Source organism: Eleutherodactylus coqui, chromosome 2, assembly GCF_035609145.1.
Source record: "Eleutherodactylus coqui strain aEleCoq1 chromosome 2, aEleCoq1.hap1, whole genome shotgun sequence".
Lineage (NCBI taxonomy): Eukaryota > Metazoa > Chordata > Amphibia > Anura > Eleutherodactylidae > Eleutherodactylus > Eleutherodactylus coqui.
The window spans coordinates 24,838,444-24,982,622 of record NC_089838.1 but is presented as its reverse complement, the minus strand read 5'-3'; the positions used below and the strand labels follow the sequence as shown (position 1 = coordinate 24,982,622).

Sequence of the window (144,179 nt, the reverse complement as noted above, 5' to 3'; positions counted from 1 at the left end):
TGCAATCGACAATTGCATGCTAGAGATCCTCCACCGTGCATCCGTAAAGGCATGGGTGCCGTTGGAGATAGATCAGAACCAGTTAAATTTCGGAGGAGCTTTCTGGGTCCTGGGCAGGGTGGATTGGGGGCCACGCCCCTTTCCCTGGGCCTGCAACAGGCTTGGACTCCAGTATGAAAAGGTAGACGGGTGGTGATGGTTCCCGGTCCCCTGACATCGCTGGTGGGGAACCCGCAGATCCTAGCCACGAGATTTCAAGTAGAACAATCCTTTCTACCAACCAGACTCTCTCAGCGTGTTTGGGAAGTTATGGGCCCGAGGGGGATCCACCCCATTAGCAATTTAGGAGAAGGTATCAGACTGAGGCCGAGAGCTTGGATGCAATATTTCTAAGTGAGGGATTATATAGGATCCCTCAGAGCCCCAGAGTCGCTATTGGCGGACTTCACCCCATTCGAGAAGCTTAGAGTCGCTTCGGATTCCCCACCACATGCGGTCTCTTTTCTGTATGGGTTGCTGATCAATGGGCGGGTGCAGGACGATTGCCAGAGATGGGAGTCCAGGTGGGAGGAGGAGCTGGGAAGGGTCTTTCCCGATGTATCAGACGAATGCTGGAGATGTTGCTCTGAGGTGGGTACCATGTACTACATCTGGTGGAATTGTCCATTGATTGCTTCCCTTTGAGAAGAAGTCACCAGACTGTACAGAGCTATTTGCAGATCGCTCTTCTGTCTATGGTACCCGACTGCATCTCTCACCCCAAAAAAGAGCTTATTGAAACACTTCATCATGGCCATGCACCATATTATTCCCCAACAGTGGAAACAGAGGGGTGGGGTCCTGAAAGCTTCATTGGTGGGAGCCCTGGATCAAGTCAAATACATGGAGGAACTCAGGTACTCTGATTTGGACCCGGACCTAGAGTCAGCTAGCATACAAGAAGTTTGAGCTGCTTGGATTGACTTTAAGGGTTCACCGTCCTTTTCTAAATGGCTTGCGGATGGCACAGTGTGAGAGGAGGTCACGGGGGCTCCCTGAGTACCTGGTTGATGCCTTATCGTGGTCAAGGGAATCCTATTCCCTTTCCCTCCTTCAATCTCTTCTTCCTATACGCCCTGATGCTTTCTATGACTTTCTCTCTTTCTCTTTCCTCCTATCCATTTCATTTTGTCTTTTATTTTTGGTTCATTATTTATATAAGTTTGAAACAGCAAAGTTTTATTTACTTTTCTGTATTCTCTGAGAGGTCCTGATGAAAGGCTACGTCTTGAGAGCAACCCTCGGTCCCTTCAAATCGCAGACTAGTCATAGATACTCAGGTAGCTGTATTTTGCCAAGAGCTGATTAAACATTTGATAAGCCTGTCAACTTGATGGACCTTGAGCATTGTGGTTGACAGCTTCATTCCTCTCTATACTGTTTTGTTTAACATGTTATCTGAGTATATAATAGGATATTCTGTTATCTTCTTTGTAATACAAGAACTTAATGATTCAAGTACATGTACACTGTAGCTGGGGCGTCCATAGGAGTTCCAGTTACAGGAGAAAAAAAAACATCACCCTGTAGTGACAATACTCACTGGCAGAACCAATCCGGGTCAGCTAGGACTCTACAGCTCTGCTGCAACAGGGGGACCTGGCGGTCACGTAATCGCCGGCTCGCGGAGTAGAAGAAACACTTCCACTTTTTAGTACATAGCGCTCTGTACCCAGGAAATGAGAAGGCAGAAGTGGTTAATAACCCATTCTTCCTTCTCCTCTGGGTTCTCAGCTATGACTAACAGCAGAGAACCCCACCTGCTCCTTCTTGATTGCAGGAGCAGAGACTTTAATCCTGTGCTACAGTTCTGCAATTGGGCGGAATTAAATCCCAGGACCAAGCACTGTAAATTTACGGAGCTTGCTTCTTAAGGGTTAAACAACGTCAATAGGTATGCCAGAAGCCTATCCTGGTAGCGCCTAAAAATAATTTTTTATTTCCATTGAAGTTTTTGCCAGAATCTTTAAATGTCAGCTAGGAATACCGTTTAAGCTCTGGAGAACCTCATGATTCATAGCATAGTGAGTCAGAAAGACCTCGATTTACGAAAAGACAGAAAGCAGACAGATGGTGACATTAGAAATAGATGCCATATTACTACATACTTCACGACTGCTAGCTAATCCAAGTAGAATATTTATCAGAAGGATGAAATAGGACAGCACATACATACATACAGCAGGGTATAAAAGTGTCAAAAAAATGCCGGCAGTCATACAGTTTTTAACTTGTTGGCAGTCAGAGGAAATTGGAGATGCATTATGGGAAAAAAGGTTTCAGAACTACAGGGGACAATAAAAAACAATTCTGTGCGCAACATAAAAGTTGTTGTTGCCATGCCGATCCTCTCCATAGGAGTCAAGAAGTCACCGGTGTTGAAAGTTGTTTTACGTCATGCAAGATATCTAAGCCTGACTTGCATACTGAATTCTTGATAATGTGTTTGGTCTCATGTTTTCGCTTTATTTTTACTCTTAAAGAGGTATTCCAGACATTTTTCAAGTTGATGAACGGGAGTCAGCCGCTCTGGATCTCCGCTAATCAGCTGATCATCCAGCCAGCTTCTTTCCTTCTGCCCGTCGGATGTGCTCGGCACGCTGGCAGCTGCGCTGTGCACTCTTTTTTTTTTTTTTGAACTCCTGCTCTCTGGTAGCAGAGCAGAAATTCAGCTGCGGGTGTGCCGTGGATCCGGACGGCTTCCATAGGCTTCAATGGAAGCCTGCAGGAGCCGTCCATGCGGGAAGCCCGCAGAAAATGGAGCATGCCGCGGGTGTTTTCCCGCACGTGCGATCCTCGCGGCAGGGAAAAATGACATCCGCAGGTATTAGAGCAATTAGTATAGAATGTGTTCTTGTCCATCTGGGGGTTTTTTTCCGTTTCGTGGGGTTTTTTCACATAGGAACTGTCAGTTGCATATGTGTCCTTATTTTTCTCTTAATGCACCCATGATTATCAATGGAGGGCTGCAAAAAACGCGCAAAAAAAGCTGCGAAAAACGCAGCAAAAAACGCGCGAAAACGCCGGTTTTCATGCCGAGCCGATATACGTCGTCCTCACCTGCAGGGGGGGGGGTGGAAGAGCCAGGAGCAGGAACTGAGCTCCCGCCCCCTCTCTGCCTCCTCTCCACCCCCTCTCTGCCCCTCTGCACTATTTGCAATGAAAGGAGGCGGGGTGGGGGTGGGGCTAAGTTTAGAGAATTAGCCCTGCCCCCGTCCCGCCTCTCCCCAGTGCAAATAGTGCAGAGAGGGTGCGGGAGCTCAGAGCACTGCTCCTGGCTCTTCCAGGCTCCCCCCCTGCAGAGAGAGACGACGTATATCGACTCGGCGTGAAAACCTACGGCTGATTTTCACGCATCCCATTTGTGCACCCCCCATAGAATACTATGAGGCCCTTTGGTGTGAAAATGTGCACAAAATAGAGCATGTTCTATATTATTGTGTACATGAGAAATACACGTGCAAAAAACGAGATAAGAACAAACCCATTGAAATCAATAGGTTCTATACTTTGCGTTTTTCTATACTTTTTGCGTTCTATACTTTGCCTGTGTGAAGGAGCCTTTATAATGGAGACAGCCCTGGGGCCTGTTCTAGACCCCATTAATTATTGTACAGGGCTTCCCAAATCCCTGACTGCAACGATCAAAGAGTTAAATGTCCAGAATCAGGAGTTTCTTGGATCCCGGTCAAAGTAAGGTTAGATTGGCATTAGACAGCTGAGCAGCACTCTAGATTGGCACAGGACACTATAAAATCATGGCACTGTAGAATAAGGTCCCTTAAAGGGGTCTATTGTAGTGTACAGAAGTTCATGTATGGAAGTTTCTAGAAGGTGCTGGATGATCTATGTAGTCTAATGCTTATGTGTATTGTCAGTACGTTTTATGTTGCATGCATATGGAGTGTATTGCCTAGCTGCAACACTGAATGGGTTACTGTCTGGGTCATGCCTGAAAATGTATCTTTTGTAAGTCATGTGACAGTGTTCAATATATATATATATATGTTTGCAAGCTGAATGATTGGGTCTTTTGACTTTGTCTGGAGTTTGGAGTGGAGTGTGACAAGAGAGCTTGCTGAGGAGCGCTAGCCACATGCAGGTACCTTCAACTTGCATGTGGAGAAGATGGAAGAAGCAGAGAGGTGGCCTAGAAGTTTGTCCCTAGGATCCCTACTTAAAGAGTGTCTGAATTGTGGAGTCTGGCTAAACGAGTCAGTGACCGGTAGAGAGTTCGTGTTCTCCTACGGAGTATATATTTTTCCAGGAGCGGTGCTGCATAGATAACTTGGACTGTGGGCCCAGTATCATCCGATGTCTGCTTCCCTGTCCTCATCACTAATTCTGCCTGCACTGGTGTGTTCATTACAACTTCTTTCATCCACCCTACTATAATTTATGCGAGTTGTTCAAGTAAAGTTCCTGTTGCCGACTGTTCCCGTCAATTGTGTGTTTTTCACTACTATCCATGTGTGTGGACTTTATTACACCGTCAGTTTCACCACGGAGGAATGGTGGCGTCACCCGTGACAACCACAGAACCAAGTAAGCAACCAACCCCATTTAATAGCCTGCCCTTGGCCCCTGGGACTTCTTCTCCGGTTGCCCTCCGGGTGGAAGACGGTAGTGCCACCGTGACAAGGCCCTACTCTAATCCCCACCGTCTCCTAGTCCGAGACTCGCTCCTTGAACGCTGCACTACTATCAAGGGCATTTATAACCTATCCTCAGGATAGGGCATAAAAGTCTGATTGCTAGAGGTCTGGCTACTGGAACCCCCAACAATCTTGAGAACTGCATGCCCCAAATACCTTGTGAATAGAGCAGTAGTGCACATGTGTGACCACCACTCCATTCACTTCTATGTGATGGACAGAGTTTGCATAGCATATCAATCTTCGCCTGCCCCATAAGTGAATGGAGCGGTGGTCCATCATCATCACTCTCATTCTATTGACATTTGAGGGCTCAGTTCTCAGTAGTCAGACCTTCAATGATCAAAACATTTAATCCCCTGTGGATTGAAGATAAATGTCTTTGGTAGTCAAACTCAAAATCGTTAATGGGTTAACGCTACATTGTGCTGGAAAATAAAGGGTACGTTTTTGCTGTTCTCCTGGAAACCATGACTGAAGTAGTTTTCTAATGAATCGAGTTCCCTTCAGTTTTCCATGGAGTTGACAATCGCATCACAAATAGCCGCCTACTCATTCTAAGTGGGGAATGACAAGTTCTCATTTTGAATTTCCTTTTCTTTCAGGCGTAGAACTAATAAAACTGAATCTAGTTTTAGCTGTTGGAGCGATTAAGGCATATGAACATCCGCTAGGTCAGGTTTGGTAGGGTCCACGCACGTACTTCTAGCCAAGCTTCCCCTTCTCTTTGCCTGCACACCGGTGACAGTGACATAACTTGTGCGGATCTTCTGTTAAATCATATAAGCACCATAGAAGACCGGCGGAACAACACATCTGTACATCGGAGAAGACCTGTCTGCGGCCTCCTGCACACAGGCGGAAATTCCGCGGCGGGATTTCCCGCAGAATTTCCGCCTGTGCCCGCTGCCATAGGATTGCATTAGTTAATGCAATCCAATGCAGCCAGTCATGATTTGACTCAGTGAAAACTCGTGCGGTAAACAAATCGCGGCATGCCCTATTTCTATGTGAGCCGGCCCTAACTGGGCATTTATAACTAACTATTGTCATGCAGGAAAATATCACTCAAGTGTATTACCCCAATCAAAAGAATGAAGTTCATATGTGTGCGTCTTGCTGTAGCGACCCAGACCTACTGTAGAATGTAACAAGCAGCGAGGGGGAAATAAGATGATAGTCACAGTGGCTCTGCTCCTCCTCTTGACAAAGTGGAAAAACAGGCCGGTCTTAGGGTCTAACTACGCCAGTGGTAAAAATGATAAAATAATATAGGCAGCTGTTATGGTCTGCTACCAGCGGACTCGGGGAGAGGAAGATGTTAGTTGTTGTGATGCCAGTCCGCATATGGGTAGGGACCCGTTCCAGACAAAAATAATAAAATACAAAAAGTGGAGAACTAAACAAGTCCTGTCTCTCCGTAGTGTCGTGCGGTACCTCAGTGCAGTTGTTGTAGGTGGTGGGAAGCAGACTTTAGATGAAAGCACAATTCCAAACTTTATTAGGAGAGTTCTTTGTCCCAATACCAGTTCCACCATTCCCATTATGGTGATGTTATGTAGATCACAGAATCCACGTGCATCATTCACTATAGATTCAGTTATCTGACTTAGACTGTAAAGGATTAACCAGCGACTTGCTTGCTGGCTTAACACTGCTTGTTTCTGCTTCTCTCCTACTAACACATTTCAAACTAAACTTGGTTTAGATGTTCAAGCTCCCCCTTACACTGGCTATCGTGGATATTCGCCTTGTTCCTCCCTGGTCTCTATCTCAGGTTCCTTTGGCCTAGACTCTCTCCAGGCCTGGAGTAGACTGGTTTACCCCACCCACTCTCTACCTTTTAAACCTATCCTGTCCACCAATCCTGAGCTAGGGGAACTCTCTCTATCCAATCCCAGGCTAGTTAGGGGTGACTGGCAGGTGTGAGAGCAGGTTAGGTTGTCTTATGCACAGTCATTCAGTGTTTGGTGGTAAGAACACCAGAATTTAACACTTTCCTTACCATTTACAGTGATGTACACATAAATACACACATTTACAAATACATATACACATTTTACATGAGGTAGCAATAGCGGTGCTATGGGACACCAACTCTACGATACTACATCGCAACACACAAATCTTGCGTGATTTTGAAGGCAACCTTAGACCTGTGGATTTTGGTGTGGAATTCCGCAGCTGTGGATTTGGCTTCCAACCCTTTAAAAAAAACTGATTTTTAACAATACATGCAACTTTTTTTAAAAAAGCATGTGGTTTAAAAAAAAAAGTTATTTTTTGTATGGATTGTAAATTAGGTTAAAATATGCAGCAAAAAAAAAGGCATGTGTGAACACAGTCTAAAGAGGACATGGTGGCAGTCATTGGAGTAGCGTAGCCCCTTCAGTCAGGATGATTGGTGAAGGTTTTATTTTTCGGGAAATGTACACAATTATGTGCATAAAAGAAAACTTTGCAGAAAATGGCTTTCATTAAACAGGGCAAGTAATATTTCTCGGTGACTGTCCTAGTCGTCTTTGAAGAACATCTGCCCATGTTGACATATGCCGTAAGACGGTAAGTGTTGTCACATTACGAATGTACTTGGCGCAGTCGCTCAAGCACAATGTCCTGTTCTTCCAGACAAGTGCTTGCTCCATTTATTCCCCGATCTGCTGGTGACGAGCCGTACATTAAACATGCTTCTAACATGTCTGACACCGATTAATGGGACTATGAAATAAGATTGTAAGTGTGGAAACAGAGATGTATTGTGCCAGTCATCCATCTGTTATCTCTGTGGTTGATTATCACATCCAGCCGTCAGAACTACTAAATACGGTACATGTAATAACAGCCGGCAAGCAAAAGATGATTGAATGCATTACTGTGCATGTAAAGGCAAGGTAACGCAAAATTTTGAAATGAATTACATGAATATAGGTCCAGAAGCCTACTGGAATTTTGCCTGCAACTGATAAGAGGTCACCAGGCTACTGGAAGTGCTGCTACAGTGAGCGACAACTGACAACTCTGTGCCAGAGTGAATCAGGATCACGTGTCAAGAAGCGAACCGTTATATCGAGTCGTCTTCCTGCATCAGGTCGTAAGTGGGGTCAGTCCCTAGGAAAAAGCCATATATGTGCATGTAAAACTACTGTTAGGAACTGTGCAGGCCTGATATTGCATCACATCATTGAGAGGCACTGCAATGTAGGAAAAAAAACTGTTTCCTTCCTTTATGGTATAACCTCGGAGACTTTTGAGGACTTTGAGCAACATCAACCTCGCTAATTATGGATTATTCCTTGCACTACTCTTTAGTTAAATAAGATGCGAGTTTGGCAAGATGCAAATACAGAGTTGCCATATCAGTAAAAGACATTCATTCTCATATTTAATTGCATTGGTCATATTGTGTTTTTCCGTATTGTTACCGTCAGGCTAAACTTCGGAATGGATATAATAGTGGTTTGTTGTTGCTAGTTAGCAATAGTTCGAATTTTAGAACAAAACTGCATTAGTTACGTAACTTTTGCTCCTATTACAACTTGCAAAGTCATTATCCTTTGTATTACAATAAAAGTTTCTTTTTTTATACTTTGTATCCTGGTACCAGTGTCGCTGACCACCCCCTGCAGTATAATGCCCCATGCACTGGGCCAGATTATACCTCTGCACAAATTCCAAGTTGTACGGAGTCCGTAATTATATAAAGCTTCAATTCTCAGTTGAGATTTTTCTCTCAAAGCCATAGAATGTCCAAAAGGAAAAATAAAAACTGTGCGATCTTCAGTGGCAGCTACTGCACGACTCAAGGAGCGGGTGAGTATAGAAAGTAGCTTATGCTGGCTCCCTGTCACATCCCCTACTTGCTTTATGGTGCTGTGGGGATGTGACGAGTTGCTTTAACTCCTTAAGAACCAAGAATCATTTATTTATGTACTTGGTCCTGAGTCTTAATCCTAGGCCAATGGTAAAAATATAGCGCAATATTAAAGCTTCTTTTCCTGTAAAAGTAGTCACAGCTGAAGACCCGGAGGAAAGGTCAGATACAGTTTTTAACTGCTTCTGTCTTTCAGACTACATAGCGCTCACTGGCATCAGAGAATAAACCACAGAGATCTTATATGGAGGACATGGATGTTAAGAAAAAATATTACAAAATTAAAAAAGTTTCATGCTCGGCCGATACACGCTGCCCCTCTCTGCAAGGGGAGGAGGCGGGACGGGACTGGAGCTAGTGCACTGTTTTAAATGGGAGGGTGGGATGGGGCGGAGAGGGGCGGCAGCTCAGTGCACTAGCTCCCGTCCCACCTTTTCCCCTTGCAAAGAGGGGCAGCGTATATCCGCCTGGAGTGAAAACCCAACCGATATACGCCCATATGAAGAAGCGCAAAAAGAGAAAAAAAAACGACCCACCGAGGACGTTAACCCTGTAATTTAAGACTATACAAATTATATATCAAAATGTCCAAAGTAAAATGAGGAACCCATTCCTGTACGTTATTTTAGCATTATATATATACACACACACACATATAAATGTAAAAAACAAACAACTATAGATTTAAAGATTTAAAGCAAAAAATTGCTGTGAAAAAAAACCTAAGAAAATAGACATATATCACAGGAAAAGAAACCACAGTAAAAATAATTTTGGTAGCTGAAGAAAATTCAATAGGGCTGTAAAACCACCACATGGGTAAAATCCTTAAAAATGTCTGGTCTTTTTGGACCGAAACACCCTGGTCCTTAAAGGGTTAAAGATTAGAGATGAGCGAGCGTACTCGTTCGAGCTTGATGCTCATTCGAGTATTAGGGTACTCGAGATACTCGTTACTCGAGACGAGCACCACGCGGTGTTCGAGTCACTTTCATTTTCTTCCCAGAAAATTTTGCGCCGTTTTCTGGCCAATAGTAACACAGGGAATACATTACAACTTCCTCCTGTGAAGTTCCAGCCCTATCCCACCCCCCTGCAGTGAGTGGCTGGGGAGATCAGGTGTCACCGGAGTATCTAAACTGGGGCCACCCGCGGCTCGCCACAGATGCACGCTGAGAGACAATAGGGAAAGTGCTGTCTTGCTGTAGCTGCTATAGGGAGAGTGTTAGGCTGTTATATTCGTCTTCAAGAACCCCAACAGTCCTTCTTAGGGCCACATCTGACTGTGTGCAGTACTGTTGAGGCTGCTTTTAGCAGTGTTGCACATTTTTTTTTTTGTATATCGGGCGTGCAGACTATAGCGTCCTCAGTCTGCAGTCATTTTACTGAGTATAGGGGCAGTGCTGGTGAGGCAGGGACAGTGGTACAGGGAAAGAGGTATACTGGCTATATAGGCAGTGGGCTTTTTCAAAAAAATTGGGAAAAAAAATCTTTGGGCTGCCTGTGACCGTCTTCAGTTTACTGTGTGTCTGCTGGGGGTAGTAGTCGCTCACTTATTACCCAGCTAAGCGTTACAGCAGGCTTGCGCATAATTGTTTCCTGGCTCTGCTGTGTCCGTTACATGATCGCCGTCATCCCGCCAGAGGGAAACAGTATACATATATACGCTGCATACGGTATCTGCCTGGTTTCTCACCTCACCATTTAAAAAAATTGAAGCAAAATACTTAAGGCCTACCACTGGCCTTTGGCCACTTGACTGGTTCTGCGCTGTAAATTCCAGTATCTCAGTCATACGCACCTAGGTCTCACTACAGGCTTGCGCATAATTGTTTCCTGGCTCTGCTGTGTCCGTAGATAATCGCCGTCATCCCGCCAGAGGGAAACAGTATACATATATACGCTGCATACGGTATCTGTCTGGTTTCTCACCTCACGATTTAAAAAAATTGAAGCAAAATACTTAAGGCCTACCACTGGCCTTTGGCCACTTGGCTGGTTCTGCGCTGTGAACTCCAGTAGCTCAGTCATACGCACCTAGGTCTCACTACAGGCTTGCGCATAATTGTTTCCTTGCTCTGCTGTGCGCTCCGTAAGCGAAGTCAGCCACCAACCACAGGCCAATAAGCGGCACATTTAATTACAGCGTTCTGTTTCTGCTCTACTCGTAATACACCATGCTGAGGGGTAGGGGTAGGCCTAGAGGACGTGCTCCCCCTATACTGCTGCTAGTGATATGTTACTGGGGACTGTCTAGACTGCAACTACTACTGAAATGGAACTAATACTGTGCTCCCCCTATACTGCTGCTTTGGAATTTTTACTGAGGCCTGTCTGGACTGCTACTACTACTGAAATGGAACTAATACTGTGCTCCCCCTATACTGCTGCTTCGGAATTGTTACTGAGGCCTGTCTGGACTGCTACTACTACTGAAATGGAATTAATACTGTGCTCCCCCTATACTGCTGCTTCGGAATTGTTACTGAGGCCTGTCTTGACTGCTACTACTACTGAAATGGAACTAATACTGTGCTCCCCCTATACTGCTGCTAGTGATATGTTACTGGGGCTTGTCCCTAATGCTACCGCTGAAATGTTACTAATTCTGGGCTCTGCCTATACCGCTGCTAATGCTATGTCACTGGGGTGTGGAAACGGAGGCTTCCCAAAGACATGATGGCGGCGAGGCAATTTCCCACCAACGCGGTTACTGTTAAGGTGCATATAACCACGGACACGTGTAGAGGACACGTAGTGCCTCCAAAACATCCCCCTCCTCCTCCAACAATGAAAACATTCTTGGAAAATACCTTTGCATTGGTCCGTCTGGTGGCAGTCCAAGAATTTCACCTTTAACGACACAACAAGAGAGCACCACCACCATCCCCCCGCCACGGCCCACTTAATCCTGGCCACATTCCAAAAACCAACTAAATAAAACCGCGCTACTAGGTCCGCAGTCGCGACCACATTCCCACCAACGTGGTTACTGTTAAGGTACATATTACCAGTCTGACTGGGGCATGCAGTGTGGGCCGAAGCCCACCTGCATTAAACCTGACGTTACCTCAGCTGTGATGAGCAATGCAATTGGATACATTTATGTTCCGCCTGTGGGATCCAGGGAGCCACCCATGCTGTGGGTCCACAGGGACTTCACATTACGGATTTGTACCTGCCAGTGTTTATGTATTAAAAACCCCGGTCTGACTGGGGCATGCAGTGTCGGCCGAAGCCCACCTGCATTTAATCTGACGTTAGCTCTGCCGTGCTGGGAAATGCAATGGGATTTATTTATGTAACGCCGGTGGCTTCCTGGGACCCACCCATGCTGTCGGTCCACACGGAGTTGTACCTGCCTGTGTCTACTTAAAAAGAACCCCAGTCTGACTGGGGCATGCAGTGTGGGCTGAAGCGCACCTGCATTTAATCTGACGTTAGCTCTGCTGTCCAGGGCACTGCAATGGGATTTGTTTATGTACCGCCGGTGGGTTCCAGGGAGCCACCCATGCTTTGGGTCCACATGGACTTCACATTAGGGATTTGTACCTGCCTGTGTCTATGTATTAAAAACCCCAGTCAGACTGGGGCATGCAGTGTGGGCCGAAGCCCACCTGCATTTAATCTGACGTTACCTCAGCTATGCTGGGCAATGCAATGGGATTTATTTATGTAACGCTGGTGGGTTCCTGTCGGTCCACACGGAGTTGGACCTGCCTGTGTCTACTTATAAAGAACCCCAGTCTGACTTCGGCATGCAGTGTGGGCCGAAGCCCACCTGCATTTAATCTGACGTTACCTCAGCTATGCTGGGCAATGCAATGGGATTTATTTATGTAACGCTGGTGACTTCCTGTCGGTCCACACGGAGTTGGACCTGCCTGTGTCTACTTATAAAGAACCCCAGTCTGACTGGGGCATGCAGTGTGGGCCGAAGCCCACCTGTATTTACTCTGGCGTTAGCTCTACTATCCGGGGCACTGCATTGGGACAAACTACAGGAGCAATACAGCGCTAATGAGACGTGCACAGCTACGCTAGCATTGGAGTCCGCTGTAGGCACGCGATTGCTTAGGGTTTGTGCAGAGGCCTATGTCCTGGGTGCAGTGAAAGTCCGCTTCCAGCCTAGGATTGCTTAAGCTGTGGGCCGAGGCCTATGTCGTGGACGCGGTGCAAGTCTGCCATGTTTGGCCGCTCAGATCAATTTTTGGTTCATGTCTTGGGTTTCCTAGGACCCACCTATGCTGTTGGTGCAAACTTAGTTCCCATTGCGGTGTTTGACCTGTCTGGTACAAAGACACTGACTGACTTGGGTAGGGGGCAGAGCACTGACGGCTTTCCCCTTGCAGTGTCGACTGAGCTATGCGACACCTTGACAGAATGAATAGTGTGTGGCACATGGATTCCCCATTGCTATGCCCACATTTGCAGCTCCTGATGGAGGTGGCACAGGATTGGAGTTCTCATTGCTTCTATACAGCATTGGGGGCTATCGCCCCACCCCTTTTAAAGAGGGTCGCTGCCTGGCCCTGCCAACCCTCTGCAGTGTGTGCCTGCAGTTCCTCCTCATGGCAGACGCACTTATAAATAGACATGAGGGTGGTGTGGCATGAGGGCAGCTGAAGGCTACGCAGGGACACTTTGGTGTGCGCTGTGGACACTGGGTCGTGCGGGGGGGGGGGGGGCAGCATGTAACCCAGGAGAAGTGGCAGCGGAGTGTCATGCAGGCAGTGATTGTGCTTTGTTGGAGGTAGTGTGGTGCTTAGCTAAGGTATGCCTTGCTAATGAGGGTTTTTCAGAAGTAAAAATTGTTGGGGGGGGGGCCAGTCTTGCCACTATTGTGGCTTAATAGTGGGACCTGGGAACTTGAGATGCAGCCCAACATGTAGCCCCTCGCCTGCCCTATCCGTTGCTGTGTCGTTCCCATCACTTTCTTGAATTGCCCAGATTTTCACAAATGAAAACCTTAGCGAGCATCAGCGATATACAAAAATTCTCAAGTCGCCCATTGACTACAATGGGGTTCGTTACTCGAAACAAACCCTCGAGACTCGTGGAAAGTTCGTCCCGAGTAACGAGCACCCGAGCATTTTGGTGCTCGCTCATCTCTGTTAAAGATGTATTTTTATTATGGTAAAATCTAATAATGGTCATAGAAATAAGCCTAGCAACAGAACATCTTAGCAGCACTTTGGCATTTCTCCCTCTTCATGAGGTAGTCAATTTAGTTAATTACAGAGCCTGGATGACATCACATTACTGTATGAATAAGTGCCAAAAAAAGTACAGCTCCATTTCAGTCATTTCATTTATCCATTAAATGGACTTCATAGTCATTTTCCATCCCACTGTATTCCAGAATAATGCTTTGAACTACAATTTGCTTATTTTTAGACTGAAATTGGGCACATTTCAACAATAGCTTTTTATAGAAAGTTTTCAGATATGTAAAAGGACATAGCAATTGACAAGTTTTTACAGGAGTAGTATATTGACAGAGCTACAAAGTATTTACTGGTTACACTATGCATATTAACCCCTTAAGGGCACGGCCTATTTTGGGCTAAAGGACGCAACGATTTTTGGCGGATTTTCATCTTCATTTTTCAAAAGCCATAACTTTTTTTACTTTTCCGTCGATGCGGCCGTATAAGGGCTTGTTTTTTGCGTGATGAACTGTAGTTTTTGATGGATCCATTTTTGGGTACATAGACTATATTGTAAAACTTTTATTATTTTTTATGGTAACAGGGAGAGAAAGCGCATCAATTCTGCCATAGATTTTTGGTTGTTTTTTTTTTTACAGCGTTAATCATGCAGCATAAATGACACAATCCATTTCTTCTGAGGGCCGGTACGGTTACAACGATACCAAAATTCTTATATTTTTTTAGGTTTTTTCACTTTTTTGCAATAAAACCCCTTTTTTTTGGAAATCTTTTTTTTCTAAATTGCTGCATTCAAAGTCCTGTAACTTTTATTTTTCTATGTAAGGAGCTCTGTGAGGGCTTATTTTTTGCGAGACAAGCTGTAGTTTTTATTGGGGAACATACGGCTTTTTTGATCACCTTTATTGCATTTTTTGGGAAGACTGTGTTTTTAAGCATTTTATAAGCTTTGTTTATGCTTTTTGCCGTTCAGAATAAAAAGCGCGTTCAACTTATTGTACACGTCGTTACAGACGCGTTGATACCAAATATGTGCGATTTTAATTTTTTTTTAAATCTTTTTTTTATGCGAATATGGGAAAAAGCACCAAAAAAGGGGTTTTACTTTTTTTTTTTTACATTTTTCTTTTTTTGTACATTTTTATTATCTTTTTTTTACACCATCCATGTCCCTCTGGGGGACTTAAAGCACAGCACTGATGATCGCTGTGATAAGGCATGGCAGGACTTCTGTCCTTCTGTCCTGCCATGCCCTATCGCTTATACAGCGATCACAGGCTCTGGCAACACAGGACGCCGGTATCTGGGGTCCTGTTGCCATGGCAACCAGCCGAGCTCTCTGCGATTATATCGCGAGAGCCCGGCAACTTTACAGAGGGATCGCGCTCCCTCTGTAAACCCTTCCCATGCCGCGATCTACATAGATTGCGGCAGGGAAGGGGTTAACAGCGGGGGGGCACATCTCCGATGCACCCCCGCTGTTGCATCGGGAGGCTGCCTATGAATGACAGCCAACTCCCGCGGCCGGATAGCGCGAGATCTGTCATGATCTCACGCTATCCCTATGACGTAAGGGTATGTCATTTTACGGGAAGTACCCCGCTCCCATGATGTACCCTTACGTCATGGGGAGGGAAGGGGTTAAAGTTGTAGCAATCTAACGTTGTCATTGTCATGTTTTCTCGCCTTACATTGAAATTGGGCACATTTCATTACAGAGGGTGAAGAAAAGTTAAAAAAAAAAAAAAGACATTCGCACCGCTCCATTTCCCTGCTGCTTCAGCACAAAAACACATGGGTGTCTTTTTCTCCCCTTATATGGCCATATAGCAGGACCAAACAGAACCACTGATTTCAATAGAAGTTCAGTGGATACGCTTTCACTATTGATATTTCTCATTCCTGAATACTATGCTTGAGAAAAGATGGGAACATGTTCCTCACACATAGTGAATGCATTATGTGGCAAATAGTGGGCAGTACCCATCTTCACGCGGTCTTTTTCAAACTCCTGTACTCTGGCGCGAAGTTTGAAGAGACAGTGAAGGAGAGGCATTTCTCTCGTTCAAGTACAACTATGCTCTGTACCGGTGAGCATAGTTGCGCCCGTGGCAGTGTGTTTTTGCCCTCAGAGGTATACAGCTGGAAACCAATGAGCTCATGTTGGAAATCCCAACAGTCGGAGATGTGATGAGACTCAAGTGCCCGGAGCGCTGAGTAGCACTATGGAACCACATGGCTTTAATTACAGGAACAATTCAGTGACTCTTGGGTTTCCCCCGTTATTTAGGATAGGGTTAATAGCACAGAGGTTCACATAGGATCTGGGAGCCAACATATCTGCTTTAAACAATGAACTTTAATGAACAGTTGAAACAAGTAAACAGTTCAGGTCCTGCTCTGGGATCACTGATGACTGTATATTAGTCGGCTTTTACTAAGTATCCACGTTAGCAGTGTTGCATTGAAAGTCCAAGTATGGGTAGTATATCGGGTTTTCTCAAAATCCTTACCCGGTAACTGGGATTTCAATCCAAGTCCTCTTTTTCCATTGTAACGTGATTCTCACATCACCAGTAATGTAAGTTTCCAGCATCTCTGTATCAAATCAAGGTTGTCAGGCAAAAAAGAGGAGGCAGAAGTCTCTTGAGTGGTTGTATTCAGCTCAGCGTTTGTCAAAAAGAAATGTTTGGCCCATGGAGGCACTAACAATATTATTGTATCTTGTCGCCACCGGAAGCTAGGGGTTTGACAAGAGGGACACCCCTCTCATACCCCTAGCTGACGATTGGGTCAAGCATAGAAGGTCCTAGCAGCATGCAAGGTAGCTTGCAGCCTTCCTGTCCCCTAACAACATTGAAAGTGCATTTGAAAGTTTTTTTTTAATGACAGCTACATTCTAAAAGTTTTAAATTGATGGAAAAATTCCTTGCAGGTGGTTCGGTGTGAAGAGAATCATGTGGTGACTTCATGAGATCGTTTTCTTTTGGCTTGCCTCTTGTAAGTGAGTTCTGGAGCATCCCTACACACAGACCAGCAGTAATCCGAAAGCATTGCCTCATCCCAACGGCCCTGATATCTTTGTTCCATTACAGAAATATCCTGGTGGAATCTTTCTCCGTGTTCATCACTGACAGCTCCACAACTAGGAGGGAAAAAGTCTAGGTGGGAGTGGAGAAAATGGATTTTAAGGGACATGTTGCATCCGACTTGATGGTATTTTTCCAGAAGTCCTGTCACCAACTGAGTGTAGTTATCATCTCTTTTGTTGCCTAAGAATCCATGAATAACTCCCTTTAAGGCTTGCCAAGGTTCCTTTTCTTTTTCCTCCAAAACTTGATCAAATTTCAGGATCCTTTACAAGTTGTCGAATTTGTGGCCCAACAAAAATACCTTCCTTAACCTTTGCATCACTCAATCTAGGAAATTTGTCTCTTAAGTACCTAAATGCCTGTCCTTCCTGGTTCATACCTTTGACAACATTTTTTATTAATCCCAGCTTTATATGAAGGGGGAGGAAGAACATCTTTTGGGTCCACGAGAGGCTCAGCAATCACATTTATCTTGGTAGAGTCAAGATTTCTTGCAGGGCAGTCCGCTTGAATGTAATGTGATTTCCTATCCCTGCTGTCCCACATACTTAAAAAGTAACAGTATTTAGTGACCCCAGTTGCATTCCCAAGAGTACAGCGATGACTTTTAGATCACCACACATTTTCCACTTGTGTTCAGCATATTTGATTGAGTCAAGGAGGGCTGTCATGTTTGCATAAGTCTCCTTCATGTGAACTGCATGACCAACAGGAATAGAAGTAAGACGGTTACCATTGTGAAGTAATAAAGCTTTCAAACTGAGCTTGGAGGAGTCTATGAATGGCCTTCATTCACTTGGATCATGGTTCAAATTCAAACATTTCATCAAGCCATTAACGTTGCAGCAAACAACCAGATTGTTTTTCTTCTCAAAAAAAGGAAGCAGATCCCTCTGACGTTCTCTGTACTGTGAGACCCTGACATCATGTTGGAGAAGATTCCATTGCAGTAGTCTTGACCCTAGAAGTTGCGCCTTCTCCTTTGGCAAGTCAAGGGCTCGAATGAGATCACTCAATTCCGCTTGACTCAGTTTGTGCGGTGTATCATCTTTTACCTCAAAGTCAGGGTCATGGGATATGGAAGGCTTGTTGGGTTCTTCTTTTTCTACACTTTCTTCATTTTCTACTTCAAGCTCATAATGTTGGGTGGAGTAGGAACTGGTAAACTATCTGAATGTGGAATAGGTCGAATAGCAGATGGAAGATTCAGGTATTGAACTGTTCCTGTTTTCTTCATTGACAATCCTGCCTTTATAGGCGGAGTCAAGCAGAAATAGCAATCATCTGTATGGTTTGTAGCCTCCCATCAAACCATAGGCACAGCACAAGCCATAGATCGTTTTTTATTTTTCAGCCAGCCATTCTCGTAGTTTAACTGAGCAAGGGTTACAACATATATGTGGAGCCCATGACGTCTCCTGGTCCCCTGCCTTCATACAAAAATAATGATGATAGGCAGTCTTCACAAGAGGCGCCAGATTGTGTTCCTGTGACGAAAATGTTATTTCACCACAAATGTAACAAAAGTTATTCACTAAATTTACACATTTTTGTGGCATTTTGATATAGCAAATTTTACACTTCAAAAGCACTGCAAAACCAGAAATTCTGAAAAAAAGAAAAACAGAAACAATGTGAAACTCAGTCATAGCAACATTTATTATGTTTATGACCTACAAACATGTGGAGAACATTGTGCTATGTCAGTTGGAAGGGGTGTGACAACTCCCACCCCCCCAAAAAAAAAAAAATTTCCACAAAATAAAAATTTAAACTCTAAAAAATGACATCACTGTATCTCCAAAGCAAGAGCTAATCGGTCACTTTTATGGTGATTTTTGAATTCAGCAGATGGAAATACATAAGAATATGTTAATTTTGAGCCTGAAACAAAATCATCATTGGGCAGTGTAATTAGTTTTTTTCCCTGTATGTTTTTAGCGCTTCTTCACTGCCTCCTTCTTTTAATAATATAAATACTTTTTTTGCTTGCTGCTCCCCTTAGTCTTGTTGAGCCACATTTGTTTCCTTCTACTTGTAGTTCTTCTGTTTTTAAAGGGAATGAACTGCTCACATGAGGTGATTAGGATCCTTTTAAACTTTTCCCATTTGTCCTCTGTACTGTTATTTTTGAGGATGTTGTCCCATTTAATGTTACCGATAGTAGTTCTAGGCTGATCAAATTTTGCTTTACTAAAGATTAATTTTTTGTCGCTCCCTGATAAGGCTTCCTATTGAATGACAGCTGGAAGTTAATTATAAGTGCCCCTTGGGAAACACAGACAGATTTTTTTTATTAGGTTACGATGCATTAGTCTAGATGCCAGTATGTTCTTTACTTCCAGTATTTCCAACCTACTTCTACTGTGCTGTCGCTGAACCACCCCCTCTCTTCTCCATATGCTAGGTTGTCCCTAATCCGTGTGTCTGAATCATGCAGATGCGATACGTCGAAGCCTGGTAGGGGGCAGATTTAGTTTGGCGATGCAGCATGTGCCCACGTAAACCAGCAGAACGCTCTGCCCACATAAGTGTTCTCTGCTTCAATATCTCTGTAACTGTCACTTGGATACTGTAGATAAAAGCGTCTACGCTTGGCAGAATATATGAATATCTCTTTCTTACTGCCCTCATTGTTAGTGTCACCTACCAGGTCGATGTTTATCTGGTGAGCCATGACTCATGGTGGCACAGTCGGAGATTACCTCCTATGTGAGCTGTATTGCTGTAGTAGAGGTGGACTCAAAACACCCCTCATATCCAAATATTGCCTCTATGACCAACAGCGTATTTGTTATGTCATTATATTTCATTCATGGTAAGCTTTCTGCCATCCACCCACACAAAGTGTTATGCATTTCTTCTACATAAGACATTTATATTAGGCTGTAAGAGCATTTAAGTCGTCCTTTGTCATCTGTTTGCATAACAGTATCACACGCAACTTCCGCTGAAATGTAAAGTGTATGATCACCAAAGATTAAAATACACAAATATACAGTATAATAGAAAAACTTAAAGCAACTCTCTGGTTTTGGGACTGAATTCTGTCCTGTGACCGGATGGGGTGCTGTTATATTACCTGCAGTTCTTCTCTGTTGTCCCTCTGATCTTCCCGTTTCGGGTTATGTTTTCGGCCGCCCAAGTTGGCTGCAGCGATTTTCTAACTATCTAATGAACACTGTGCACTGCTATCTGATTGGCTAATGCCGATCATATGAGCAGCTCTGGCCAATCAGAGAGCAGGCGTAGTGCACTGGTAGTCTAACACTATCAATACACTGTGGGGATTGGGTAGTTTGAAGACTACATCAACCATCTTTGATGGATTAAAAAAAAAGGTCATGGAACAGGAGGATTGGAGGGAACGCCAAGAAGAACAACTGAAGGTGATGTACCTCCGTCCAGAAATATGTCCCGAAACTGGAGGGTCCCTTTAAGAGACACGTGCACTTTAGTTTGGGGAATTTGCCTGAAGATATTGGGGTTACTGTAATTCGGCTTTATCGTCTAATCACCATTGAATAATAGTACATTGCTGAGGTTGGATATTGGTCATCAGCGGATCTCCTCCAATTAGCATCATCAAATGTGCTTTTCGCATTGTTGACTGGTTGAGCAGCCATGACAGACAGGAAGTAGTTCTAATATTAATTATACATTGTTATATATGACCACTTTGACATGGCAGCCTAATACAACAAAAATGGTACTCCAAATGTACCTTATGCTTCTAAATCACGCATAGAAAAAAACAGACATTAATTAATATGACATAAGGTTTAATTTAATTAATAATGGGGAAAGGAAATACAGGGTCAACGTAATTACACTAAAGGTGTTCACAGGTCTCCAGTGGAAAACAATGGGGCAGAACCCAATAAAATAGTTGTGCATACTGTTGCGGGGCTTAGATTTCTCAAAGAAAACCAAACAGTACCAAATGTTGCCACAAGGGGAATATGTGATGCTGTACGTGAGTGGTGTAGCAAAGATATAATACAGCTTGTGAAAAAATGTAGATGGATACATTCTGACTGCAGCACTAGGACTCACATTGCCTGAATGCAACTGGCTGGTTAAACTTTATTATCAGGGAGGTGGTAACAAATTCATGAAACATGTACAAGGAGAACACAATATACCATATCTATAGGAACATGTCCAAGGAGTGGACATTGTACCATACCTATAGGAACATGTACAAGAAGCACATTGTACCATACCTATAGGAACATGTACAAGAAGCACATTTTACAATATCTATAGGAACATGTACAAGAAGCACATTTTACAATATCTATAGGACCTTGTACAAGGAGGACACATTGTACAATATCTATAGCAGTGATGGCGAACCTATGGCACACGTGCCAGAGGCAGCACACAGAGCCTTCCCTGCTGGCACGTGCGCCGGCGGCTGCTCACCACGGCTGTGAAGGTATTATCATATCATGACGCCACCGGAAGCTAGGCGCTGAGGACCTTGTACAAGGAGGACACATTGTACAATATCTATAGCAGTGATGGCGAACCTATGGCACACGTGCCAGAGGCAGCACACAGAGCCTTCCCTGCTGGCACGTGCGCCGGCGGCTGCTCACCACGGCTGTGAAGGTATTATCATATCATGACGCCACCGGAAGCTAGGCGCTGATCTGGGTTTTCAGGAGATAACACCCCCTGGCAAGTCCCTAGCTTCTGATTGGCAACCAGGATTCAGCATCAGGGACACTGTAATCCCCATTCCCCCGGTCTGTGATGCGGTGTGTGAAGCGGCAGAGCGACACTCATTCCCATTGTCCCGGCGGGTGTCGACAAGCTGGTCGGCTGACCAGTCAGCTTGCCGGCCCCGGACTCTGTGTCCTCAGCCCCCGCCGACCACTAGTGACATGCGAAGAGAGATGCCGGGGTGAACAAAGAGCCGCAACCAGGTCGTCACACAGCAGTCCAGCGTGGAGCACACCGGCAACAGTGCGGCCAGGTGCCTGGAGGAAGGCACAGCAGCACCAGGTCTGACGAAAGTCGCAGGGATCCAAGCGGTGCAGACACCTGCAGCTCCTGACACGGTGGTCTGCCGGTCGGGAAAACACCAGCGACGATGCCAGCGGATACGCCCCGAGATCCGACATCAGCAGTGGCTGGAGTGCACTTCTGGGGTGATACACTGACATCACCCACAGTGCTTGCTGCCAATCGGAAGCTAGGGGCTCAACAGGGGGCGTTAACTCCTGCAAACCCAGGTCAGCTAATAGCTTCCGGTGGCGTCAAGATACAATATTGTCCCGGGGCACAGTGTGATGTCAGTGTGCAGCAGGGATCCTCCTCCCCCTTCCCCTGATGTCTTTTCTTTGGTTTCATGAGAGCAGGGGGGAGGTGGCATCTGGCAGCACACTGACGTTACAGTGTGCACCTTGGATCAGCGCCAGCAGCACCGAGCAGAGGCGTTTCGATGAGGAGGAGGGGGTAAGTATATGGGTCTCAGTGGGGCACTATTACTACTGGGGCTGATATGGGGGATACTATTAGTAATAGTGTCCCCTATATCAGCCCCAGTAGTAATTGCATTACCGCCGGGGCCGCTGTGGGCTGTCACTATACCCGCCGGGGCCGCTGTGGGCTGTCACTATAGCCGCCGGGGACGCTCTGTGGGCTGTCACTATAGCCGCCGGGGACGCTCTGTGGGCTGTCACTATAGCCGCCGGGGACGCTCTGTGGGCTGTCACTATAGCCGCCGGGGACGCTCTGTGGGCTGTCACTATAGCCGCCGAGGACGCTCTGTGGGCTGTCACTATAGCCGCCGGGGACGCTCTGTGGGCTGTCACTATAGCCGCCGGGGACGCTCTGTGGGCTGTCACTATAGCCGCCGGGGACGCTCTGTGGGCTGTCACTATAGCCGCCGGGGACGCTATGTGGGCTGTCACTATAGCCGCCGGGGACGCTATGTGGGCTGTCACTATAGCCGCCGGGGACGCTCTTTGGGCTGTCACTATAGCCACCGGGGACGCTCTGTGGGCTGTCACTATAGCCGCCGGGGACGCTCAGTGGGCTGTCACTATAGCCGCCGGGGACGCTCTGTGGGCTGTCACTATAGCCGCCGGGGACGCTCTGTGGGCTGTCACTATAGCCGCCGGGGACGCTCTGTGGGCTGTCACTATAGCCGCCGGGGACGCTCTGTGGGCTGTCACTATAGCCGCCGGGGACGCTCTGTGGGCTGTCACTATAGCCGCCGGGGACGCTCTGTGGGCTGTCACTATAGCCGCCGGGGACGCTCTGTGGGCTGTCACTATAGCCGCCGGGGACGCTCTGTGGGCTGTCACTATAGCCGCCGGGGACGCTCTGTGGGCTGTCACTATAGCCGCCGGGGACGCTCTGTGGGCTGTCACTATAGCCGCCGGGGACGCTCTGTGAGCTGTCTCTACAGCCGCCGGGGCCGCTCTGTGGGCTGTCACTATAGCCGTCGGGGACGCTCTGTGGGCTGTCACCATAACGTCTGGGGCCGCTCTGTGACCGAAAACTATGACCAATTTTATACGGTGCGTGTAAAGAGAGATATCTTTTCCTGAGATATGCTGGCAGCTCCCATAGACTTCTATGGGAGCTGAAAAAAGGGGAGGGGGGGGAATGTTTTCGTCGTCCAACACTGGGAAAAGATTACAGCAAAGGATTCCAAGGATTTCTGCCAATCGAGGGTTTTTTGCGCTGCAGCGTATTTTTTCGCCAATATGCCGCAGCCGTCCGTGTGAATGGACATAAAAAAACTAGTTAACATCAGGACTTGATTCATGCGATATTTAGCCGCGATCGGCCGAGTGTAGAACGCATATGGTTGTGTAAAAGAGGCCTAAGGGCGCATTCAGACGATCGTATATCGGCTAGGTTTTCACGCCCAGCCGATTTACGGCGTCCCTCTCTGCAGGGGGAGGAAGCTGGAAGAGCCGGGAGCAGTGCACTGAGCTCCCGCCTCCTCTCCATCCCCTCTCCGCCCCTCGCCACTATTTGCAATGGGAGGGGGAGGGACGGGGGCAGAACTACACCCGGGAACTTAGCTCTGCCCCTGACCCGTCCCCTCCTATTGCAAATAGTGGCAAGGGGCGGAGAGGGGATGGAGAGGAGGCGGGAGCTCAGTGCACTGCTCCCAGCTCTTTCAGCTTCCTACTCCTGCAGAGAGGGATGCCGTATATTGGCTGGGCGTGAAAATCCAGCCAATATACGGTCGTCTGAATGCACCCTTATACTTATATCTATGTCCCGCCCCTAAAAATAGCACACATCTTTAATTAAACTGATGGCTTTAGAAGTTCAGGACAGAATTCTGGGGCATTTTGTTTAGTAAATCTCACCTATAATGTAGCTGAGTAAATAATACTGCCATGTAGTGCCCGCATAATACTGCCCTAAATTTCCAGAATAATCAGGCAACACAAGGCCATCATAATACTGCCAGACACTACCCATGTAATACCTCCATAAGGTTCCAGAATAATGAGAGCCACATAACGCTATTATGATAATAAATACCGCCATACAGTGCCGAAGCCAAACAAAGCACTTATAATAATGTTAAAACAATACATCTCACCTGCTCTCACTTCCAAATTTTCCCTTCCAGCCGAACATATCCTTCTCACGCTGCCAGCAGTTCTTGCATTTACTACCTGGCTCAGCCCCGCTGTCCGATACACCTGGACGTCAGATGTGGCTTACGTCACACCTGCACTCTTAGTTTAACTCTTTAGAAGCGAGCTCAGCATTAATAATGCATTCAGATTCACTACTCTAAATGGTTAGTGTCCCTTTTATTATATTACAAGCACAGTTCCCTCCTCACACATGTTTCCCATGTGCCAGCACAATGGGTAGGAAACGTGGCTGGATGCTAATGTGCTTATGAGGTCTCTGAGACGCCGCTCTGAGACGTTACCATAGGCAGCGGTTTTATATTTGGAGATCAGATTACCCAAACATTAGCAAATCAGATGTGATGGTTTAACAACAGGCATGTGTGAGTCACTGAGTGCTGAAGTCAAAGATAGTAGGGAGCATAATGGTGTAAAGTATAAACAAACAAGGTGGCATCGACTCAGCCCGCCCGTACCATGCCGTTTTGGTGGGCTCCGCTGCTGGTGATGTCACCCTGCTAAGTCATGGGTTCAGTGTGGGCTTACAGGGCATATTTAGGAATGTCAGTAGTGGGCAAAGTGAAATACAATACGCAATCTTCAAAGTTGTCGGATTCCTGATTGATCTTTTATATATTCTGGATTTTAACCCCTTAATGGCCAAGCTTTTTTTTTTCCCCCGTTTTTTTTCCTCCTCCCTTTTAAAAAAGCATAACTTTTATTTATCCATTGACGTCGCTGTATGAGGGCTTGTTTTTGAGAGACGAGTTGTATTTTTCAATGGTGCTATTTAGTGTACTGAAAAACTTTTACAAAATTCTAAGTAGAGTAAAAGCAAAAAAATAACAAATTCTGCCAAAATTCTTTCGGTTCGTCTCGTTGCTACGGCACACAAACTGCAACAAAAACGACATGATAACCTTATTCCGTGGGTCAGTTCGATTACTATGATACCAAACTTGTATAGTTTTTTTTTTCTTGCTGTACTACTTTTATTTTTTTTTTCAAAGACATTACATTTTTTAAAATATTCTGCGCGCAATAATCTTTTTTTTTTTTTCAATCTACACAAGGGCTTATTTACACGAGCGTATATTGGCTGGTGTTTTCACGGCCGGCCGATATACACTTCTATCTAAGCAGTTCCCCCCTTTTCCTCCCCCTCACCGTCTCTCTGCCTCTCTCCTCCACTCTGGTGTTTGCAATGGGAGGGGGGGGGACAGGGTGGAGCTAAGCTCCACTCTGTCCCGACCCCTCCCATTGCTAGCTGTGGACAAGGGGAGAGGGAGGGAGTTTAGCTCCCCCCTGAAAACTGCTTGGAGGGGAGGAGAGAGACAGAGAGCCAGGAAGGGGGGTGGGACTCCTCAGATGGAAGCATATATATACACTCATGTAAATAAGTTCTAAGTGTACGAGGGCTCATTTTTTGCGGGACGTCCTGTAGTTTGTGTTGGTACCATGTTGGAATACATACACCTTTCTGATCGCTTTTTATTGCAAATAGACAAATAGCAAGTGATTTCGTGTCTAAAAACATGTCGGAAAATCTCTTCAGGGCTCTTTCCCACAAGCGTATATATGACGACGGCGTTTTTATGTTTTCACGCCTGCTCCGTATAAGCGCCTAAATGGGCATTTTTGTGCGATTACGGTCAGCGTTTTCTCGTCCATTCACACGACCGCAAATGCCTTTTTTAGCGAAAAAATACGCCACATCCTGGAAAACCCTCGCTCTGCCAAAATCCTCGGGATGCCGTCCAGTGTCTATATAGAGGCACCTGTAAGCTTTTTGCAGCATTGGACGCTGCATAAATGCCTCCCCCTTCGTTCTCTCTCCCTGCTCCCATAGGAGTCTATAGGACCCGCCGGCGTATATTGGCCAAAACATAGTTCCAGAATTATGTTTTGGCTGAACGTATGTGTGCCGGCCGCATATATGTTCTATTTTTCACGCTGCCGAGGTATTTACGCGCCGTATATTCGCCCCTGTGAACGGCTGCATTGGAAACTAATACTTCACGTGGGTAGTGTATATACGCCCGGGCATGAAAACGCTGCGTATATGGGCTCGTGGGAATGAAGCCTATGAAATGCGCTTCTCATACCAATGAATTAGCCTAAGATGTAATACCAGAAAAAGCCCATGGGCAAGTGTGGCGCTGTTTAAAATTATTTTTCCACTACAATAAGGGTCTATACAGATGTTGTAGTTAAATTTCACTAGGTTTTCGCCCAAAACAGCAGTTTTGGCATCCTTTGGGAAAGCCGTGCCAAAAAACATGTTCATAGACCTTAAGTTATGGCATACCACCATAGCTTAGGGATTGGTGTGGGGGTCCCACTGCTGCTCTCTATCACCAGAAAAAAAGGGCTTTGCAGCAATAGTAAAGCACAGTGGGATTTTGTCAAGTGTTTTACTTTCGACATCACATGAGAAAACACTTCAAGGATATCTGTTGCCAATCCTGCAGGTACTAAACCACTAGAATGGACAGTGCCATGGGGACAAGCTATACCCACCGGCCCTGCTGCTCAGCTTGCCTCAAGAGCCCTGAAATCAGCCTTTGAAACTGTTGTGTGCCATATTTAATTTAGCTAGGGCGGTCCATTGATGGATAGGGGTCTTGGGCTTTCTGATGCAAGTTACTGTCAACCTCTCCTCCTGGCTGTTGATTGATGGCTCAAATATGATGCTAGCAGCCAATCAAGCGCCGGCGGAGGCCTTGACGTTGCTTATTGCTAAAAGGCCAGAACCAAACCAGTCGGCACCCATCTGTTGACAGCACTGTTTCAGAGGTTTGCTATTTGTGAATACAGAGTAGGAATGTGGTGGCACTTCCTTCCGGAAGGGACCTAATTTCCATGCTATAACTTCTGTGACATATCTACTGTCCATCATTTTGTACACAAAGCTAAATCTAACGGACCAACAAGTAGAGTGACCATACGGTGATTAGAAGACATTGAATGATCTGCATCTTATAGAGGAGGGGTGGTGATAGGTCAAGTTCCAGAGGCTTACCGGCAGCTCATCGGAGTAGCCAAGGCCAAGAAATTAGCTATTCTAAATCGGAAGCCGGTAAGTGAAACTGATAGGGATTTTACATCTGTTGTGAGGCTGTAATAGCTCCTATAAATACATATAAACTTATACACGTGTGAGAAAAACAGAACTCAGAACACTAAGCTTTTTACATCCCCAGTAATAGAAGGCAAAGATATTTAGAGCTTAGGTTCACCTTTGGAAATGTCTAAAGCGATTCCCTAAAATACAGAACTTTTGTTATTGGATGGAGCAAGGCAATATTGGGGAGATGGAGATCATAGAGGGAGCTCCTTGACTTAAAGGGGTTGTCCCGCGCCGAAACGGTTTTTTTTTTTTTTCAACCCCCCCGTTCGGCGCGAGACAACCCCGATGCAGGGACTTAAAAAAAATACAGCACAGCGCTTACCTGAATCCCCGCGCTCCGGTGACTTCTATACTTACCGGTTGAAGATGGCCGCCGGGGTCTGCTCCCTCCGTGGACCGCAGCTCTTCTGTGCGGTCCATTGCCGATTCCAGCCTCCTGATTGGCTGGAATCGGCACGTGACGGGGCGGAGCTACACGGAGCTACACGGAGCCCCATAGAGAACAGTAGAAGACCCGGACTGCGCAAGCGCGTCTAATTTGGCCATTAGACGGCGAAAATTAGACGGCAACCATGGAGACGGGGACGCCAGCAACGGAACAGGTAAGTGAAAAACTTTTTATAACTTCTGTATGGCTCATAATTAATGCACAATGTACATTACAAAGTGCATTATTATGGCCATACAGAAGTGTATAACCCCACTTGCTGCCGCGGGACAACCCCTTTAAGAACATGTTCAGTGAGTGGACTCAGGCTGGACATACAATGTATTCGGAAACTCTTCAGACTCATTAATTATTTTTAAATTTTGTTATGTTGTGGCCTTCTGCAAAATTTGAAGTTTTTTCTCATTATTCTGCATTTAATACCCCATAATGACAAAGTAAAAAGAGAAATCGTTGCAAATTTCTTAAGAATGAAAAACTAATCTTTTGCATTGACTCTGTACTCAGTACTTAGTTGAAACACCTTTGGTATTAGTGCAGTATGTCGACACCGGATATATGGGTTTAGACTTTGTTTGGCATGGGTGGAACACCCACAGGGGCTGATTGGCTGCCGGACACACACCTTTACAAGGACACACTCACACCACCTCCTCCGGTTGTACACAACATACTATAGGGACAACACACCGGCCATCATCACCACCCGGGAGCCGACAGGGCATGAGCATATGTTTAGCACTCCCTCCCTGTAGGCGTCAGCAGGGCAGTTCCCCAGCCACCGGATTGGACGGGCATTCAGGTGAAAGGAGAGAGCTGGGCCAACACTTGAGTCGCAGGATCTGTTTGCAGCATCCTGACCGCTCGGTGACGGCATCTGTCAGGAAGGAAGGTGCGCAGCTGTTGTTCACCAGCAGCTGTTCCTGCATTAGCGCAGCTGCTGCCGCCGGGATGACGAAGGGCAATAACTGAAGCAGCCGGCCACGAGTACCCCTGTCGCTGCTGGCGGTGTGGTGAGGAAGGGCGATGACTGCTGCTTCCGGCCCAAGCACCCCTTCACTGCGGGAGACATGACCTCTTCACAGGTGGTAAGTAAGTGGGTTTCTGAAGTAGTTGAGCAGTCAGGATGCGGCGGACTCTTGAAGATGTGTGTCCGGCCAGGCAATCAGCAGCTGTGGGTATTCCCTGTACCTCACCCCTGCCAACCCATGTCTCCACCCATTCTTCCGGTGGAGACATGGTACACTAATGCTCTATTTCTCTAAATTCCATACAAGGAAATGGGAGTAAGAAGGAGTTACGAAAACAGATATGCTGCTTCTGTAACTCCTATTCACATCAATGAGAGTTACGGAAACCATGTCAGACAGCCCTGCTCATCTGTTTCTGTAATCTTGACCGCAGCATAAACGTGGGGTATTATTGTACCTTGACACCACCGGGAAGCTAGAGTTTGACAGGGCATGCATGCAGGAACACCCCTGTCACACCCCTAGCTCCCGACTGGCTGTATTCCTGAAGGTGCTGGAAGGTCCTTTACCAGTGTCTGGATACAGTCCCCTTTGCTGCTCCCCTGGCAGCGGCCCTCTGCCTCCGCTCGCTCACTGCTACATGCCACGATTTTGCTGTCAACCCACTGTACTCTCAGGTGTGATTTCCCTAATTGGAGGCCGGAGTGGGGATCTTCACCCCGCTGTCCCCGGAGGGTGCTGGTGGAAGTCTCCTGTGCCCGCTGTTGTCGCATGTTTGCCTGTTGGCTGGGCCCCGATCCTGCTGCTTTAAATCGCCCGTCCTTGCAGTTGTGAAATATGCGCCTGTCGGGTGTGACACCCCTTTTCACGATCATTCCCGTGCCTCTGGCATTTCCGTCCGTCCTGCCGCAAGGGGCTGCTGGCAGGGGAGCTGCAAGTAGCTGTGAGGGAGCGGAGGTAGAGGGCCACTGGCAGGGGAGCTAGACTGTATCCAGATGCTGGTTAAGAACCTTCCAGTGTCTGTAATTATCCTACCTTCTACTATCTTAGGGCTTCTTCACACAACTGTGTTTGCGCAGGTAAAATCTGTTAGCGCTAAACACAAAGAATAGATACTATTGATTTCAATGGGTTCATTCTGATGAGCATGGTAAAAAGTAGGGCCTGCTCTATCTTCCTGTATTTTGAGCAGTAAAAGTCCCGTAGAAGTCTACGCAGGTCTGAAAATACGCAAAGGGAAGGTTTGACACTGCGCAAAACGTAGGGAAAGCAACACATCTGGCACTGATTAGGCTTTAAATTGCCATTAAAATCCATGAAAATGGTGTGTTTAGCAATTGAATCCACAGAAAGGGTGTGTCACATGTGCCTGTGAACTGGTCTTGCGTGCACATAAAGTACAGTACTATGTGCAGACGTGTGCACAAGACACAGATTATGTACCTCTTCAAACCTCGTTCCTGCACAAATAGGCTGCATGTACACTGTTTACAGGCAAAAATGTTATCGTCATATAGGGATTATGGACATGAAAAAGCAAGGAGCTAAAGACATCTGTGTGACAACCTCTGAAGACACAAGTTGCATCAAAGAGAAGTTGTCATATGGGTCTGGAGTGGTTGGAGAAGAAAACTATGCTAATTAGAAATTATGTCAGGTGTGAGTCACAGTATCATTGTTTATTCTGCCATTGGCTACCTCTATTCAGTCCTGTAGTCACTGTATGTTCTGTAGAGTGGTGATGGGCAGTAGAATTCTTGTTTGTGAACCGATAACTCCCATCATACTTTACCACTGTAAGGTCATATTGGGAAGTACAAAATTAAATACCACGGGCTGACTTGACTTTATAGTTTATCCGTTTGCTTTGCTTGGTTCAGGTGCTGTATTTATGTATGGAGATCAGTTCTGCATCTGTATTTATGTATTGAGCTGTTCTATAATTAAAGATTACAATATTATATATTGGAGTATTATAATTGTTTCATTGGATTATTAGTTTAGGGATAATTTGCTGTGGCGTGCTATGTTGCAGGAATTTCACATGCGTAATTAAGGCCTCATGTCCATGGGGAAAATCAGGCCGCCGCGGATTCTCCATGTAGAATCCGTAGCGGGTCCCTCCTGCCCCGCGGACATGAGGCTGAAAATCAGAATAAACTCACCTGCTCCGGACGATGCGGATCTTCCGCCTGCGTCGGGCACATCCCCCGGGCCGAAGAAAGAAGATTCGTCCGCGAAGGAAGGAAGATCCGCATCGTCCGGAGCAAGTGAGTTTAATTCTGATATGGGTCTTCCGCGGATCCGGACGGCTTCCATAGGCTTCAATAGAAGCCTGCGGGAGCCGTCCCCACGGGAGACCCACACGAAAATGGAGCATGTCCATTTTTTTTCCCGCACGCGGATCCGCGCCTGACGGGAAAAATGACATCCGCAGGTATTTAACTACCTGCGGGTGTCCAATGCATCCCTATGGGGCGCGGATCCGCGTGCGGGAAAAACGCTGTGGATTTTAATTCTACTTTTCCCCGTGGACATGAGGCCTTAATCATTCAGAACGTATTGTCAACATTTTGAGTCCAACCCCTAAAAATACTTTTTCCTGATAATGCTTCTGTGCTTTGACACAAAACAATTAGATATATAATGCTTTTTGTTGGAGGGATGCGGGGGGACGCATTTAGGTTATTAAACGGTCGGCAGTCATACCCACCCCAATGACCAAGGATGTACAAGTATACCTCCGGTTGTGAGGGGACTATTATTATGAAAGGCTTATAATTTAGCACCTCTCTGGGCCTTAATGGGGTATTCCCATCTCGGACAATCTTGCCTGGTTCAGAGTTACAAAAACCACTAAATAGGTTGTTTTATGATGTTTCCGTAACCCCCATAGAAGGGAGGTTGCAGGAACAAGAACAGCTTACAACTGTGATCTATGATGTTTCCGTAACTGGGGAGATGAGAAACAGCATAGCTGTCAGGGTGTGTGTGCTGGGGCCTGTTGTTCTACAGGTTTCCAGGAGCATACCTTCACAGGTGTGGAATAATTGTGCTGGCTGGGTGTGGAATTTCTCCAGCGAACCAATCTCAACTGGTCTGCTACATATATATGGTCTGCATAAGGAAAGTGGTATCTAGAGATGAGCGAACGCGTTCGTCCGAGCTTGATATTCGTGCGAATATTAGGGTGTTCGGGATGTTCGTTATTCGTGACGAACACCATGCGGTGTTCTGGTTACTTTCACTTCCTTCCCTGAGACGTTAGCGCGCTTTTCTGGCCAATTGAAAGACAGGGAAGGCATTACAACTTCCCCCTGCAACGTTTAAGCCCTATACCACCCCCCTGCTGTGAGTGGCTGGCGAGATCAGGTGTTCGCCTAATATAAAAGTCGGCCCCTCCCGCGGCTCGCCTCAGATGCGGTGTGAGTTAGATGAGGGACAGTGCTGTTTATACCGGAGCTGCTGTAGGGAAAGAATTGGTAGTTAGTGTAGGCTTCAAGACCCCCCAAAGGTCCTTATTAGGGCCACTGATAGCTGTGTGTTGGCTGCTGTTAGCAGTGGCATTTTTTTTTTCTCAAAATCGGCTCTGCAGAGCGTTGCACCTGGCATTAGGGACAGAAGTGCTGCATAGGCAGGGAGAGTGTTAGGAGTGAGTGTAGCCTTCAAGAACCTCAACGGTCCTTTCTAGGGCCATATTTATCCGTGTGCAGTACTGTCCAGGCTGCTGTTAGCTGTGCTGCATTTTTTTTGGGCTTCTCAAAATCGCCTCTGCAGAGCATTCCACCCTCCATTGATACTGCAGGGAAAGAATTGTATAGGCAGGGCCACAACACAGTTATTATTCATAGAATATACGCAGTGCTGCCTTTTGGTGGAAAAACAAGTGAAAACAAATCTATTTGTCCAGCCTCTGTCCGTCCTTACGGGCGGTGGACACGTGTGAGCTGCGTGAAAAACATTGCTAAATCATACGCACCCAGCTACGCTTTACTGCTGGCTTCGCCATTTGCTTTCCTTAATTGGGAAAAAAAATACCTGCTCTGCCAGAGTTATAATAACTCTGCTACCCTCACGTTCTGTGACACATTAGCAGGGACACAGCACAGTTATTAAACTTCTCATGTTCATTGAATATACGCAGTGCTGCCTTTTGGTGGAAAAACAAGTGAAAACAAATCTATTTGTCCAGCCTCTGTCCGTCCTTACGGGCGGTGGACACGTGTGAGCTGCGTGAAAAACATTGCTAAATCATACGCACCCAGCTACGCTTTACTGCTGGCTTCGCCATTTGCTTTCCTTAATTGGGAAAAAAAATACCTGCTCTGCCAGAGTTATAATAACTCTGCTACCCTCACGTTCTGTGACACATTAGCAGGGACACAGCACAGTTATTAAACTTCTCATGTTCATTGAATATACGCAGTGCTGCCTTTTGGTGGAAAGACAAGTGGAAACAAATCTATTTGTCCAGCCTCTGTCCGTCCTTACGGGCGGTGGACACGTGTGAGCTGCGTGAAAAACATTGCTAAATCATACGCACCCAGCTACGCTTTACTGCTGGCTTCGCCATTTGCTTTCCTTAATTGGGAAAAAAATACCTGCTCTGCCAGAGTTATAATAACTCTGCTACCCTCACGTTCTGTGACACATTAGCAGGGACACAGCACAGTTATTAAACTTAGATTATTCATTCACTAGAGGCAGTGGGGCCTTTCGTTTTCCAAAAAGGGAAAAAATTATATTTGGCCTGCAGTCTTGCGCCAATTTATTTCCTGCCTGTGAAATCAAATCACTGGTAATACAGCATGCTGAGGGGTAGGGGTAGGCCTAGAGGACGTGGACGCGGCCGAGGACGCGGAGGGCCAAGTCAGGGTGTGGGCACAGGCCGAGCTCCTGATCCCGGTGTGTCGCAGCCGACTGCTGCGCGATTAGGAGAGAGGCACGTTTCTGGCGTCCCCACATTCATCGCCCAATTAATGGGTCCACGCGGGAGACGGTTATTAGAAAATGAGCAGTGTGAGCAGGTCCTGTCCTGGATGGCAGAAAGTGCTTCGAGCAACCTATCGTCAACACGCAGTTCTGCGCCGTCCACTGCTGCAAATCCGAATCCTCTGTCTGCTGCTCCTCCTTCCTCCCAGCCTCCTCACTCCACTACAATGACACCTGCTCAGGAGCGGGAACACTCCCAGGAACTGTTCTCGGGCCCCTGCTTAGATTGGGCAGCAGCGGTTCCTCTCCCACCAGAGGAGTTTATCGTCACTGATGCCCAACCATTCGAAAGTTCCCGGGGTCCGAGGGAAGAGGCTGGGGACTTCCGCCAACTGTCTCAACAACTTTCTGTGGGTGAGGAGGACGATGACGATCAGACACAGTTGTCTTGCAGTGAGGTAGTAGTAAGGGCAGTAAGTCCAAGGGAGCAGCGCACAGAGGATTCGGAGGAAGAGCAGCAGGACGATGAGGTGACTGACCCCACCTGGTGTGCAACGCTTACTCAGGAGGACAGGTCTTCAGAGGGGGAGTCAAGGGCATCAGCAGGGCAGGTTGCAAGAGGCAGTGCGGTGGCCAGGGGTAGAGGCAGGGCCAGACCGAATAATCCACCAAGTGTTTCCCAAAGCGCCCCCTCGCGCCATGCCACCCTGCAGAGGCCGAGGTGCTCTAAGGTCTGGCAGTTTTTCACAGAGACGCCTGACGACCGACGAACAGTGGTGTGCAACCTTTGTTGCGCAAAGCTCAGCCGGGGGGCCAACACCAACAGCCTCACCACCACCACCATGCGCAGACATATGATGGCCAAGCACCCCACAAGGTGGGACGAAGGCCGTTCACCGCCTCCGGTTTGCACCCCTGCCTCTCCCCCTGTGCCCCAACCTGCCACTGAGATGCAACCCCCCTCTCAGGACACAGGCACTACCGCCTCATGGCCTGCACCCACACCCTCATCTCCGCTGTCCTCGGCCCCATCCAGCAGTGTAGTTCAGCGCACCGTTCAGCCGTCGCTTGCGCAAGTGTTCGAGCGCCACCGCAAGTACGCCGCCACGCACCCGCACGCTCAAACGTTAACCGTCCGCATAGCAAAATTCATCAGCCTTGAGATGCTGCCGTATAGAGTTGTGGAAACTGAGTCCTTCAAAAGTATCATGGAGGCGGCGGCCCGGCGCTACTCAGTTCCCAGTCGCCACTACTTTTCCCGATGTGCCGTCCCAGCCCTGCACGACCACGTCTCCCGCAACATTGTGCGCGCCCTCACCAACGCGGTTACTGCCACGGTCCACTTAACTACGGACACGTGGACAAGCACAGGCGGGCAGGGCCACTACATCTCCCTGACGGCACATTGGGTGAATTTAGTGGAGGCTGGGACAGAGTCAGAGCCCGGGACCGCTCACGTCCTACCCACCCCCAGAATTGCGGGCCCCAGCTCGGTGGTGGTATCTGCGGAGGTGTATGCTTCCTCCACTAAAGCACCCTCCTCCTCCTCCTCCTCCTCTGTCTCGCAATCAAGATGTGTTAGCAGCAGCATGTCGCCAGCAGTCGGTGTCGCGCGGTGTGGCAGCACAGCGGTGGGCAAGCGTCAGCAGGCCGTGCTGAAACTACTCAGCTTAGGCGATAAGAGGCACACGGCCCACGAACTGCTGCAGGGTCTGACACAGCAGACCGACCGCTGGCTTGCGCCGCTGAGCCTCCAACCGGGCATGGTCGTGTGTGACAACGGCCGTAACCTGGTGGCGGCTCTGCAGCTCGGCAGCCTCACGCACGTGCCATGCCTGGCCCACGTCTTTAATTTGGTGGTTCAGCACTTTCTGAAAAGCTACCCACGCTTGTCAGACCTGCTCGTAAAGGCGCGCCGGCTCTGCGCACATTTCCGCAAGTCCCACACGGACGCTGCCACCCTGCGCACCCTGCAACATCACTTTAAGCTGCCTGTGCACCGACTGCTGTGCGACGTGCCCACACGGTGGAACTCTACGCTCCACATGTTGGCCAGGCTCTATGAACAACGTAGAGCTATAGTCGAATACCAACTCCAACATGGGCGGCGTAGTGGGAGTCAGCCTCCTCAATTCCTTTCAGAAGAGTGGGCCTGGTTGGCAGACATCTGCCATGTCCTTGGTAATTTTGAGGAGTCTACCCAGGTGGTGAGCGGCGATGCTACAATCATTAGCGTCACCATTCCTCTGCTATGCATCTTGAGAAATTCCCTGCAAACCATAAAGGCAGCTGCTTTGCGCTCGGAAACGGGGGCAGGGGAAGACAGTATGCCGCTGTATAGTCAGGGCACCCTCCTGTCTATTTCTCAGCGCGTACAGGAGGAGGAGGAGGAGCATGAGGAGGATGAGGAGGAGGGGGAAGAGACAGCTTGGGCCGCTGCTGACGGTACACCGGCTGATTGCCTGTCATCCTTTCAGCGTGTATGGCCTGAGGAGGAGGAGGAGGAGGAGGATCCTGAAAGTGATCTTCCTAGTGAAGACAGCCATGTGTTGCGTACAGGTACCCTGGCACACATGGCTGACTTCATGTTAGGATGCCTTTCTCGTGACCCTCGCGTTGCACGCATTCTGGCCACGACGGATTACTGGGTGTACACACTGCTCGATCCACGGTATAAGGAGAACCTGCCCACTCTGATTCCCGAAGAGGAAAGGGGTTCGAGAGTGTTGCTATACCACAGGACCCTTGCGGACAAGCTGATGGTAAAATTCCCAGCCGACAGCGCTAGTGGCAGAAGGCGCAGTACCGAGGGCAAGGTAGCAGGGGATGTGCGTAGATCGAGCAGCATGTACATCCCAGGCAGTGCAACAGTCTTTAAGGGCCTGGCCAGCTTTATGGCTCCCCACCAAGACTGTGTCACCGCTGTCCAGTCACGGCTGAGTCGGCGGGAGCACTGTAAAAGGATGGTGAGGGAGTACGTAGCGGATCGCACGACCATCCTTGGTGACGCCTCTGCCCCCTACAACTACTGGGTGTCGAAGCTGGACATGTGGCCTGAACTAGCGCTGTATGCCCTGGAGGTGCTTGCTTGTCCTGCGGCTAGCGTGTTGTCGGAGAGGGTGTTTAGTGTGGCTGGGGGAATCATCACAGATAAGCGTAGCCACTTGTCAACCGACAGTGCCGACAGGCTAACACTCATCAAGATGAACAAAGGCTGGATTTCCCCAGACTTCTGTTCTCCACCAGCGGACAGCAGCGATACGTAAGCAATACGTAGGCTGCACCCGCGGATGGAAGCTACGTTCTCTCTCACCATCCAAAACGGGGACATTTCTGCTTCATCAATCTGTGTCTAATATTCCTCCTCCTCCTCCTCCTGCTCCTCCTCCTGAAACCTCACGTAATCACGCTGAACGGGCAATTTTTCTTAGGGCCACAAGGCTCACTCAAATAATTTTTCAGAACAATTTTTATAAGTTTCAATGCGCTTAAAAGCATTGGAACTTTAACTTGAACCAATTTTTCGTTACACTGGGCTGCCTCCAGGCCTAGTTACCACTTAAGCCACATTAACCAAAGCGATTAATGGGTTTCACCTGCCCTCTTGGCTGGCCATGGCCAATTTTTGGGATGTACATTAGTACTGTTGATACAGCAATTTTTGTGGGCCCTCGCCTACAGTGTAATCAAATTAATTTTTAGGCCACCTGCATTACAGCTGACGTTACCTCAGCTGTGTTGGGCAATGCAATGGGATATTTTTATGTACCGCCGGTGGGTTCCAGGGAGCCACCCATGCTGTAGGTGCACACTGAGTTTTTAATACATCTGTACACTTCTAAAGAACCCGTCTGACTGGGGCATGCAGTGTGGGCCGAAGCCCACCTGTATTACGCACGACATTACTACCTCAGCTGTGTTGGGCAATGCAATGGGATATTTTTGTGTACCGCCGGTGGGTTCCAGGGAGCCACCCATGCTGTAGGTGCACACTGAGTTTTTAATACATCTGTACACTTCTAAAGAACCCGTCTGACTGGGGCATGCAGTGTGGGCCGAAGCCCACCTGTATTACGCACGACATTACTACCTCAGCTGTGTTGGGCAATGCAATGGGATATTTCTATGTACCGCCGGTGGCTTCCTGGCACCCACCCAGGCAGTGGGTCCACAGGGAGTTTAACCTACATGTGTCCACTTGTAAAGAACCCCAGTCTGACTGGGGCATGCAGTGTGGGCCGAAACCCACCTGCATTAACCCTTTCCAGTCCACTGTGTGACCTGTGAAGACATTAGGGTTTAAGGCTGTACAGCTCCGTTGTTGGTAGACGTCCGTCGGGGTTCTCTTACTGTATATTGCCAGCCTCTCTGCTGTCGGAGCCTATCCTACGTGTCAGCTCATGTAGTACTGGCTTTAGCCAGCATATAGCGCCGTTGTATAACAGCAGAAAAAGAGTAAGCCCCCTAGGAAAACCATATACAAATTGGATTGGAAAGGGTTAAGCACAACATTACTACCTCAGCTGTGTTGGGCAATGCAATGGGATATTTCTATGTACCGCCGGTGGCTTCCTGGCACCCACCCATGCTGTAGGTGCACACAGAGTTTTTACTACATCTGTACACTTATAAAGAACCCCAGTCAGACTGGGGCATGCAGTGTGGGCCGAAGCCCACCTGCATTAAGCACGACATTACTACCTCAGCTGTGTTGGGCAATGCAATGGGATATTTCTGTGTACCGCCGGTGGGTTCCAGGGAGCCACCCATGCTGTGGGTCGACAGGGACTTCACAATAGGGAGTTGTACCTGCCTGTGTCTATGAATTAAAAAGCCCGGTCTGACTGGGGCATGCAGACACCTTGACAGAATGAATAGTGTGTGGCACATAGGTTCCCCATTGCTATGCCCACGTGTGCAGCTCCTGATGGCGGTGGCACAGGATTCTATTTCTCATTGCTTCTGTACAGCATTGTGGGCTATCGCTCCGCCACTTTTAAAGAGGGTCGCTGCCTAGCCGTGCCAACCTCTGCAGTGTGTGCCTGCGGTCCCTCGTCATGGCAGACGCAATTCTAAATAGACATGAGCGTGGTGTGGCATGAGGGCAGCTGATGGCTGCCCAGGGACACTTTGGTGTGCGCTGTGGGGGGGGGGGGGAGGGGGGGCGGTTGGGCAGCATGTAACCCAGGAGAAGTGTCAGTGGAGTGTCATGCAGGCAGTGATTGTGCTTTGTTGGAGGTAGTGTGGTGCTTAGCAAAGGTATGCCATGCTAATGAGGGCTTTTCAGAAGTAAAAGTTGTTGGGAGGGGGGGGGGGGGGCCCACTCTTGCCGGTATTGTGGCTTAATAGTGGGACCTGTGAACTTGAGATGCAGCCCAACACGTAGCCCCTCGCCTGCCCTATCCGTCACTGTGTCATTCCCATCACTTTCCTGAATTGCCCAGATTTTCACACATGAAAACCTTAGCGAGCATCGGCGAAATACAAAAATGTTCTGGTCGCCCATTGACTTCAATGGGGTTCGTTGTTCGAAACGAACCCTCGAGCATCACGGGAAGTTCGTTCCGAATAACGAACACCCGAACATTTTGGTGTTCGCTCATCTCTAGTGGTATCCCTTCACTCAGAACTGGGTGTTATGCTTGTCTGAAGGGTCTCTTTCTCCTTCCCTGAGGATGAACTGGACACCTGTAGTTCCTTTCTGCGGACCCCCTCTCCTTTCTTCTTTCACAGGTGCGGCCTTCTGACATCTGATGTCTCGTATGGGCAGATGGGTGATTCCTGACACGGTTCCCAGCACGGTGGCTGACTATCTTTCCCCTTGGTATGAGGACACTTGGGCTAGGTATGGCTTGATATCCATATGCATGAGAGTTCTGAGTAGCAGTTATGTAAAAAAGGCTGTAAAGTAAGAAATGATTTAAAAATTAGAAGTGTCGATTTTTTTTTCAAATGAAAAAGTGCTAATCTAAATCAAATCAGTATTTGGTGTGACCATCCTTTACCTTCAATACAGCATCAATTCTTCTAGGTTGAGTTGCACACAGCTTTTGAAGGATCTCAGCGGGGAGGTTGTTCAAAACATGTTGGGCTCCAATAAAGGGTGGCCCTGTGGTCTTCAGATCTGGGCCCTTGCTGCTCCTAGGAACCCACACACTCAGGCTGGGACGCATACACATGCCACCAATGACAGGGACAAACTAGACAGGATAAGAAGACACACAAAGCCAGAATCACACCATACAGCAGCCAATACACACAAACACTACTAGCAGATGTAAATGCTATAAACGCCAGCTATGAGTTGACATTTTGATCAAAATATGGATGCTAGCGGGCCACATCACGACTCCTGCCTTTACCGCTAGTCCCTACACTAACCAGGAGTCCAGCGACAACCAAACAAAACACAAAACTTAAAACACAAACTTTTCTTGCAGCCACCACACATAAAAACCTGCTCACACCACACAAAGAGAGAGAAATGAGAACAGAGAAAGTTGAACACACCCACACCTGGGAAGACAGCTTTATGTGTACTGACCTAGAGTGATTGGCTGACTGGAGATACACACACCCAGCCAGCTCAATACCACCTGTGCAGCTAGAAACACTGTGGCACAACAGATCCCCGCCAGCACATCCCCAACATTTCTCAGCATTGAGCGCACCATTAATCTTGACCAAATCCCCAACTCAATTTGTTGAAATGCAGCCCCAAACTTGTAAGGAACCTCTACCATGCTTCCCTGCTGCCTGCAGACACTCATTATTGTACCGCTCTCCAAACCCTTCAGCAAGCAAACAGCCTTCTCTTACAGCCAGATATTTCAAATTAGTCCAGGACACCTGCTTTTATTTTCTATATCCCAGATCCTATGTTTTTGTGCATATTTGAGTTGCTTGACCTTGTTTCTACATCAAATGTATGGCTTCTTGGTCACAATTCTTCCATGATGACCACTTAGGCCAGACTTCTCTGAACAGTAGATGGGTGTACCTGGGTCTCACTGGTTTTTGCTAGTTCTGAGCTAATAGCACTGCTGCAAGTCTAATATGTGCAACAGGTGACAAGCGGGAAGAGGCATGCACTCTCTGAGCGGTTTCTAAGATGTGACTCAGGAGCCGTGTCAAGGTGGCAATGGGTGCAGCATGCTCTTTGTAATCTCGTGCACTGTTGCAGGTATATAACAGGATCTGGACGACTAATGGAATTTGGTGATCGTGATGCCAGTGCCTGGATTAAAAGTGCTTGGTAGCAAAAGAAGACTAGCACACGTATGTAGGTAAATGACAGGCACACCTTTTACTTTCAGACCCGTGGTTGTCTGTATTAATATTAAGCTCCAGAAATTGCATATATACTGTTTAATACTTTACACACAAGTAAACAAACATTGAGGAAGCAGCATCTGAGCTAAGGAAGACCTATAAAGACAGAACTGACAAGAAATACCCCTTATAAACCCCACTAACAGTTTTGCCATTCCTGAAACACTGTGCTCAAGTTTTCTTTAGTACTCACAAACTTCTATGAAGATTCTTTACTTCCTGTCTTAAGTTGTGGTCCGGTAGAAAGCAGCACTGGCTTGAACGGACATCAGGTTTGGAAAAGCAAACAGTCTCTGTCAGCATCGGGGTGATTTATGAGCAGCTGCATACAGGATTTCTTGAAAGTTTACATAATGAGTCACTTAATTACAGCAGGACAGAGGAGAAGGAAGAAGCTGGGTCTTTACATGGCTATCCGCTTCCTCCCTCATGTCTATCTCAGCTCCTCTCTCTCCCCTCCGCTCTTCTCTTCTGTCTTCCAACACTGTTATCAATTTCTAAGTGTGCAATACAAGATGAGCCCTTCACTCCATTGGCTTTCTTACAGCTTGATTTACTATGGTGCCTAAACAGCCTTAACTCTTTAGTTTCCTGATTCCCTCTTCTTATTAAATAAATTCCAGCATAAGTACCCTTTGTTAAATGCACTGGTAGTTAAGGGCGCCCACCCACGGGCGTTTTTTTTCACTGCGAAATTCGCAGGGGTTTTTTTTCTGCAGGGGGTCTATGGGACTTGTAATGTAAAAATCGCGATCGCGCAAAATCGCGATTTACCGTGATATCACGATTTTAGCTTTGCATGTCCCATAGCCCAAAGACCCCTGCAGAAAAAAAAAAACGCTGCGAATTTCGCAGTAAAAAAACGCTAGTGGGTGGGCACCCTAAAACAGTTTTTCTTAACTTGTAAGTAAACTACTTTTATTCTGTAGTTCCAGTCCAAGTCACTACATGTGCCTGTCATCTGCTGCACTACGTTTTCTATTGAGGGAGAACTCACTACCTCCCGTGGTAACCTGTTCCACTCATTGATCACCCTCACTGTCAGAAAGTGTTTTCTAATATCTAATTTGTGTCTCCTCCCTTTCAGTTTCATCCCATTGCTTCTAGTCTTTCCTTGTACAAATGAGAATAGGTCTGATCCCTCGACACTATGACAGCCATTCAATGAATTTGCTCCAGTTTGTCGATGTCTTTTTTTAAGTGGAATGCCCAGAACTGGACACAGTATTTCAGATGAGGTCTGACTAAGGAAGAGTAGAGGGAGATAATTACCTCACATGATGTAGACTCTATGCTTCTCTTCATACATCCCAAATCGGTGTTTGCCTTTTTTGTTGCTGCATCACACTGTTGACTCCTGTTCTTTCTATTACTATTACCAGTAGTATACCCAAGTCTTTTTCACATGTGCTTCTGCTTAGCCCAATCCCTCCCATTTGTATGTGCTTTTTTCATTTTGTAGGACTCTACATTTCTCCCTGTTAAATACCATTCTGTTAGTCGCTGCCCACTGTTCAAGCTTTTCTAGATCTTTTTGAATACTCTCTTTCTCTTCCCTAGTGTTAGCTATCCCTCCTAGCTTTGTGTTGTTGGCAAACATGATCAGTTTCCTCTCAATTCCCTCCTCTAGATCATTTATTAAAATGTTGAACCACACTGGTCCTAGGACAGAATCTTGTGGTACCTCACTTGATACACTCTTCCACTTGGATGTGCAGCCATTTATGACCACACTCTGAGTACGATCACTCAGCTAGTTGTGAATCCACCTAACAGTTGCCTTGTCAATTCCACATGTTTGCCCTCCTGTATCAGTAAACATATGGCCTTGTTCAGTGATTGTTTTTATATTTTCCTTTCTGTGATACATTTATGTTAGTATAGGGACTCACAAAACGTGAGGAGCCTTGACGATTGGCTTATGAGCTCAAGTATTTTGGCCAAAATCCAACTAATACCTTGCCTTTATTATGTATTATTCACATGCAGTGCGGCTTTTAAATGCCGGAGGAGCCCAGGGTGGTAGTACCAATGTGGTTAACTTTTTAAGGTGCAGGGCAACCAGCTGAACTATTATGGCATTATTAATAGGTTGCTAGTCTGCACGGTGGACTACATGTATCAGAAGGTCTGGCACTTTGTATCTACTCTGTGCAGGAGTATATACCAAGTAGCCACCCTCCTCTATATAGGAGGTTGTGTGAGTGGCTGTCTCATCGGTGTCCTCCACAGGTGTAACAGGCTCCCTCATTTGGCAGTGTGGCTGCCTGCATTCAGAGGTTGGGCACATGTTTGTCCTCCTGTGTCAGTAAGTATATGGCCATTTTCAGTGACCCAACAGCCCAGGCCCCCTTCTCCTCCTGGGCCCAAGCACCTGCCTAGGTTTACCCAGTGTTGGTACCGGCCGTTGAGGCAATGTTGATTGACACAGATAGTCTTGTGAAAAAGCTCTCGTCAAATGAATGGGGTTCATATTTGTGCGTCTCGCAACGCACAAATCTCGCACGATTTTCTCGGCCACTTGAAACCGGCCTTAGGCATTAATTCAGAGGTCTGGAAAAGCTGGGTGACAACAATGCAAAGCGTCCTTAAAAATGTCAGAAAATCTTCATAGATTCGATGTTATATTTACTAGACTTCCCATATTTTGGGGCTAAATGATTATTAAATGGCTAGCAAGTCAGCTTCTAGTCCCCCATGAATATTTCCGTGTGAGACGCAAGTGATGTTTATGTTGAGGCTGATCTGTAAGCAGAAATAGGGCAGGTGTGTCCTGAATGAGGGTTACATAACCACCAGCCTGGCAGCTACTTATAGCAACAAGCAGGGCAAGGGGGGATTATACTGGGTGTCTGACGGAGGATTAAACCGAGGGACATTGGCAGGAGCCGTGCCCCCTCATCCTTACCCTTCAGAAATGTGCACTGAAGTAACCACACAAAAACTGCGCAACTTAGTAATGGGTGCTTCCCGAACAAGCTGACTCCTTCTGGAGCACCATGGGAGTCAGAGCAGAAAGGGCTCCTGTAAATTACAGGCTGTAACCCTTTGACTGCTGGAAAGGTGACATGTGCTTCTCACACAGCAGTGAGGACTGTTGGGAGTTTAAGGTTCCTTTTACACGGAGCTACAAATCGTTCGCTCTTTTGCTTGCACCGGCAGAAAAAGTGTCGCAATTGCGTTTGCATATCGTTTAGTTGTTCATATTGACTGTACCAATGAATGTGCAGGAGTAAACGATCACTGTTTACACGCAAAGACGTGCAAATGATTATTTTTATATCTGCATAAGGCTAAGAAAATGGCTCGAGATGTGTGCGTTCTGAGACGGGCAAATCTCGCACAAATATGAACCCCATTCTGTTGAATTGGGTCATACAAATCATGGCATGTCCTTTCTTTGGGCTTTCCTTATAAAAGCATCGCTCACTGATTTCAATGGCGCTGGCACAGCATCGCGAGGCGTACGAGGTGCATGCGAGTCCGATGCGAGGTCCAACCATTGAAAACAACTCCACGATCCTGCGCCATGGCTAACAGCTGCGGTGGAGGATCGCTGCTTCCCTGCAGTGATGTGAGGCGTTTTTAACACATCCGCAAGGATATCGCAAAATGGCGAGCTGACTTTCACGGCTTGATATCGCACTCATCCTTGTGCAATTATCATAAAATGAACGCCGAACAAAAAGCGCGCAAATTCTCATTCGCCGTTCAATCTTTGGTGGGGTTTACACTGAACAATTATCATTCCAATTTGCACAACCCAAGGATTTTTTGAACGATAATCGTTTAGTGTAAAAGGGCCCTTAGGGCTTATTCACACGAACGCAGTACGCAGTGAGCAGAAGCCATTGATTTCCACTGGTTAGTTCACATGAGCGTATTTTGCGCGCACTTTTAATTTGCGCCTAAAAATTCACAACGGGTTCTATTTTTGTGCATATTGCACACGAAAATAGCACATTTTAAACTTAATTGGCAAAGAAACCAATTGGAGAATGCTTAAGTGTTTTTCTGCGCATGCGAATATGCAGGGCATGCGCGCAAAAAAATTACTGTAAAATACGCACACACGCGCAAATCTAACAACCACCACGCAAATACGCAGTGCAAATGCAGGCATAAATAGGTTTATGCCCCTGTCAACCAGGCCTAAGGCCACAGTCACACAGGGCGGATTACCGATGGAAATATCGCGGTTTGGCCGCAGCGAAAAACCGTGACATTTCCGCCGGGAGAACCGCTCACTCTTCCGCTGCGGCTGTCGCTCCCATACAGGAGAGCGCAGCCGCAGCGGAAAAAATAAAATAGACATGCTGCGGTCGGCAAATCTGCGCCACAGCAGCGGCTTCTGCCGGCTTAGTCACAGCGGATTTGCCGTCCCGTGTGGACGAAATTTCTGAGAAATCTCGTCCACTTGGCTGGCTAATCCCAGGATTAGCGGCCGCATGCGGATTTGCCGCAGCGAAATTCTGCACGGAATTTCCGCGGCAAATCCGCCCTGTGTGAACCCAGCCTTAGGGTTATTCAATGTAAACCTGCCCTGCAGCAGGTATTGAGCCCCGGCAGGTATAGCAGCAGGGGGGGCACATTACATAGGAGCCAACTGAGGGGCTTCCGACAGCCCACCACTCAGGGACCCGCTGCAGTGACAGGGAGCAGGCAGCACCTTGTCTGTCATTGTAGATGGATGCAGGTCTCCCACACAGGGAAGCCACCTGTCACGGTACATTACATTCACTCCAAGCCGTACATTGTAAAAGGGGATAAAAAACTTGTAATTTGTCTAATGTGAGTACAGAAATTCTACATAAAAAATATTGACCCCTTCCCCGCTAGAGAATGTACGTTTACTTCCTGGCTGGGAAGGTGTCCTGCAAATGGAGGTAAACTTACGTCCAATGGATGGCTTGGGCTCAGAAGCCTATGATCGCTAATAATAGCAATAATACATCGCAGTACAAAAGTAGTGCAATGTGTTATCATAGCTTCACAGGTTTAGGTTCCCTGCAATGTGAAAAATTTTTTTAAAGATAAACCTGTAAAAAAAAACAAAAAAAAACAACTTTCTTTCAGATATGAAGATGGCCGACAGGTATACAGGGGTCACTGGCCGGGCACTGGGTCGGATTCCATTGCGGGATCCCACATGCGGAATCCAACCCAGCCGTGTGCAGGCTGCCTTACTGGCTCTGTAGTAGTCACGTGGTTATTTACCCACGTGACTGCTGCAGCCAATAGGAAGCCCCCATGTAGTGGCCCAGTACATCTATTCCTGGCCTCCTCCATAATGTCATACATGTCATGTCTTGTGTAAGTGCGCTGTGCAAAAGTGTCTTGTCATTCTCATATGTGTATTGCAAATGAAGAGTTAAAGGGGTTGTCCCGCGGCAGCAAGTGGGTCTGTACACTTCTGTATGGCCATAATAATGCACTTTGTAATGTACATTGTGCATTAATTATGAGCCATACAGAAGTTATAAAAAGTTTTATACTTACCTGCTCCGTTGCTGGCGTCCTCGTCTCCATGGTGCCGACTAATTTTCGCCCTCCGATGGCCAAATTAGCCGCGCTTGCGCAGTCCGGGTCTTCTCCTCTTCTCTATGGGGCTCCGTGTAGCTCCGTGTAGCTCCGCCCCGTCACGTGCCGATTCCAGCCAATCAGGAGGCTGGAATCGGCAATGGACCGCACAGAAGCCCTGCGGTCCATGAAGACAGAGGATCCCGGCGGCCATCTTCAGCAGGTGAGTATGAAGACGCCGGACCGCCGGGATTCAGGTAAGCGCTGTGCGGGTGGTTTTTTTAACCCCTGCATCGGGGTTGTCTCGCGCCGAACGGGGGGGGGGTTTAAAAAAAAAAAAACCCGTTTCGGCGCGGGACAACCCCTTTAAGTGTCTGCAAAAGTGTGAGTGATGCTTGCAATGTATCAATTTGTCTTCTCACATGGTATAAGTGAGCATATAAATAGGAGTGTGTGAGAGCGGGAAAGGAGTTTTAAGGTCCATTCTTCTGGGTTCCTGAGTCTTCAGAGTGCCGGCCACATGGGGGTACCTTTCACCCTCATGTAGTGAAGAATGGAGGAAGAAGAGCGATTCCTGTTTACCTGTGTGACAGCAATCATGGGAGAGTGAGTCCCTTGAGAGAAGAGAGAAAGCGTGAGTAAGAGAAGGTGCATACGGCCAGGCCTAGTGCAGAGGTACTCAGTGATTGTCTTTCCTACGCGTCCGTTCTGAAGTCTGGGATCAACAGGTAGATGTACACCCATTTGTTTTTTCACATCCGGACATCCTGAAGTCTGAGATCACCGAGTGGAGGTACTCTTAAGTCTACTTCTTTACCTGCACTGCCAATTTTGTGTAAATTGTACCATCATCTTAGTAAAATTTTGCCAGGCCCTGACCATTCCCAGGGACCTAAGGTAAGTTACTTTTGTCTGCAGCTCCATTATTTACCACCGAGGGTTATACCAGAGGGTAACGGAACAGTGGCGTAACCCATGACATCTGCTATCCCTGTTCCTGCTATACCAGTTTATTGGGCATCCCTATCCTAGGGGTGTCCAGAAAAGGCCCAGCGCTGCTCTGGCCTAGGCTACGTGTGTCCCTTCAGGAGGAAGCCTGGTAAGTGGCACCGTAACAAGTGACCACTCTATTCTCCCAGCTCCTCAACATATGCCTTGTGTCTGCAGTCACCCTATGGGACGCTGCACCAACACTGGGTGTCATCAGTGAAATCCTGTAAATAGGCAGGACTTTTACATTAGAAGCCCATATCACCTGTTTATAAGATGTCACCAGGCTAGAAGACCCAGTGACATTATGGGTCACTTGCCATGGCTCCGGAGTGCCAAAACGGCTCTCCAGCACAATGGTAAGTATATGGATAGTATACAAGTTTTGAGCAGAGAGGTCAAAACTTAATACAAAAGTCAGACAACCACTTTCAGGCTAATTTCACACGGGCGAGTGCAATATCGAACCGTGAACACCGCCCCGATATCTTGCTCGCCAACGTGCGATGTCCCCATGGATGTGAGGCGTTTTTGTGTTAAAAACGCCTCGCCTCACTTCAGGGAAGTAGCGATCATCCGCCACGACTAAAGGAGAGTCGCAGATTGTTTCCCATTGTTTTCAATGGGAAACATCGCACTCGCATGAACCTCACACGCCTTGCGATGCTTTTCCGGCCCCAATGAAAATAACTAGTGAAGCGCTCTAAAGGAACGCCCAAAGTTAGAACATGACACTTTTCAAAAGCCTTAACCCTTTAATTTTTCCACCCTTGTTTCACGCGCGGTGGAGGATCGGCAAGTATTGTCTATTGATTTCAATAGGAAAATGACATCACACTTGCGTGCACATGACACGGCATGCGATGTGTCTGATAGTCCCTTTGAAAACAATGGGGGATGCTTTCCGTCGGACTCGAAAAAAATAGCAATTTTTAACTTTGCAGCATTGCTCATGTGTACGACCCCGTTCAAAGAAAGGGGTTCATATCCGTGGGAGATTTGTGCATCTCGCGTGATTTTCTTGGCCATGTGAAAGTGTTTTAATTCAGTACAAAATCTAGTTCACGGCAGAACCATCCCATGTAACCTGGTGCTATTCCGCTCGCTCTCTCTGATGTCATCAGATGCAGAATAACGTGTTGCCGTTGGTGACATCACAGTCTTCGGCTTAGTAAAGGGAATTGTGGCTCTTTTTGGTGACCTAGATCATTCGGCTCAGCCCAACAAGAGGAGTCGGCCGCGTTGCCTCCCAAACGTCTCTTTCGGCCACACGTTATTCTGCACCTGTTGACAATAGACAGCGTGGGCAGACTAGCGGCACAGAGGATGCTTCTTCTGTGAACTAGATTTTGTATTCAATTAAAGGGTTAGCTGTTAGCTGAAAATAGGCATATAAACTGGCCGCATACATGTTTTATGCAGACGTGAGTGATTTACCAAAAGGGCAACCTCTTAGTCTGGGCGCACATGGCTGGATTTTAATTGCAGAGTTCGTGAGCGGCTGATATGGGTAATATGCCGGCAATTAAATGCATTGGCCTAGTTTCACTCACTCTTGCATGTAAGAACTGCGCATTCCGCCAGTGGAAGAAAAACCACAGCAGGCTCTTTTACTGTGAACTCGGAGCGAATGAACCCCGTTGTTCTCTATGGATGTGTTTGAAACGCAGTGTTTGATAGGAAACCAGATAACAATTGGTATAAGGAAAGACGGGACAGAGTCTGGGGAGCAACACGCCATCCGGACTGCTATCTCCAACCTCCGCTTAGGCTGGGTTCACAAGGGGCGTAATTGGCGCAGAATTTAAATGCAGACGTTCTGCATGGAAATTCCGCTGCCAATTTTTATACCAGGGTATAGCAGCAAAGTGGACAAGATTTGCAAAAATCTCGTCCACGAACTGCAGCCAAGTCACACTGAAATTGACATGCCACGCGGAATTCAAAGCCGCGGTGTGTCAATTGTATCGCCATTTCCGCAGCCTTATTCTTCTGGGCTCTGCCTCCACAAGAAAAGGCTTTTTTCCCCCTCTTTTTAAAGTGGTTTATACTACTTACAAAAAAAGTAGTAGTAACCAGCCAAGCCTGGAGAGCGGTATCCTGTTCTGAAGGTTCTCAGAACATCTCTCACCACGACAGCACAAGGGAAAGTCACCTGAGCGATAGAAGGGGGTTTGTTCTTCTGATCAGACAATAGGCTGTCCATATGCTGTATATTCACACGGAAAATAGTACGCATACGCAACCATATGCAATACACTTCCGCGGTCATACGCTGCGAATCTACACATGCGGAATACGACATCATATCAGCTCGGCCTTACTGTTTTTGCAGCATGCTCATTCTGCAAATGCGCCGCCTGGAGTCAAAGATGCAGTGCCATTACAGCTCTGAGTCAAGACGTCACTGGTACAGTTCGGCCTCTTCCACCTAATGCCGCCACCCCCTTTCCTTTCTCTGTCAGCGCTCGCAGTGCTGTAGTACACTGCACACGCCGTGCTTCTCTGTTGTCTCCTTTTCCGGGGCATGCATTGTGAAGCAAGGTGTAGTTGTCTTGACTGGTGCACAGTGTATGCGCCGGAAGAGGACATGGCAGAGACGAATGGCGTGTCTGAGGTATTTGGACATGGCAGAGACGAATGGCGTGTGCGAGGTATTTCAGCGCTGGGAGTGCTGACGTCGGAAGTAAAGGGGGTGGTGGCAGGAGGCTTATTTTTACCGGTGACGTCTTGACTCTGAGCTGTATGTGGCGCCGCCTCTTCAAATGGAGGCGGAGCTTATGCATAACGGGCGTTCTGCAATAGAAGTTAGGCTAGCTTCACACGGCCAGTGTGATATCGGGCTGTGATTTTGCGCTCGCCAACATGCGATTTCGCTGGGAATGCGGGGCGTTTTTCTTTCAAAACTGCCTCGCGTCACTTCGGGGAAGTAGCGATCCTTCGGCGCGGCAGACAGAGGGGGATCACGAAGTTTCTCCCATTGTTTTCAATGGGGCGAGCTCACATCGTGTGCCCCTAGCATGTGGTGCGATGCTGTCGCCGGCCCCATTGAAAACAATGGGAGATGTAATGCGAGGGCACGATTCAAAATAGGGTGTTGCACGATTTGTTTCCCGCATCGCAGTGCCATGTGATGTGAAAAACAAATCGCTCATGTGTATGACCCCCTTCAAAAGAATGGGGTTCATATATGTGCGAGATTTCTGCATCTCGCAACGCACAAATCTTACACGAGTTTCTCGCACGTGTGAAGTCCCTCTGTGACTCCAGCCGGCTCTCGCGATAACATCATGAGAGCCCGGCTGGTTGCTATGGCAACAGGACGCCAGATACCGGCATCCTGTATTGCCATAGCCTGTGATCGCTATAGTAAGCAATAAGGCAAGGCAGGAGAGAAAGACACAGGTGGTGTAAAAAAGAGCAAAATAAAGTACAAAAAATAAAAATGTTAAAAAAAAAGTTAAAAAACCCTTTTTTATGCTTTTTCTCATATTATCATTAAAAAAAAAGTTTAAAAATTAAAAATCCCACATATTGGGTATTGACGCGTCCGTAACGACTAGGGATGAGCGAGTATACTCGCTAAGGCACTACTTGTTCGAGTAATGTGCTTTAGCCGAGTATCTCCCTGCTCGTCCCTGAAGATTCGGGGGCCAGCGCGGGGCGGGGAGCTGCGGGGGAGAGCAGGGAGGAACGGAGGGGAGATCTCTCTCTCCCACCCGCTCTCCCCTGCTCCCCGCCGCAACTCACCTGTCAGCTGCGGCGGCTCCCGAATCTTCAGGGACGAGCAGGGAGATACTCGTCTAAAGCACATTACTCGAGCGAGTAGTGCCTTAGCGAGTATACTCGCTCATCCTTAGTAACGACGCATACAATACATTGAACATGCTTATTCTCCTGCACGGCAAAAAGCATTAAAAGAAATGCTAAAAAAACTGAGGCAAAATGCTAATTTTTAGCATTTTGCCTCCCGAAAATCGCAATAAAAGTGATCAAAAAAAATGTTTGCACCCCAAAATGGTACCAATAAAAACTACAGCTCGACTCGCAAAAAATAAGCCCTCACAGAGCGCCGTCCATGGAAAAATAAAAAAGTTATAGCACCTTGAATGCAGTGAGTTTAGAAAAAATAAATAATTTCCAAAAAAAGGATTTTTATTGTGGAAAAACCTAAAAACAATATAAGAATTTTGGTATTGTTGTACCGACCCGAAGAAAAAAAAAAGAATTGTGTCATTTATGCTGCATAATTAACGCTTAAAAAAAAAAAAAAAATACATAAATCTATGGCAGAATTGATGCGTTTTCTCTCCCTACGGCCATACAAAAAATTATAAAAGTTTTACAATACAGTCAATGTACCCAAAAATGGTACCAATAAAAACTACAGCTCGCCACGCGAAAAACAAGCCCTTATACGGCCGCGTCGACGGAAAAATAAAAAAGTTATGGCTTTTGAAAAATGGAGATGAAAAAATATCAAAAATCGCTTGGTCCTCAACGCCAAAATAGGCCGTGTCATTAAGGGGTTAAAGGGGTTGTCTGACTTTTTGTCCCCCTCAATCTTGACGTTCCCTCTGCTCATAACCGTGTGCCATCAATACAATTATCGTGGTGCCTGAGCACCGTTTTCCATTCAATGCGATGGCTGTCATTGGTTCATGGAGCGCTGCAGTGATTGGCTGAGCTGCGTCGCTCGAGAACCAATCAGAGCCAGTGCTTCCTGGAGGCGGGGTTTTTGAAACTCTGACCAGGAAGCGTTGGATGAAAACTACAAGCGAGTGTGCGGGAGCAGCGCAGGAGAAGAGGCGATTAGTATTTTTTTGTAATATACATTTCATTCCCCCCACTACACATAGCATACCATTTCCCAAGAAATAAGCCCTACCCTGAAAATAAGCCCCACCCTGATCTTGCGGGGTTTTCAGTGAGGCTTGAAATATAAGCCCTACCTCAAAAATGAGCCTTCGCTCATGTGTAATGAGCGCACGCATGAGCGCCATGTATTTGAGGTATGAACAATCTTGTTTTTTGCACACGCAGCAGCGTTTTCTTTTTTGCGTGTGCCAAAAAAAGCACCAACGCTCCCAGCCTTAAATATCGCTAGTCTGATTTCAAGATGTCTCCTTTTTCCTGCGCAGTTACGCAGTATTTCCCGTACCTCCTTGCCTATTGCGCACTCTCATTGACATCTACGGGGGATTTTGGTGCGGAAATGCGCAGGGAAACGGAGTGTGCTGCGGTTTTTTATGTGTGACCGCTGAAAAATACGTGCATGGCAACGAACCCGTTAGGCCGCCTGCAGATGGGCGGAAATCCCGCCGCGGGATTTCCGCCGCTCAAAGCCTGCATAGGAGTGCATTACAATACGCACTCCTATGCAGAGGGCCGCGGTTTGGCCACGCAAAAAACAAACCGCGGCATGTCCTATTTCTGTGCGGGGTCGCAGAGCCTCGCACAGAAACGTCACTCACCCGGCTGGCGGCTCCGGTCTGCGCATGCGCCGGCACATAAAAGAGCCGAGGCCGCCGGGCGCGGGTGAGTACGCGCTCCTCCCTGCAGGCGCTCGGGTCGGGTCCCGCGGCGAGAATTCTCGCCGCCGGATCCGACCCGCCCGTCTGCAGGCGGCAATCAATGGGTTCTATTCACTGCGTATTGTGTGCGCAAATACGTGCTTGTGAGCCGGCCTTAAGGCCTCCCTCACACGGGCGTTCAGCAGAGCGCCACGGTTGTACTTTCACTTTCGGACGACAGCGGCGTTTAGCATACTTCATCACGGATGGGGTGCGCTAAACGTCAAAAATAGAACAAACTCCGCTCGAAAATCACAGCGCTGGAAAGCGCCAATAATCGAGCGGCTGTCTGAGAGGCTCCATTGAAAACAATGGGAGAGTTATACCGCGGTAAGCGCGGCTCTGAAAATGCGGAAAAAAGCGCCTGTGTGAGGTAATTTTCCCTCTAATTTCTGCGTTGGCCCCAGACAGATCACTGGTTGTTTACTCTCATATCACTTTATTTACATGGCTGCCTTCTTCCTGTCAGAATGCCCATCACTCGCCCTAACACAAGCCTCTCAGCATCTCCCGCGCTAACTGCTCTCTGCTCTGCGCATGCGCTGTGCAAAAGAAAAAAAAAAAAACAAGCAGAAAGCTTCCAGTCAACGTGCTCATCCGGGAACTTTCCGTCCCAGCCAATCCGATCTGCCTAAACTCCTCCCTCTACTGACGTCACCAACCATAGCAGTGGAACATAAACTGAGAGGAAAAACCAATAATTCCTACTCCCGGCAGCCGGTGACATTATATCTAACGGTTAATAACCCTGGTGATATACAGCGGGGGTGACAGAGAGACCAACCGCTCCCTATGCTGTGAGTGAGGCAACGGTGTGGCGAACACACTAGTGAAACGTGAGTGCTCCGAGGACACGTGACGGAATCCAACCAATCCGGACGAGAGGGCGGGGCTTAGGTGACGTGTTGTGTGGTGTGCTGAGAGATCTGTGCGCACTTGGCTGAAGACAGCCGGAGGTGGTGGTCGTAGACTGAGGGGTCGCTCGCTCTTGTCTCTTTTTGGGGTACACTCAGACCTGGAGCAGCTTTTCCTCTGTACACACAATGTTAGGGAGGCCACTGCTACATTCTAATATCCAAGCAGAACCTCCATTGTGTGTCTGGTCTACAGAAGAGGGACGCAGAGGCTAAGCCCCCCTAAAAATCAGTCTGTACCCCCTTTTTAACCCTTCACTTCTTAAACTGCACACCATGCTCCTGCTCTGGACGTAACTCCATTATCCACATCTGAATAGGGGTGCGTTGCTATCGGTTACCCCTCTTTGACATAGTCTTTAAAACATACAAAAAAAAATGGGGGTGAACGCCATCCACTGGTTCCGGAAGGGTCTCCGGCTTCACGACAACCCTGCCCTGAAGGAGTGCATCCAGGGGGCCGACACCGTCCGCTGCGTCTACATTCTAGATCCCTGGTTTGCCGGATCATCTAATGTAGGGATCAACAGGTGGAGGTAAGATTACAATTTTTTTTTTTATTTATTTTTTTCTAAATCTACTTTGGCGCATAATTTTCCGTAACACCGTACAGACATCGTCATTGCTTATGTAGCCACCGTGTTGGGGGGCGGGGGGGGGGGAATAACACTTCTCAAAGTTTGCAGTAAACATTGGGATTTGATGACTTAAAGGAACTTTCTATGCATTCACATGTTGCAGATCTGCAGCACATTTCGGATTCAGAAGAGGATGAAATCTGCTGCAGCTCCGTAACAAAATTTGCGCACTCTTAAAGGAACCCTTTTTCTCTAGACGGGTTAGAAGTTCCTCTGCTGGAGGATCTCCTATAGATAAAAGGGGATTCTGGAAAGAAACATGGCTTTCTTTCGAAAACAGCGCCACCCGTGTCCATAGGTTGTGTGTGGTATTGCAGGCAGCTCCATTGAAGTGAAAAGGTTCTTTCACACAAGACGGAATATGGGGGGAGCAGCCATATTGGGCAACCCCTATAAATAGTCAGCAACCCGTTGTACATTGGTCTCGGCGTTCCGCCTCCGACGAGGACAGATGTGAACGTTGCGGATTGGACTGGTATCGGATGACTACAGTATGGGGACCCCATGTATAGCTATATGGATAACTTCCCAGGATTCTTTGTGACCTGAACCAACTTCTTGACTGCCATCAGATGGCTCTTCCTAAAAGTCTTTGTATCCTCTTGTTTTATTCAAGTACTTCTGACTTTCTCTTAGAGAGGGCAGACATAATGGACTGAATCCTCCTTCTGCAGCTGCTGCCCATCTAGATACAATGTATCCACTGAATGTATATTTTGTCACAAAGATGGCTTTATATAACAGAGGTTACGCAGTTGCCAGCAGATGGCTCCAGGAACTTCCTATGTGACCTATGTAGGTCAGCCAAGATCCAGCCTGACAACTTCCATCAGTACATTCTGTACTTCCTCCGTCTGGGAGTATCTAGGTGTGTAATGTGTTCTTGCCAACAAATAGCGTCACCCCTGGCATGTACTACCCTGTCCTGGAGCGTGCCCCATCATGGGCTGTACCCCGTGCTGCTGGGACAACCGCAGCTTCTGATATGTGTGGATGTGGTTGGATAACGAAGAAGGGAACTATTCCCACCGCCTGCGACATGCCGGGAGAGTCGGTTATGTAAAAGGGTGGAACCAGGGCTGAGTGCAGGGCTGTCTCTTTTACTCAGTTTGTGCTTTTTTTTTTTTTTTTTTTCTCCCCCCCCCCCCCCCCCCCCCCTCCCTTCGGTGCTTGTTGCATCTTTTTGTAAATTTGTGCTGAACTTGCAATATGGACTCTGGGAGTAAATGAATACTGTTCAGAATGGTGATGGAGCATTAGATCTGCTCTGTGGCTCATATAGCCCTTGTGAAATTAGGACTCCCATCATTCCCGGTCAGGTTGGTCTTTGTAGTTGCATGCTGGGAGTCTTACAACAGCCAATAGACCAGTGCTGTAAAGTACTGTTACAAGCGCTTTCTGAATGGTGTAACGCACTGCTGTAGAAAAGACTTTATTTGGGCTACTTGGTTGACCTTTTGTGATGGTTGCAAGGTGATTGGTGACATTGAAGTATTCCTAAGAGACTTTTATCACTTATGGATAGGTAGGTGTTAATCTGATCAATGGGTGTCTAGCTGTTGAGACCCCCACAGATCCCAAGAGGGGGTCCTGTCTCCCCCACTCTTCCAGCACTGTGGGCTTGCGGTGAGGAGGAGATTGAATGTAGTGGGGGTTGCGCATGCACAGTGCTGCTCTATTCATCTTCAGTGGGTCTGACAGCGATGGCTGGCTGAGGTCGTCTTTTTCTGTTAGTCCCATTTAAATGAATGGGGCAGCAGGTGCGTATGCTCAGCCACTGCTACAGCCATTCAGACATCACTGCGGGTGAGGGCACTGATGAGAAGAGGGACACGGGACCCCCGTTCTAGGGATTAGTGGGGGACTGAGCAGTGAGACCCCCCCACCAGACTTTTATCACATGTCCTCTTAGTAGGTGAATAGTCTATCTTGGGAATAGGAAGACAGAGCAGCAGAGTAAATTATATTACACACAGGAACATGTTAATTGACTTGGTGTGGGATAACCTAATTAAGCTAAAATTGGTTCTAAAAGTAGCCATTTTTCCAAAGGCTTTTGCTGTTGACAAGCTTCTATCTGAAAATAGCCAGAGAGATCTAAGCCACAATGCGGCTTCTCTGTCCATTCACTCTTCAGTACTGGTGTATCTTGTCTCCACCTGAAGAATGGGTGGAGACATGGGTTGGCCAGATGAGTTATAGGGGAGGGTCAGGTGACGCCCACATCAGCGGATTGGCTGATGCTGGCCTGCCATCTCCGCTGTTAGTGCCTCTCTCACTGTGCCAGCACCATCCTTCAGTCTTTGATTTTGGCCCCAATGGCAGTGGGCTGCAAGGTCTAGTCTGGACCTTTTTGTCACTTTTCTGGGCGGTCTTCCATCATGTCCCGTCTCTGGTCCTGTCAGTGATCCCGCCGCTCACCCGTCTCCCCTCTGCACTGTAAGTGTCCCCGATGGCCTCCGCTGCAATCTGTCCTCCAGTCCTCTTCCTGCTCCTCAGAAGCCGGCCCCGCTCTTACCATGATGGCAGCGCTGCTGTCAACTGCAGAGGCTTCCAGTCGGGCACTGTCACTCTCGGCCCTGGGCTCCGTTCTCTACTGGAATATGGTGCCAGACGTACTCTTCTGCCAATCGGCAGCTGTGGGCGGTACCCCTAACTCCACCTGCACATACCCTTGTCCCCACCTATAGTTCGGTGGAGACAAGATACACCAGTACCTCACTCTTCTCTATCAAAGTCCGCCCATTGTCTTCTACACCATATGTTTAATGTATGTCGTTCCCAAGTTTCCCGGCCGACCGTGGGTTTCCAGACCCAAACTCAGAGCATCGTGTGTGTTTAAAAAAAATAAATAAATAAAATTGTATGTTTATTATATTTATTATGCGCCTGTGTAAATGAGCCCTTAAACCTGCGGTGTTGCCTGTGAGCACGATGCATTTTACAAGGAGCAATGCAGGGAATTTTCCCTGCCTGTTAAAATTGCATGATTCGATAGTAAAATGTATAAATCGCATCATACTTGGTATAAGTGTGATGCAATATTTTTTTTTTCTGCAACAGAAAAATGACCCATTCCGTTTTTTTGTGTGGGTTTTGTGCAACTCGCAACACTTGCGTCAGGGAAGTTGCCTAGGCTTGATAGAATTGTTGTAAACCTTCAGCAAGCAAAAACATTTCCATTCAGTGACTGCATGCAGAGATATTGCAGATGGAGAAGAATTGAAACACTAACATAATGTGTGTAAAGCTGAAAAAAGATGTATGTTCAGCCTAGACTATGATAAATATGCAAATCTACAATAATTATGCTTTTTGTTCTGTAAGGGGAAAAAAAATCTGTGCGATGTGGTGTTGCTGGGTATACTACTGATCCTGGTTGTCCTCCTGTCTACGATCAGGTATGTGCGTGGGGTGAGACGGCTCACCGCAGCGTGTGACATTTGGCTTTTTAGCGATGGAACTTTGCTGACCAGGGACCTGCTGGGTTGCCAGTCTTGTCCTATAAAGTAATGGGTGTTTTGTATGAAGGGGAGCCCAGTGGCTGCTTGCAGAACTGCAGGGCACGAGGATGGAGAAGGATCTAGTGTTTGGCTCGCTGTACGGTATTTGGGAAGTGAAATCATCTGGAGCGTGAATAGCTCATTCCAGACAAGCCGGCACTGGTGACTTATTTTTTTTCATCGTTAATCCACATCTCGTAATGGGATCGGGACCGCTTTCTTCCATGGGGTCACTCAAAGACAGACATTTTAAAGGGGTTTTTATAGAGTAGCCAGCATCAGAAGAATGCTCCTTTTTTTTTTTTGGGTCCTACTAAACAAGTACAGGTGGGGGGTATTGTATATTTGTACATTGCATTGCACTCCAGTTTATTGACTCTCAGGCTATCTGACGGCCTGGGAGCATTGTAATGTGGAAGCTGCATCTCTTGGCTACTGCATCAGATCAATGTATCAATGACGGGGTTAATATTCTTTCACAGCCGGATGCATCCCAGAGCAAGGAGCAGAACCATGTAACTGCATTGCAGATCTCGCTGCCGTTGGTAAAGTTGGGGGTTTTGGCAGCCGGCTCCTTACGAGGGGCTGGCATCCGAATCGGCTTCATGTGTTCTTTGTATTGTGCCTGTTCTCATGTAAGTGCAGGTACCCTGTGCTTCAGTCTGCCCACACATGCCAAGATATTGTTGACTTGCCTGGGGAAATACCGTCATGTGGAGTACATCGTGTACCGTAGAGGGTAATGTATTTATATAAGGCAGTCAACAGAGGGGCATGTTACATGTAGTAGTGAGAAAAGATGTCACACCTATAACAGATCTTCCAGTTAGGCGGGCATTAAAGGGGCACTGAGCCTCCAGTAAGGCTGGCCAGTCCTGGGGGGCAGATCACCTGTGTCCTAAGAAATATGCTTTCACTTAACATTCTAGGGCACTAACAAATGTCCGTAATGCTCCTTTATGAAGGTTTATTCCCTAGGGCAGCGCTGTAGCTATATAGTCCATACACCTCCATAGACGCCTGTTTGCCTTGCTCCTTTTAGCTTATGTCTGATGTAAATGTCCATGAACAGATCGTAGGTCATCCATCAGTAAAGCCTCCTCCTCTCCAGCAGATGCAAAAACATTTCTCTGCATGCCGTCCGCTAGTCACTAAAGCACAGGAGGTTCTGCGTGTCCTTCCCCAAGCTGCTGCACCAGAACTATCAACCCCTGTGGATTATGGGGTTAAAGTTTGCAAGCTTCTGCTCAGTCTCATTTGTCAAACTATCAACTTTTGCAGGCAGTGTTAGCTGAGGTACAGAATAGTCCCGTCCGTGATTTGTCATCACATGCTTTCATAGCATTACCTGAACCTCAGGCTGAAGATGAGGCAAGGAATATGTTCACCTTCCAAGGAGATAAGGACCTTGATGGCCGGGACATCGGAATCCTGGAGATCCCCGTGGAGCTACAACATTGTCCAACAGCAACACACGGCTGGAAGACTCTTACAGAAGCATCGGGATTGGATTACATGGAAGTTTCCAAACTACTCCGTCAAACTACACTGATGCCACCCTGTGTTATTAAGGACTCCTCTAGGGATACAATATGCTGCTGTAGGGCGACCACATAGGTCAGTTGCGCCCGGTATACCAGAGGCCGTCATGTCTTGTATCCCCATGCTGCAGGAAGCTGGCAATGGGCAGCGAGTCCTTCTCTGGTAGGCGGACGGGATGGTATTGTTCCCGAGACAATAGCACCTCTGAGTCATGGAATCGGCTCTGTGGATGTAACACCCAGGAGACGGCAGTATCACAGAGTTTAGATACAGTAAACTGAACGTTTAGTGGTAAAAGGACCTTAAAGAGGTCGTCAATAGGGCTGAATGTAGTAGAGTAACAAGGTGAGCATTACTTACCCCTCCACCGCTGTCGGTATCCAGTACTGCAGCCGCGCTGAGGTCCCCGGCTTTGTGTTTTTTGGCTAACAATTTCCTACTTTTTTTTAATTCTATATGGGCGTTTCTACACTTCAGACAGTTGTTTTTTTTTTTTGTTTTTGTTTTTGTTTTGTCGGGTAGGGGAGAATAGAGGGGGGGGGGGGGCGAAGGTGGGGGTGACCAAAAAACCACAACTCTGGCATAGCTTCTGGCTATTGCAGTCTGTACAGCTCCTGTACTCACTTTGGTAGTGTGATCGCAATCCCTGGCCTCACAAACACGGAGTCTGGAGATTGGCTGCAACAATCATGTGAAGTGCTGGCGCTACCGCAAAGTCACCGGGGAACAGAAGTGACGCAGACTGCAGCCGCCTGGATGGGAGTGTAGGATGCTCTTTTATTTTATTCAAAGCCTACACACTGGTGGCCAATAGAAAATCCTAATGGGGTTGGTTTTAGGCAGCTGTGGCCCCCCCTGGAGCCTTAGACCTGCGCCAACCGCCTCTAGCATCCCTGTTATACTCCACCATTGATTGCAAGGAAATGGAGATAAGCACCTGGATTTCTATTCTCCCCTCCTTTCCTTGACTGCTAGTTGGCAATAATTGATTGACTGTCCTAACATTCCCAAACTCCTCAAGATTACTGCCATATTATGGTCAGTGAAATGCATTAATCCTGAGACAAACCTCTTCTGCCAGAAAATACTTATCACCCCAACTTACTGCACAGGCTTGTGGCGCTGAGACAAAACCCCAACCTGGAACGCTGCAACGGGGCCTTAAACTTAGTTGATATGGGGGGGGGGGGTTCTAACTAACTTATTGAAGCAGTGGAAGAAGCAAGGCCACATGGGCGGGCAGCCATTGGGATAGCATGCTCTAGGAGCTGGAGATGAGTCGATGACTTTCTGTCCATGTTGGAGAACATAATGTAACTGTAAACAGTCTGTTGGATGTCGCTGCATATTCAGGCCCCGAAGCAGCTGTTTTGGCTATCGGATGGCTTTGCTGTCTCCCCAGCGCGTTTCATGCATTTATTACCTGCATACACAGATAGTGGAATGGGAAACATGTATTCATGCTATACAGCCACCACCTGCGGCTCGGCCTCCTCTCCAGAGCCTCACAGCTGCTAATCTAATGAATTGTTTTTATTGATTGGTACTCGGCCTTTCGTGAATTCTAGATGTTGGTCAGATTGATGCCAAGTGCCGTAATAACCCCAGCGGTAAATAAACCAATAGTGTGGATTACTTTGCTAATATACAGTATATGGGTCTTCAATGACTTTTTGTAATTGTATATAATTTCTTTGAAATTGCCTTGATTTCTGCATTAATTACTAATAAAATGTGCTCTGTGCTTGTTAACCAAGTCCCACTTTTGGACATATACTTGTACCGTTCATTTTGGTTGGGGGGAGAGTTCTGCAAACCAGACAGATACTTCTGCCTTCTTCCTAACCATATTGCCTTTTATGGAAAAGAGGCATACTCATCATGGAGGACAAAGTCTCTACGTCTTTGTGCAAATTTTGAGAATTTTATGTCCGAATCTGGTGCAAAAAGTGTTATGACCCCCACCCCCCACCCCCACGCCCCCAATGGCTTTAATGAGAAACCACTTTTTTCATTATACCTAGGGGTATTCCAGTAATATCACATGTATCTGTCAGTGTCTCAGACATTGCCACATCACCTGTAAAGCAATACCGAGGAAATCCTGAAAACCAGACCTGTCCGGGGACCTTGAGCGTCACCACACTTACCTACTGCTCGTTGCCGGCCCAGGATGGACGCCCAGTGACACGGCAGCGGGTGATGGCTACATGGAAGTGACTCCTCAGGTTTCAGGCTTTGACCGACTTTTCTCACTGAGAAGCGAATGAGAGGAATTTTCTTCTAGGGCTATGACTAAGAGAAGCTGCGCCATCTACAGGCTCAGTGATGCACCTACGCCGCAGCACACTGACTAATGCCTCCCGACTTAAGACATAAAATTACATCCCAAAATAAGAGCTTTCACAGTACATATGGTGTGCCAACGAAATATCCTAATAGCTGTACAGTACTTTGTGTGCAAAGGACATCGATTTGCAGAAATGATTGTCTGCTGCTGCGCAAAAGATCATATCCGCTAAATATGGATGACCGCCGTTACAGCAGATACCACAGAACTTGTCACCCCTGTTGCCTGCAAAGCAAATCTCCCAGCAGGGAAAGGCAGATGTCTGATTCAGGACTGGAGGAAAGCTGGGTGAAATATCTACATACAGTTGAGAGTCCGTGTCCTGGAAGGAGAGGGGTCTGCTGGGGCGGGAAGACGAAGTCCTTCCCAGTTAGTGAAACAGCAGCCTGCGTGCCAAGACAGAAATCGTACAGCCGATGCCTATTACAGTGCGTCATCGTACCGTGGGAGGGCGTCCAACTACAGAATGGCACTGAAGCACAGACCCACGCTGACCGGATAGTCGGTCCCAACTTAGAACAAACCCATTGTAGGAGGCTCAGGTATTACAGCAATGAGATGAGACCCAACAGTTATGGTACCTTTACACAACCGCCAGTCACAGAAGCACCGGACACTTACCCCAACTACTACGACTAGTGATTAGTCATTTCAGTGCCCCCCCCCCCCCCCCCCCCCCCCCCCCAAAAAAAAAACAGTTGTATCTTTGGGTCCAGAATAGGTGCTGTCAGTAAGAGGTTAAATTGCTGGAGTTTCAACACTAAAAAAAAGCTTTTTTTTTTTTTTTTTTTTTTTTTTTTAATTTAACTCCCATTAAAAACTGTATTGAAATAGCGGTAATCCTCAAAATTGTACCAACAAACTTCAGTTTGACCCACTTAAAGCAAACTCTCAAAGCTCCGTCAAGACAAACAAAGGTGTCTTGAAAGACGACTGTGAAACGAAAAAAAAAGTCCCTGGTCATTTGGGCCCAAAATAGGTGGTTATGAAGGGGTTAAACATGGCAGCCTGTCATCTGCCATAAATGTTTTCTATAATGATGACTAATGGCTTGCTGACAGATACTAAGGATTATTCATGTAGCGATTATAGGTTGTGGCCGGGCGCAGCGATGTACCCGATGCTGCGGGTGTAGTTGCCCTTTAACTTGGTGCTTTACCTGGTTTTATGGGCCGTATAAGCCAAGCGCGACACAGCGGCAGCTGTCTGTGTTGCCTGGGTAACTGAAGTTGGAAACTAGTATTTTCGGGAGGTTTGAGTGGTTGTGAATGAGTTTTCGGTGGGGATCCGCGGCAGTCAGATGCTAGAAATCATTCAAGGAATGTCGTCCTAAACAATGGCGAGCGTGGCGTACTCAAAACCAGGGTGCTGGCTCATCGTTACATAAAGTGGTGCGTGCGTCCTCGCTCCTATTTCCCACATTCCTTTTCTGGCTCATGAATAGAATTCGAGTCCTGCAGTTATGACTGATACACAGACAAGTAGAGCAATAAGGGTGAGAGAAATTGTGTAATTTTACATAAGCTAATTTTTATGCCTGCTGTTTTTTAAAAATGACCAAAGAATGTGCTAATAGTTCTAACTATGTACAAATCAACCACCTCTTGTGCTGGACGGAGATGCACAGCCTGCCGCCCGAGACGGACCAGATCCTGCAATGCTCAGTTATACTGTATGTAAGGCATAGTGTGCTGGGAAAGCAAGGGGCAGAACGCCCACCAGAGGGCGACAGAGCCTTCCATGCATCTGCTGGACGTGGGTTGAGTTGGTACAGACAATCGCAGCGCTGGAGAGACTTCTGCTAAATTTTTTTTTTTTTTTCCATTCAGCAGGCATGGGTTAATTATCTGCATATTAGGGGGCGCAGTGACTCATCCGCTGTGATTGTATATTGTGCATGGATTAAAGGTGATGTCCTGCAACACACACTTATCACGTGTCCCCAGAGGCACTGACTACTTGGAGTTCAGCCACACTAGTGCTATTTTGATATGTTGGGTGTCTGCTTGGGTTTACTGCAAGAACCATACAAGTTAGCAAGTGGCACAAGACAAAGCAAAATGTTGCAAAAAGGTAAACCGCCACCTGAGGCCTCTTTCACACGGGCAGCATCGACGCAAAAAAAAATGTTGCAGTGATATCGCGATTTTTGTGGTGCTACAAAGTCACCCGATGGCTGTGATTGGTTCATCGAGCGCTGCAGTGATTGGCTGAGCCGTGGTGCTTGAGAACCAATCGGAGCCAGCGTTTCCTGGAGGTGTGATTTAAGAACCCCCTGACCAGGAAGACTGCAAACAAGTGCAGTATAGCAGCCTACAAAACCTCACTAATGTGAAGGAACCCATTGGGAAGCAGGGGCTTCACATACATGCGATTTATTGTAGCGCTGTCGCATCGCAAGAATATCATGCCATTGTTGTCTGTGTGAAAGCGGCCTGAGACTGCACCTCCATCATGGGCAAAAATGGCTTTATCACTAAAATTGCACAAGCATGACTACATACTGGGGCCTGTCCACGCTGTATTCTGCACTATTGGTTTTAACGCACAGCGTTCTGAAGTGTGTGCCTGCCTGATCGCCGGTCTCCAGACCCGAACCTGGGAGCATCATATATAATATGATGCTCCCAAATTGGGGTCCAGAGACCCCCAAGGGACATTAAAGAGATGGTGCAGAAGACAGTGGGGACGGCCCTTTAAGAAGTGTGCACACATGGTACAGCTATCCAAGCTCTGACCTATGATCTAGTCAAAGGGACACCCACTTGTAAAGTGGCCAAATGCCATCCACCATAGGGACCATATACAAATCTACTTGTAGAACCCCTAAAAAAGTGTATATATTATAAAATACAACAGTAAACCCATAAGTAACCAAAATAATGGGGCCGTGGCTCTGTAGATCAACAGAACCAGTCTGGCACCACAGAAGCTTCATTTGGGTTTCTTGATGGACTGGTTTCACCAAACCAATGCCGGCATCTTGCCAAAGAAATTGCGTGACTTTTCTGCTTTGTCAAATATTCAGTTTTAGCCGTTCAGTATGTATGTAGGCATTGTGCTAGTATACCGCAGTGTTCAGTCATGCCTATTGTACACATTGGCATCTTGTTCTCTGTTATCAGCCATTTATACTGAGGTAGCCAACGTATGGCCACTTCTTAGGGGTCATCCATCTATCTTACAGGAACACCTACTTTTCACAGTTCATTATGATGTAGAGGCTGACACAAATCCCAGCCCCACATTTTCGCTGCATGTCACATATCTCCAGTTTACAAGCCGTACACAGAGGGCAATGATGGCAGCAGCTCATTATATAAGCTGATGATTTAATCTAATCGTATATGGCTCCTGTGCCTCCTAAAGTGGATTATCACAACTTTCATCGCCCCACAAGAATGTCGCTGTTAGAGTCCCAGTCTGAGCCCGGATTATCCTCCGTGTCCCGATGCGTCCTCGTCCGCACTCGCAGGGACCCTCATTGGTATTGGAGTGACCTGCGGCAGGATGTATGATCTGTCCACTTAGTTCTCATACATTTGTAGGATCTATATATTTGTACAACGTTCGGCACACAAGATAAACTTCTCTGATTGGAGAAAGCTGTTATTAATGAGCCGGGGCCGCTGCTGGCATCTGAAACCTTTGCAGCACATCGTGTGCCACCAGTAGGGGTACATTGAGCGGTCTGTAGGTGGCCATACACATTAGGGCTCATTCACACGGGCGTCTCTGTGGATTCCGGAGCAATGTCTGTCGTTGGCATACAATGGGAAAGTGATTTTTCATGCACACAAGCGGGAGCCAGTTGCGGTTTCTGCTCGCGGATGAAAAATCACTGCATGCTCTATTTGAGTGGTTTGCGCGCGGACAGCTTCCATTGAAGATATTGGTAGCCATCCGATCCGCGGGCCTTCCACAATCATCATTGCAGAAAGGCCACGGAATCCATGTCATCGCCTAGCGACGGCACGAGAAAGCTGTACTGCGTATGTGCGCCGGCGGCCCATCCACAGTGCAGAAGAAAAGAGCGGGGACGGGTAAGCAGGGTAGCTGGCACAGATTCCGTGCGTGCCAGTGTGCGTGAGCCCTTAGATAGTGGATTGAGTAACTCTTGGGTGGGCTATTTACCTGGAGAGCGAGTGATCTGCGGATTTGGCAATGGGCATATTTCCCGTTAGTCGTTCAGGGCCACAGAATATGGGATGAAAGCGGTTTATGGGAACGTCCAATGAAGGAAAGGTTCGTGGTTTTTTTTTTTTGACTATTGGAGGGAAACGTTTAAAGCTCCACAACTTCCTTCCCGGTGAGGACGGTGTGTCAATGGTTGGCTGAAACAATCGTCCAGTAGACCCCGATGGATGTTCGTTATGGTTGAAATGGTATGGCAACTCCAGGGGGCGCCTATCTTGCAGGAACAGATACTTTCCAGAAGTCCTTATGGCTTTTCCTCACATCTCTGACCAATGCTGATACAAGAGAATGACAAGTGCGTGTATCCGGCGACCTCCCAACTCGCTGCCGTCTTCACCGATGTACATCGCGCCTTCAGAAATGTTACCTACTTCTTCCACCGGCCGTCTTTGTTGCCAGCCGTGTAGTTGTTGGCCCTGCTGGCGCCTCGCTGCCAAGTCATCTGACCTGGTTTGTTCTTAGACTGTTATGCAAACGGTGCCCTTGCCCCACTTTAATCCGTATATACAGATGCCCGTCGTTCTTAAACTCCTTATTTCAGTGCCCTTGCCCCACTTTAATCCGTACATACAGATGCCCGTCATGCTTAAACTCCTTATTTGGGTACGGTTCCTTCTGGTTTTTGGCAGTCATAACCTTTTGGGAACATTTTGTGCTTTTTCCACCCATTTATGCATACAAACAAGGGGAAATAATAATTAAGACTGTTACACACAGTTCTCATGTAAGCTGTAAAGTAGGTCAATGTGCGAGAGCGGCCGACTCCCCCTGCTGGTTGCTATGAGCGATGACCTACTTTCTGGAATCGCTGTAACATGTCGACATAGTTTTATAAAGGAAAACCTACACAATGAAAAGCAACAAATGCTTTCTGGAGGTTCTTTCTTTCTTTCCTCTAAATGTGGGCCTTGCTAAAGTTATTTCGGTGCTACAGAGGTGACTCAAAATAGCCCTGTGCTTGGTGGGGTATTTTTGGTACACGGTGAATGCCCTGGCTCTTCTTGCAGGCCGTACAAGTGGGGCGAGGTGCATTACGTCGGTTGTTTTTTTTTTTTGCTTTTCCCAGCAGTTTTTGTTAACTGACTATTTATGGTGGTTTACAAATATTTGCAGGTTATCCCCTATCCACAGGATTGGGGATAACGTGCTGATCGGTGGGGTCTCTCTGCAGACCCCCCTACTAATCCTTAGAACAGAACTCCTGTGTCCTGCTGGGGTTGCTTTTTCTCCCAGCAGGGATGTTCCTGTGACTAAGTGCTGGCCGAGCGTGTGTAGTCAGAGCTCCCTTTTATTTTAATAGGGCTGACTGAAATGCCTAAACCAGTGTTGCCCATGTATCTCGGCAGACTCATTGACTGTGAATGGAGTGCTTGGGTCCCGTGGAATGGACTTTGGGCCCTTACCTTACTGGAGGGTGTTCGCTGTTCTGCTCCAACTTAACTTCTGTAGTCCTTTCTCTCTGCTTCCGCCATCACCGAGAAGGGGAGTGGCTTAGTTAGGAGGTGTACCATGCAGCCCCCTCCAATTTACTAGGTGTCAGAACTAGGCTGGTAGTGAAGGAAGGGGGGGGGGGGGGGGTCAGACACCACAAGTTAGAGTAAAGATTCCGCCTCCCTGGACAACCCCTCTAAGTGATTAGGAAGATGTTGCAGAGGGATTGGTGGAGTAATAAGAAATTAATTTAAAGTATGCTGAGCCTTAAAACCTAAGTGCAAGTAACTACGTCCCAGCAGCGGGGCATGATATGCTCAGTCTACCTGTCCCTATAGAGAGCAAGAGAAATGTACAGGTATGTAAGGCTTCATGTCCATGACCGTGTTTCACTGTGCATTGCGCATGCGTTGCACAGGCGTGTGGTGAACAGAGTCAATGAAGGTCCTACATCTGTGGACATGAGCCCTAAGGGCAGTTTTAGATGAGCGTCTTTTAGCTCCGTATTTGGTTCTTTCTTTGCAGTCTGTAATACAGAGCTTATATAAATCCACGTTTTCAGACGTTTTTTTAAAGCACTTCAATTAAATACTTACTTGCATTTGAGAAAGTACTAGTCTGCCCAATTGGGGTCTTTACTGCAGTTTTGCAGTAAATGGCCATTTGAAGATTCGGTAGCGGTGGGACGAGCCTGGGAATCAGTATTGCTGGGTAATACTATATAGAAATGGTGACCAGTATAGAGAATTGGGTTATCTGAAGGAAGCCTCTTGGTGCGGTGATCTGTAGGTCAGGGCATGGAGTGGAGGCGGTTATGCTTGTGATTCCCATGACCTGCGGAGGCTGTCGGTACAGCCCCAGGTACTGACTGTGCTCACACAATGTGACAGGAGGTCCGTCCTCTTAATCCCATTACTTGTAGACTGCCAAAGACACTATGCACCGGCACAGTTCATTTTGTGTTCTTTTTTTGGGGCACTTTGGGAGTCTTTTATATAGCAAAGTCTTAAGTAACTCCCAAGTCTTAAGTAATTCTATAAACTTACTGACATATTAGCTTTTTATCCAGATTATCCTGTAATTGTGTCACAGTGCGGAGTACATCCACCGCGACGGGTAAGTTGTTCGTGTGGGCTAGCGCCATCTACTGGACAGTGAGATGTAAGCAGAAGACGGGTTGGCACCTCCATGCAACTTTGTTAGGATTGTTGCGTTTGCTCTTTACCAGACATCGTGTGGGTAAGAGGGGTGTTGGACTCGTTCACATCAGCGTGAACTAAAGGCAGAGACCCAAGTTATCCTCCTCCTAGCGGTGGAGCATAGAATACGCCTGTAGGCTTGTTGATGGTTAAGCCCGTCTTTCTGACCCCTCCAGACCGGGATTAGTTATGGGTCCGGAGACGGCCCATGTTCTAGGTCACGAGGATACAATGTCTAAATCGGACACAATCCCGTCTATTCTTAATCGTCTGGAGTGTTCCTAGAATTATCCTCTCTGCGGTATAATCCTCCTAGCAGTCTGCACAGCCTAACTATAGCTCTTCAGGTGACTCGGGTGTCACATGTGCCGGTGGCCCAAAGGTCAGATCTGAAGGACCACACATCTTTAGAGCCCCTCTAATCTGCTGCCTCTAAATCCCATTTTCAACTGTCCAAAATGGTCAACTTAATCTTTAGACTACCTAATCCCCCAAGTGTATCGGTAGGTAGACTGTCAATGGACTATACGGATTGGCCAGCGCTGCTCACATGATCATTGTTGGCCAATTAAGGAGCAGTGAATTGGGTAGCTACAAAATTAGTGACCATCTTGGAAAGCTGAAAATGGGATTCTGACCGATGGATTAGAGAGATATCGGCAGATGGGGGTGACGGCGGTCAATGAACTCTTTCAGGTCCAGGACAGAACTTTGTCCCAAAACCGGAGCGTCTTACCGCATCGTTACACATCTCTTCAATCACATGCTGAGGTTCTTGAGCAATTTACATAAAAAGAAAAAATGTATTCCCTGTTGTGAATGTTCTAGTAAGGCATAGGGATGTTAGAGGGGATCCCAGCTCGGCCCCCGGGGAGGGGAGTGTGGGGAATCAGCGGGGCCGCAGCTGCAAGGGTGTAAAATCATTTGCAACTGTTTGCTACTTACCCCTAAAAGAGCAAAGCATTCTGGGTATATTGTATGTATATTATGTTCTGTATGGCAGTAGACAAGGTGACAGGCGTCCATCCGTATATGTGACCCGTCTAATCCACATGTCAGACGGCCACTAAGCAGATGTTGATCCCGCGGGGGCAGTAAACGGGTTTGTAGGTCAGACAGCTCTTCTATCTCTAATGGGCTGTTGTGGATGGCTCTGCCTTGTCACGGCGTTTACACCTCCTTAATTACTCAGCCTCGTGTCGGTGTACGGCCCCGCCGCTGGCCGGCTCAGGCTCCTGCGGCAGCGGACTAGGGGATCCTATGTGGATCCGGCTGACACGTTTTACCTGCACAGAACAGCGGATACATTTGTGCCTCTGATGTATCAAATTAGAAGAACTCTCTGCAAGCTAAATGCAAGTGTGAGAAGTATTACAATCTATTGTTCTCTGTAAGCAGCCACTTCAGACTATCACACAGCAGAATTTCTCCCAATCAAAGCGTATCCGGAGAAATGCTGATAGTGACCGGTACCTGGACTGCGGCCGGCTCGGCTCCATGCTGCCATCTCTGCAGTCACACCGAACATGCAGCGTCGGTGCGCTTGGTTGACCTGCGCTCTATTCATGCCCCTGCTTGCTGCAGGGCGTGCAGAGGGGGGACACACACAGGACCCCTGTTTTGGGGATGGTTAGGTGTCTCGGCGGTGAGACCCTCACTGATCAGCGAGTTATTCCCTGTCCTGTGGGTAGGGCATACCTGGTAATTCTGTTATAACCCCACTTTAAGTGACCCTCTGGCCTTGGACAAACTAAGACCACTACGTGTTTGATTTGTCACATGAGCAGCGCTGGCCAATCAGTTTAACCCCTTGAGCACAAGTCTTAAAGTTCCGGTATCTTATGACGGCGATGCCGATTACATATTTGTACAGTCTGTAGGGTTGGCTGCACTTGGTGGAGCGTTTGCACACATTGGCGTCTGTACTTTCTCTTCACTGACGTATGCGATGTACCCAGACTGCTGTTACCAAGGAGATCTGTTAATCTCTAGCAAAAATACAAAATCAGTATAAAGCAAAGAAAATGGGAAAAAGACCATTTATGAAGACTCTCTACCTTACCCTCTGTATCTGAGTCACAGCGGACTGCCCCCTGCAGCTGAGGAGACGCCTGTATGCCCAAATGTGCAAGAATAGTTTCCGCTACTCCCATATCGCGGTATTCATACAGATGTAACGTACGTTTGGGCAGAGGTATATGATTACCAGCCGGAACAATCAGCACCTTGTATAATAGTGCTTGTATATTGGGGTCTAGTGGTGGTGCTCGCCTTGGGGACCTATCCTCCCCTTCTATCTCTTGTCTTACTGCAATGCTGAGTATTCGCGGACTCAAAACCGCTTGCACCCGCGTGAAGAGACTAACGGTGCAGATTATATCAAGTCTGGCGTCGCCAACTGCGCCCATGGGAACATCTGTAAGGAGCATTAAAAACTTGAAGAGCTCTTCTAACGTTGTCATTCTGTCTGTCACGTATGAAGAAATCGGCTTTACTTTTGTACCGTTATTTTAAAATTTCCCTGTATAAAATATAATACTTTTTTTTTTTTTTTTTTTTTTTTAAATCTGTTTTTGCTTTTGTTTTTTCAGTCCTGCCTTATCTCATGTTGTCTTATTGATTTGTTTCTCCCTTTCTTCAGGTTCCTGCTGCAGTGTCTCGAAGACCTTGATGCTAATCTGCGTAAATTAAACTCCCGCCTGTTTGTCATCCGTGGACAACCTGCTGATGTGTTTCCTCGGCTCTTCAAAGTACGTTCTCCATGCTTGTCCTTGTTAATTAAGATGGATATTGATGTTTTCCGCTCTGGTTTTAGGACTCTGCATTATTTAAGTATCTGACTTTTTTACGTTTTTGTAGGACATGTTGAGTTGCTTTTTTTTGTTTTGTTTTCTGCCTGTATTGCAGTTCTGTTCATTTTAATCTTCTCTTTTTTTTCTTTTCCATCTATACGCTCCTCCAGGAATGGAAGATCAGTAAATTATCTATTGAGTATGATTCTGAGCCATTTGGAAAAGAGCGAGATGCCGCTATCAAGAAACTGGCAAGTGAAGCCGGCGTGGAGGTCATCGTACGCATTTCACACACACTGTATGATCTGGACAAGTAAGTGGCTTTGAAAATTTCTAAAATACTCTTGTACTGGTTTAAGTAGCATTTTTTTTAACCCCCAAAAAATGTAAAATTGGCCATTTATTAGGAAATCAGAAACTAGAGCCTTAACCAAAATTACCAAATTTTGGTTAACGTAATTAGACCTACCTGTTGTTGGGGAAACGACATTTAATAGTCCTTTTACAAGGATTTGGTTAATGGCTGGATCGTGCAAATCTGAACAATCACCGCCACTGACTGAACGACGGACACTAATTCCTTCTTGTTCAGTTGATGCAGGCATAAAAATCCGAGGACTACCAACCTGTGTAAACAGGCAGTGCAAACCACAACCTGTTCACTGTGAATGGACTTAATTTCATGTTTCTCGCAATCTGATTGGCTACTATAGGACATTCCTTAATTGCTGTCTACAACAATTGTGGCTGATCTGTATAACGTTTCCTCCTGTCTGGTTCCCGTTTACTAGGATCATCGAGCTGAATGGCGGGCAGCCGCCTTTAACCTACAAGAGATTCCAGACCTTGATCAGCAAAATGGAGCCGCTGGAGATCCCAGTAGAGACCATCACAGCTGAGGTCATGGGAAAGTGCTCAACTCCTGTGTCTGACGACCACGATGAGAAATACGGAGTCCCTTCTCTGGAAGAACTAGGTATATGATTGTATACTTAATGGTAACCATTGAACTTGTCGGTAGCTAGGCTCAAGCTTTGACATTGTGAATGTGTGGGATCAACTTTCTGTAGACCTCGCCTGAAACCTGGTTGTGCTCTAATGCAGCTTCTACTGTGCAGAACTAAAGTTTGAAGCAATCTTAAAAGTATTCGCTTCCCTAAAATTTGACTTTTTGGGCTATTTTCACGCTGGTGTCATTACTTCCACTTTTATAGGATACATGATGGACCCATTAGGATTCCTGCTCTCCCACCTCGCACCCCCCAATAAATCTTAAAGGCGTAGTCACATCTGAGACCTTAATCACAATTATAAGCCATAAACATCTGTTAACTGTTGGTTCAACTTCTAGGACCAAGAATGGGGACCCCTTCTCCTCCAGTCAGCACTCGCAGACAGCAGGAGACTTTGGCTTTCTCCACTGTAGATGATGGGTGTTGTAAATTATAACTTGCCTAACCTATAATGGAGAGAGCTGCGTGCATAGACCACCTCTACCTCCCATCCTTCTCTCTGGTGTGCTAAACTGGAGTCAGAGGATCCCGATCTCATGATCTATAAAGAACCCAGAGTGAACTTCACCGGGCACAATTTAAAGAGGTTGTACCAGGATCACAAGTTATCACCTATCAACAAGTGGGGGTCCCCAGTGTCCCCCTCTGCCTCTAACTGCACAGTCGCGTCCGCCCCTCAATGATGTCTGGATGTATGGAGCTCAGGCTGAACAGGCACAGTTGGTACTCCATCAATTCAACGAGACTGATGGATACACCAGAGCATTTGCTTCTTGACTATCTCCACAGTCCCATTAAAAGTGAATGGGAGCATTTGCGCTCCTCCTCACTGTGAGGGGTAGTGCAGTACCCCCATTCTTGAGATAATCGCGGGTCTCAATGGCGAAACCTCCACAGATCAGCAAGTTATCTGCTATCCTGTGGGGGCACTGTGAGCGGGGCTCGCCTGTCCACTTCAGGACCTGCTTTCTTGGAGGGGTTGTGCAAGTCAGTACAACTCATTTTAAGGGGGACTGTTTCTGGGGGGAAAATTACCCTTTTTTTTCTAATCTCAGTGCCTTTTATATGTCTCTTGGTCAATTGCTCATTTTCTGTCAGCTATTCCTCCCGACTCCCCCATATATATGGATGGGTAGAAGGAAGTAAGCAATTGACACACCTCTGGCAGTGGTTGTCCCCTAGCGGTAACAACACGTTCCCCTCTTTGGAACATAGAAACTGAAAATTGGGGTCTTCTACAAAACCAGTCTGTTTTATCAACCGTAGTAATGTAACGCATGATTGTTGTGTTTTGATTTATGGTCTTTCTGTTCCTGCATAAGAAGCCCTGCAGAATATCCTGTCATTCACTTCACATCTTACTTGGCCAAATAGACACGTAGCGTACATAAGGGCGTGACCTGCTTGCACGTTTTTAAGGTTTTTTTTGTTTCTTTTTTACCATTAACATATACATATGTACATTTTTAGACTTTGGTGGCACATTTTAAACTATTTCATTCCCACATGTATAGAACTTGTTGGTTTTTTTTGTTTGTCGAGTTAACGAAAACTAAAGTAGAGCATAAAGCTTGGGTACCGCGGCTGGGCAATATGGCGGTGTCTGCTTCTCTCTGCACATATTCCAGCTTTTTATTTTTTAAGTTTTTTTTAACCCCCTTCTTGCCTTTGCTGTGCTTCCATTAATATCAGCATGGCATATTAACCATTTAATATAGAATTGGCGCAGGGCACAGGATTTTAGAACCACACTCATACAGAATTTTTCCGCCCAGGAATGTGAATTGGAAATGTTTACTGAAATTTAGGGAAGTCTTATAGAGGGCTCTCTCTGACTTTGAATTTTATTTTATTTTTTTTTAAAGAAAAAAAAAACCTGTTTAACTCTTTGGTGCCACATTTACCAGCAATGGGACGCATGTCCAAGAGCAAAATCTCACTCCCGTATAATTTTAAAAAAAGTAATATAATATATGCAAATCCGTTAAATTTAAGATTCGGGAGTGATTTTATAAAATTTGCAAGAAATAATTCCAAGTTTTGCGGAGGCTTTTTCTCGTCTTCATCTTTTAGGACATCTTTTGGTTTCACCTTCCAACTCTAACCATAGCACTGCATAAAACTTACATCTATATTTTATTTTTTCTCCAGTGTTTGTTTTACAATTGAGCAAGCGCTTTGTCCTTCCTCCAGGAAATGGGAAAACCAAGGCAAATCCATACTTTTTAGCTTTCCTTCTTACAAAGTTCTTTGTTTTTTCTACCAGAATCTCAATTTAGACAGGGTGCTCTGGTGCCCATAGACCGCAGTGTGACAACTAGTGGGTAACTTACCGGCTGCAAGACTTCACAAACAGGAAACAGAGCGGTTGCATCACTTCCCCGCTGACTTCAGCGATCTGGTGATGCCAACTGCTCCCCAACAGCGGCCGGAAGCGTTGCAAAGGAGGTTCACCTAACCAGAGAAGGCGGCACAGGTGGGGTCAATGTTTCTAAAAAAGGGCATAGCTGTATGTCTACACCGCAGCAGAGTGGACCTATGGGGTAAGCCCATAGAGCAGTGAAGACGTCCGTAGCTTTTGTTTGTTATATAACCTGTCTGATGTTCTCTACCAAACAAAGCAAAACCAGATCTCCTGGATGCCTACTATGACCTGAGATGTGAATATAAACTCATCTTAACCCTATTCAGGACTGGGGTGGATTATTTTAGAGCGGAATTGGAAGGGGTTCAGTGGGCAAATCGAGGCACAAGGTTTACGTCTTAATTTGTAGTGTTTTTGGTTTTTTTTTGCCCATACCTTTTTGTAATGGAAGAGATACAGGTGTAGTAGAGCAGAGCCCTCAAAGGGTTACCTGTATTCCTGTGTAAAACAAGTTGTGATATCACAACCTGACTAAATGACATTCATTTCTCCTCCATCTGACAAGCTGAGCTCTGCTACATCGGTATAGCACCCTTTCTTATCAGTGTCCCTTGACAAGTGCGTGTATAGCACTGGATCACATGCACAATAGGTCTCCCTTTTTCAAAACTGGCCTTGTTGTCCATAGCTCTGTTTTCATTTCTAAGGGTATGAGCGCATATCGCAGACATTTTCAGTTCATTGCTTGTTGCATAGCAGTGGATTTGAAAATTTGCAGCATGACTATTTTCCATTGCAAATTTCTTCCACCTTGTCTGCATGGAGTTTCTTTAAAACACTCTTCTCTTACATTACAGACTGCTATACAGAGGAGCATTGCACAAGTGCAAGATACTGATGAACAACCCACTCACACACTGCTTAGTATTATACTTGCATACAGAGAAGGGCCAAGTCCCGTTGATGCAGGTAGTGCACCGTGCAGGCTTACAACCTATAAATGATACAACCCGGTGGCACCTCATGGCGAACCACACTAGATCAACACCCCAGACTCCCTTAGCATCTAAAGCCAAAGTGTCTGCTGCAAAAAAAATGATGAATGCGAGGCATTTCTTTAATATTTTGGCCAAAATACGTAAGCTTGCAACCCACGTCAAGGGTCCTCGTCAGCTTGTGAGTTCCTACACTACCATTTACAAACATCACTGCAAAGGGAAACCTCTACTCAAATATCGCTGCCAGCGGACGTACTTGCCAGTATACTAATATAAAGATATCCAACGGCAACCTAAATTCCACAACAATTCCATGGTGTGAAGTTGTCCTAAGACTTTATTTGCAACAATTCTGCTGCTTGTAAACAAACGACTCCATGCACATGCTGCAGAATCTATCACATTTACCTTGGATTTTCTGCAAGAAATTTCCCGTGTGTGAACATACCCTTTAAAATGAACCTCTGGTCCTGGGGTAAAGTTTGTCGCAGGACCAGAGATGGGGAGTGATATTATTTTCTGCTTTCCCTATTGCAGCATTTTTTCCCACTTCCTTCGCTCTACTACTTCTTTTCTGTCTTTTCAAGATGGCTGTAGCGGTTCTCCGGCTACCTGACGTACATTGTGCATCACTAGTGTCTTAGACTCTCCGATTTGGCGAGTAATGCCTATGTGAATAGCGCTGACCAATCTGAAAGCAGTTCAGGCTGCCTAAGCATAGAGTGTACTGGGTAATGAGTGGAGAGGTGCTGCCATCTTGGAAGACCGAAGATTGGGAACCAGAAGGGGTGAACAGCGCAGAGGTAGGGCAAAAGGCTATATTGCTCCTCCACTCTGCTTGACCACAGGACATAAAGGCTGCTCTGTGATTGGTTGCTGGGACCAACAAGGCTGGGTATAAGCTGTCAGTATGCAGGGTTAATGGCCGTCATCTGGCAGCGGTGGGCAGGATAAAGATATATCGGAGAGTCCTGAATAGGGTTAAATCTTGGTGTTTTAGTATGTGCTTGGTCTGTCCTGTTTCTCACACTAGTCTTCATTAGTTATTCTTGGTATTTTTTTTTTTCCCTCTTTAGTCAATAATCTTTTAGTACATATAAATTATAACCACAAGACCAATTAAAACAAATCTGCTCTAAATTCTAATCCTTTCATGCCAGGAGTCAGATTTTGTCGGCGCGTGTCCCTTTGCCGGAAATGGAATTGCCTCGACTGCTAGCTCCAAGGAGTTAAAGTATTGACAATTATCAAGAATCGAAATCCGTTTATGGACTGTTGTGTTTTTGTTTTTTTTTTCTTTTTTTTAAACCATAAAAATATATAAATTTTCTATAAAGAATGCACTGCGTTTTATATGTTCTGTGTTAAATAAGCGACTTGCTGGGGAAGAGAAAGTGACGTCCTGTGTTGTGGTCGCCTTTTTCAGGTTTTGACACGGAAGGGTTAGCATCTGCTGTATGGCCGGGCGGAGAGACCGAAGCACTGACTCGCTTGGAAAGGCATCTGGAAAGAAAGGTAAATATAAATGAGCCGTCCTTATTTTATGAATCCGTTGCGAAGAGATGCAGAACTAGCCTTGCTTTAAGGTCTTGATTGTGGATATGAAAAATGGATGATAGGCAGAAGTAAAAGGACGAATGAACCGCATGCATATGAACAAATATTATAAAATCCCGATGGGCTCTTTCACACCACAGTATATACGCAGCCATTTACCTGCGTATATACATTGGCCATCTGATAGAATGCATTGAATCCAATGCATTTGCTCACATGACTCAATGTATATATGCAGGTAAATGGCTGCCTAGATACTGTGGTGTGAAAGCTCTTTTGCACACTGACGCTCAGGAGCAGGGGTTGTCCTGATTAGGGAGTGTGCATGACCAAAATCCACAACACAATCTGCAACAAATTGGCAACACGTAAACGCATCCTAAAGGGTGATGGCAGTGAAGGACACTTGCCTGATAGCCATTGGTATTATGCTGTGAATGTCATGGTTTGTCCTTATTTTAGGCATGGGTGGCAAACTTTGAAAGGCCTCGCATGAACGCCAATTCCCTGCTGGCAAGTACTACAGGACTCAGCCCTTACCTGCGGTTCGGATGCCTCTCCTGTCGTCTCTTCTACTTCAAATTAACAGATTTGTACAAAAAGGTAGGTTGAATAAAACGCAGATTTATAATGGCACATGCTCAGACTGGGTCATTTTGACTGTAGGGCTCTGGATCTGTCTGTTTGGGTGAGGTGCTGATAATCAGAAGTGCTCAGCATTGCACTGAGTTTTCCGATTTCAGTACGTTGCACACAAAAGGGGTCCTAACTTCACAACAGCAGAATACCCCTTTATCTCCTATCCACAGTCAGACCGCCACAGGATAGGTTTTCAGTAGCCGATTAATGGGGGTCTGACTGCTGTGGGACCTGATTGATCACCAGACTGGATCCCATGTCCCTTGAGAGATAGTGAAAACAAACGAAGCTGCAGCGTGCTTGCTCAAACACTACTACTTCTCCTTTTTTTTTTTTTCAATGGGAGCGTCAAGAATGGCTCAAGTTTGAGCGTTTAGCAATCTGTTGCTGTAATTGACATGAATGGGGGGTGATGGCAGTTCTTGATATTCTGTATTCTCGCAGGCAGTCTAGTGCAGTACCATAGTATAACTGCAGGTGGTGCAACCATATTGGGTCTTTGCCTTTTCATGTTTTGCTTTTCGGAAATGATGTTCGGTCGTCACCAAAGTGATTTACTAAGAACCTAATTCAAATGTAAGAACTAATATTGCAGCAACTCCTGTTGTCAGTTTAGCAACAATGTCCGTCACATTGCAAGCTTTCTCTGGAAGGCTGGTGACAATCAGTTTTGTTATTCTGCTTCCTCTGTTATTTATATTTTGACTCCCCCTTCCATTTATTTAGGTAAAGAAGAACAGTTCGCCTCCCCTCTCTCTGTACGGGCAACTCCTGTGGCGAGAATTTTTCTACACGGCTGCCACAAACAACCCTCGTTTTGACAAAATGGAGGGAAATCCCATATGTGTTCAGATTCCCTGGGATCGAAACCCAGAAGCGCTAGCAAAATGGGCCGAGGGAAGGACTGGTTTTCCGTGGATTGATGCGATTATGACCCAGCTACGACAGGAAGGTTGGATCCATCATCTGGCACGGCACGCTGTGGCTTGCTTTCTCACTCGAGGAGATCTCTGGATAAGCTGGGAGGAAGGAATGAAGGTAAGCGGATCCTGGGGTTCACGCTTACATTCTTCTCTTGGTCAGCAATGACCTTGCATTGGTACTTCTGCTTTACGCTAGCACTACATGACAACGAGATCCCACTTTGACCATGCTGCATCACCACCTTATGTAAGTGAATGCGGCTGTATTACAACTCACAAGGAACCGACCATTGCAATAAATCCATCGGGTTTGGCTTTCTGCGGTCATGATGTAGGGAGGAAATCTAAACCTTTAAATGCATAAGTAGAAAGTAAACTGTTGTCTGCTCGTTTCAGGAGCCACGGCAGAGCACCAATCCGGTAGAAATATACCAAAAACGGGTCTGTTTCTGTTTGTGTAGGGCCGGCTGCTCACGGAGAGGTTGGATTCCGCATGCAGGAGCCCGCAGTGGAATCTGTCTCACTGTGACCCTGCTTACCTTCCCTTCTTTGTATTGCTTGCCATCGGTCATGCCAAGTACAGATGTTTGTTTTATTTTTTTTTTAAATGGCGTAGCTCGTTGTTTCCATAATTCTCATTCACTTCAATGGGATCTTCGGAAACAATGCTGCACTGAAGCACATGAATGTCTCCGTATCTGCCGGCCGGGTGGAGGTAACTGTAGTAACAGTTTCTCATCTCAGCTGTGAAGTCAAGATGCAACTAATTTGTCAGTGTGCGACATTTGATAAAATAGCTTAGAAGAACGCGGCCTCCGGCAAAACTAAAATAAGAGTCATGGTGGGAATTTTATCATTTGCATGTCGTGCTCTCCCCCCCCCCCCCCCCCCCCCCCTTTTTTTTTTTTTTACTGTTTAACTTACAAATTTTATTTTTTATTTTGCTCTTAAAAAAAAAAAAAAATAATAATAAATACCAAAAGGTCAACCTAAACATCAAACTTCAGTTTTTCCATTAATCTATACAAAGGTTGAACTATAGTTAACCCAGTTATGTTCTGATAAGGTTGACTCTCTCAAGTAGGCCATGACCTCGAAAAGCTTGCCTTTCATCGAACGCAGCAGGCCACGACTAACCTAGAAAATCAGAGATCATGCCGCCTCAATAGAAAAACATCATTACGTTTTCTAGAGCAAAATTGAACTGGGTCTTAGGATCGTCTTTATAAATCGGATATTTCTTTATTTTTACACTTTGATTTATTTATACTTAAATTATATATAGAGACCCTCAGCATACAGCTTGTGGTGCAGCATCGATGCCAATCACAGATACATTAGTGAGAAATTAACCCATGTAATGTATTATGTAGAGCCCAACAGCGGCAGCCATCACTTGTACAAACTGCCCGGTGGCCACCAGAACGCCCACCGACTAGCTTAATCCATAGTCGATCGGTGAAGAAGACTCCTCATGGGAAGTAAGGAAAGTTGTGCTCCCAGCAATGAACATGGCATCAAAGAAAATGGGGCCATACCTGGGGAGTAAACCACGGGGGCCATAGGCTCAAATGTGTTGGGGGCTTTCCTTTTAAACTGTTTTCCATCAGAAGACTAGCGTTAGCTTTATTAACAAATTTATCCCTTTCTTTCTGTATTTGAGTGTGGGCTGTCTAACTTGTGAATTACTAAATCTACTGGCCTCTAATGCTAATAGCAAGGGAACAAACCCCACCATGTACCCAAGGACAGATCTGATGGAGGCTGACACACCCCAACCCATGAAACGTTGACATCAAGCAGCTGGAAAAATGCACCCATGGGTTTGGAAGATCTCCAGCCTTATGCATGGTGACTTCTTATGCTATACCAAGACTCTAAATTAGGGATTTCTACAATGAAATCTATTCATTGGTAACCAGACTGGAGAATTGTGCTGCAGATAACGTAATTGAGGCGTTCATTTTTATGAGATTTGTACGACCAGTCACAGAGTGTTAACTTGCACCACTCCGCTATCTCTTGTTTGCCAAGAAAGGGCTGCAGGTTAAGGATCTCACAGTGCTGGGGAGATGTGGGCTCCACCACAGCCAAGTATTTAAACTTTGAGACTTCGGGACACAACCGGCTGAGCCCACAATAGGCCTACTGGCAAAAAAGGGCAGATTTGGCCATTAAGTATTGAAGTTAGAAACTAGCCCAAAACTATCTATTAGGGACATATCGTTCACTAAGGAAGGACCAGTATCCCATAAATAACAGCATGTCGTCAGGATAAAGTGACCCCCCCCCCCCCCCCCCCCAAGTAGCTACGGATCCTTTAACATCTATGATCTGTAGCCAAAAGGGGTTTAGCTTCTATAGCTGAGGGGGTTCCATATCTGGAAGGTTGGACGAGGGGAGCCATTGTTGGTGATGTGAGTCTCTCTGGGTGAGTTGTAGACGAATGGCTCCAGGCGTGTCGATGCTTCCTGCTGTTTATCTGTGGAGGTGGGCCACTTGGCCTGTGGAGTGCCCCGGCGCCATCTTACTGCTCCCTGGCCCCAGTGCTCTTTGCTCTGTTCAGCCACCTTCTGGGTGTAGATGGATGCGGACGTTCTTTTTAGTGGGTGGAGGTTGATCGTTATCTTTCGCTCATTTTACCATGTAATGGATACCAGAGGCTGATCTTTTATCAATGTTGGATTATTTCTGGTTTGTGTAAATGAGAATACGCTGGACATTGCGGAATGCGATCTCAATGGGATTAGTAGCTTCTCACATGTTACTATCCTTGATTTTTTTTTTTTTTTTTTCTTCCAGCACGTTCTCATGTTAAATGCACCAACTGGGTCGTTCACGGCTACATAGACAGTGACGTACGAAATGACCTACATGCTGCATAAGGCGGTTACAGAGTCAACATTCAAACCCAATGATTCATTCTACGCCTTCACAAAGCCATAGTTGAAATTCTGACCTAAAGGGAACCGCCAACATCGTTGCTGACAGCTTCCCCTTTTAAAGAGCCACTCTTGGTGATTGGCTATAGCTGGTATTGTAGCTCAGTGAATAGGGCTGAGCTGTAATACCAGACACCGCCTGTGGGTGGCATGCTGTCTGGAACAATAAAACATGAGGCTGTCGTCTTAACACAATATGTCCATATAAATGAATCCTAAATGTGTATTGCTACAGCGACTAGAAATGGGTAATGTGGGTCTGAATGCTTGCTATGAAGGGTCACTGGGTAATGGCTATGGACTAGTTGTGTATGCGCTTGTCATGTAGGCCAACCTGCTGAACCTGCTAGTTATGTAATGGTTGCGGAGTCGGCACATGTCACCGATGACTCACATTGGGTTTTTTTTCTTTCTATTCAGGTCTTTGAGGAGCTGTTACTGGACGCCGACTGGAGTGTGAATGCCGGCAGCTGGATGTGGTTGTCATGCAGCTCCTTTTTTCAGCAGTTTTTCCATTGTTACTGCCCAGTTGGCTTTGGAAGAAGAACCGACCCCAATGGAGATTACATCCGGTAATTTTAAGTGTTCTATATTGGAGAATTGCTAACCCAAAATACAATAGAACATTTGCTAAACTTTTGTCAATTATGGGGTGTACAATATGATCAGAAAACATTAGTGTGTGTGTGTGTGTGTGTGTGTGTGTGTGTGTGTGTGTGTGGGCTTACAGAAAACAAACTTTGAAATATTCCAGTTTTCACACTAGCTACTAGAACGCACACTATAAACTGAAATATCCAGTGTACTGCAGCTCAGTTGTTGGCTTTGCTGTGTAGACTGAGGCAGAGGGAAGGAAGTGACAGAAGACTTGCCTTGTCTTCTGAGTAGCAACACGATAGATACAGATAAGGCCCTGTTGCTTCCACCCCTCCCTGGGAAAGGGTTGTATAACATCTCTTACCGGAAGGTGCCGGGGTCTCTGGACAAGTTTCTGACCATGTAAAAGGGTTGTGCACACAGTAAACCTCTCCTATGGTTACAGAACCACAAGGTGTAGTACTCATAGCTTTTCATTACATCAATGAGCTCTTTACTAATGTCTCAGGCCTTCATACCCCATTCCCGCAGGTCTTGTGACATTGGTAGTTCAGTGGCTCCTGTGTCAGCAGCTCATCCTGTCCACCAATCACATGACCGCTCTCCTCCTAGCTGCTGCTCCAACCCCTGTGTAGTGGTTGGCGCTTGTAACTGCAGGCGCAGCTCCCATTGATTTTAATGACTGTTGCGCTTGAAATTACAAGCACTGGCCATTACACGGGTTGGAGCAGCGACTTCCGCTCCAACCCCCTGTGTGTCCTGGTGCCCGAGTGGCGGAACTCAGCTGATCCACTACTAACAATAGGTCATCATTTTTGGGGGTTTTTTTTGTTTGTTTTTTTTTTCTGTAGAAAATTGTATTACTGAAACTGAAGCCGTTCCCTTTAATCGCTGCTTCACGGTTTGACTCTAAATATAAAACCCTAATATACCAGTACTTGTTAGCAATGCCTTTATAATGCAACCAACGTGTTATCTTAGTTAATTCACAAGCTGCCTGCAAGATATATTTACAATGGAGTGACCTTGATGCATTTTTTTTTTTTTTTTTTCTTTAAAGGCGATATTTGCCGATTTTGAAAGGTTTCCCACCAAAGTACATATATGATCCTTGGAATGCACCTGAGGGAGTACAGAAGGTAGCAAAGTGTATTATTGGGGTAAATTACCCCAAACCGATGGTGAATCATGCAGAAGCCAGCCGCCTGAACATTGAACGGATGAAACAGATATACCAGCAGCTCTCCCGATACAGAGGGCTTGGTAAGTTGGATACAGTTCATGCCATCAGATATTATCCACATAACCTGTATGAAATTAAATCTGCTCCATACTATTAGTTATTTTACAAAGTCTGGCTGGTTGTCATTACCGTAGTTTGGTAATGCTGGTTGTCATTACCGTAGTTTTCCACTTTTGAGCATCTATTTTCCCCCAAGTTTTGTGAAGGCTTCTATTATGGTCGACTTGTTGGGCATGAAATTCAAAATGTTGTCTTATTTTTTTTCCCTAGGGCTTCTAGCATCAGTGCCTTCAAATCCCAATGGGAATGGGAACGGCGGGCTAATGAGTTATTCTCCAGGGGACAGCATGCCAGGATGCGGCAACAATGGAGGTAATGGTCCAGGTTCAGAGTACCACATGATGAGGCTTCTTGTTAAAGAGTATTTCCAATAATATGAACTTCCATACATTCCATTAGTTAAACTAAGCCATTTCTAAGCATGCGCAAATGGTATGCTGCAATGCATTAATCCAATGGGTTTTAGGAGAGAATCTAATATAGTGGCATTTAAAGTGGTTATTCAGTGCTGGATAATTCAAGAATGGCATAGCTGCTCTGGGTGTGGCGGCTCAGTCAGGCTCGGGTCATATAGCCTTGTATGGCATAATGGCCATAGAAGAGGATACTGGTGCTGTAGTTGGGACAGAGGTGTGATCACTGGAATGGCAATTTGCGGCTATATAGACCCAGCTGTCTAGTCCAATCTATGCGAGCAATTACTTACCTGTATTCATAGAGAAATGTCGAAACACATTGGAAGCTACTGCATGTGCAGATTTCTATATAGTGCAGTGTTATCATTTGCCATGATGTCTATTGTTCTGTTATTACATACGTGGATCTTTCTTTCTTACAGGATCTCAAATGGGATCCGGCGAGGGCAACTCTGCCAGCAATTCCAACAATAACCAAGGAGAAAGTCATATTGGAAATGGAAGTATACAAGGTAGGATCGCATCTCCAGCCCTTTACAAATTGTTGTAGCCAATAGCTGATAGCTGCTGTGTATACAAGCACATACATACCCCACCCCCATGGTGAAGAAGTGGGGAAGAGCAGGGGTCAGATCTGTTTGTTGTAATGGATTAGAAAATGCCTAAATGTGTAACCTGAAGCCATCACACACGGCTCAAAGGCTCCCTCATTTAAGGGAACATTTAAAGGGCTTTTCCAGACAATTTTTATTGATAACTTATCTAGCATTGAATGGGGTCCACCGCTTGGGACCCTGACTGTACCTGGTGTCACCGGCAATACACACAGGCACAGCTCCCATAAAAATAAATGAGATGCGCCTGTAGTAACCAGCGCCGGCTACTACATGGGTTGCAGAAATCTGTGTCCACTCTGTACCCAGTGTGTTTTGGCGCCAGAACAGCTAATCGGTCAGGGTCCTGAGTGGCAGACCCCCAACTGATCAACTACAGATGACCTAGAATGGTCTGGAAAACTCCTTAAGTATTACAGTTTAACCCTAAATCACTAAGGCTGCTTTTACACGAACGCTGGTTACACTTGTGTAACTTCACTAATTGTTGGGCTGCAGGTGCAGCCTGGCAATTGTCAGGGAAACGCAAGCAACGTTACACTTCAGGAATATCAGTCTATCCAGTTGGGAAGCAGAAGTAATTGCGAATTTATTTCAACTGTTGTGCAAATGAAAGTGACAACAGAAGCCCCAGAGAGGCCACACAGTAAGGCCATCCTAAAAAGGGAATGGAGGCCATTCCTTCTGGACCGGTTCGACTCGAGTTCTGCTATTGTCCTTATTCCTGGTAATATTCAATAGGAGATTTTCATTTGGAATCGGGCTTTTGCTCTTTGTATGTAAGGTTAATTGGGCGCTGCTTTATCTTACATTGATCCTGCACTTCTAGGGCCACTTCATCCATCAGCCTGCATAAATACCAGCCCATTTAGACACAGGCGATGCTCTAATGTGGCGCGTACTAAACAAAAAGGACTACTTTAGTTCTATTGTATTCTGAGTGACAGATGCTGATCATGTGACTGTTTTATAAAAACATCAAATTGTCATTATTTTAACTGCTTTATGAAGCACAACTTGCTGGCACACAATGTTTAATAAGTGAATTGAATGTCTTCTCTCTTAGGTTACTGGCAGGGGAGCAGCATCCTACATTACAACCATGGAGACAGCCAGCAGTCCTACTTAATACAAGGTAATTACATTTATATCTGATGATAGCACCGCAGAACTGTACATAAAACCAATGCTAAAGCTTTTATAGCGCCTGTCGGCTGCTTCTGATAAAGTATATTGCATATCTGACAATTGAGTCTGATCTCTCACTCACATGCGATGCACTTAGGCTTACAAAATGGAATACCTGCTTTGAGATCCCTTGCATTTCAATGTAATTTAGGATGCCAAATTAAAAGGTACAAACGCACACCTTCCATGATAAATGCAGCCGGCGTCCTCGGCGCCTCTGGCCTGCTGCACTATGGAGCAGACACATAGGCTCACGTACCTGTCTGCTCCATTCATTGCTAATGGACCCTTTGAGATTTCCGAGAAAGACCTTGCCATATTTTATACATTGCCACCTTCTCCATGGGTAGAGAAGGGCAGTGCTTGGCTTCATTCACATCTTCTATCTGACTTTAGTATCTCATTTCAAGGGACTTTTAGTTGCCTTGTGTATCTTTTAAAGGTATCTCCATCTCAGAACGTCATGGCATATAACAGCAATAGGTCATCAGTTTATGATCTGTGGGGTCTAAAGGGGATGCAGTGCTGTTGTAGCACTTGGACCCCTTCACAGTGGTAGCCTGGCCTCCCGCTGCGCAGCACATCACCATTTACATTTGTGCTGCAGCCCCTTTGTTCTCAGGGTCCCAGAGGTCGGCCCACAATCTAATGGGATATCCTAGGAATACGCTAATACTCCTTTAAAGTCCACCTCAGTTGGTACTTTTGCTCTTCTGTCACATAGATGGAGAGCGGTGATCTTGTCAGTAGGTATGTAGGAGTTTGCCAGCTGCTTTGTGCTGCCGCAAATGCCAATTTGCGTGCTTTCCTTGGAAATGTTACGGTAGTGGTCAGAGAGTGGATATGTCAGGTATATTACCAGTACTGTTGTGTGTAAAGGTTTAGTTATGTCATGGCCATATGCTATAAGTGTTCACATTGTATGCTATGCTGACAAAAGTATTGGGACCCCTGCCAATCCTGTCGGGCAAAGGGGATATGCAAATCGGATGTGTGCGCATTAGGTATAAAGGAGAGGGCCCCACAGGTATATCCCAGTACTGAAACCATCAGAATGCCACCAGCTGTAGAGCTGATAGACTCCCCACAGGGTATGGTGGTGAGATGTCACCGGATAACCAATCGGTACAGGACAACCTTCCAAAGTCCACTGTTTATAATGTTCGGAAAAGGAAACCATCTGGTGTGCCCACTGCAGCCACATCCGGTGAAAGTTCGTAAACTGTCAGAACGTGGACAACAAAGCCTTGTACGAGCTGTGAAGACCTCGCTCACATCTGCCAAAACACTCGCTCAGGAGGTCTCACAGGCCATTGGAACATCCATTTGCACCAGAACCATCCATAGGGAACTGGATGCGAAGGGTTACCATGGACAAGCGGTGGCACACAAGCCCAACATCACAGCGGTGAATACCAGAGGCGCCTGCGATGGAGCTTGGAGCATCTATCTGCGACTGTAAATGAGTGGAAGCAAGTCTTGTGGACAGCTCAATCCCGCTACAATGTTCAGATGGCCACACTTGGGTGTGGTGGTTGCCCGGAGAGCGGTTTCTACACGACTGCATCTTTTGGAGGAGGTTCTGTTACGGTGTGGGGGGTGTTTCTGCTTGGAAGGACTAGAGCCATTGGTTATAGTAAAGTCCACTCAACACCAATGGGTACAGACACATTCCAAACAACGTAGCATTACCTTCCCTGTGGCAATACTTTGGTACAACTCCGTGTCTCTGCATGCTGTATGACATGGTACTCTCATATTGGGAGTGTCGTCGCTTGGTTTGAGGAGCAGAACGTCTGCAAACTTCATTGGCCGGCGCAAAGTTCGGATCTCAATCCCACCAAGCATCTTTGGGATGAACTAGAACACCGTATCCGTGCACGCCAAACACACCCATCATCTTCCGCATCACACTCTGAAGCTCTCCTCGAAGAGTGGGGGCAAAATGGGAAAATCTAATTTCATCCCCTTTGTGTATCGCTATACTTTTGTCAACATAGTGCATGTTTCTACTCACCGGCCAGGCTGACGTCTGGTCACCTGATGAGACCCTGTGTTTTTGAATGGCTGTATGGGATTAGGAAAAAAAAATATATAAGTTTAGGACTCTTTCGGAAGTTGCTGTTGGATAAAATTGTATTTGTAGCCGTGGCAAACTAGACGGCATCAACCCGTGTAGTCATGTAGAGGAGGCAGGTCTCGATGCAGACGTTTGTTCCCACCAGTTTTAGCAATATCCTTTCTATTCTTTGCCCACAGCAAGGAACAGTATGAACTCTGTGGTGTCTTCTGGCAAACGTCCCAACCCAGAAGAGGAGACTCAAAGTGTTGGACCTAAGGTCCAGCGGCAGAGCAGCCACTAACTTGGTGAGTGCCGTGTGCTGTTTTTGTCTTTTTGTGTGTATGTCAGCACCAGTTTAACCCCAATATTCCCACCTGAGTTGCATGGGACTCGTCTGTGTACTACTTAGGACTGCCATAGATTAGGTGTTGATACAGTATAAAGGGAAACCAAGGCTTTTTCCCTTTTGGCTAAGTTTAATTAGGCAGGAGAGGAGGCTCCAGAGGACAGGGGGGTTACTATCTGATCGGTTGGGGTCTGACCAAATGAATGGAGCAGAGGTCCTGCATACACACCACTGGGATATTAAGACCCAGTATACTTTAGGGTTATGGATCTGGCAGTTCATTCCATTGGTAGTTGAAAAATCTTATGATTTCTTGAGAGAAATACAACCTCTTACACTGCAGACTATTGAGAAGCCCAACCAACTGAGGGGCAAATCGGCCAGGAAAGCAGATGAAACTTTAATTCTACTGCCGTTATTACATGCACATACCGTATGGTCAATTACATTTTGTCTTTGCGGAATCGATGCTTAGTTTCATCATGTTCCACTCCCTCTCTTATAAGGTTTTGCAGGTAATGATCGCTCCTGTTATCTAGCAATGACCGCCAGACTAGCTACATGTACAGAAGTGGTCACTGGGAGTTACAGAATACTTAGTTCAGGTTCAGTCATAAAGCTTACTAGAAGTCCTACAACTTATGAAAACATGCTTGTTCCTTCACCATTTTCCCTTTACCTGCAAGTTTTCTGTGCTATGTGCGTACGGTGGTGGCATTGTGTTCTTGTATAGTGATAAACCTTAACTGAAGATCCCCTTGTGAGATGAGGTAATGGCCCCAATCTTCAGAAAGAAATATCTTCATCGGTGCCTTTGCTGCTGTAATCACAGGACTTCATTAATTAGGAAATTGCCTCTGTAGACACACAAACGGCTTATAATTTTCTATTTGTGTACAATGTTATCTCCACAACTATTTCATACCTACCTCTGTTCTCCTGCCGCTCACGTCAGCATGGGGGGCTATAGTAGTTTGTTTCATCCTACCTTTCTCTTTGAAATGCATGGAGTATGCAGCCTGCACCTTGGTGACACTTTTATAAAAAGTGAAGAGCAATTAATTTAAAATTCTATATTGAAAACCTTATAGAAACTAGAATAAACACACTGGGATTCATATCCTAAGTGGATTGTTGGAGATGCGCTTTCATGCAACAGGTTTACAATATTGATTGGTTTTCGTAGACCAGTGCTTTGGCTCTATAAAACTCTGCAGATCTTGAAAAGCGTCCCCACATGTAAATACGTAGTTCTCTGTGCTCTCTTGTCTTTAATCTGCCCCTTGAAACTTATTGCCCCGAGTTTAATCTATTCTACAGTAGTATCCAGTGCCTGCAGTGTGTGGCCATTCATTTAGAATTGGGCTGCTGGGCATAAATATTGTCTGAGTCTCGGTTAGAAATATTAGTGATTTCTTCACATTGTGTCATTGAAGCCGGTAGTCACTCACCATATGCGGACCGTTTAGTAGAGTTCACCATGCCTCTTCCCAGTTGGCAGTACACAGACCAGTTTTATGGCTGTAGTTATATAGGTGTATGAGATGAAAGCTTCTCCAAGGAAGGGCCGACTTCTTATAGTGGAGATTTCTGGTGATCGCAAACTCACTGACTTCCTCTGTAATTTTTGTTGCCAATAGCAACCAATCACAGCTCGGCTTTCATTTCTTATATTCCTGAGGTCAAATGAAAGCTGCGCTGTGATTGGTGGTTATGAGCAACGCAGATTTTATTTCGGACAGCTTTCATAGCATTGCGGTGCTGGGCTCATTTTTGTGGCCGACTTTGTATATTCCAGAACTGCTAGTCATAAAATCGTGTAACGCCCGGGTAGATCGCCTAGTTACTTATATATCACCATCGTATTGAACAATCAGCAGTCGGTTTCCTATCTCGCACATGTACATTAGGTTAGTCGCCTACTAGCAAATCTTCCCATCAGTGTGTTTTCTGGAGTATTCGGTGGAAACCCACAAGGACGTACAGACTCCATGCAGACGCTGCAACTTGTTACACTGTTTTCCTGTATCACCCGTGAATGTGTAGAATATGGCTTTATATGGAGATGATCCCATCTGTAACGCTGTCACTTCTCTCCTCCCTACAGATATCGGAGATCGCAGAGCCACCTGAGGCGATGGATTTTTCACAGTATTGGCCATTGTCTGTAAATACAACACTTGAGATACAAGAAGAGTCCGGCCTCTACTAGGAGAACTGTCGTTAACGTATCATTTTGTCAAAGCTTAATTTATCATTGCATTTCTTCTTTTTTTTTTTTTTTTTTTTTATATTAAATATATATAATTCGATGATGTCTTATTAAAGGGAACCGATCATGAGATTCATGCTTCCTGCACCATGGGTGGGGCGGTACAAGCCTAAAACGGGTATGTACAGTGTGCCCAGGTATGTTTTTACAGATATAGCAATCATTAACTTGACGAATGCAAGGTGATGACTTCTAGTCACAGCATTGTAGTGTTCAAGCTAATGTTTGATACATCTTTACTCTGAAATGCTGCGGTGTTTTAGAGTAAACATCCCTTTGAATCTTGATCCCAAAAGGCGCTTTGAGTCCCAGAAACAGGGCTGTGCCATATATTTCCTCCGCCATCCTGTAGAGCGATGGTGTACAGAAGCAGAAAGAGTGCTGTCGCTAGATGACGCCGCCCGTGTGTGGCCGTTCGTGACCTATTAGGAAGAGGCCCGCATGGTGGTGACTCGGCACAGTTTGGGATCAAACACCAAAATATGATTCTTCTGGAGCGTCGCAGCGTTTCAGGATAAAACGTACGCAGGCGCATCGTACAGAACTGTCCTAGGAGTATCGTACCCGTCCATTGGGCAGCATGAACCTGCTGACAGGGTTACCTTTTTAGAAGTCATCTTGGTTGTACATATTTCTGTAAGTATTTGGTGACTCTTGCTTTACCAACGTGTAAATATGAATATCTTAACTAGTTATAGACAGCGCAATATATTTTTATAACAAAATCTGTATGGCAAGAAAGGAATTTACAAAATATGTAGACTTTTACGTTCCGTTTTCCCTCATTTGTATGTATCTTTTCTGTTAAGAGGCCTCTGTATAGTTGTCGTTCTTTTAGGGGTGGTGTCGCCTTTCTGTCAGCTGACCTGCATTGTGGCCGACCCACCAGGATGCCGCCAGATCGTATCATTGACTGAGGCAATACTCTGGGTTAGTCCGCAGAGCTTGACACACCATAGGGGGCACTGTACAGAAAAGTTTGCGGCATCTGATGGAGCGTGCTACTGTCTCTTCTTCTGTCTTGATTTTATAGGCATCAGACAGAAGAAAATCTCCTTATGACTTAGGAGGTATAGACTGGGTACAGTGTCGTCCAATGACCTAGCAGGGTGTATTATGACTCTGTACAAATACTCTCCTTTGTGAACACAACCTTAAAGAGAACGCATTGCCGCGTGAACCTAGTCCTCTAGAATATACTATGGCTCATTTTTTATATATTGCTTTATAGGGAGGCTAGTTATCAATGTTGTGTGTTAAGCTGCCTGCTATAGAGAGGTGGAGCCAATGCTTGTCATGTGATACTTTAGCCAGTAGCATGAGCAACCATGCTTCTCTTCTGATTGGCTGAGCAGATCCCATCCTGTAGTATCATGACTAAAATGTTCAAATATTAGTTATCAGTTCTCTTTAAGATTGCAAAGAGTATTGCTTCAGTGTTTCTGTAGGTAACTGGTACCTACATACCTTTATGTACAAGAGGTTCTCCAGGATTGTATAAATGGATGTAAGTGGAGGATCCCCACATAAGGCGTAGCAGTCTCCCTTTCATAGAGGGAGTACATGACCATTATTGGCCGATAGATCACAGAATCCTATATCTAATGTTCCCTCATATATCATCGCTTGCCAGTTGGCAACAAACACTGTAGAAAAATCAAATTCTCCATGCCTTCGCTATAGCCCATAAAATTCCGCCATGTCTGAATTTCTTCAGCAGAGAATCCGCACCAAAACTGCATCATTTCCAGGGCTAATAATGCCAAAATCTGCCCCATTGGTAGAGATCTGCAGTAGATCTCACCACTTCTATTGAATGAGTAAAATTGGCTGTGGATCCGAACCAAATCCACATCAAAATTTGCCTCCAAATATACCCACCTGTGGCTTTCAGATTAGCTGTAGTCTACTGTAAGAGGCCCACGGAGCTGCAGAAAGTTTGACTCTCGCAGATAACTTGTTAAAACTACCAAAATTGCCTCTGGTGAGAACTGTCTATTGGGTGACTACAGAGTGTAAATCTGTAATATAGTGACACTGCAGAAGCTACAAATCCCTGCTTCCCCTGACAGCTGCAGACAACGTTTTGAGGAAAACTAGGACAAGCTTAGGTTGTCCAGTCTCCATTACAGTGGAGAAGGTTTCTGCTGCAGCAAGCTGCCTCCTGACCAGAGCCAAGTCTGCTGTTTTTGAAACTAAAATATATTGCCATGTACTGTTGGGATGTGCTGGGAGTTGTAGTTACACAACAGCTGGAGAGTCACAGGTTGGGGATCAACACTATAAGGACTGAATTACATAGTGCAAACCCGAAAGAAGCCATGAAAGCCTCATGAATTAGTATCTGTGCAAAGTAAAGTAGGCGCTTATATCAATCATTCAAATTACAACTCATCAAAAAAAGTGTAAGCTGTGATTAGATTGGTCTGTGTGAACAGTGGATGCACTTGTAGAATTCCGGAGAACCCCTTTAAGACTACCAGTGATGATACAGAATGGCTTAACTTCCAGACCTCTTGTGACTGTTTTACCTCCATTACTGCTGTTCCATATTCTCAACTTTATGTTGCATGACAGAAGAAAAAATCTTCATGGTCATGAATCGAATGTATATTTTTATATGGTCAGACGGGCATTACATGTCACCATCCCCCATTGGTTTTGTCTTTCCTGATCCTTATTCACCAATTATTGGGTGGATCATTTTTTTGGCCCTGAGAGAAAAGCGGAGATCTTCAGTTGCTTTGAAACTACAACCTTCAGCATGTCCTGCCGGATTCACAGGGGTGTCAATCACCCCACCTCCCCAAATTGGTTGCTCAGATCAGTAAAAGTATTGCACCTTCTATACCCAGGGTTAGTAGGGCATGGCTGGTTGCTTCCAGACACGGTAGCTCTCCTGTCCATGGGTTTTGTCTGGTTGTACAGCTCGGCTCCATCGAAGTGAACAGACCTGAGCTGCAAAACCACACACAAAGGGGCTGTACCAGAATTTCAAGTTATCCCCTATTCACAGGCATTCGAGGCATAGCGTGTAGTTCCATAATGCGTACACATGAGGGCAGACCGCACCACATCAGGCGATGAGCTGTCACGCTACATTGTGTCTCCACTGTCTTGTTCCAGCCTCTCCATTTACCTGCTCTTAGTAGCACACCTAAGGGACTCCATCCTGACACTTGTAGTTCATCAAGATCTTGCGTCTTACTCCTGTATCACTTTTTTTCTTTTTCTTATTCTTATTGTCAGGTTAGAAGCCAATAAAAAAAAAAACGACTCTTTAAAAAAAAAAATTTAAAAAAAATAAATCTTTTTTATATTTATGAGCTGCTGTGTATATTGCATGCCAACTTCTCTTGATATCCTGTTCTTGTCATGTTCTTGTCTGTCTTCTATTTGTACACCCATTTGCCTTTTCTCATTTTTTAAGAAAAAAGTCTAATAAAAAAAAAAATTTCACAACTTGCATTCTGCTGTTTTTGTTTTTCCAAATTAAAAAAATTCTTGGATTTACTGGAGATAAAAGGCTGAAGGTGTTAGACAACTCCACCAGAAGGATGTAGAGGATTCCATCTCTGTTGTACCTCGGTGACTATGGATTGGTTCTGAGGAAGATTTACTTAGACTGTTCGTTCCGTGTAGAAATCGCCCTAGTAGACCGAACTTATACTAGACCGTCTTACAATGCACCAGATGTATCACTGTGGCTCTGCTGGATCATCTACATAAACGTACACAGAAATCATGGGGCCTCCTAGCAAGATATGGAAAACATCCCAAAAAATACTGTTAGACACTGAATTTGAAATGCACTTTTTTTTTTAATTCTTTTTGGAGGAAAAATCAATTCAGTGATGCAAAAAGGATCGGATAACTAGGCAATATGCCGTTCAGGAGTGTCAGAAAGCTGAGTGGTTATTACTAGAGATGAGCGAACGTACTCGGATAGGCACTACTCGTCCGAGTAATGTGCCTTATCCGAGTACCTCCCCGCTCGTGCTGAAAGGTTCGGGTGCCGGAGCGGGGAGCTGCAGGGGAGAGCGGGGAGGAACGGAGGGGAGATCTTTCTCTCCCTCTCTCCCGCCCGCTCTGCCCCGCTCCCCGCTGCGACTCACCTGTCAGCAGCGGCAGCTCCCGAACCTTTCAGCACGAGCGGGGAGGTACTCGGATAAGGCACATTACTCGGACGAGTAGTGCCTATCCGAGTACGTTCGCTCATCTCTAGTTATTACCCAAACTTCCCAGAATCTTAAATCTATCAAGGAGAACATCATTTGATCATCAAATCATACACTGCTTGGTAGATTCATGATTCTGAGAAGGCTGGGTGATGGCCAATATGATCACCAGATCCCATAAGGCTGGGCATCCGGCTTTCCCAGATTTCTGAAAGCCAGATCATCAAAATTTGATAGGCCATTCAGAAGTCTGCTAGGTGACCACCCCTTTGGGATCTGGTGGTGATACTGGCTGTCAGCCAGCTTTCCTACTTGTCAGGATGGATCCATGCAACGTGTGCATGATCGCACACATCCAGAAGGCCCAGCCAGGCAGCATCCCATATCTGCATTGTATGGGTGTTGGAGTGGAAATTGTTTCTCAGACCCCTGTGTAATGGTTAGCGCTTGTTGTTGCAAACGGCTCTTGGAAGACTAAAAATTCGAAATGGATCCTGCAGACTGGAAAACTGGTGCTGATTGGAGTACAAGTCCTATAATGGCCAGATCTAGTGCTGTTCCTCATGTACATATACGGCTGTGTATTCTAAAGTCCTCTGACAGTGCAGGTACGCGGAAAAGCTCATTACAGCAGGTGCAGAAAAAATTGTATAGTCCATCCATTCCATTTCTAGTCCAATTTATAAAGGCCGCCTTCACACGGCCATATTTACACTTGAAATGTTTGCGCAGATAATTGAACCTTTTAATTTAACTTAATTTGTTCACAAGCGCATATTTTGCGTGCGCAATTGTCATGCTTTTTTTTTCTGTGCAGGAAAGTGGCAGTCATTTAGGAATTTGACCATTTCAATGGCTGGGGGAAATCGTCGCTTATTTTTAATTTTTTTTTGCGTGCACCAAAAGTACTGTCAAAAACACGGTCGCGTGTGCAAATACGCAATTTTCATTCCACAAATGCGCATATACGCTTTAGCTCCTGTGAAGCCGGTCTTGGAGTGCATTTACATGTAGTGTACTTGTTGCAGATTTTCCAGGACATGATCGCTACGTATTTAGGGCTCCTACTCACTTGCGTTTTTTTAAACGCGCTTGTCAATGGTACTTTCTAATGTTAAAAACGCAACAATTGCAAAGCCCAAACTTGCGATGCGTTTTTAACATTGCCAATGGGACTTTCTAATCGCATTCAGAAAACGCAAGTGGAGAAGAGCCCTTACTTGTGCAAAAAAAGCCAAAATACAAAGGGAATACGTGCTTTTTGATCACGTAAATATGCTGTGTAGAACGCATCCGAAATACAATACCCTCTTGTGAATTAGCCTAAATTGGCATAGAAGCTGAAGGGAAAGTGAAGAGGAAGGAGGGTGATAAGAGCTGGAGGCATATATCTATATTAAACCCCAGTTCAGCACTATGCAGCAATTCCAGCAACCTCATTGGTTGTTTTGGTTTGTGTGGTTCAACCTCATTGGTTGTTTTGGGTTCCCTGATTCCACCTGATTGGTTATTAGTGCCGAACTGGGGTTTAATATAGATATATGCGAGCTGGAGACGTCTGCTAGGAAATAAATGGAGAGGGGAAATTAGAAGAAAAACCAGAACGGTGTCGTCTGCCCAACCGGGAAGGATTATCAGAAAGTTATCTGAAGAAAATGAGGCCGTGTCCTTAAACGGTTAATTTCCAAGCTTTTAAAGCCGTATTACAGGTTTATATATTTTTGTATCCTGACAACAGATTTCACGCAAGTTTGGTTTTCCAATGGATTGTTTTATTTGTCTTAACCGTTCACAATAGAAAAGTAATATCGACTTCATAGAAAGTTAATAAAGTGTCTAGATTGTTGTATGACCTTTACACATCAAGCTCGCGAAGTACCGTTAGGCCCAATGTCCACGGATAGATTTTAATTACACCAATAGGGATGCATTAGCGTCCGCAAAACAATTTAGAGCATGCGTATGTGATTTTTTTATTTTTTTTTTTTTCTTCTCGCGGGAAGAAATCGCAGCATGTTCCATTTTTCTGCGGATTCCCGCAGGACGGCTTCCATTGCAGTCAATGGAAGCCATCCGATCCGCACCACAGCTGTCACTGTGGACGTGCCGCAGATCCGCAAGAAGGCAGGAGATTTTTAAAAAAATATATAAAAATTGCACTGCGCATGTCGCCGGTGCGTCAGGATGCATCCACCGTGCTGAAGAAAGAAGATCCGGCCGGCGCAGAGGAGACCCGCGCTGCATATGGACAAGTAAGAAAATATATTTTCCTGTCCGTGTCCGCGGGCACTGCTAGATTCAGCAGGGGAATCCGTGCGTGCAAGTGGACACGAGGCCTTAATGGTTTACAAAGGATAGGAAAGCGGCTCTGTGTAGTAACTCTAAGCTAGGCAGCGGATATAATTCACTATTTGGGAAATTGATCTTTTTCATAGACTTGAAATATATATTTGACTCCTTTTTCCTCCTGAATCCCAGATGGAAGGCCGGGATATCTGAAATGAAAAGTAAATGCGTTATCAAAGTATAATGCAAAAATGTTCCCAGTCTAAGGCTGGATTCAGACAACCGTATATCGGTTCGGTTTTCACGCCGAGCCGATATACTGTGTCCTCGTCTGCAGGGGAGGATGGAAGAGCCAGGAGCAGGAACTGAGCGCCCGCCTCCTCTCCGCCCCTCTGCACTATTTGCAATGAAAGGAGGTGGGGTGGGTGGGGCGGGACTAAATTACGAGAATTAGCCCTGCCCCCATCCTGCCTCTCCTCAGTGAAAATAGTGCAGGGGGGTAGAGAGGGGGCGGGAGCTCAGAACACTGCTCCTGGCTCTTCCAGCCTCCTCCCCCTGCAGAGAGAGACGACGTATATCGGCTGGGCGTGAAAACCGAGCCGATATACGTTCGTCTGAATCCAGCCTAAAGCTGGCACCATATTAGCCGCTCACATGGCCGAAAACGCCGGTCCGATACTTTTTTGTACTTTGAGGGAAAGGAGAATGCGGCAGAACCGACCCAGAGGCAGCATAGCCTCAATGCCAGTGATCCCACTAGAGTTTGGTAGATTACATAAAAGGTCACAGTCAGGGTGGATTTATACGGGCGAGAAAATCGTGCGAGTTTCGCCTGATGCGAGAGTCAGTTAGAAAAATCTAAAAAAAAAAAAAAAGTTATAAAACCAATGATTTTCACGCTCTATCTTTCTGCAATGTGCGATTTTCTCTCCTGTTCCCCAATAGGAGCCACCTTTTTTATCGCAACGCAACAAACTTGCGATGCAACGCGACTTTAACATTAGAAAGTCCTATCAACTTTTGCGATAAATTGCTCAATCGTATCACGGGGGCGGCTGCAATGCGAGATTATTTAAAAAAAAAAAAAAAAGCATTGCTGACGCCCAAAAATGTGCGAACAAAGACGCGATTTTGTCATGATTTTCTCACGGCAAGATCGTGATCACCTGTGTGAAACTTGCCTTAGGCTGCTTTCACATCTGCAGCGGGAATCCTTTTTTTGCTCTGTTCAGGGAACAGGAAAGGGGAATCCGCTGGCCAAACGGGTCTGTCTTATGACACTGTCTTATACATTGCCTATAATAGGATCCATTTGGTTTCCGCTCAGCTGCCCCGCAAAAATCACTAGTTTTTGTGCAAATGCATTAGGTGCCAAAATATGTAACTTTTTTTCCACCAGAAAACTGCAGTACGTTTTAAGTCCCCTCTAAATACCCTGTTTCCCTGAAAATAAGACATGGCATGATTTTCGAGACTTTTTGAGGATGCAAAATGATTTTTCAGGCTTTTTGAGGATGCTTGAAAAATAAGCCCTTCTCCAAAATTAAGCCCTGCTAACAGTTCATTAAAAAAGTCAATTTAAATAGTGTCCAGGCAGCTATACATGTAAAAAAGTTAAACCATTTTGAACAAAAATTAATATAAGACACTGTCTTATTTTCAGGGAAACACGGTATGTAAGATATTATACACAAGTTGATCCATCTATGAGAATTTGGAAGTTTGTATCAGAAAAAATAGATTTCCGACTGCAATAAAGAATATTAGACATTAAAGGGTTTTTTTCGGGACTACACCGACGATGGCTTCATTCGAAGTAAAGTGAAGTCTTAAACGTTTTTCCACTTTATACATTTTTTGAGTTTTTACAGAAAATGCTGACACTATTTTTTTTGAACAGTCAAAAGTCCCCTTTTCTGGACTTCCTATAAAGGATGAACACAAACTGGATAAATGTTATAAATGTTTTGATCTGGAATTGAATTTAGGATTCCCGGGCGTTTGCGTCTATGGAAGTAAAAGTTGGTGTAACGATTTTGCACTTTATTTGCTTTTTCGAACTCGCTGCTCTGATTTTGAACACTTCTGTACTTACTTCTCTTTTAGTTTGAAGATGTTCTTGTCAAACTCTGGAAAGAAGGTATCACATTCAAAATCTGCCATAATGTCTGTGAAGTAGATGTGGCTACACCAAGGGTGTCTCATCATGTTCTGCCGAGAGAAGCAATAGTATTGAATGGCATAGAAGTCTATGAGAAGCTTCCGTTAAACATATTATTAGGGATGAGTGAGCATACTCGCTAAGGCAAACTACTCGATCAAGTAGTGCCATATTCGAGTATCTGCCCGCTCGTCTCTAAAGATTCGGGGGCCGGCGCGGGTGAGCGGTGAGTTGCGGCAGGGAGCGGGGGGGAGAGAGGGAGAGAGAGATCTCCCCTACGTTCCTCCCAGCTCTCCCCCGCCGCTCCCCGCCCCCTGCTGGCACCCGAATCTTTAGAGACGAGCGGGCAGGTACTCGAATATGCCACTACTCGATCGAGTATAGTCCTTACCGAGTACCTGCCTACTCGCCTGCAAAGATTCGGGTGCCAGCGGGAGTGAGCACTGTGTTGCAGGAGTGAGCAGAAGGTAGTGGGGGGGAGAGTGAGTTCTCCCCCGCCGGCACCTGAATCTTTGCAGGCAAGCAGGCAAGTACTCGGTAAGGACGATACTCGCTCGAGTATCTGTCCCTACTAGAGATGAGCAAGCGTACTCGGATAAGCACTACTCGCTCGAGTAATTGGCTTTATCCGAGTATCGCTGTGCTTGGGTCTAAAGATTTGGGTGCCGGCACGGAGCGGGGAGCTGCAGGGAAGAGCGGGGAGGAACGGAGGTAAGATCTTTCACTCCCTCTCTCCTGCCCGCTCTCCCCTGCTCCCCGCTGCGACTCACCTGTCAGCCGCAGCGGCACCCGAATCTTTAGCCCCGAGCACAGCGATACTCGGATAAAGCCAATTACTCGAGCGAGTAGTGCTTATCCGAGTACGCTCGCTCATCTCTAGTCCCTACCGAGTACACTCGCTCATCTCTAAATTTTACTTATCTTGTACTAATCTTCATGTACAACCTATGTATAACCCAGAACTGTTCTCACATTTCTGTTGGTTGTCATTGGAAACGGTCAACAATTTTGTTACCCCTTATACACCTAACAGCTTAGCTGATCTGTAACGCAGTGTGATGTAAGATGTGCTCTGGTCATCACTATCTAGCATGTCTTATGAGAAGCTTTCCATGTGAATGACTGATAAGGCTGGGTTCACATCTGCTTCGGTGGTCCTATCCAAAAATCCTCTATGAAATAGCACAGCATGCGGCGCTATTTTATACAGGAAAATGCTGCGTAGCGCAACGACAGCCGGACAGACTACGTTATAGCCAATGGGGTGTGTTCAGCATTGTTCGCTCCTATCGAGGCATGGATCTTTTTGTGCAGGGATTCGTTGGCATGGTTTGGAACGATACCCATGCGTCAATGGCCATGTCATGAAAATTGAACTTTGGGGTTGATAGCTGGATTTCCAGCTGTTGCCCAGAGTGTTACTTTACATTTTTTCATCTTTATTGGACAACCGTCATAGTGAGCATTTCCAATCAATGGTCTACTGCACTTACCTTATAACACACCACTCCTCCTAGTACCCAGATCGTTTCTATTTCATCACAGAGAGGAGAACTGGAAACGAGTTTCACAACTTCTTCTTCATCACGGCACATGTAATGAGCATTTTTCGGCAATTCACTAGAAGTTCATAAGAAAACATGGCTGCCGCATGAGTAAGTGATTTACAAAAAGCATGTAAATTACTGAGACCGACATGATATAAAAATTGCATAGTTTGTAGTCAGGGATTTGTATTCTGGAGTTAAAGGAACTCAACCCACATCAATGAATCCAGTTCTATTACATATGTGACCATTAAAACAATGCAGTTGCTCTGTTGATGCATGCAACACTTAAAGGGCCTCTGTCAGACCGCTTGACCGCCATGAACTACACTACGGGTGCACAATGCAGGAACGGGGGATGGGGTGAGTATAAAATATACCGCTCCAGACTCCCTGTTCTCTCACTTTTACATAGTTTATGATGAGCAAAAGGTGCTGACAGAGGCCTTTAACCCTTTCCACTCCACTGTCTGACGTATAAAGACATTCTGATTGAAGGCTGTACAGCTCCGATGTCGGAAGACGTCTGGCAGGGTATTCTTACTGTATATTACTGGCCGCTCTGTTGTCGGGTTCCTCCCCAGCATGTCCCATACTGCAGTACTGGCTCTAGCCAGCAGATAGCGCCATTGTATAATGGCAGAAAGAGAAAGCTCCCTAGGAAACCCTGGATCCCAAATTGGATTGCAAAGGGTTAAATGAACACATTTTTACTCCATCCATGTAAAAAGTTCTATTATTCCTATGAAGTAGAATGCGGCTCATCAGCTACATATACTCATAAACCGCCACATACCGAAGCTGCTTGGTAAGAAGCACAATGACAGCATTTGCCAGAGGTAATAGGTTCTCATCAAAAGCCTCAAACGAGCGTCGGCCCCAAACAATAAGGTTTTTCTTTCCTGTTAAAAAAAAAAAAGTGGAAACTCAATCCTCTTATTTTCTCATGAGCAATTTTCATCCTAAAACAGACCTAGAGCGAGCGAGAAGGGCAACGCAAGTCAGCACAACAAGGCTCCGAACGGGGAATGATTACTGCTGCCATAAGTGGCCGGACAGTTCAGGCCGCCTGCCATTCATATCCTTTACTTGTACAGCACTATATCATGTTCTGGTGCTTTATATCACATGTTCCTGTTATTACTGGGCACTATATAGCGGTATTATTTAGCAGTGTGTGTTATATAGAATTGAATATTATAGCAATATTCTGTCCTTCCTTCCAAAAACAAAAGTCCAATTGGTCCAACCCAAGATTTTCCAATTAGAAGGGCGCACATACCATGGAGGCAGACCATAAGGCCCTTGGAGACTGTACTTCTTCCTAGCTGAGCCCATCCCCTTTGTAATGGGTGTCGGAAACCTGTGTAGGACTCTCTTCTATGAACACCACGACCTGTATGGTAGCCCTTGGATGATTATATTGCAATCCCTAATACATGACTAGGTTAACCCTCTGGCTATGTAACAGCCCCCACAGTCTTCCCTTGTTATCTGTAGCGCCAACTTATTCCACAGCACTTTCAGCTGGGTACTCATTTTTCTGACCTCGGAAGGATGAGTCAACCTTGAGCTGGCTACCTGGGCCACTAGGGATTGAACTTACAACCTTCAGGTTGTGAGTGGGAGCTTGGGACTGTATTTCTGCTGCTTTAACACTCTGCGCCACATGAGGCCATCAACTATCTGTAATTAATAACGACTCTAATTGACTTTGGAACAGCAGCCTGTTGTATTAATACTAAATTATATGTTTAACAAAATACATATGCATATCATTAAGGCCTAGCAGCCACCTCCACTGGCAATACTAAATAACCAGTCCCCCCAGCCACAACTCGCCAATCGGGAGGTGACGAGTACATCAATGGTACTACATACCTCAGTCCCTGTTCCCTGGGACCTGTCCCAATTGGGAACACAATCCAATGGTTCCCCATTCCACAACACTGAATAAAAGAGCCCTGCCAGACCTCCCTACTAACGGCTGTCATGACAATGTATGTTCACCCCTCTAAACAAGGCCTCTCATGGCCATCAAGGTCAAAAAAGGACCGGACAGGTGGGCTGTTAGTGATCCACTGGCAATAATATCATCCTTGCGGCCCCAACCTCTTATCACTTAGGAAAGCTATATCACTTGAAGCGATAGTCCAGGATTGGAAAAACAGGTCTGCTTTTTTTCAAACATAGCGCCACCCTTGTCCCTAGGGTTCTGTGTGGCATTGCAGCTCAGCCCTATTCATTTCAATGGAGCTGAGCTGCAATACCACACACAACCCTAGGGACAAGGGTGGCGCTATGTGTGAAAAAAAGCAGACCTGTTTTTCCAACCCTATACAACCCCTATAACGACTCCCAGCTAACCTTCCTTTTTCTGGTACCTTTTTGCATTCTCTAGGTTAACGCTTCTTGACCTACCTCTAGCCAACCGTCCCAATCTGAACTTGATTTTCTGGGCCTATGGTCCATTCCGTACCCTCTCTTCACAAACAGCAATCTAATATCTATGATAGCCCACCCTACACTCAAGTGCATAGCTATAGGGGGTGCAAGGGTATCAGTCCTATCGTGACTTGGAGCCTCAGGGGGACTAAAGGCCCTTTTACATAAGAAGACACCAATATTATTAACAGCACATGGCAGGTAGGGGGCACTGTTACAGATTTTGCCTTGAAGCGCAGGAGCTTCTTAGTTACGCCTCTGCTCTGCACCTCATTCTGCACCAAGAACTGATGTGCTGTACTAATATTACAATTATTGGGAAGACCCGGGTATTCATAAGCCCATGACTATAAGTATAGAGCACAGCATTATAACTTACCCGGCTGATGTACTTTCGTTATCGTGTCTAATAGGTACTGGAATTCCTTTCTGGATTAAATAGAAAAGAGTTTTCTGGTTACACAGATTTTCCTAAGAGTCCTTGATGTTCAGTATGAGATCAGTTGGACTGATATTTAATTGCACCCTTGCTTCCTCACAATCACTAGTTCTTATATTATATACTCCCCATTACCCTGCTCACCATCCTGTTTTCTCCCATCAGATTCCACATTGTCCTGATAGCTGAAAAGATCATTGGCAATTGCAACCATCATCAACATGGGAAATGTAACGATTATGGCATCTAAGAGTGAGGGGCAGGTTAAAGGGGTTGTTCGGTTATAAACTATTTAACCTATTCTTACTGCAGTGGCCAGGCTTGGCATTGCAGGAACTTGGAATTGGCTTGTGAACTTCCATATTTTGGCAAAAATATTAACAAATACCTTGTATTTAGTTCTGTATTTTTGCAGTAAGAAGTCTGGCTTCAGATGCTGGAGGAGCCTGGGTTGTCAGTGCAGTGTGGCTCACTTTGAGGTGTAGGGCAACCCGACAGGCTGAATCGTATGTGGCGTCATTAATAGGTTGTAAACCTGCGTGGTGCACTACACGCATCAGTGGGATTAGGCACCCTTTGTATGCCTTATGTATGTGCAAGTATAATAGTAGGCAGCCTCCCCCCCCCCCCCCCCCCCCCAATATGTGGTAGGTATTTGAGTGGTTGTTCATCAGTATCTTGCACTTGTGCATTGCTCCCTCTTAAAACAGTCTGCCTCTTTGCATTGTGCTGGGAAGTGGTGTTTGTACCTGCCCTTGTATATCTTTCTATTAGTATATAGATAAATATGGCAGTGATACTTGAGTTGATTTTTCACTTTGCAATGATATGTTCATGATTAAGAACTTGGCTTTTAATACCAAGCCTGACCACTGCCGTAAGAACAGCGCTGTGTGCTTTCTGCAGAAAGCAGCACAGTGCACGAGCGCAGCAGCCTGGCAGACAGCTGATCAGTGGGGTGACGGACACATGTCAATCTACTACTGATGACCTATCCTGAGGATAGGCCATAAATTGTTTACAGCTGGACAACCCCTTAAAGGGCCATAATTAGGAAAACTAGTGCACAAAAAAAGAAGCGTTACCCAAAATAGCTAAATTGATAACTTTATTTTTGCACTGGTTTCCTAGCTGTCGGGGCATGCTACGATAGGAGTCATAGCTTTCCAACAGCCAGATAACAGTGTACTGGCCCAGAGTTAACGGGGCCCCTCCATAAGTGTGAATGCCTTTATCTTGTGCCTACGTGTTATCAGTGATATGATGTGTATTGCACCTCTGCAGCACTGAGTAGGTTAACGTCTGTGTTATGTCTGAAAAATCTATCATGTTGTATGTCATGTGATCATGCTTTGTATATATGTTTGTGCAAGGTGTCTGGAAGTAAGTTCTGTTCCGGACTTGCAAGAGAGAGGACAGGAAAGTGCTGTTCTACGAGTGGGCCACACAGACACCATCTGCTGTGTGTGATCCAGAATGAAAGAGGCTGAAAGGTATCTACCAGCCTACCCTAGGTCTGCTTTACCCAGGAGATGCGAGTGTTGTCCCTAGACATTGAGAGAAAAGGAACCGCCATGCAGTGTGTAGTGCCTGTCTCCCAAATGTGAGCTTGGCCGGGTACAGAATCCCGTAGATAACATGGCCTGTGGACTCGTCTGTCAGCCCGTGAATCCTCCCTGTCACACTACTTTGCATTTTTGCACCATTTTTCCTGCTGGCGTGTATATTACTGTTGGACTAATATGTTCAAGTAAAGGAGCACTGCTGACCATTCCCGGCTTTGCTTTACATGTTTCCCCGTGTGTGGACTACTTATTTTCCTACCATCTGAATTCACCACAGAGGAAGGAACCATGGCGTCACGAGTGACAAAAGACATTCAGGTGAACCACCACTTGGATTACCCCCATGAATCTCCCCCAGCAGTAACTTGGACAGGTCCCGTGTTGCCCCCAGGGAAGGAGATGGCAGAGCCCCGTGACAAGGCCTCAATCTACCCCGCTATCTCCTCGGCTGTGGGTTCCTCCTCTGATGCTGCAACAACAGTTTGGAGACCGCTGCCATATAATATAGCTTTCTAACAAGGTGACATGTACAGTACTACTTACGGTAGATTCCATGGTAAGTGCCCTTTCCATCCGATTCCCATATTGTTACAAGCAGCAGCAATCAGCTTTATGGGCTTGGGGATAATCTGCGAGTTTCCTTCAGACATAGTGATAACTGAATAGACACACAGAGGAATTTGTAATTAGACTCAACATTAAATAAAGTAATTTGACAGATTAACAAAACATCAGGAAATAATGATGCATAGCCTAACGAAGTTTGTCATAGTCATAAATCAGCTTATAAGAAACTGCAGGACAGGAGAGATAAGGGATGAAAACTCAAAGAAGTCGCCCACCGGTCACTTAGTTTCGAAACGAAGCAACTAGTGACTACTGAGCAACTATTGGTCAAAACGGGTCATTGAGTGCTTTTCCAGCCAATGTCAATGTAACTTCAGACTGCAGTGTCTATATACAGTGATAGGTAGAAGCTGCAGATGGCAAACAATGCAATATTTTTTTTATTACACTCTATTGCAAAAATGATTGTCAGACCCAAATACATACATAGCCGAATGAAACTAAACTGCAAGATCAGACACGGCATCTGAACACAGCCCCTTTAATATGGTGATCATGCAGGTCCCACCCAACCCACACATGGATGGTATACCCATGGCATATGACGTCAATGCAGAAAGCATTACAAGCAGATTACGGAAATATAACTGTGTGGATAATTCTTCATGCGGTGTAAGGATATATACAGGATTGCATCCACATGTGCTACAAGAACAGTAGTGCTGTGTAAGTCTATGGCCTTAAGCACCAGACACACAGAGCCACATAAATTATAGTCAGAGTGCCTGCTAATCGCTGTTCTTCCACCATTCAGATAACCCGGGAGAGCTGCGGTGCGGTTACCAAACAAATGCAGCATCAGGCTGTGAGCAAGAATGACATAGTGTTCTATAGAAATCCACGTAGCAGAGCTGAATGCGTCACCAACTCTTCGCTTCATTGTCTTTGAATTACAAATGTAAAATTTGATATAATGTAATAGAATAATCTGCCGTCCTACGTGAAACCCAGAACGGAATCTGTTACAGTAACATAGTATGTAATGCCGAAAAAGTCACATGTCCATCCAGTTCAGCTATCATCCCTCAATGTTGATCCAGAGAAAAGCAAAGAAAACCAATAAGGTAGAAGCCAATGTTCTCCATTTAAGGGTAAAATTTCCTTCCTGACTCCAATCTGGCAAATCGGAATAATCCCCGGATCACCGACCGTTCTGTAGTAATCAGTGATTATAATATATAATATTGTATCACTCAAGGAGGGCGTCCAGGCCCGTCTTATACTCTTTTATCGAGTTTGCCATCACCACGTCCTCAGGCAGAGAGTTCCACAGTCTCACTGCTCTTACAGTAAAGAACCCGCTTCTATGTTGGTGTAGAAGACTTCTTTCCTCTAGATGTAGAGGGTGCCCCTTGTTACAGTCACAGTCCTGGGTATAAATAGATGATGGCAGAGATCTCTGTATTGTCCCCTGATATATTTATACATAGTTATTAGGTCGCCCCTCAGCCGTCTTTTTTCTAAATTAAATAACCCCAATTTTGATAACCTCTCTGGGTATTGTAGTCCGCCCATTCCGTTTATTACTTTAGTTGTCCGCCTTTGTACCTGCTCAAGGTCTGATATGTCCTTCTTCTTCCCAAAACTGTCTGGTGGTTTGACCAGTGACTTGTAAAGAGGAAGAACAATGTTCTCATCATGCACCCCTAGTCCTCTTTTGATGCACCCCATAATCCTATTTGCCTTGTCAGCAGCTGCCTGACGCTGGTTACTCCAGTTAAGCTTACAGCTAACTAAAATCTCCAAGTGCTTTTCCATGTCAGTGTTACCCAGTGGTTTCCCATTGAGGGCTCTTTCCCACGAGTGTATATCGACCAGCGTTTTCACGGCCGGCCAATATATGCTATCATCTGGGGCATAAAGGCTTGTGAATGGGCGCACAAATCTAACGTTTGTGCGCCCGTTCACACGGCATGGGCCCTGGTACATATGCGCCGAGGTCACCATGCCGTCGCCCTTTCCCTTTCCCTTCCCTCCCCATCGCAGGCTCACCTCTGCTCTCCTCCCCGCTCGTTCTTTGCAATGGGAGGGGCGGGGCCGGAGCTAAGTGCCATCCCGTCCGGCCTCCTCCCATTGATGGCTATGGACAAGGGGCGAGGAGAGAGTGGGAGCTTAGCTCCACCCACGCCTCGCCCCTTGTCCACAGCCAGCAACGGGAGGAGGAGGGATGGGATGGCACTTAGCTCCGCCCCCTCCCATTGCAAAGAACAAGTGGGGAGGAGAGCAGAGGTGAGCCTGCAATGGGGGGAGGCGAGCAGAGGGAGGGAGTTTAGCAGCCACGCTAAACGACGTTCCAGGACTATCTTTTGGGCCCGCCATAAAAACGCCTGGCGTTATATTGGCCCGGCTGGGCGCTTTTAGGCCTCAGGAATATGGCCATGTGATCTGATGCATTGGAATCCAAAGCATCAGTTCACAGCGTATATCAGCCAGCCATGAAAACGGCCAGCCGATATACGCTCGTGGGGAAGAGCCCTGAGTGTGTAATGGTGGCATGTATTTCCCTGCCCATGTGCAGAACCTTACATTTATGAGTGTTAAATGTCATTTGTCACTTTTCTGTCTAAACCCTCAAGTTATCCAGATCCATTTGTAACCACTTTCTGTCCTCTTGTGTTAATATCTTTACATAGTTTTGTATAATCTGCAAATATTGCTATTGTACTGCCCAATCCAGGTTATTAATATATTAAAAAGAATAGGGCCCAATACTGCCCCCTGTGGTAGACCACTAGTAATGGTGACCCCTCCAATACTGTCCCCTGTGGTAGACCACTAGTAATGGGGACCCCTCCAATACTGCCCCCTGTGGTACCCCACTAGTAATGGTGACGCTCCAATACTGCCCCCTGTGTTAGCCCACTAGTAACAGTGACCCCTCCAATACTGCCCCTGTGGTACCCCACTAGTAATGGTGACGCCTCCAATACTGTCCCCTGTGGTAGACCACTAGTAATGGGGACCCCTCCAATACTGCCCCTGTGGTACCCCACTAGTATAGGTGACCCCTCCAATACTGCCCCCTGTGGTAGACCACTAGTAATGGGGTCCCCTCCAATACTGCCCCCTATGGTAGACCACTAGTAACGGTGACCCAATCAGAGTATATACCATTAATAACCCCCCTCTGCTTCCTATCACTGAGGCCGTTACTTACCCTCTTACACACATTCTGCCCAGACCAAGCATTCTCATTTTATAAACCAATCTTTTATGCGGCACAGAATAAAACACTTTGGAAAAGTCCAGATATACAAGATCAAGTTAGGATGTCTTTAAAGATTTCCCATTTTTTGTCTGTACTCTAATTTTTGATTACACTGTGCCAGTCAAAAAGGTTAAGGGCATCTCTGAGCTGGTCAAACTTTGTCTTCCTAAAGTTCAGTATTTTTGTAGCTCCCCTATAAAACTCTGTCTTGAATGACAAGTGGAAATATATTATGGTCACTATTTCCCAGCCCCCCCCCCCAACCTGCACCCCTATTATTCTGTCAGGTCTGTTAGTTAATATTAAGTCCAAAATGGCCGTCCCTCTAGTCGGGTCCTGTACAAGTCGGGTAAGGTAATTATCTTTAAACAGAAAGTTGCTAGCTCTATGAGATCCACAGGTTTCAGCTTCCCAGCTTGTATCTAGATAACTAAAGTCCCCTATAATAATTACCTCATTGTGATTTGCTGCTTCATCTCTTTGCCTCACTAATAGATTTTCCATGCCTTCTGTTATATTTGGTGGTCTGTAGAAACCCCCTATGAGGATTTTATTGGTTATTCCCTCCATGTATTTCCACCCATAGAGACTCCACATGTTCATCTGCCTCCCACATATCTTCCCATTATTTAACTCTATTTAACCCCTTAGCACCGAAGCTGGTTATCGCCTTAACAAACAACTCATTTTTCACTTTTTTTCATTATCGTATTCCATTTTTCTAGAGATAAAAGGAGGAGTTTTAATGTTTTACTCTTTCTTTAACTTTTTATTTTTGTCCCACTAAGGGACCTCAACGTCATTACCTTTGATCATTCTTATAATACATTGTGATATTTTGGTATTACAGTGTATTATATGGCCATAGGTTACCTTATGTGGCACACCTGTAGGCTACCTTCAAGCCTCTAGTTGTGATAGCAATCCACTAGGACCCTTTGATCATCAGAATTCCAATAGGTAACAGAGGGAGCCCCCTCCTTCTGTTAGCCTTTTATGTGCCACGGTCATATAGAGTCCGCCACTACGGTAGGTGCCAAGATGTCATAAGACAGCAAAGCGCTTGCTCCCCCTGACACAGGAAGCCTACGCCACGCTTCTGATGCTGTAAAAAAGGTGCATGCATCAAAATAGGGCCCTTTAACTATCCTTAGGATAGCTAAATAAAATCAGACCAGTGGGGGTATGACTCCCAGCACCCTCGTTGAACAAGGGGATTGAGGCTGGATTTACGCAGCTGAAGTCTCGCGGCTTTTGAAGCAGCTTATTCCGCTGCGGTCATATCTCCCCCATAGAGAGAAGAGAGCCCGCAGTGGAAACAGCGATACAATTGCCATACTATGGCTTTGATTTCCGCGCGGCATGTCAGTTCCTGCGCAGCTTGGCCGCTGTAAATCTCGCCCACTGTGCTGCTAAGTCTCGGGTTTAAGATTGCAAGGGGAGTTTTCATGTGGAAAGTCCGCACAGGAATTCTGCGACAATTCCGCGTTTTGTGAACCCAGCCTGAAGGGGCCTTCATTATTGACCAGGCACAATGCCATATACCTTGTAGTGGCTGTTCCTGGTACTGCAGTTCATTCATACTCAGCAGTTGTAGTATAAGGTCGGCTTCACACAGACGTATTTGTGCGCACAATATGCAGTGAATAGAACCCATTGATTTTGCGCATTTTCGGCCGCTCAAAATGTGTGCACAATACACAAGGAGATGCATGAAACACTGCATCCTTAGGGAGAACAGCGAGTGAGGAGACTTAAAAGGCCATTCATGCTCCTCTGGGTAATATGCAAATAAGGGAAATGGAACAATGCTTCTGCAGCGCCACCTATTGGAAGGCAGCATTTCTTAGTCAATGTTAGACTCTTTATACAAGCCTTGTAACAATGACTGGGAATTTTTTCAAGGCTTGTATAAAGAGTGTGACATTGACTTAAAGGAATGCTGCCTTCCAATAGGTGGCGCTGCGGAGGTATTGTTCCATCTCCCTTATTTACACTGTGTAATTGCACATCTGGTACTAATTAGCCATTTCAATTATTGTGCTTGCTTACCGCGTGCAAATGAACATACCCTGCGGGCAGAAAAAGTACGGTGAGAAATGCCAATACGCACGCACTAGTTCATAGTGCAAAAACGTTGCGCTAAGGTGTGTGCAATTGCGCTTACGCTCATGAGAAGCCGCCCTAAGGCAGAGCCGTGGCTCTTTCAATCAGCTGATTATGGGTTTTCCGGGAATTGAACCCCCACCAATCTGATGTTAATGGGCTTGTCCCATTTTGGGATTTCACCCTGAGCTGTCCCAAAGTAATGGCAGAGGTGGTAGCACATGGTTACCTCAACGGGCACTACCGGAGGTAGCCAAGCGCTTAAACTTGACAATCTTCAGCGGACCCATTGAAGTGAATAGAGCAGTAACACGGCTGAATGGCTATCGCTGTAAAAACGTCAGGACTAATCGGGGGTGATATCATGTGATTGTAGGGGCCCCAGTGGTCGGACCCCCACCAATCAGCAGGGTAGAGGATAACTTACAGAGATGGGAATACCCCTTTAATAACCTGTCCTAAGAATCTGTACCCAATGCCAATGTCTCCGTAGCCCACTTTAATATAGCGCAGTAGATTCACCTTCTGCAGTCCTATGTAAGACCATAGATAAACCATTACGACATCAGGATTATGTATGCCAGTAGCCTATAATAGTAGTAGTACCGAATTTATCATATAACGTTTAAGAGCCGCACTGTATTTGCATCATACATATATGACATAATATAATACAGTAAGTTTACCTTTTGCAGTCCCATGTAAAACAAGATCGCTAATATTAAGATGAGATGTAACATACAAATAAGCAGAACCGAATTTATCATTTTACTCTTTGGCTCTACATTTTGTTTGCATCATACTATACACAGTACCTGAGCTTAACCAACTTACTTTGGTTCAGTAGGCTTACCTCCTGCAGTCCTATGTAAGGTTTCAGATAACACACAGTAATATCTGGATGATGAGCTATGCCAGTAACATACTAATGTAGCAGAACTAAATTGGCCGTATGACTTTTTAGAACTCCATTTTGTGGCACCATATGTATCTAAGTTAATATATACACTAGATTAACCTTTTGCAGTCCTATGTAAGACAACAGATAACACGCAGTAATATCAAGAAATGAGAAGTCAGTAAAATACAGATGTAACAGAACTGAATCTTTGATAGAACTGCTATATCATATATATCCAAGTTAGGAACAATACGTAGGGCCTCATTGTAGTAGGAGTAAGAAGTGTGCCAAGTGGCAAACTCAACTCTGCTACATCTGTATACACTTTGCATCCTCATAAATGACAGCTTGGCCTGTCTGCTTGAGATGACAGCATCCCTCTAGCAATGGATGTCAGTGCAGGTTACAGAGGCAAAGCTCTAGGTAATGCTGGAGACATCCTATAGAGTTCTGCAATCAGTAGATGCCGCAAGTCTTACCTACAGCAAGAAGCTCCCCCTATACAAAGCTGTATGTGATGCCGAGTGCCAGGGGTTGGGAAGAGAATGGCAGCAGATGCAGAACAGGACAGGGATGGATATAAAGGCCGGAGGTGGAGTCTCACTTCCCTCATTCACAAAAGAGCCTTTTTTTCACGCTTGTATGCAGGAAACAGCTGACCCCTAAATTGCAAGGATTGCAGTAATTCTACTCATTCTACCTGATCGACCATTCTGCAGTTTATTGTACACCTCTACCCATTGTAACATGTAACATCTGCCTGTCCGCCCAGAACTGGAGAGCCGCTGCGCCGATTCTCATTGCCGTAAATATACAGTCATTGTCAAAAACAATCCTCAACTAGAAAAAGTGGTCAGATGGAATGTAACTTTATCTGTGTGATTGTAACATTGATATAAGTAACTGATTACAATATCAGGGCAAAACGAGAATTTATTGCGGAAAACTGACCCCCTCTAGTGAGGCTCTAGTACCCTGTTGTACCGCCTCCAGCTTGGATACAAGATGTGATATGGCGGACATGGATGCTCTAGTACCCTGTTGTACCGCCTCCAGCTTGGATACAAGATGTGATATGGCGGACATGGATGCTCTAGTACCCTGTTGTACCGCCTCCAGCTTGGATACAAGATGTGATATGGCGGACATGGATGCTCTAGTACCCTGTTGTACCGCCTCCAGCTTGGATACAAGATGTGATACGGGCAGGCATGGAGGCTCTAGTACTGTGTTGTACCACCTCTAGTTTGGATACAAGACGTAATATGGGGGGTATGGAGGCTCTAGTACCTAGTTGCACCACCTCTAGCTTAGCTTGGATACAAGATGTGATATAGGCGGGCAAGGAGGCTCTATCAGCCTGTTGTACCGCCTCTAGTTTGGATACAAGATGTGATACAGATGGGCATGGAGGTTCTAGTACCTTGTTGTACCACCTCTAGCTTAGATACAAGATGTGATACTGGCGGGCATGGAGGCTCTAGTACCATGTTGTACCACCTCTAGCTTGGATACAAGATGTGATACGGGGGGCATGGAGGCTCTAGTAGCCTCTTGTACCACCTCTAGCTTGGATAGAAGATGTGATACAGGTGGGCATGGACGCTCTAGTACCCTGTTGGGCCATCTCTAGCTTGGATACAAGCTGTGATACGGGTGGGCATGAAGGCTCTAGTACCCTGTTTTACCACCTCTAGCTTGGATACAAGATGTGATACAGGCAGGCATGGAGGCTCTAGTACTGTGTTGTACCACCTCTAGTTTGGATACAAGATGTAATATGGGGGGTATGGAGGCTCTAGTACCTAGTTGCACCACCTCTAGCTTAGCTTGGATACAAGATGTGATATAGGCGGGCAAGGAGGCTCTATCACCCTGTTGTACCGCCTCTAGCTTGGATACAAGATGTGATACAGATGGGCATGGAGGTTCTAGTACCTTGTTGTACCACCTCTAGCTTAGATACAAGATGTGATACAGGCAGGCATGGAGGCTCTAGTACCCTGTTGTACCGCCTCTAGCTTAGATACAAGATGTGATACTGGCGGGCATGGAGGCTCTAGTACCATGTTGTACCACCTCTAGCTTGGATACAAGATGTGATACGGGGGGGCCTGGAGGCTCTAGTACCCTGTTGTACTGCCTCTAGCTTGGATACAAGATGTGATACCGGCAGGCATGGGGGTTCCAGTATCCTTGTCTAGCAGCTGATTTCATACTATGCGGCACTCTCCTCACCTCCTCCGAATGCTTCCTGCTGTCAGCGCTGCCCGGCTTCTGGTTCCCAGCGCTGTGTAGTGGCCTCACCTGACCAGGCCATTGAGAACCAGAAGCTGGGGAATGCTGAAAGCGGGAAGCCTGTGGAGGAGGTGAGGGAAGCACCACATAGTATGAAATCAGCTGCGGATACACAGCTGATTTCCAGTAAAAATTCGCACCAATGATGCAGATTTTGACTGTTATTTGGATGTGGAAATGCTGCATGATTTGCTGTGGACATTCCGCAACATTTCTGCCACGTGTAAACGTCAGCCAAAAGTATGCTGCCATTTACAGAGTGGTCTCAGTAGTAATAGTGTCCCCTATATCAGCCCCAGTAGTAATAGTGACCTCTCCCCCACAATGGCCTCAGTAGTAACGGTGACCCCTATATCAGTCCCAGTAGTAATAGTGAACCCCCACAGTGGCCTCAGTAGTAACAGTGACCCCCCCCACAGTGGCCCCAGTAGTAATAGTGACCCCATATATCAGCCCCAGTACTAATAGTGACTCTCACAGTGGCCTCAGTAGTAATAGTGAGCCCCAAGGTGTCTTCAGTAGTAATAATGTCACCTATATTGGCCTCAGTAGTAATACTGTCCCCTGTATTGGTCTCAGTAGTAATAGTGACCCCCACAGTGACCCCAGTAGTAATAGTGACCCCTACAGTGGCCTCAGTAGTAATAGTGATCCCTATATTGGCCCCAGTAGTAATAGTGACCCCCACAGTGGCCTCAGTAGTAATAGTGACCCCTATATTGGCCTTATTAGTAATAGGGACACCCATATTGGCCTCAGTAGTAATACTATTACTACTGGGGTTGATATAGGGGACACTATTACTAAGCATGTACCCTATATTGACCCCAGTAGTAACAGCAACCCGCACAGTAGCCCCAGTAGTAATAGAGTTTCCCCTGAAACCAATATATTCACCCTTTTCTTCGTCTTCAGAGCGCCGCTGCTCCTTCGCTCAGCGCTGCTGTGGGCGGAAATGTGTGCAACCATACTTATCCTCCCCTCCACTCTCCTCCTACAGAACCAAGGGGGAGAAACCAGGGGAGAATAATTCGGTTGCACACACTAAGGTCAGTCTGTGCATCCCGCAGCAGCATCACTGAATGATTACCAGACAGGGAGCTGTAGCACCCCAGCTGGTAATCATCTTCATGGTGACGCCGCATCCCAAAAGTGGGACAAAAGTGGCAAAGACATCCCGAAAGCGGGACAAATGGCTGTACCGATTGGGAGCTTGTGGAAAGCGGGACACAGAGTCCCAAAGCAGGACTGTCCACCTAAATCAGGACGTCTGGTCACCTTACTAAAGATTGTAGATAACGTGAGGGTGCCCTTTGCACTTCCCTTCAACTGCAGATAAAACATAACTTGCCTGAACATTCTTTAGATACTACCAGCTAAGACATGTAATCAGGGCCCAGTCCCAGGGCCTATCCATACCAGTGTCCCTGTCACGGTTGGACGGCCTTTCGCAGATGTGTAACCGCATGAAGCCACTGTCTAGTTTCTATGCCTAGGTAATACAGCATCTAGCCCCGATGAAGAAGAGGGTCACCCGGAAGTGGGTCACTGATATTCCCGATCTGTTATCGGGGGAGGATGGGGACATACTAGTAAGTTCTGGCCCCCCTCTGATTAGCACTAGGGACAGACTTTTTCAGGTCAAGTTCTTGCATCAGATATATTACACTCCCTCCAGACTGCACGTTATGGGTTTGCTTCCCTCGGCGACTTGCCCACGTTGCTTAATAGCTGATGGGACCATTATGCATATGCATAGCTTCTTACACTGCGCCATCAACAGGATGTAAGTTTATGTCCTGTTACGTTAAAGGGGTGGTCTCGCGAAACCAAGTGGGGTTATACACTTCCGTATGGCCATATTAATGCACTTTGTAATATACATCGTGCATTAAATATGAGCCATACAGAAGTTATTCTACTTACCTGCTCCGTTGCTAGCGTCCTCATCTCCATGGTTCCGTCTAAATTCGCTGGCAGCTTGCTTTTTTAGACGCGCTTGCGCAGTCCGGTCTTCTCCTTTCAGCACGAGCCGCTTCAGTGTGCTCCCCGCTACAGCTCTTCTGCGCATGCGCAGACGAGCTGTCACTGCTCGGGAGCGCGCTGGAGCGGCCATTCTGTACCTTCCTCTGTTAGAGGAAGGTGCATAGCTGCCGAGCTGTCCGGAGAAGCCGCCCAGCTGTCCCGCCGTCCAGCTGTCCTGGTAAGTGATGGGCCGGGGGGGCTGCCGCTGCGCCGGGCTGCGCCGGGGGGGGGGCTGCCGCTGCGATGGGGGGGCTGTCGCTGCGATGGGGGGGGGCTGTCGCTGCGCCGGGGGAACTGGCGCTGCGATGGGGGGGGCTGTCGCTGCGCCGGGGGAACTAGCGCTGGGTCGGGGGGGGCTGTCGCTGGGCCGGGGGGGCTGTCGCTGCGCCGGGGGAACTAGCGCTGGGCCGGGGGGGGGGCTGTCGCTGGGCCGGGGGGGGGCTGTCGCTGCGCCGGGGGAACTAGCGCTGGGCCGGGGGGGGCTGTCGCTGCGCCGGGGGAACTAGCGCTGGGCCGGGGGGGGGGCTGTCGCTGGGCCGGGGGGGCTGCCGCTGTGATGGGGGGGGGGCTGCGCCGGTTACCTTCTGCCTGGCGGTGGGTGACAGGTCGGCCGTGTTCACTCCAGGGGTCCGGTCGGCGGCTGCGGGGCGTCTGGTTGCCATGGAGACACAGCTGGTAGCGTCTCGGGAGCGCGCACGTCGGGCTACAGCAAGCGATGCGAAAAGAGCCGGCGGCCATCTTGGGAAAAAGTTTTATAAGTTGCTGGAACGGTAAGTAGAAACCAGCTAGGAAAGTCATTTACAGGGGTAATTAGTAATGTATGTTTAATTAGGGGGACTGAGCAAAAAAAAAAAATTCACTGCTTCCTCGAGACATCTCCTTTAAGTACCCCTTCTAGGATGTAAAACTTATGTCGTGTACCGTTAAGGGGTTAAATGTTATGGTGATAATGTAATGGCCCAGAGTTAATGGGGCCCCTCCATAAGGGAGGCTCATAAAGTCCAAGATCCCCATTTGGCCAGCGAATTATGCAATACAGTCCTGGTGTCGATCTTTAGATGAGCACCTCTGCCTAAGAGCAAGGCTGGGCAGAGAAACTCCTACTTTTTCCTTCCTTGGCCCCGGTGATCCAATTGCACCCTCACCTGCTACAGCAATAGGTACAGCAGGCCTTTTACTTTGGGCCTTCTGGCGTCTCCCCAGCATGGGGACATGGCCAGACTCCCAGTCTCTAACGTAGCCTCTTAGTCCTTGTCTGCTGCGCCAGATCTCTGGGTTGCTTTGTGGCTACTCTGCACCTTCTCTTAAGTGGCGGCTGGCCTCTACCACTTCAGCTGCCCTTCTTCTTAAGCTGCATCCCTGCATGTCCTCCACCACTTTAGGTTCTGCTTCTCCTTGTAATGCTGCTGCATCACTTATGGTGCAGTTCCGGGTCTTTTATATGTGCCTGCTTCTCATCCAAAACCTTCTATTCAATAATATGGGGCCCAGATCTTCTATTTGCATCATTCTGCTTGCAGAGTCTCCTCTTACCCTGCCCACAGCGCCTTCTCCCCTCTCACCTGCCTGTCCGCGTCATAACCAGGAGGTGGAGCCTTGTCCCAGCGACCACCTCGGTTGCTAAAGCAGCCACTGTCACTGCAGTAAAGTGTAGCTGGATAGACGTGCACCTTCACCTCCTTACATGTAGACGGATGCACTAAAACACAATGAGAACTTTTGTGGCCGGCGTTGTTATGAATGGGCATTGTAGGTGGTACTTTTTGAAGGCAAAAATCTTTTCTTAGTAAACCCGAAATTAACAAAATGTTTTCACCTCATTTCTCATCAAAGTTAGATTCTGCAGCAGTGGAGATATATATCGGATGTCATCTTGAAGATTCTTAGAAGTTGTATTGGATGCCTTATTCTCTCCTTTGTACTAAACTAGCTGTGCTGCAGCTATGCCAGCTTTAAAATGGACTTTAATGAAAAGTAGCTGTGTAGCTGCATTTCCAGTTTCGCTCGTGTTACATAGTCTCCTTATATACCACTTTTTTTTCCCATCCAAGGTGAGACGATAAAGGTTACTTTTAGCGTATATCTATGAGCACACCATATAAAGTGTGCGAGTAAGAATGGTGGTAATCCCGGAGTTCGATAAGCTAAACTTGGTCGCGTTGGATGAGAGTAGATCGCAAAGAGGGTTCAGTTTCCCTTAAAATAACATGGCATGCTTTATCACTAGAGAGACAAGTTTGCCTCTCCGCACAAGATTCTGATGAGCATGGAGGGGTGTGCCTTTCTCAGCAGTAAGGCCTCGGTCACACGGGTGTTTTTTCATGCAATTTGCGGATCGCATAACGGATGCGCATCCGCAAATCGCGTGACCGAGGCCGATGATTCGCCGAAAAATCTGCACCTAGCAGCGTTTTCAGCGAAAGGGCCCGATCAAACGAGCGCTGCCCGCTATCCTCTGCCACAGCTGTGGCACAGCTGTGGCAGAGGAGAATGATGTTCGCCCATTAAATTCAATGGAGCCGACAATACAGCCGGCTCCATTGAGAGCAATGGGCTGCCGGCAAGCTCTCAGCTGTCATTCAATAGCTGAGAGCTGCCTCTGATTGGTCCCTGTGCTCAGCCAATCAGAGGCAGCACTCACTCACCCATTCATGAATGCATGAATGGGTGAGTAAGAGCTGCCTCTGATTGGCTGAGGGCTGTGACCAATCAGAGGCAGCCCATTCATCAGGTGGGGATTTTAAATCCCCGCCTGCTGAAAACTACAGAAAGCAGTTCAGGAGAACTGCCTGCCGGACACGGCTGAACACCGGCTGCAGCAAAAAGGTGAGTTTACTTTTTTTTTAAATGTTTACACATTTTCAGGGAAGGGCTTATATTTTAAGCCCTTCCCCGAAAATTCATACAGCGCTTGCCGGCAGCCCATTGCTTTCAATGCAGCCGGCTGTATTGCCGGCTCTATTGAATTCAATGGGCGAACATCGTTCTTCTCTGCCACAGCTGTTACAGCTGTGGAAGAGGAGAACGATCTTTATAGTATACGTTCTCAATGGGGTCGGCGCTGCTGCTGTCTGCCCCATTGAGCACATATATAGAACACCGATTTGCGCAGAATGCAGATAGGCGCGTTCTGTGAATCGTTGTGTCCTATAATTTATCGCACATCCACATAAAAAACGGACATGTGACCGATCCCATTGTGATGCATTGGGTCTATATATCTGCAGATCGCAAGCGCCTCTGCAAATCGGACCAAAAAACGTCCGTGTGACCGAGGCCTAAGATGGAAGTCCCTTCATTCAGAAGATGCTGTGCAGTATGTTACATTTGTTCCCCTGAGATAAGTGACACCAGAAGCACCGCTTATCTCCCTCTCTTATACAAATAACTTGCATTGGCAAAAACAGATTCCCCAGTAACAACTAACATTATGTCCAGCATTACTCGCTCATGACCCATTTGCATTCAAAGTTGAAGAGGCTTTTAGATGAAAATTGGCATAACGGAACATCAAGCTCCCATAATTACTTTCTTGGGACCAACAAAGGTTCCATATCCCAACTAGACAAGTGTTACAACTTTTAGACACTGCTTCAGCTCAATCTCCTACTATACAGATCAGCCCCACAGCACATGGGTGTCATCGGACTTACCTCTGGGTATGGTTGAATTTTGCCAGCAGTGAGAGGTGTAATTTACAATGATTTCCCCTTTATCTCTATTCACTCCCATATTACATCTACAGCACTGACAAAGGACAGGCAGAAACGTTCACTCAGCTACAGTTACGCAACACAATCTGCCATACATAGATAATGATTAACAGAGCATATGTGAGAATGGAAGCCGAATAAAGCAAATTCCAAATGTGGCTGCCTTCAGTGCATATGTTTCTGCTTAGAAAACAACTGATCGGCTGTAATCTGTGGGGAAACTTAGAAACAACTGTTCAATTCCCCTGTAGCTCCCCCCATAGGAGAAATGTAATATAACATGGAGTCCATCACAGGGTTGGGAGTCACCTGATTCTTTCCGGTTCTGCAGCTTCGGTTGTTAAAGCGGCACTAACTTTTCAGATAACGTATACTCATCTGTTGGCTTGTATAAATCTCATCATTTCTGTAATTTACTTGCATTAAACATTTTGTTTCTTTACCACAGTTTGAAGTGGTTGCCACTAGGGGTCTCCCTTCCAGCTTTTCTGTAATCGACTCGCTAGATACAGAGCTTCTATAGTAATAAAGACACAGGGATGCTTCCATAGCAACAAGTGGCTATCTTCACATGTGGTTGTCATGCACTCACAGGCTGCAGGCCGACAGATCTGCAGACACTGTGATAACAACCTCCACAATCTCTGTCTCTCCCGCTGTTGCAGTGAGTTGCTGTGTGTCTGTACTATTTGGCCAGAATGTCTCTAAATACCTGATTGTCCTAGGAAAGCTGAGGGATGGACATTTAGATACTGTCTCTTTTCTGTTTGGACCAGAGACAGCACAATGCAACATGGGCAGTAAGGAAGTCAGGACAGTGAACTACTGGCAGAATGCTAGGCTTGCTATAGATTATACGCTTAATGGATGGCACGTGATGGCATTGATAGAAATTCTTCTGCCACCTTCTAAGAGATTCAAGCTTTCCAATTAAATGGTGTTGGTGATGAGATATAGAGGCCAATACGTATTAATCTATTGGCTATGTAGTTTTGTGATCAATAGAGATAATACTTTTCCTGTGTAGTATACTGGTCTTTTACAACAATTACAAATGTTTCCTCCCTCTTCTTTCTGATGTTGGAGGAGATGTATTGTTAAGGTATATGGAACAGTAGAGGTAACGTGTGACCATAACTGATTGTGGATTGACAGTGATGTCACAGGTTATGAGAGTTTTGGCATTCTTGTACACTTTATCTCTTTTGATTCTGTGCCCATCATTGCCAGTATAAAGAATATACATGCGTTGTATACATCATTATTGACACTATATGCCCATTGATACTATGGATACTAACGGATGGGATATCCACCAGTAACTTGTGACTACAACAATGGGGCTGCGAGGCTAGCGCATATACACACTGTTAGAGTGTTGTTATGGTGATGATGACTTGATGCCAGCATGGGCGTGATACATGATATGACTTTAATGATTACAATCGGATCGGTGATACACAGTGTCTACGATGTTAGTCTCGTGTGAGTGATGACGATTGGGTAAGGTTTATATAAATTGTGGGCAATGGCAGTATGTGTTATCAGCTTGAGAAAGACCCATATGTCGGGTTGAAACGTTGCTGTCATGAGCATGGAGGAATAAGAATAAAGATAGCATTGGTGGGATAATCTTGGATATATGGATTCTTTTTGCACTCTTGATGCTGCTTCCTCTCAATATATGGGAAGTAAGGAAGTCAAGACAGTGAACTACTGGCAGAATGCTAGGCTTGCTACACTCCACCTGCATGAAAGTAGATTGCAGAGCAACAGAAAAATGGAGACAACCTCCTGAAAATCAGAGCCTACAGACATGAAACAGGGTGCAAACAGCAGCAAATGAGGGGGTAAGAAGAACCTGCATTTTTGAATTAGTACATTGCTTAGTATGTGGCTGCTTTCTGTTATTTTGTTTTATTTTTTGGAGGGATATTTCCTTTATCAGTCATTTTTGGTAAGAAGAACCCGGTGTAGTTTAGAAAACTTGTTGAAAAGTCAGGTAGTCTTCAAAATCACAGATGGATTGCAGAACTGGGCAGGAACAGCGTCCCCACTTGGTCCTGCACTCAGGTTGTAGTAATTTTCTGGTGAGGACACAGAAGAATCAAAGAGGGTGGTGATTATTCGATCCTCTTCATCTCTTTTTGGTAGCACAGCGTAGCGAATCTTTTTAGGATTTAGAGAGTTTAGTTCGCAGTAAACTCAACTGGAGCAACCAGCGCCAGGCAGAGGAAAGAAGGTTTCTACACCAACATAGAAGGGGGTTCTTTACTGTAAGAGCAGTGAGACTATGGAACTCTCTGCCTGAGGACGTGGTGATGGCGAACTCGATAAAAGAGTTCTAGAGGGGCCTTGATGCCTTTCTACAGTGTAACAATATTACCTGTTATAGTCACTTATGATTTCAGAATGGTGGTTGATCCAGGGATTATTCTGATTGCCAGATTTGGAGGAAGGAATCAGTTGGGAAAGAATTTTTTTCCAGAAAATGAAAAAAATTGTCTTCTACCTCATTGGGGGTTTTTTTGCCTTCCGCTGGATCAACATTGCAGGAAAATAGGCTGAAGTGGATGGACATATGTCTATTTTCAGTCTTACATACTACCGGTATCTTCTTCCATTCATAAGACTTCTTGTTCCTGTGAGTTTCGGCTCCCCACTTTTGCATACCCCCTTCATCAACCCCCACCAGCCACGCTGGATCACACAGGGCCACCGTAAAAGGAGATTATTGCACGGTATCCCTTTTGTTTGCATAGCCAGCCACCAATAACGTACATATCCCACTATATAGCTATAGAGTGGTATATGTCAGAGGTATATTCTGGGGAACATTCCAATATTTAGACCAAACATGATGTGAACAGAACTATACACTGTTCTTGCTTCCTTTCTGGAATTGATTATTTGATGTCTTTTTCAATGGGCCTAGTTAATATATATCCAGTCAACCACCACGTGTGACAACCAAAGATGTGCCGCCACCTGGTATCCCAAGTACTTGACTTCACAAGTTATTTTCTGAACGTGCTGCCATGTTGTATGTACTAGTGTTGTATTTTACATATAGTAAGGCCTCATGGTCATGACCGTATTACATCTGTGTCCAATCTCTGACTTATACGGAGAAAATACTACTCATGGAAGAGTATCAGGCCATATTGTATGTCCATTTCATACAGGGGCATAGAGAGCTTAGTTCTGTTTGAATTCATATAGAATGTTTCATGTTACACCATGTTGCTTCTAGAAGAGAATATCTCCATACGGACTGTCGAGAGCTCCATAGTGCGGTATGATTAAATAAGCTGCAGAACGATCAATACTTTTATATTTATGCCTCTTCTTAAGTGTTATGAGAATCCAATAATTTAGGGATTTAATACTTTATATTATTTCCCCTCTGTGGCTCTTGACCTAGAAAATGGGAAGTTACAGAGCGAACTCGGAGCCCTCTGTGACTGATGAGTATTATTAACGCATCATTAATCCTGGATTGAGGGCAGTTTCTGTACGCCCTCCGTTATATGTTACTTCATGTGATATCGCTATAGTCTAAGTATGAAATTCGTCTTTCGTCTTGTTCCCAGTGTGACAGGATGGCTGACAGACGTGTAGCGAATGGGAGAAAATGAATTTACTAGTAAATTATGTTTGTGTAGCGTGAATGTCACTATCTGCGTCATCAAAGGGACTTCTCTGCAGAAGATAAAGAGCAGAGAATTGGAGCCCCTGGAGGTCACATATGAACAATGGTGTCCTCCATGATAAGATCTATACAGGATATACACAGGAAGGGTCAACACGAGTCTCCATCAGAATACTGACTTGACTGATTAACCTAAAAGACCACAGCATAAAAATAGAGTCGGTATCAGATATTGTAATAATTTTACCATATCTGAAGAAATTACAATTATGATGAACAGAATGTTTTCTAATGTCACGGGCCAGCACAGGATTTTTAGATGGGGGTTCTCAAATGCAGGATTTATAAACCAAGTTAACAAGCACTGCGCAATAAGCCTACAACATGTCAAGAGCAAAACAGCACAAAATGCAGAACCTTGACCGGCCACTCTGTTTAATCATTTTTTATTTAAATGGGAAGAGTTCAGCTCACCTAAAAATAGTCACTGGTTGATTAATTATTGTATGGTCTAAACAGGTAGTCATTGACTAGACAACAACTTTCCCGGGAAGTGTGCGCTATTTTAGCTTGTGCCCACCTACATAACGCTCATTGGTTCCCAAAAACACAAGTGGTCCTTGACTGAAAAGTCCCTGCTGGTCTTTGAAAGAACACTCGCTGTTGAGGTCTCTGGCTGTTTTTGGTCTTTGAAGATACAATTGCTGTTGCAGTCTCGCTTAGGTTTGGCCTTGACAGAACACTTGACGCTGTAAGTTTTCGTAGTAGCGAGAGCGTTCACTCGAAGACCGTTCGCACGTGTTTATTTGCGTTGAGTGGACTCGGTAACCAATGCGTGTGTGTTGAGGAGGGGGTACAAATTGCAAATACATGCTCAACAAAGAACCTCACACCCCTTAGGGTGGATTCAGATGATCGTATATCGGCTCGGTTTTCACGCCAAGCCGATATACGGTGTCCTTGTCTGCAGGGGGGTGGGGGGTGGAAGAGCCAGGAGCAGGAACTGAGCTCCCGCCCCTTCCCCACCCCTCGCCACTATTTGCAATGGGAGCGGTGGGATGGGGCGAAGCTAAGTGCCAGGACTTAGCTCCGCCCCCGTCTCGCCCCTCCTATTGCAAATAGTGGGAAGGGGCGGCAGCTCAGTTTCTGCTGCTGGCTCTTCCATCCTCCGCCCCCCCTGCACACAATGACACCTTATATCGGCTCGGCGTGAAAACCGAGCCGATATACGGTCGTCTGAATCCACCCTTAACTAGTCGAGGAATGATATTTTATCCCGTGTAAATGTTCCCAAAAATGTGTTCAGTGATTATAAAATTGAATAAGTAACATAGTAACATAATATGTTAGGCTGAATGAAGACAATGTCCATCTAGTTCAGCCTGTTTCTACTCCCCTGCCCCCCCTCCCTTGTTGATCCAGAGGAAGGCAAAAAAAAAACAACAAGGCAGATGCCAATTTAGCTCCTTTGGAGGAAATAATTCCTTCCCGTCTCCATAATGGCAGTCAGAATAATCCCTGGATCAACATTCTACCTATCTCCAAGACCCGGATCAACAACCCTGCTGGTCACCTAATGTCTATATCCTGTAATATCATAGCGCTTGAAAGACGTCTAGTCCTGTAGTCTACAGAAGTTGATATGCACCTGTTCTGGAGGTTTCTAGATGGTCTATGTTGTCTTGTGTTTATGTGTTTTTCCACTGTCTTCTATGTGTATGAATATGATGTGCATTGCAACTTTGCAGCACTGAATGGGTTACTTTCCGGGTTATGTCTGGGAAAGTATCTATTTGTATGTCATGTGACCTTGTTTTATATATGTGGATGCAAGGTGCATGAAAGTGGTTGTTGTTTAGTTTAGTTTGTGGAGAGAGGAGTTAGTGGATAGTGAGCTAGGACTGGACTAGGTCAGTACTCAGACACCTTCAGTGTTGCAGCTGTTCTGGGGTTTTCACCTTGCTTTCAGGCCAGACAGGGTTTTAGCAGTGGCTCTGCCTTTCCTGGGGCTGAGGGGTCGTGGTGGTTGGGTGAGTGATGTCAGTCCTCACCTGTCTCTGAGTAGGCTCTGCCCTATATAAGCTATGCTAGAATTGACCTCAGTGCTGGTCAATTTCAGTTGCTTCTGGATTGCTGGTGAGGAGCACTTCCAGGCTCTGAAGCTCCAGTCCTTGCTGCAGACCACCACTACAGCTAAATACCTCTACTGCTTTCTGTGCACTGTTCCTCGTGTGCTCAGGGCTCCCTGGTAGGGACTTGTAGTGGCCTAGGTACGAGTGAGGGATCGCACCTGTCGGAAGCAATCAGCCCACCGATTGGGCAGGGCTCCCTCCCAGGGTAGGGGTTTGCAGGGAAAGGATTTCCCTTAGTTTATTTTGTATCTACGTTGCACGGTCATGCTTACTGGTTGTGTTATGCACTGTTGTGCTTTATTATTATTTGTGTATGTCGCATGTCCGGTCAGGACGCAACATTCAGTCTAAGTACTAGTGCAGCGTCCCGTAGGGTGACCCCGGACACATGGCATACGCTGAGGAGTTGGGAGGGCAAGGTGCTGGTTTGTCACGGCGACACTTACCACGCTCCCTTCCGGAGGAACGCACGTACCCAAGGCCAGGGCAGGGCTAGACACCCCCCAACATGGGGATGCCCAATAAACAGGAAAACAGGTGCAGCGTTTGTCACAGGTAATACCACTATTCCCGTACCCCTGGCATGAACATTGGTGGTGAAATAAATGAGCCACAGACAGTTCTATACTACCTCTGGTCCCCGGGAACAGTCAGGGCCTGGAACAACTTTACTTAACGTAACTTTAGCAGCATATAAGGCACAATTGGAAATACTCACAGTGCAGGAAGTTGAAACAGACTTGACCATACTACCTCCACATGGAGACCCGGACTTCAGATCATCTGTGTGTGACAGACAGAGGGGGTATACCTCTATACGGTGATCCAGACTTCAGACGGCCACGTAGGAAAATGTAAAATGGAGATAGTACCTCTACACTGGGCCTTGATATGCACTCACTCACAACTGCTCTTGCTCTCACTCCTCTTCTCCTCACAAATACATCCATGACGGCAAACCTCTCCTCCTCTTCCATGCTTCACTACATGATAGCTGAAGATGACCCCACGTAGCAGGACCTCCTGACTCCGACTCCAGAAGACATGGAACAACCTTTCCCGCTCTCAATCACTCACACTTATAACCTCTCTCATACCACATGACTGGATAGAAATGGTTACTTTTGCAGACAGACAGCTCATACTTTGGAGACCTTAACCCATCACACACTGCAGCTGTGCAATACACATAACAGAATGACAAAACAGCTTTGCACAAAGCATCTACATAAGACATGACATGCATGACATTATGGAGGGGGCCAGGAAAGCATTTACTGGGCCACTACACTAGAAGAGATGGAAGAGGCTGAGTGGATATCCCTATAGGCCACAAACCCTTTCTTCTCCTTTCCCTATTTCTGTGAAGTACAAGTGGAGTTTGTGAGGGGAAAAGGTTGCAAAGATCCGTGAGTGGACCGGTAGAGTGTTGGTGGAGTTTCTTAAGAGTCAGTGTTCAGGACCAGGAAACCACAGTTAACTAGGCCTGTGTAAGTCACCCTGTTTTCCCGTGTTTCCTCCCTGTCGCGCCATGTGTTCTGACCCCTCACTATTTTGCCGGTGGATGTAAAGAGGACTGTTTTGAACTGTTATTTCAAGTTTCTTAGTAAACTGCCATACTGACCATTCCCGGTTTGGCCTTTTGAATTCTACCCCGTGGGGGCACTCTTATGTATTCCTCGGAGAGATCACAATGGGGAAAGGAATGGTGGTGTCAAGAGTGACAAGAAGGACTCAGGTAATCCACTCATAGGTTTCCTTATTTAATATAGTCTACCCGTGCCCCTTGGAGGTGTCCCTGGTTACCCTCCGGGTGGGAGATGGTAGAGCCACCATGACAAGTGAACTACTCTATCCCCGCTGTCTCCTAGGCTGGGGTCCGCTCCTCAGACACTGTAGTCCCCTTTTAAACTCCTCTACCGATTTTTGCCACCACCACGTCCTCAGGCAGAGTTCCACAGTCTCACTGGTCTTTCGGTAAAAAAACCCTTTCTGTGTTGGTGAGGAAACCTGCTTTTTTCTAGACATAGGGGCGCCCCCTTATTACTATCGCATTCCTGGGAATAAACAGATCATGTTTATTAATTAAATTGACCTTCTTTGGATCCCTTCAGGCACTGCAACATCTTCCCTGAACACCGGTGTCCAGAACTGTACACAGTATTCCATGTGAGGCCTGACAAGTGGGAACCTAAACCAGGGCAGACCCTGTGGAATCTGGCTGAATAGCAGCTATTTAAACTGTGAGTTATTTTGTCCCTGCAAAAGCAGAAGTTAGCAAGACGACAGGAGAGCCTGGTCTACTTCCTCCATCCCTCCACAAGTAACCTTCCAATGTCACAAGCTTGGACCTTAGCTCAGTAGCTTTATCCATCAAGAGAGCGGGAGTTGAGGGAAGACTGTACTTCATCTAGAGAAACCGAGAAGTGTTGAAACAGTTACCAAGTGTTCATTTGGACAAATAGTGGAAAAAAATGGATAGCGCCTCTGTAGATTGTAGATGTATCCTGCCTTATTAGACATGTGGTAGATTGGGAAAACCAGAAAAGAACAGTATCCTAAAGGCCTGTAGAGTGGAGCATACTGAAAAGGAGTTGGTGATCTACAGTCTCAAAGACTGCAGCAAGATCCAGAAGAATAAAAAAAGAGTAGCTGCTGACCTTTCCTCAGATCAAAATGCTTACCTGATAAAGGGTCGTGTTCCGCCTGAAATGTGTTGCAACTGTTGCCAAATAAACCTGTTAAGCTGACTGCGCTTGATTCCTTTGTGGTCCTCACTGGGCAGAGCTCCAATTTCTTAATCTGATACTTGGATATTGTGGCTGGTGGCCATCAGGTGAAATGGTGGCCAGAGGACACAAATTCTCAACGTAGGTGTAGGTCCAGAGGGGGAATGCACATTTATCATGAATTAAGAACCCCATATACATTCAGGAATTGCTTTCTAAATCTGCCAATTTTGGCAGGACCAGCCACCTATCATACAAATGTAGCAAGCCTAAAGGCCCATTTAAACACAACAATTATTGATCAAAATTTGCTCAAAAGCCATCTTTTGAGCGATAATCATTGTGTCTAAATGTGCCCATTTTTCAGTTTTCTGCCAAACGACGGTTTTCAGTTCTGCTTGAAAACCATCTCTCGGCAGAACAGCTGATAAGTAGGACAGCATGGTGTGTTCAGCTGGGGGAGAGCTGATTACAGCTGATTGCTTTGTTTCAGCTGTCAGCCCTGCTGGCAAACAGCTGATAAGCAGGACCGCATGCTGTGTCTGCTGTCCATTGTGCTGAATTCTCCCTGGGGAGCTAGAGATCACATTGTTTTCTCTAAGCAGCCCCTGGCTGAACAATAGAGCTAATTACAAAGCTCAAACCTCCTGCTGAGTTTTGCAACAGCTCCCAGAAGCTCATTTGAATGCAAATGAAGCTGATAAAGTGCTAATAGCAATTAGTGCCTATTAGTACTTTATGCAAAACGATTGTTGATCTTTCAATCTATGGAAAGATTTTCTGTGTATAAATGGGTCTTATGCCTGACTGTTGTGGTGCACTACATAGATATAGTAGTATGTTCATGCTATTTTTATAGCCCAGCAGTCATTAGAATACTATGGGCTATGAAAATAGTGTAAGATGCCAAATGAAGATGCGTTGCAAACGGTTGTACTGTCGCACATCGAATGTTTATTTGGCAGTAGATACATCTGTATATATTAGGCTCCTGACTCTCAGCCAACAGAAGATATTGAGGGAAAGAAGGGTCAGGAACCCTGATTGTCAGCACCCGATCCTATTGTTCCACCTTGAGGTGTCTGGCAGCAGCTTACTCAGCTCTTCCCATAGAAAACACATGCACGCTTGGCCGAAATGAATGTACATGTGTATGGGGAAGTCAAAAAAATGGCCAAACGAGCTTTCACTGACAGCTACGGAGGATGTCTCAGCACCTAGCCGGAAATAGTCCAAGAGAATAGGTCATCAGTTCAAAAAGCCCAGAATACCCCTTTAGGCCATTACCAATGAGCATAAGTGGATCTCTAGTAAACTTGTAATTGGAGCAAATGTATTGTCTGCACTTTGTTCACTAGGATAGCAATAGCTGCGTGGGAGCCTCAACTTATGCTAGAATAGTGGTTGGTGTTTGATGGTCTTAGAAATGAGTATTATATGTCTCTGGTCCTTTTTGTTGGGAATGAGAATTGTACTCCAGTGCTGCGCCCCACTGATCAGGAATCTGTATTGTACAGGGCGGACTGCAGTCCTGTGTAATGGACTAAGTGCTATGAAGTGCTGCGCTCTGCTGGACCTAGTTGGGAACTGAAGCCTAACATCAGGGATAACTACTGCTAACTTCAACATCCCACTCCATAGATGTAACTGGAAGCTCTTTGACTTCAATGCAAATTCTGTACTAGGGTTCCTACCTACTATGTGCCATGCATAAGACTGGCAAATCTCCCAGAAAGCCTTTGGGCCTCTTTGTGCACCAGGGCCAGGGTGCAAGTGCTACATCTACACCACATCTAGCTATGTCCACTCCATATCATACTGTCAGCGTCCCATTATGTTGATATATGGTGAGATGTCTGATGGCTTATCACACTGTGGATTTGCTTTAGCTGACTCTCTGGCTGCCCGTGTAATAAATGCCAATGCTTTGCAGCGTTGCATGTTCTATTTCTGGCCGGTTTCAGCCCTGTGTTGCCCATTTAAATGAATGGGCAGCAGTTTCAGCGCCACCGAAAATGCAGCACAACTTGGTACCACGCTTTTGGCAGCGCTAAACGCCCTAGCTACACTGCCTGAGTAAAAAAAAAAATCAATACTCCCCCTGCAGCTGATGTCGCTGTCCCCGGCGGCGCTCTAGGGACTTGTCAGCCGGCAGAGGAACTTTAGCTGGCAACAGAGATTTGAAATCCCTCCAGCGAGAGAGTGCTCTGATTGGCTGAGTGCCGCTGAATGACAGCCCGCTCAGCCAATCACAGCCAGCGCTGGATGCGTCCAATCACAGCCATTAATTAATTGAATAGCTGTGATTGGACGCATCTAGTGCTGCCTCTAATTGGCTCAGCCGGCTGTCACCCAGCGGCGCTTAGCCAATCGGAGCAATCGTCCCGCTTCACAAAGTCCCGACAGTGGCGCCAGGGACAGCAACTTCACCTGCTAGGTGAGTATTGATTTTCTTCTTTTAGCAGCAGCCTTGGCTGTGCTGAAAACACAGCCAAAACGCTGGCTTAACGCATGCCAGCGCTGCTGAAACCGGTCGGAACCTGCAGTAAATGCAGCGTTGAGAAACGTTGCGTTTCTGCAAATGCTTGTGTGAGGGAGGCCTTAGACTCAGCTGAAATATTCGGTGTTTGCTTGTTATACGAGGGAGTGCCCAAAAGAAACAGGAATCGTTTTTTGGTGAGCGGGGTTCTACTACCGTGTTTCCCGAAAATAAGACAGTGTCTTATATAAATTTTTGTTCAAAAAGGTTTAACTTTTTTACATGTATAGCTGCCTGGACACTATTTAAATTGACTTTTTTAATTAACTGTTAGCAGGGCTTAGTTTTGGAATAGGGCTTATATTTGAAGCATCCTTAAAAAGCCTGAAAAATCATTTTGCATCCTTGAAAATTCTGGAAAATCATGCTATGTCTTATTTTCAGGGTATGTCTTATTTTCAGGGAAACAGGGTAGTACCGGCTCCTGTTACTAGGTGAAAGTCTGCAGAACCCTTCTGATGCGGTACTACAGTTGGCATTGTTGGGAAAGGTTGCATTCAACTCTGGTGACTTTTTTTTTTCAACAAGTTGTTCAGTTTTTCGCCTGTTTTGTGATGACTGATTCATATGAACAACGAGGAGCCGTGAAATTTAGTTTCCTTTTCCACTGCTCAAAGCATTCAGACAGTGAGATTGAGTGAGTACAGAGGTTGAGAAAAAGAAGGGTTCAGCAGACATTCACCTACCAACAGAAGCCGGTACTAGTAACACCCTTCCCACCAGAAGAACATTCCTGTTTCTTTTGGGTACCCCTTGTATACATATCCATTCAGTGGTATCTCATTACTGGAATTTAATGAGTATAAGCTATGTAAAATAAAGTTATTGTTCCTTTAACCACTGATCCCTTTTGAGCCACCGGTGCTATTTTATTATATGTTAATCTCCACATCATAGACCATTCACCTTGAAATTTGTATAGTTTTGTTTTTAATCATCAAAATTTTCATTCCTAATGAAACATCATCCTCAATTGCTCTCCCGCCCCGTAATGGTTATATTTAGAAGCAATGCCTAATTGTAACAGATTACACCAAATTACATTTACATTTCACATGAAATTCCCCATCAAACTCCTTGTATGGACCAACGCGTTTCATGAGATTTATTTAGCCTTCATTTAACTACCCGGCACTTTTAATTTCTGTAGTCCTTGACATGGAAGAGCGCCTCAATCTCCTCTACAGGGCATTTCATTTAGCCCTAATTACACTATTAATCTAAGAGAGAAGCAAACTGAGGTCTGTGGAGTCTTCATTATTCGGCCCCTAGTAGGGCCACTGCTGTCACCTTCCTGTCTCAGTTTATTATAACTGCGATACAGAAGAAACTCAGAGGAACGTTAGATGAAGGTACCTTGATTGTTTTCTATGTGCAAGACACTTGTACCCAGGGTCAGATCTGGGTTTCTTGAGCTGACTATTGGAAATGATGGAGCCACCATTGGAACACGAAACTAATAGGACCAGGGTTGCTTGACTCCTGTTTAGCTGTGGTAGCAAACATTCAATGACCATGCACAGTTGAGTGGAAACAGTCAAGTCTGCACAGCCAACTACTGCCTTCTTCTCGTCTTCTTTTCTCCTCTGAATCGACCCTAGATCAAAGGAGTTTCAAATGAATGGCCACTCTACTGAAGACCCCCATCTAGTAGCACATTGGACCTCCTTTGGCCTTAAATACCGCAGCAATTTATTGTGGTGTCCTTTCACAGGTATCCTAAGATACAGGGTGTGCCAAGAAAACATTCCTCACACCATTACTTCACCTCCACCAACTTGACTGGTTGATAGCTTACAGGAAGAGGTAAATTAATGATGTTTGCACCAAATTTCAACCTTCCCATTAGCATTGTGCCAGAGAAATCCTTGTGTGGCGCAGGGTCCTAAACTCTCACTCATGACCTGAGGGTTGTAAGTTCAATCCTCACAAGGTTCAGGTAGGCATCTCAAGGTTGACTCATCCTTCTGAGGTCGGTAAAATGAGTACCCAGCTTGGTGGGGGGTAATAAATAAATTACCTGTAGGCGCTGTGGAATACGTTGACGCTATACAAATAAGATTTATTTAAATCTGGATTCATCTGACCAGGCAATGCTTCCAACTGTTCAGTGATCCAACATTTGTGCTCTTTTCTGTTTCTCTTAGACTCAATGGCGCTGGAATTGGTCCTGCACGAGAAAACCCCACAAGGTTGATGGTGTATGAAATCCTGGCCCCGGCTAGTCTAGCGCCAATGACCAGACGTCGTTGGAAGTCGCTCAGATCGCTGGATTTTCCAATATAATGTGAATTCACCATGAAACTGGATATCCATGGAAAACTCGTCACATGATTTCATGCTGCACTCCGGGATCATCAGTCTAATTTCCATACAAGAAAGCTCCAATGTTGAAAGAATCGGAGGTTCTAATAAAGGAGCATTCAGTGTATATTGCCGAAAAGTACCATGATTTGGATTCTTTTTTTGTTACTCAATAATGCCATATTTGCACCTGTATATTAAATGTTTAACTCTATATATACCACATCAGTGATATGCATTTGTCGAATACGTTTGACATACAACCTGATGTATTTGCCAACATACCTAGACACTTCAATCGCCTAACAAATGCAAACAATACTCTTTTCTGGTGCTATGTATTAGTAAACCTTGAGGCTGGATTCACACGAACGTATATCAGCTCGGTTTTCACGCCGAGCTGATATACGTCGTCCTCATCTGCAGGGGGAGGAGGATGGAAGAGCCAGGAGCAGGAACGGAGCTCCCGCCCCCTCTCCGCCCCTCTGCACTATTTGCAATGGGGAGAGGCGGGGCAGGGGCGGGGCTAACCCCGCGTCCTTTCATTGCAAATAGTGCAGAGGGGCGGAGAGGAGGCAGAGAGGAGGCGGGAGCTCAGTTCCTGCTCCTGGCTCTTCCATCCTTCCCCCCCCCCCCTCTGCACATGAGGACGACGTATATCGGCTCGGCGTGAAAACCAAGCCGATATACGTTCGTGGGAATGCACCCTTATATTGTTGACTGTATGGAATAGTATAATTAACTACACTTATGTAATTAGAAGGTAATTGCCCAAAGGATGGTATACTGCAAGTGAAGGGGTCCCAGCTGTAGTACCAGGCACTACCAAATCGGCGGTGCCTGGTAAAAAATGTAAGAGATGTGGTTCTTACCAGTGCAGGTGACCGGTGGGGGTGCTGAGAGTCAGACATCCCATCATTCTGGTATTAATAGGTCACCAATGTAAAAAAAAATCCCTTGATAACCCCTTTAACTGGAAAATGTAACTTTACCCAAAGTCCTGTAAAATGATGTAATACAGGGAGTTAAATGTAACACTTGTTAATGCTTTGCAGCAGGAGGTCCGAGTTAGTAATATTGCGCAGTTTTGCAGTACTGTAATATTGCCATTAGGTGGCGCCATAATGCTGTGGTTCGCTGTGCATCAGTTTATTTGCTTCTATGACTTTATACGTCCATGAAGCCAAGAGTCTATTACACTACTCAGGACTTATCGGAGTAAGAATCTGCTACTTTAACCACAAGATCTACTCGGCGCAGTTGTCAGTGACCGTCTTTAATACCGAAAAACCTTAACCTGAAAGTATCCAGAACATGGAGACTATAAAAAATTAACGTGGGTTTAGTTGATCACTTATGCTTAGAATAAGACATCAATGTGTGATCGATGGGGGGGGGGGGGCAACCCTGAGATGCCGATCAGTCAGGAGAATGATGAAGCAGTGGTGCTCGGCCCGCTATTTAAGTGAGGACTGAGCATTTAAAAGGGTTTTCCGTGACTTTTACTATTGATTATGTATCCACAAGAAAGGTCATCAATAAATAATTAATCAGTGACCTGTCCTAAGAATGTCATCAACCGTAAAAGTCTGTAAAGTCCCGGACAACAAGAGATGCTGTATTAGCTTATGGTGATTATGGAAGTGCAAGATAAAAAGAAACGCCTCATTAATAGTCTGTTCACATCAGGGTCAGAGGTTTTCTCAGGACAACCCCCTTCAATATGCTCCAATTTCCCATCAGTGACATTCAAACCTTAAAAGCAGGGCAGACAACTGTTATGGGGTCCATACTTTGCCCTGAATCTACCTCCCTGCTTGCTACCACACTCCCTTTCATACCAGTAGAGACCCTCAAAATCCATTTGCAGTTAGCTCCCTCCAGTGGTGGCTGCCGGTAGCCAAAATTATATCATTCATCAAGTCAGAAGATTTTTATTTCGGAGCACTGATCTGTAGGACTGATGTAGGAGGTTAAGGATGTCAGCTTCTATATAAATATATGATATCTCTATAAAGTACGGGTGTAGCAAACTTTAAATTGACACAATGCAGTAAATACAGAGTGTATTTAGGGCATTAAGTGTCGGGTTAAAGTTTGCTAAATTGTCGCGTGCCGTGTTTATGTGAATGAGATGTATATTTTTTGCTCAGCCAGGAAGCTGAGAAGAACACTAATTAGGATTCATTGTTAATCATTGTGCTATTTACATTTAGTGTAACATGGAAAGGGGGGAGAATATCCTCTCTGATTGCTCACTTCATGATTTGTTGGCAAGTATTGTCCTCAGGTTTGTGGTGAGGACAAGTCTCTTTAACCCCTTCCTTCCCCAGGATGTAGGCTTACGTTTTGTGGATGGAGCGGGCTAGAAGCTAAGCTGGCCACTGACTGCAACAGCGGGGATCGGTTAAAAAAAATATGATTTCCGCTATTAACCCCTTACATGCTACAATCAATGTTGATTGCGGCATGTAAAGGGTTTTCAGTGAAATGACACTCCAGTCAACAAGGTCCATGATCTATGATTACTGATAGTCAACAGAACTTAGTTCCGCCCCATCCCGCCCTCTCATTGCAAATAGCGCCGAGGGGTGGAAAGTGGGTGGAGGGGGGGGGGGGGGAGCTTAGTGCATTGCTCCCGGATCTTTCATCCTCCTCCTCCTGCAGAGAGGGACATCGTATATCGGCAGGGCGTTCATTAGTCAGAATGAACAGCTGCTGCAGGAGGACCCACTTTACGCTAGATAGACAGTCATTCATTTTGATAGGAACTGTGTAATACTTTGTTTGGCCCATGGAGGCACTGCAGGGAATTTGATCAGATCGTTCTGATCGCTGGAGATCCCAATCTATTTCAGTAGGGTTAAACAAGGAAATCATATTTGAAGGAAAAATTAGCACTGCCTGTATGGCCAGGTTTGCTCATAACACAATGTCACACAGTGAAGGACTCTCCATTTGGTTTATTACGCCAATAGGACACTAATTATATGTTCTCATTAATCAATGTTATATTTGCATTTGTACTTACAGTGTGAGGTGAGCGGGGTGAGAACATCTTTCCTGATGTTTGTATAATAGCTGATTAATGAATTCTTCTTTCCTATATTGTTCCGCTGCACCTTTGCAGTATCTCATCGGGAGTTTATATTTGCTGTGTCGATATTAATTGCTGCAGGGTAGGTGACCTGTGCGGGGGAGGCATGACCTCTGCGCCATTCGCAGGAGTTAGTAAAAAAACGAAAGTTAAAAACAAGTGAGGAAGAACAAATAGGAAAAACTTTCAGCACTATATTCCCCGGCTATGGTTTGCCATGGTTTACTTACAGAGATGAGCGAACGTACTCGGTTCGGGTGTTTTTGGACTCGAGCACCGCTTTTTCCGAGTAACTGACTACTCGGATGAAAAGATGCGGGGGGCGGTGTGGTGGAGCGGGGGGTAGGAGTGGGGAACCTCTGCAGCCCCCTGGCACCCCCGGCGCCCCCCGAATCTTTTCGTCCGAGTAGTCAGTTACTCGGAAAAAGCGGTGCTCGAGTCCAAAAACACCCGAACCGAGTACGTTCGCTCATCTCTATTTACTTACAATGGATGAACATCTGCCTTGGTCATGTGATGGACAAACCCGTACATGGCTTGTTATAGGACAGGGATTTTATAACCGTACTGTAAGGTATCACAACCGTGAGTCCATCACAAAGCAGCGATTATGGGCAACTGTCAGCCTGTGTACACGCAGCCCCCAACAGAAGTCACTCAGTAGTCGCTAGTCCCATTTTAATGAGCTGATATGGAACAACTATTGAGCAACTTCTCGCTCGTTAGGGCGTCGTCAAGGATTTTCGTTTTTCTGTTCCGTTTTCAGAAAAGTGAAATTGAAGTAAACTGATCTGCTTTTTTCCCATTGAGTTCAAAGGTTTTTAAAAAAAAAAAAAAAAAATCTCTCAGTTTGCTTCCATTCCATTTAGTTTCCATTTTTTTTTAAATTAGCAAATAATGGAGTCTTCTGGGCTATTTGTTCCGTTTAAAAAATGAAAACCGAACTGAAGCAAAATGAGAGCTTTCTGTTTTAAAAAAAAAAACAAACATTTGAATCCAATGGGGAAAAAAGTGGATCAGGTTATTTCTGCTTGACTTCAAAAACGGAAACCCCCAATGGAGCCCTAACACAGAGGGGTTCAACAAAGGGCAACTAAATTAATAAATGGAACAAAGGGACTGGAATACCCAGAGAGGCTATCCAAATTGGGATTATTCACCCTGAAAAAAAGACAGTTAAGGGGCGACCAAATGACTATGTATAAATACATGAGGGGACAATACAAGGATCTCTCCCATGATCTGTTTATACCCAGGACTGCGACGGTAACGAGAGGGCATCCGCTACGTCTAGAAGAAAGCAGGTTTCATTACCAACATAGAAGGGGGTTCTTTACTGTAAGAGCAGTGATACTGTGGAACTCTCTGCCTGAGGATGTGGTGATGGCAAAATCCATAGAGGGGTTTAAGAGGGGACTAGACATCTTTCTATAGCAGTATGATATTATAGGATATAGGCACTAAATAACCAGCAGAGTTGTTGATCCGGGTCTTGGAGTCAGGTAGGAGCTTTCAAACATTGATCCAGGGATTATTCTGACTGCCATTATGAAGTCCGGAAGGAATTTTTCCCCCCAAATGGGCTAATTGGCTTCTGCCTCATTGTTTTTTTTTACCTTTCTCTGGATCAACAAGGGAAGGAGGGGGTGGAAACAGGCTAAACTAAATGGACATTGTGCCCCTTCAGCCTAACATATTCCCTTTTCCTAGACACTTATCACAACTTTCTAAGTCTGGCTAAAAAAAAGTGTCCAAACATAAATTTGGCATGCACTATGTACCAGGGTGTAATTAGGGTGGGACCCACAGGCGAAAACAAGAACAGAAAGTTACAGCATGTATCTAGAAATAAGTGCTGTGTGCTTGGCTTTTGAAGACAACCCCTGTGCTGAGGACCTCCCTCTATAACCCAAAACAGAGAGTTGTTTCTAAGAGCAGCTCTTTCTCTACTGGACTCTAGTTATTTATATCAGGGGCGTAACTATAGAGGGTGCAGGGCATGCGGTTGCACCCGGGCCGAGGAGCCTTAGGGGGCCCATAAGGCCTCTCTTCTCCATATAGGGAGCCCAGTACTATGAATAAAGCATTATAGTTGGGGGCCCTGTTACAGGTTTTGCATTGGGGCCCAGAAGCTTCAAGTTATGCCTCTGTGCAGTATGGTTTAGGTATGGGTACGGGTACAGATACAGATAGAGGGGGGGGGGGGGGGAGCTCACCTTTTGCATCCGGGCCCCTGAGCCTTTAGTTACGCCCCTGATTTATATATTTGCTTAGACGGCTGTTTGTCTGGCCAGGGATGGATTCTAAGTAGTTCAGACCTTGTGGAAGTTAGTGGACAGTGGCTCTACTGACTGGCATTGATACTTATAATTCCTTGCATAGGGGTCTCCACCAGCCTTTATCGAGCCCCATTTTTGACATATGGATGTGACTTATATGATGCAAGCCATTTATCTATGTTGTGCCCTTGCCTCATTCCCATTCCTGGGCATAAAAAACACTTTGGTTCTGTCTCATTGATGCTTCGGCCTCTGTCTGTGAAGCCAGTAGCACATAATGAAATAACTCATGCCGCAATCTTGGTCAAAGTCAATATTTCTACATATCTCTTCCCTTATGTCCACAGCTCCATCTCATTCTACTCATGATTTTCTAGTCCACACAATGTTAAGCAAACTGAAGGCTTGGAACAAAAATAAATGAAATTTCAGTTATGTCTTGGGAATATCAGCAGAGAGAACGGAATGAATCGGGGCTGGTGGAGTCAGTAGAACTGAACGGAGATTAGCGAGTGGTGGGAACATCAGTGGAGCAGCTAATAGCTTGCAAGCTTTGTCTTTTTTTTTTGTTATTTTTAAAACGGGGCCTTCTTAAGACGTGCATGTCATGCTTTATTATCGCAATAATCGTAGCAGCAACTTTTTCAATAACGAGAAAATATCAGAAGAACATACATGAAAAAGTCATCTAGCAGGCATCATTGTAACCACGAAGACTGAGTAGTTTGGTAAACTGTTAATGACTAATTGCCCAAAAAGTGAAGTCCCCTTCCTTTCTCATGTTTATAGTGGGACACAGAGGGAAAAATGCAACTCAAGCCTAACATATTCTGACATTTAGCCACGATTAATTGACATCACAACAACATGCAAGGCGGTGGGACTTCTCATCGCCTGGGAGTCTCTAGAAGCCTCCAGTTCTAACTCAATGTAATGCCATCACACTTCAGTGTTTCATCATACAGAGTTGAGTCACATTATTATGACCACCAGCTAATATCCAGAAAAGCCACCATGTGGCACACGGACAGCAGTTATACGGGCTGGTAGTGACTCAATAAGGTGTTGGTAGGTTGTCTCAGGTATCTGGAGGCATGTTGACTGCAGTGCATCCCAGAGATTCTGGACAGTGGGGGGGGATCCATAGAGCAAACATGACAATTGCCGTGGTCTCATTAGTGCTCAATTTGGTACAAGTCTGGGGAATTAAGGGGCCAGCAAGTACTTGGAAGTCTTGTTAGTGTTCTTCCAACCACTGTCAGACATTACTAGCCATCTGTCATGTAGCATTGTCTTGCTGGAAGATCCCATCTGCCCAAGGAAAGACAAACAGCTTGTATGGGTGTATGTGATCTGCAAGGATGGATCCATAAGCAAATCAGTTTGGAGTGCCTTCCACATGGATGAGTGGGCCCAGAATATAACATGATAAAAATTCCCCAGACCATAATGCTGTCTCCACCATCGTGTGTTCTTCTGGCAATGGTTGCAGAGTGTTTGTTCTGCGATGTTTCTCATCCGACACACCAACATCCATCCGTTCAATGAAGCAGAAAACATGACAACCCTCTGCCAATCCGGGTTCGGTAGTAGCTTGAGAAAGACCCAGATGACGGGTCGAAACGTTGCTATGCTGTTATGACCATGGAAGGTGAATAAGATCAAGAATGATTTGATCAGTCCTGCTGTATGGATCTGGATTACTTTTACACCTCTGATGCTGCTCACTGTAAGTTGGACCTTTGCCGATCAGCAGTGCCAAATTCTGATACTGCTGTGCAAATTGAAGCCTTTTCTTCTGATGCACCTTTGTTAATGCAGGTGCAGTGACCATCTGTCTGCTTCAGAGCCTCACACGCAGTGGGTTAGCTGGATTCCTCTATTAGACACATCTGGTAGACCCCTGGTTCATTTTCATGGTGAGCTGCCCCACAGTAGCGTATCAGTCAGCCCTCGCGCACCGTTCACCTCTCACATCAATGGCACGTGGCGCTCCACAGTTTCCACTTCAGTTATTTTCAATGGTGTAATTTGTCCGCTTACGATACACTTTCATACAACATCATGCGAACAGTTCACAAACTGCGCTGTTTGAGAAATACTGCCATCCTTGACCCGAAAGCCATAATCTTCCATTTTTGCAACTCTGATAAATTGGCCCTGTTACTCATGACAACAGTGAATATATGTGATCAAGCAGCCTATCATGCACCTGATATACTCACCAAGCCAGCCTACGGTATGTCACTTCCCTCATGGGCTACACGCTGTCAACATCAAAAGTGGGAGGTGGTCATAATGATGTGACTCGACTGTGTAGGTCTTTGAGATTATACAAACCTAATTCTAAAAAAGTTGGGATGCCGTGTGAAATGTAAATAAACATAAGGAAAAAATGAATGCAATTTTTTGGAAATTTAATGTAGCCATATTTTTTTCACAGTAGAACATAGAACACATAGCTCATTTAGAAATTGATGGCAGCAACACATCTCATAAAGGTTGGGCCAGGGCCATTGTCTACCATCGTGTAGCATTCCCTCCTCTATTTTCAATGGGTGATTCAGCATTTGCGTGCTTTTCAACACTTTATCACATAATTTCCGTTTTTCCGCAGTATTCTATAATGTATCAGTTTCAATCTACATTCCATTTACAAGTTTACTTCATTGACTTCAGAAATGCACTGCCTATCTAATTTTCTCACTTTCTGTCAGTTTCCAGGCTGAAATAACAGAAACAATGCGGTGATAAAACAAACCTCTCACATTAGAGCCGTTGCTCTTCTTTCTGTAGTTCACAAACTATCCCTCTCTCAGTTTTTACCAGTAATTATACAGACCCAATTCCCCCAAAAAGTTGGGATACTGTGAAAAATGATAATAAAGGTAAAGAAAAAAAGAATGCAACGATGTGGAAATCTCATATAAGATAGAACATCTCAGAAGCTGAAGGGGAGACACTTTTCCAGTTCACTTAAAAACATAACTTATTTAGAAATTGATGGCAGCAACACATCTCACAAAAGTTGGGTCAGGGTCGTATTTACCATTGTGCAGCATTCTGTCTTCTCTTTACAACAGCCTGTAACCATCTGGGAAGTGAGGAGACCAATTGCTGGAGTTTTGGGAGAGGATTGTTGGTCCTCTCTTGTAGGATTCTAGCGGCTCAACAGTCCTGGGTCGTCTTTTCTGGATTTTTTTGCTTCATAAGGAGACAAATGTTTTCTATTGGTGGAAGGTCTGCAGGCGGCCAGTTCAGCACCCGGACTCTTCTTCTGTAAAACCATGCTGTTGTGATGGATGCAGTATGTGGTTTAGCATTGTCTTGCTGCAATATGCAAGGCCTTCCCTGAAAGATGGTCTGGATGGGAGCATATGTTGTTCTAAAACCTCTATACTGCTCAGTATTGATAGTGCCTTTCAAGATGTGTGAGCTGCCCATGTAATAGGCACTAATGCAACCCCATACCATCAGAGATGCAGGCTTTTGCGTTGTGCACTGATAACAAGCTGGTTCTAAAATTTTAAGATGCAGTTTCTCACAGATTGGTGAATCTTAGAGATGAGCCAATATACTCGCTAAGGCACATTACTCGAGCGAGTAGTGCCTTAGCCGAGTATCTCCCCGCTCGTCTCTAAAGATTCGGGGGCCGGCGGGGGGCGGGCAGCGGCGGGGGAGAGCGGGGAGGAACGGAGGCGAGATCTCTCTCTCCCTCTCTCCCCCGCGCTCCCCGCCACAACTCACCTGTCACCCGTGCCGGTCCCCAAATCTTTTGAGACAAGCGGGAGATACTCGGCTAAGGCTCTACTCGCTCAAGTAATGTGCCTTAGCGAGGATACTCGCTCATCTCTAGTGAATCTCTAACCATCTTTGCTTCTGAGAGACTCTGCCTCTCTAACATGCTCTTTTTATACACAGTTATGTGACTTAATAGAAAATTGACCCTCCAGCAGTTTTTCATTATTACTATATACTTTTTCAGCCTTTTGTTAATCCTGTCCCAACTTTTGTGAGATGTGTTGCTGCCCTCAACTTCTAAATGAGTTAATTTATTTCACTGAAATGGAAAAATGTCTCCCTTTCACCTTCTGATATGTGTTCTATGGTGAATATATGAAATATGGTTATATGAGATTTCCAAATCATTGCGTTCTTTTTTCTTCTTTACATTTATTTAAATTTTACACAGCATCCCAACTTTTTTGGAATTGGGGTTGTAGATATTGGAAACTGACCACTGTATTCATACACACAAAATATATCAATTGCAACTGTCTACTGCAACGTTGTTACCTCTTATCGTGTAAAACAATTTCCAGACTTTTCAAATTTTTGTAATATTTTGAAAATCTGATCTGCAAATAATTTTTGCCTCCACTCGATGAGCATTTATGATGCATATTGCCACCTTTGTTAGGTTGTCCAAGTTCTATAAAACCATAAGAATTGCTGAAGGTTCCCATTTTCTTCGCAATTGCGAGGCCTTCTGCATAGTAGGGTTGGTGAACGATGTTCCACCAGTGTAATCACTAACAGCAACGCTTTGGATTCTGCTATTTTATCACCAAAAATATATTCTCCATATGTATCACCCTATGTAATAAAAAGCACAGACCCATACTATAAAGTCATAGACACATACATAGTGTAAAATAACATTATTTCTTTAGGATGAGACCTAAATGCACCATCATTGTAGAAGGAGATGTGGGCCGCACATTCACATATTATATGTTGATAAACATGTGGCTTGTGGGCTACCTGCAGCCAGGTGAAGGATTTCTGGTGGCCCAGGGCT

The 144,179-nt window shown here is 45.9% G+C and overlaps 2 protein-coding genes across 4 annotated transcripts; one reads left to right on the top strand and one right to left on the bottom strand.

Moving 5' to 3' along the window:
* Nucleotides 1-54,286: 54,286 nt before the first annotated feature.
* Nucleotides 54,287-91,155, top strand: CRY1 (cryptochrome circadian regulator 1). Of its 2 annotated transcripts, XM_066590497.1 has the most exons (14): nt 54,287-54,796; nt 71,762-71,870; nt 72,083-72,225; nt 72,704-72,888; nt 77,715-77,803; nt 78,308-78,448; nt 79,211-79,522; nt 82,770-82,921; nt 84,007-84,209; nt 84,460-84,561; nt 85,088-85,177; nt 86,346-86,414; nt 88,727-88,834; nt 90,983-91,155. In XM_066590497.1, the coding sequence occupies exons 1-13, from the start codon at nt 54,639-54,641 to the stop codon at nt 88,828-88,830; spliced, it is 1,857 nt and encodes a 618-aa protein (XP_066446594.1). In that variant the 5' UTR covers nt 54,287-54,638; the 3' UTR covers nt 88,831-88,834; nt 90,983-91,155. The 2 variants fall into 2 exon arrangements, with proteins under 2 accessions (XP_066446594.1, XP_066446595.1); XM_066590498.1 differs by lacking the exon at nt 88,727-88,834.
* Nucleotides 91,156-97,075: 5,920 nt separating this feature from the next.
* Nucleotides 97,076-120,671, bottom strand: LOC136610314 (dihydrofolate reductase-like). Of its 2 annotated transcripts, none has more exons than XM_066589544.1 (7): nt 120,587-120,671; nt 106,312-106,426; nt 104,144-104,193; nt 102,116-102,221; nt 101,266-101,392; nt 99,707-99,822; nt 97,076-97,820 (listed from the first exon to the last, which is right to left on the bottom strand). In XM_066589544.1, the coding sequence occupies exons 1-7, from the start codon at nt 120,663-120,665 to the stop codon at nt 97,733-97,735; spliced, it is 681 nt and encodes a 226-aa protein (XP_066445641.1). In that variant the 5' UTR covers nt 120,666-120,671; the 3' UTR covers nt 97,076-97,732. The 2 variants fall into 2 exon arrangements, with proteins under 2 accessions (XP_066445641.1, XP_066445642.1); XM_066589545.1 differs by lacking the exon at nt 120,587-120,671 and adding an exon at nt 113,090-113,161.
* Nucleotides 120,672-144,179: the final 23,508 nt, after the last annotated feature.

What these genes read in the sequence shown, in the direction of transcription:
- CRY1 (XM_066590497.1), top strand. Translation starts at nt 54,639, where the DNA reads ATGGGGGTGAACGCCATCCACTGGTTCCGGAAGGGTCTCCGGCTTCAC. An exon ending in ACACTGTATGATCTGGACAA is followed by an intron (nt 72,226 to 72,703) that starts GTAAGTGGCTTT and finishes CCCGTTTACTAG; the next exon opens with GATCATCGAGCTGAATGGCG. An exon ending in TAACAGATTTGTACAAAAAG is followed by an intron (nt 78,449 to 79,210) that starts GTAGGTTGAATA and finishes CCATTTATTTAG; the next exon opens with GTAAAGAAGAACAGTTCGCC.
- LOC136610314 (XM_066589544.1), bottom strand. Translation starts at nt 120,665, where the DNA reads ATGGGAGTGAATAGAGATAAAGGGGAAATCATTGTAAATTACACCTCT. An exon ending in AAATTCAACCATACCCAGAG is followed by an intron (nt 106,427 to 120,586) that starts GTAAGTCCGATG and finishes GTGTCTATTCAG; the next exon opens with TTATCACTATGTCTGAAGGA. An exon ending in CTTCTTACCAAGCAGCTTCG is followed by an intron (nt 101,393 to 102,115) that starts GTATGTGGCGGT and finishes ATGAACTTCTAG; the next exon opens with TGAATTGCCGAAAAATGCTC.